Source organism: Spermophilus citellus (assembly GCF_964194105.1).
Source record: "Spermophilus citellus genome assembly, chromosome: 5".
In the NCBI taxonomy this organism is placed as follows: Eukaryota; Metazoa; Chordata; class Mammalia; order Rodentia; family Sciuridae; genus Spermophilus; species Spermophilus citellus.
The window spans coordinates 101,251,511-101,395,689 of record NC_138186.1 but is presented as its reverse complement, the minus strand read 5'-3'; positions in this window follow the sequence as shown (position 1 = coordinate 101,395,689).

Here is a 144,179-nt window from a genome sequence, read left to right as displayed (position 1 = left end):
TGGTGTATGATATCCTGAGCAAGCAATTCAATTATGCTCCAGGACTGCAGGTAAAAATAAAGGTCTACTTGAGATGGCTTCCAAGCTATGACACAGTAACAAGAAATAATCAAGATCTGAGAACCAACCTTTTCCTATTCAAACTCTATTTTTAAATTAAAATTCAGTGTATAAAAACATAAAATTATGTTGCCTTTTATACTTCAAGAAAAGTATCATATTGTTCCCTAAACAAACATAGCATTACCAGTTGGGTAGTGGTAGGTAGGAGTTCTGTAAGTGAAATGACAACAGGGGAACATGACTCCACTGAATGTTGTGTTCTATAAAATATGAGATACTGATTGAAAGAAAAATGGTACGTTTAATCTTCATTTGCATATCCATGAAAATAATCGTTACCCATCTTCTGTTTTTTTTTTTTTTTCTGAATAAACCTGACAATATTGGGTAATGTATACACAATTAAAGCATATTTTAAATTTTTGTGAATCATAAATCATACAAAGATATATATATATATATATATATATATATATATATATATATATATATATGCGTATGTGTGTGTGTGTGTGTATAAAATTATTATTGAAGGAAAATAAAACTAAGCCTAAACTTCTAGGTAAATTATTTCAATGTTTCCTAAGTCAGAATCTTCAGATTATTATTTCCTCAAGTAAGAAATATTTTTGACACCCCTAAAGCTTTCCCACTTATAAACAGGAAAAACAAGGATCTAATGCAAAGTCTAGTAGTTATGTTCCTAAAGAGAAAGCATGGCTCAACTGAGCAGTGAATGTGTCTACCCTTCTTGCTTGAGACCCTGGACAACTGAGCAAAACTTGTCATGAGAACAGTATTTATTCCTGATGACTGTCCTTAGAGATGCCAAGTAATTCCTATTAGGAGCCTAGTATAAGAAAGTAGGTATACCCAATTTTAATGCAAACATTTTTAATTATATATGTACTACTTAAAACTGATGTATAATCTGGTTCCTGGTATAAAATTATAGTAGTATAACTTTTAAAAATGGCTTTTAATAATATCACATTCAATTCTGTAATTTACAGATTTACTCTGATTATCAAGTAATGGGATTTTTAAAAAGATAACCAAAATATCTAGCAAATATTCCAAACCCTCCTGAGATTCAGACCTTAAATTAATATAAATATGCACATGGTTGTCTCAATGCTTCCTCCAACTGGTTGAGTCCAAAAGTGAATTTTTATCTTTCATCTCATATCTACTTTTCCTCCTGATGTATTATGTTTCTGTTAGAACATTCAGATTCAAACATATTCTTCATTTAATTCTACCCAACTCTCCTGCTACACTCTAAAACCATTAATCATATCCTATGCATTTTTCTTAATCAGGAGCACCCACGTTTTCTCCACTATCATTATACTGAATATAGATTTCCATAATTTGGTGAAAAAAATAAACTATATTCTTCTACAAAATGCTACAAAATTAACATGTAGTAATTAGTAAGGCTTGAACTATGCATAAATTCATAGCAATAAAAATTCTACCCACAAACACTCTTTGTTAAATGCATGCATGTTTGATTTTGGATAGTTTAGAGCAAAGTTCATCATCCTACATTGTGGTAGAATCTTTTCAGGATCATTGACATTATTAAACCTTATTTAAAGCCAGCAATATCTTATTTTGAACATGTACCACAATTTTGGAAACTATCTCATCTTCTGTATGTGAAGATTGTTCTAGTTTTTGATCACGAATAATTTTATGATGAACAATTTTCACAGAGATTTGTCTGAATTTCTTATTTCTTTAGAATAGCTTCATGGAAATGGAATTGCTGGGTTGAATATTATAAATGTGACCAGCATATATAATTAAGACAGTAGTATGTTTCTAAAAAATTGTCACTGTTTATTGGGGAGTCTGATTGTAAGACTCCATGCAGATGAAAATGGTAATCAGGAGAATATAAATATTCAGTTTTCTTAAGAAGAAGATAGAGAAAACAACCACCTCTACATAGCTTTTTTAGGTAATCAGTCCTAAGTGAAATCATCCTTCAAATTTTCAAATAGAAGACACTGGAATCTAGTGCCTGATATCCCAGGAAACTATTTCTCAGATAATCCCAACAGTAAATTGAAAGCTTTGTTCCTTAGAATTTCCATTAATATAGTAAAAATACTTTCACATGGAACATAAAAAAAAAGAAGTAAGTCTGGAGTTATGTTTGGCTTTGCTATCATCTAAAGAGAAAGACAGACCTTAATGTCCTTAAACAGTTCTCCTTGAACATCATGAACAAACTTTCTAGATGATTAAAGAGCAGAGCATTCTGATTATAACAGTAGGGACTGAAGGTGGTCTGTGCTACTGGCTAAGAGTTGAATAGAGAGCAAGGATAAACCTTTGGAAAACAACAATAACAACATAACATCTACCCTGAACAAAGAGGCAAAGAAAAATATACATGTAACACAACTTCTAGAAAATCTGCTCTAGATCCAGAATAACATAATAGATTAAAGAGGGGGGGGGGAGGAAGAAACTCCAAATTTGTATGTCCTTAGAAAATTCATCATGAATATAATCTGAAAGTTTTTGAAATTATGATAACAATAGCCATAGAAAAAATCTGTTTAGCATCCATGGCATTTTTCTTTTAATCAATGTGGCTTTTGTTAAACCCTATAAGATTTTTCTCCTAGGAAACTGCATAGTTGGATTAAAGAATAGCTTAGCAATAAACACAGTTTTAGATTAAGAGTAATTAGCCTGAGTTCAATTCAACAAAAGTATTCAGAGAGGCACTAGCCCCCACCTAACACTCAGACAAAAATTCTGCATCTCTTTTATGAATTAGGTTTGATTCTAGTCAGTAAGGATTTGAGGATACTTCTGGAGCCTTTGGACCTTACAATAAAGCTATATTGTCATCACAAACAGTAACTTCTATAATGTTGTTTTTAAAATTAGAAAAGATAGCCTTAAATTCATCAAGAACAGCATGAAATCAAGCTGTTAAATCGTATGTGTGTGTGTGTGTGTGTGTGTGTGTGTGTGTGTGTGCGCGCGCGCGCGCGGTGAGTGGGGAGGGGTTGTCACTCATGCAGGGTACTCAGGGCACTGTGTTCCCCGTTTCCTCACTTCCCTCACTAGTAGCTGTTAGATTTGTTGTTGTTCTTTCAGTCGTACAAAACTGAAATTGGAGAAAACCTTGGAAATCCAAAAGCATTCCTATGAGAGTTTTATATAACTATTCCCACTAGACTCAGCTCTAATGCTTCTTTTTAAACCTCAGTTATTTTATAACCATCAAGAGACATAGATTAGAAATGAACTAACATTTTTGACCAAATCATGGCCACAGAACTGGGCTCAGAAAGCTTATCAAATATCTAAATATTTTACAATATCTTTAAGGCTTTCTACATCAGGTCTTGGAAAATGTGGAAATTTTCATCACATGAGAAGATATTGGGGATTAACATTGCCTACTCCTCAAGTAAAATATTTGCCCAGATATGGAAGTAAATATTCATTAGAAAGCAGCAGATTCAGACTCAGAAGTAAATTCACACATTAATAGGACATTTATTATCTATATACTAAGCTTTTACTCATCCAGGGAGAAAAATATACTTCCTAATAGTGGAGGTCATGATTATCTTGTTTACCATTATATTCTCATTGTATGGAGCAGTCCCTAGATTATAGCAAGCATTTGGTAAGTATTTACTGAATAAATGACAAAATATATATATACCTCTAAGTTTAGGAAGATTGACAAATTGATGAAGATCAAAAGAGCTCTCAATTTAGAATTGCCTTAAGCAAATTGGTGACAGAACATTCTGCTCTGAGTTTTAGAAGGAGTGTTATTTTGAATTTAATTTGCATTTCTTTGATCAACAGTGTGGATAAACTTTCTCTGTGTTAGCAATTATGATTTCTTTCTTTTTCATTTTTTTCTTTTGGAATTACTTTAGTGATCTTTGCCAGTATTCCTTCAGAAGTTCTTGTTTATTTTCTTCACACACTTAAAATTTTAATTTTTTTTAAATTCTATTTTTACTTTTATAGAAGCCATTTCCCTCAATTTTGGCTTTGATAATAATGTATTATAAATACTTGCATGTGAATGCATGTATACATATCTTTAAAAATGTCTATCTTGATTTTAAGAAGTTAATATGGTTCAGCAATGTGGTATGTGCCTGTAACTCTGCCTCTTCAGAGGCTGAATCAGGAGAATGGCAACCTCAAAGCCAGCCTCAGCAACTTAGCAAGGCTCTAAGAAACTTAGGGAAACCCTGAGTCAAAAGAAAAAACATAAAAAGGGCTGAGGATGTGGCTCGGTGGTTAAGTGCCTCTGGGGGACAAAATCAAATATGTATATATTTAAATTTAATATTTTAAAAAGTCAAATAATTGTTTTAAGTTTTCTTCTACTTATTTTATTTTATTTGATTTTAAATACTAAATACACTTCTTATTTAATTTGGTTTTCATTGTGCACCCCTTGTATGATTGTGAAAGTTGCACGTATATACTATATCTGCTTTAATTCTTCTCTTCCTAAATTTCTCTCCTGCTCTACTAAAGAAATCAACATTCTGAATTATGGTACTGATCATTTCTCACTCTACAACTGTTTCCTAAAGGTTAAAATATAAAAGCTTTAGCACTTAAGGTAAGCCATTCTGAAGATGGATACTCCTAACTGCCAATAGTATTTTCCCCTACCTTTTTCAACAATTTGAAGTGTTTAGTGTTAAATACATACTATGCTGTTTCAAACTTCTATATTGCATTTTTCTAAAACAATTTAATATTTTCAAGTTTTTGAAACTATTACCTATTATTAGCTAAAATTCAGAAGATATTCCAAAGAACAACTTGAAGTAAATGACAATTACATGGTAGAATTTTTTTTAAATAACCAATTTAATCCACAATCTCATACTCACATATAGACACCCACTGTCATACACACACCCACACACACATAAATTCAATTTAATATCCATTTTATTTCTGTCCGTTCAATACTTCTCCATTAACGAAATAATAGTAATATTTAAGAATAATTACTAAAATGTTTAATTTTCTCTCTTTATTCATATATGCATTTATTTATTTTTTTCCTGAAGATTAAATCCACTTTACCAAATTTGTTACATCCCCAATTCTTTAATTTTTTTTCTTTACATTATTATTATTATTATTATTATTATTATTATTATTATTATTATTTTGGTATTGGGGATTTAACCCAGGGCCTGGCACATGCTAGGCAAATGTTCTACCCTTGAGGTACATCACCAACTCCACAAACACTTTTAGCTTTTGTGAGATAGGATCTTGCTGAGTTGCTCTCTGGCTTTGAACTTGCAAACTTCCTGCCTCAGCTTCTCAAGCTCCAATTATAGTTGTGTACACAACCTGGCTTTTTTTTTTAACATTTTATTGATGAGAACAGTAAATTTCCAGGATATTTGAATATTGAGTATTCTTTCTTTTCAATCCATACCATCTAAAAATAAAAAGCACTCAAACTATTCTTTATATATTTTCTCTCTTTCGGAGGAAGTTGTCATGCTTCATAGTTCAGGGTATTCTATCTATTAGTAATGGTATATGGAGCTGTAATTGTAATTTATTACATAGCAAAAATTATTCAAGAAGAAAAACATCCTATAATTACTATTGACCATTGTATAGGTAGTTGCTTAAATTACTTTTAATGCTTTTAAGATCTGTACTTAGATAAAATGCTTAGGTGTATATGAGACTATCTCAGAGTAAGATGCTCTGAATAAAGACAAAATTATTAAAATTATGTTGGGAATATTAGTGGTTGATTAAGGCTTTTGCGTTTTTATAGGTCAACAAATAGATTTCTTTAAATCACACATCTTTAGTGCACTCAGTAAATTTGACATTAATATATTTAAAACAGGCTTTATTTGGGAGGTTTAATCTGATTTTCACAGTTTTATTTGCTTTTAATCTGTGAAAAAGCTCCTTTTATTATGGAAATTTTCCTTAAGGGACTAAAATACAAATTTTCTTGCTGAAGTAAAGAAACACATTAATGCCACATATCATGACTATTGACTTACAGAATAAATTGAAATCAAGCTGGATCTGGACACAGTCACAGGGAAAGTGACTGGCTATATATACATAACATAATGATAAATGGCAACAGATCAGGACAAAAAGAGGTGCATATTGGACCACTATAGAAATCAGCTGCACAAAATTCTTTAATAAAATTAGAAAAGTTTAATAATGTTCAAAGTGGATAAATATTTTGATAAATGATATAAAATTTCATAGCTAAATTTTTATTAATTTGAAATAAATACTTGTTAAAAGAAAGAGATCAGAAAGAAAGATACATAGATATTAAATACAACACAATTATGACAGAAATTTTAAAAGACTAGACACTAATTAGGAATCTAATAAAAATCAGCTTGGGTTCTTAGGTTTCTATGCATGTAGAGATAATGTTTTTTAGATATTGGCCCCAGAAAAGCTAGAAAAAACTTTAATCTGATACTTCACACCAAAAGCAAACTCAAGTTTAAAACAAGTTTAAATGTTGAGGATAGTATGTAGATTAATTTCCCAAGTTTCTCTCATTTTAAGTACTTTGACATAATTTGGAACAGTCTATTTTACTTGCTAATCATTGGAATACACTATAGTTAAGTATAAATGTAAAAATGCAAACATTTAATGCAATATATAACAATTACAGTAATTAATATATCATTGCAGTGTATTTAAGTAAAGAAGAGGAATTATATTTAAACTATTTAATAACAAATCCCTTTGCTATAAAGAATAGTACTCCATAATTTATTTTGTTTGTGGTTGAATTTTTAAATCTTTTTTCATTTTTCGTAAATCCCATGTACTGACTAAACAGGAATAGGATAGTGTTATAATTAGACAAATTCCTTTTGATCTTGTCTAGAGTTGACCTTCATAAACACAGAATCATTAATTCTGAGTTCACAAAATTCTAACCCTGAATTCCACAAGTATTTTTTAAACTAAAAGAAAGACTAAAATTAAAGTACTTTTAATATGAACATAAAATCAATTGGCCTCCTTTTTATTTTTATTTTATTTTACTTCTATCTTCCAATTTTATATTTTAGATCAAAATCAGCAACATTATTTGTGAATTTTATAATATTGTTTTTAATGCTAATTTATTCTTAAAAAGGTAAGTTTAATAATTCGGTCCTCCTTTTCATCTATGGTTTATTAACCTGTGATCTAAAACTTCCTATTTCACCAGGTGTAGTGGTGTACTCCTACAATCCCAAGGACTCTAAAGGCTGAGATAGGAGGATCACAAATTCAATTCCAGCCTCAACAATTTAGCAAGGCCCTAAAGAAATTAAGGAGACCCTGTATAAAAAGACAAAAATAAAAAGGGCTGGGAATGTGGTTAAGTGGCTAAGCACCCCTGGGTTCAATCCCTATTGCCAAATTAATCAGTTAATTAATTAATTAATTAATTAAACCTTCGATTCCATTATTTCCACTCACAGTCAGTTGCTTAACTTAATATTTGCACATCAGTGCTTATTGAGGAAAAAAATTAAAGAATAATGCACAAATCATTAAATAAATCTCATTTTCCTTATGAAATTTCAGGATACATGGAGAGAAACAAAGACAATGTTTCCAAATTACAAGATACTTAGTACATTGGTAATAATAACAGCAAGAATTTGTTTAACCTTAAGTAGAAGACACTCTTGTATTTTTCATGCATATAAATTATACTATTTAACACTTTGAGAGAACCTGGTGAGATTTTTTTTTCTGCATCTTTTAAATAGTCACATAGCTACTTAATAGTTCATCCCATATTTACATGAACATCTAATTACAAAACTTATGCTATTTCTTATACACATAATCCATTGTTTGCGTTAAATATCTATTATGCAATTGACAGAAAATTTGAAGTGACAGTATTGCTTTTACAATAAGAGAAAATCGCATATTCCATTATAGATTTTCTGCAAAGAAGAGCTGATGAATCTATCAATGATGATACAAGCTCTATTGCTCTTACCTCCTCATCCCATGTGAGGCTCTAACCTGACTCTAGGTGTTGATCTTTCAGGAGTGGGAGAGTACAGTTGCCAAGTGAAAAGACGCCAATCTCATTATTTTCCCAAAAAGGTAACCCTCCAGATAAAATCAATAGAACTTCAGAGAGTCAGGTGAATCTCCAAACATGTAACCCAAGGAATCTCAGTGAGGGACTGTAGATAAGGACAACCTTTGCCCTATGCCTGTACTGCAAAGAACCAGCTCTTGTCGTAGTGCTTGAATTATTAAAACTTGACAAAATTAACAAAAAAATGTTTTATATTTGAATCTCTTTAAAAAGTGAGAGTTTATCAATATCAAATGAATTTAAATTTCTGTGGGCATAATCTGATGATAAGGTTCAAAGAAAATAAAAGCAAGGGATCTTAATTATAACCAAAGCTATTGCTCAAAGTAGTATTTTAATTATTAATCAAAGTAGTAAGCGATGGTGTTCAAAATTTATAAATGAGTTATGAATCATAAATATTTGCACATCAAGACCTACACAAAGAAACAAACTAAAACCCGGTACCTACAACAGCGCAATATATTGTGTTTTAGAAAATCAGGATAGTATCAATTACCAACAAAATTGCAATACAGAAAATAAAAGATCACAGTCAATAGTCAATAAGGAATTGGAAATCTATTTATATAGTACTCTTTTCAGATATATTCACAAATACAAATTTCAAAATGTATAAGAATTTATTGTAATAAAGCATTGTAAGTGAATAAATGTGAAAAATTATTACATTTTATACTAATTTTGCCAATTTTAAAAAGCATAGATACTTTGGAATATATTAAATATCCTTCAGTGAGAGTTTATTCAAACATTGATTATGATGCAGCATATTCACATAATCAGAAAGTATAATTTAAAAGTGTGAACTAAGCTTTTTTGAAAAGTTAAGAGAAAATTCAGTCACATAGTATTTTATCACTAATGCTGCCAAATATAAATATGCAAACAATTACTTAATGTGGGAATCTCTTAGGATCCTAATTATATTTCACAAAATAATGTTGTTTGAAGTAGAAAAATTTCTATTCCTGAATACCCTTAATATCTATCAGTTTATAAAATAGAATCTCTAATAAATCAAAGCTGTTAGTTCATTTCAAGAATATAGACTCTTCACAATGAAATTCAATATTTATTAGCCATATGAGAAAAAATTAATAAATCAACTTCATTATTAAGTATTGAAATTTTTCTACTATTTTAGTGAAATATTTTTCTAGTTGAGATATATAAACTTTAGTTAATCTATTACTTGTCAGAAATAAAAACTTGTTAAAAGCTTGCAAAAAGCTTGAGGTGTCTTACTAACAGGGGGTTTCCTTTTCTTTCCTGTTAAATATATACATTTAAAAATTTATAGATATATAATTTAAGTGTACATATGTTATTTACATACACATATTATGTAGGTATGCATATACCTAGCACACAGATTCATATATATGTACTTTTTTGTTATGAAGGGATTTGTTTCAATCTTACAAAAATCAGCATATTCAAACATATGTATAAAAATCCCTTTAGCTATTATAACTACAATGTTTAAGAAAAGTACTTGAATTAGAGTTCAGCTTTTTAATTTTTCTCCATCAATAATAGATAATCAATTTCAACCGATTTTCTTATTTTCTAATGTGTTTTTTTGCAGTGATTTATGTGCTTACTTCCAACAATTCAACCAAGGCAACCTCCACTCCTGAGCATTAAACATTTGATCAATATAAGAGTTTCATTGTAGAAAATAGTGTTAAAAGTTTATTCATTCAGTGCACTCTTTAGAGATGATTAACTGTCTTTATTATATTAAAGCAAACCCAAAGCCATCTGCCAAAGGCGATTGTGTCCAAGCACTGAAACCATTTCATGTGAAAACTCATTTTCAGGCTCCTAATTATTTTTCATTATAGTGGCAGTGTGGAATAGATTGGAATTGGACAGTAATTGCCAGGTCCGAGCTGTGTGGACCATTGCAATGTATCAGTTTAGATGAAGTGTGACAAGGACACATCTAGCTACTATATAACTTCCATTAACCAACTTCCCTGTCCCTGATCATGTAACACTTCATAGAATGTGGTCAGCACAAGGTCATAATAATGGCTTTCTGACTGACTTCAAGTATTTTGTACAAGTGCAAGCTGTTAACCCCCTATGTTGGCATTGTTCTAGTAATGTCCAGTTATTACAGTTGTCAAAAATGTCTATTTTTTCAAGAGGTGCAAGTAAACTTTTAAAAGTACAGGTTTCAAACTCAAGTTTGACTTCTTTCACACACAAAAGTCAGGAAGGAAAATCAGACAAAAATTGAGATTATTTTGTATGAGATCATTGTAAGTAATAATTACTCAATACTATTTGATCAATCTAGTACCCTGATTATAAAAGTTTCCTCCCATCTATAAACAGTCTCAAGTTATTTCTACAGAGATAACCAAGTAGATTACTGTTAAGCAAATCTAATTGTACAGCAAAAATGTTATGCCTACAAGTAATCCTCTTTATAAAGTTTTTCCCACTGTAATAACATTAACAAAACATGTGAATGACTGTCAACCACATGATCCTTTCCTATACAGAAGATAGTTTACAATGTTTGTAGACATTTGGTTGTCACAATAGGGTGTTACTCATATCCAGTGGGTAAACTTCAAGGACGCTGCTAAATATCCTTTAATGAATAAGAGGTCTTCCACAACAAATAAAACAGAATTATTTGGCACCAAATATCAATAATATTGAGATTAAGAAGCCAAAGAATGTATGCATTAGCTTGCTTTCTATTTGTTTTCCTGATATGAAATGTAAAAAGTAAATCTTTCATGATTCATTCATTTAAATGTTTGCCTTCTATAGAACATTATATTAATCAATACCATTTATTAATAATTTTATTTCTATCTGTATCAAAGATGTTTTTTTTTGATCGGGATTTTTGATGCATGGTTCTTTCTGAAGGACATTTGCGATGGTCTTTTCTGCACTAATCACTTCAGATGACTCTAGCTTCCTGATGAAAAGCTTTCCTCTCCAGACAGATCTGAATCAAACACATCTGAGACTATAATCATGCTGGTTTGTTGCTGATCTTTAACATGCTTTATAATTGATGAGGTGGAATAATTTGCTTTTAAATCAGTCCTCTTTTTTGGTCATGGCAACATCATCAACAAATATTTATATAATTTTTCATATATTTCTGTAATAGTTGATGAGCACAGTCAGAATAATAAATATTTCTTCTATATAGTTGATGTCTTAGAACATTTATTTTTAAGTGAAGAATGTATTTTTGTTCTAGAATGGTCAACATCTTATAAGTCTTTCACAGAGTTTTTGCAGACTTATAGTCTTTTCTACTATGCTTCAATTTTTTATTAGAATCTTAAAGATTCCCAGACCTAATTATGTTCAAATCTATTTTAACAGGTAACATGCATGTCCCAGATAGTCTTATGGCTTCACACCTGCAAAAATTTGAGAAATGTCTGTTTTCACTTATAAGTGTAACATTTTTTTCCATAACAAAATTTAAAATATGGTTGAATTTATATAATTACAATTATTTACATACTTCTGTGAAAAATGAATGATTTGAATCAATAATTGAGGAGAATAGTTTTAAAGAACTGGATTATCCAAGATGGAAAGCCATAAATTCTCAGTTTTGTTTAGTATTTCCTATTTTTTCCTTGACCTTATATTCTGTTCTAAGCAGCCCATTATGAGTTTAATCATAGATTATAAATATATGTCAAAATTGAGCTGATTAACATGTGGGTCTACCTATGTATAGCAGAAAGTACATGACCTTATGACCCATTTAGAGTGTTGAGGTTCATGAAACACTCACTGTGGGCCCTGCATACCATTCAGTCATGCTTAATTCTGACTTTTGTTCACATAACTATGATCATTCATTTAGCTACTTGTAAATTATATTTGTATTATTAAGATGTACATTAGGGATTTTATTTCTCTCTCTCTCTCTCTCTCTCACACACACACACACACACACACACACACACCAAGCATCTACTTGTGCTTGGTGCTATGTTAAACAGCTCAAAAACACAATTTCTGACCTCTAAAAATCCCACTTTGTAAGACAGAACTAATTCTGCTAATAAAATGATGACTATATAGCAATAAAAAAGTCAGTAAAGAAGTATTAATGATATAAGAAGGAAGGAATAATATCAGTATATTTAATTAGCAGATGTATCTTTCCATATTACTAATATTACTAAATATATATTACTAATAAATATTACACATATTACAAAAATATTACAAATATTACTAAATAGAAATATAATATAAATGATTATTTCTAATGAAATAGGTAACTATAGAGTTAATAAAATATTAAAACAATTCCTTAGCATAAGCAGTGAATTAAAAATTATTATTAAAATAGATTATTTTGTTATTTTTATTTTTATATAATTTAAAAGACAGATACTAACTAGGACTGATAAAACATATATATATATATATATATATATATATATATATATATATATGTGTGTGTGTGTGTGTAAATTAAGATATATACATATATATCTCTTCCTATGTAGATATATATATATATGTATAGTATCTGACCTGGATGGTATAATATATAATGCTAATATTATAAAGAAATATTTTCAGAGAGATTATCAAGTGAGTTTCATTCCAGCATTATTTGTAATAGCAAAACAAACAAACAAAAAACGAAAAGAAACCTAAAATATTTCTTAAATAATGTTAAAACAAATTATAGTAGCTCTGTCTGATGAAATTCGATATAGAAATTTTGAACAAATAGGTTTATTTCTATTTCAGCAAAATGTTTAGGAATGTTTTTGTTTTATGTCAGAGGACTATGGAGTAAGAAGAAAATAATTAAGGGTAATGTTCTCTTTACTATCTATGAACTATAACTTTTAAAATATTTTGAAGTAATGAAATTAGTTTTGTAAGCTACGTTGTATCATTTGAAGTGACAGATGAAAGGAGAGAAGTGATGTGAAACTTGTGACAATAATGATCGTATCCTTATAAAAAGAGAAACTTGTTTCCCAGCAGCTCTTCACTTACTTTTATCTCTAATAGCAAGGCATTAATGGAAGAGTAAAATCCCATTTCTCCACTTGCCTGCTCCCTAAACTGTCATATTTTCACTGTCAGGAAGATCAGTCAACACTTTTATTCTGATATTTACTTGTTTCAACAGCACAACATAATTCTTCACATGTAAAAACATGCATTGTTATTGAAAGATCCGTTATACAACACTATTATTTTTTTTTTCACTTCAACTACCATTGTCAGACATCCAAATTCATCTTGGCTTTATCTAGATGTGATTAGAATGCTTCTTTGTAATTTATCCTAAATCTTAATTTAAGATTAGCAGCTCTCTCTGGATCTAAAACTTACTTATAGATAAAGCTGCCATTGACCATGGTATTAAATCAGAACACAATGTCCCCTTAGCCACAAAACATTGACAGCAGGATTATACTATACTTAAACTTTTTGAAGGAAAGCATTTTCTTTTAGACTGCAACTATTAAAAACATCTCCTAAAAGGACTGAAGAAATGACTAACAGAAACTCAAAATATCACAATTCAAGAAATATCTCCCTATTCTCAAAGATTAGAAAACTTCACAGGGAAAAAAATAGGTTAATTACAGGAGATTGGTATTACGTTGAGCCACAGAGGGCACCATAAGTGTGTTGCACATAAAAAAAAAATCTTATAATCCCTGAAAAAATTAGTATTTAAGACAAAGAGTTTCTGTGATACATGGTCTTTGTTCGTATCCTGTCACAGTCCTGGGCTAATTTGATGATCTTAAATATAAGAGTGTCTAAGACTCACTACACCAACTACTGCATTTAGGTAATAGTAGTATATACCACAGCAGGGTATGAAGCATAGGTGTGGACACAATTTAATGAATGTCACCATTACTAATATAATTGTTCTAAAAAGGTTTAAACCTAAATTAGATGCTTTTCAAGTGCATATTTCTCAGGAAAGCTAATGATTCCCAGGGTTCTGCTTAGAAATGGGTAGTTTTGTACCATAGGATATCATGTGACAGAATTACAAATGTACTATAAAAATTATTTTCAGGATTCAAGTTCCATAACTTTTTTTAGCAAAGTGAAATAATATTATATGACATATAATGGTTTAATATTAAACACAGAGTTATTTAGTATTTGCAGACTTTCCAGGGTGCCATTGAATTTTTGCAGTAGGTAAGAAGAGAAATAAGAAAAGCATTTGAAGGTAGAGTGGGGAAGAACAAGAGCAGAGCAAAAAGGGAATTTCCAAAAGCTCATTTTAGGCTTATATGAATTAATAAGATTTGTAGAAACAGTGAAGTCACAATGACATAAATAAATGACAGGACTTTAGCTGTCATTATGGGTATGTGTTATGGTTGAGATGTGAGATATTAAAAGACAATGAAAGAAAGCTCAGAGGTGACATGATTAGATATATAGAGTTGTAAATATTGGTGGATTAATCCACTGGATTAATCCAGTGGTAACTAAACAGGTAGGCTGTGGCTAGAAGAGATAGGTACCAAGGGAATGACATTGAGGTACCCATTTTGCCTCTGGTGAGCAGGTCAGTTTCTGCTTCCTGATTGCTGTCCTGAGCTATTTTAGTCTTCCAGGCCCTTCCACCATGATTTTCTACCTCACCTCAGGCCCAGAACAATGGCCATCTAATGGACTAAGACCTCTGAAACTGTGTACACCAAATAAACTTTCCCTTTTCTATGTTGTTTTTCTCAGGTCTCAGGTCACAGCAATGAAAATGTTAACTAAAACAGTGGGGTTAGTTGTTATATCTGAGTTCAGTTTATTTAATTCTCTGAACTTCACTTGCCTGTCAATAAAAAAGGTGAAAAACAATGTATAAATTTACTACAACGGAAGAGAAAGTGTCTCTGTGTATGTATGTGTGTATTTGTGTGTGTGTATTGTGTCATTTAATATGCAGCATGGTGTTGAGCAATATGGCAAAAATGGCCCTCAGGAACTTTAATAAATTTTTTACTTTTTCCAAATTTCTCTCATATAGCAATGACCAATCTGCCTTTTAATAGATGGCATTGTATAATGTTTTCCTTTAGAAATAAATTTTATGAACATCAAAAATGTGTCTTATTATAAGAAAATTTTTAAAGAATTTTTATTTAATTCTGCTAAAATAATAAATTTCAATATAAAGGTATGTAAACTTTAAAATTCAATTTTAAGATAATCATTTTTAATTCTGTAGTTGAAGATGACAAAAACTAACCTCAAAAATGTATCTACTGAGGGCTGGAGATGTGGCTCAAGCGGTGGCGCACTCGCCTAGCATGCGTGAGGCCCAGGTTCTATCCTCAGCACCACGTACAAAGATGTTCTGTCGGCCAAAAACTAAAAAATAAATATCCAAAAAAATTCTCCCTCTCTCTCTCTCTCTCAAAAAAAAATGTATCTACTGAAATAGTCAGTCACCAATGATGTTGAAAATTGGAAATACAAATATGCAAGATATTTTGTGAATTCATTTAGATATTTTAAATCTAGGGATCAATTTTCTCTGCATTTTAATTGCTGCTACTACTTTCTTTTTTTATTGGTTGTTCACAACATTACAAAGCTCTTGACATATCATATTTCATACATTAGATTGAAGTGGGTTATGAACCCCCAATTTTACCCCAAATGCAGACTGCAGAATCACTTCGGTTACACATCCACAATTTTACATAATGCCCTATTAGTAATTGTTGTATTCTGCTACCTTTCCTATCCCCTACTATCCCCCCTCCCCTCCCATCTTCTCTCTCTACCCCATCTACTGTAATTCATTTCTCTCCTTGTTTATTTTCCCATTCCCCTCACAACCTCTTATATGTAATTTTGTATAGCAATGAGGGTCTCCTTCATTTCCATGCAATTTCCCTTTTCTCTCCCTTTCCCTCCCATCTCATGTCTCTATTTAATGTTAATCTTTTCTTCCTGCTGTTCCTCCCTGCCTGTTCATAGTTGCTCTCATTATATCAAAGAAGACATTTGGTATTTGTTTTTTAGGGATTGGCTAGCTTCACTAAGCATAATCTGCTCTAGTGCCATCCATTTCCCTGCAAATTCTATGATTTTGTCACTTTTTATTGCAGCATAGTACTCCATTGTGTATAGATGCCACATTTTTTTTTATCCATTCATCTATTGAAGGGCATCTGGGTTGGTTCCACAGTCTAGCTATTGTGAATTGTGTTGCTATGAACATCGATGTGGCAGTATCCCTGTAGCATGCTCTTTTAAGGTCTTCAGGGAATAGTCCGAGAAGGGCAATAGCAGGGTCAAATGGTGGTTCCATTCCCATTTTTCCCAGGAATCTCCAAACTGCTTTCCAAATTGGCCGCAGCAATTTGCAGTCCCACCAGCAATGTACAAGTATACCCTTTTCTCCACATCCTCGCCAGCACTTGTTGTTGTTTGACTTCATAGTGGCTGCCAATCTTACTGGAGTGAGATGGTATCTTAGGGTGGTTTTGATTTGCATTTCTCTGACTGCTAGAGATGGTGAGCATTTTTTCATGTACTTGTTGATTGATTGTATGTCCTCCTCTGTGAAGTGTCTGTTCAGGTCCTTGCCCCATTTGTTGATTGGGTTACTTGTTACCTCATTGTCTAATTTTTTGAGTTCTTTATATACTCTGGATATTAGGGCTCTATCTGAAGTGTGAGGAGTAAAAATTTGTTCCAAGGATGTAGGCTCCCTATTTACCTCTCTTATTGTTTCTCTTGCTGAGAAAAAACTTTTTAGTTTAAGTAAGTCCCATTTGTTGATTCTTGTTATTAACTCTTGTGCTATGGGTGTCCTATTAAGGAATTTGGAGTCCGACCCCACCATATGTAGATGATTTTGTATCCGATTCGCCAGAATTTTATTGAGGATTTTTGCGTCTAGGTTCATTAGAGATATAGGTCTGTAGTTTTCTTTCTTTGAAGTGTCTTTGTCTGGTTTAGGAATCAGGGTGATGTTGGCCTCGTAGAATGAATTTGGAAGTTCTCCCTCTTTTTCTATTTCCTGAAATAGCTTGAAAAGTATTGGTATTAGTTCCTCTTTAAAGGTTTTGTAAAACTCTGCTGTATACCCATCCGGTCCTGGGCTTTTCTTAGTAGGTAATCTTTTGATGGTTTCTTCTATTTCCTCAATTGATATTGGTCTGTTTAGGTTGTCTATATCCTCCTGTCTCATTCTGGGCAGATCATATGACTTAAGAAATTTATCGATGCCTTCACTATCTTCTATTTTATTGGAGTATAAGGATTCAAAATAATTTCTGATTATCTTCTGTATTTCTGAAGTGTCTGTTGTGATATTGCTTTTTTCATCCTGTATACTAGTAATTTGAGTTCTCTCTCTTCTTCTCTTCATTAGCATGGCTAAGGGTCTGTCAATCTTATATATTTTTTCAAAGAACCAACTTTTAGTTTTATCAATTTTTTCAATAGTTTCTTTTGTTTCGATTTCATTAATTTCAGCTCTGATTTTAATTATTTCTTCCTTCTACTTCTTTTGCTGTTATTTTGCTCTTCTTTTTCTAGGATTTTGAGATGAAGTATGAGATCATTTATTTGTTGGTTTTTTCTTTTTTTAAGGAATGAACTCCATGCAATGAATTTTCCTCTTAGAACTGCTTTCAATGTGTCCCATAGATTCCGATATGTTGTGTCTGTGTTTTCATTTATCTCTAAGAATTTTTTAATTTCCTCCTTAATGTCTTCTATAACCCATTGATCATTCATTAACCTATTGTTCATTCTCCAAGTGATGCATGATTTTTCCTTCCTTCTTTTATCGTTGATTTTCAGTTTCATTCCATTATGGTCAGATAAGATGCATGGTATTATCTCTACTCCTTTGTATTTTCTAAGAGTTGCCCTGTGACATAATATATGATCTATTTTTGAGAAGTATCCATGTGCTGCTGAGAAGAAAGTGTAACTGCTTGATGTTGGGTGGTATATTCTATATATGTCAATTAAGTCTAGGTTTTTAATTGTGTTGTTGAGTTCTATAGTTTCCTTATTCAACTTTTGTTTGGAAGATCTGTCCAGTGGTGAGAGAGGTGTGTTGAAGTCTCCCATGATTATTGTATGGTGGTCTATTAGACTCTTGAACTTAAGAAGAGTTTCGTTGATGAACATAGCTGCACCATTGTTTGGGGCATATATATTTATGATTGTTATGCCTTGTTGGTGTATGGTTCCCTTGAGCAGTATGTAGTGTCCCTCTTTATCCCTTTTGATTAACTTTGGCTTGAAATCTGTTTTATTTGATATGAGTATGGACACTCCTGCTTGTTTCCGAAGTCCATATGAGTGATATGATTTTTCCCAACCTTTCACCTTCAGTCTATGTATGTCTTTTCCTATCAAATGCGTCTCCTGTAGGCAGCATATTGTTGGGTCATGTTTTGTGATCCATTCTACTAGCCTGTGTCTATTTATTGGTGAGTTTAAGCCATTAACATTTAGGGTTATTATTGAGATATGGGTTATCCTTCCAGCCATATTTGTTTATTTATGTTACTGAATATGGTTTGTTTTCCTCTTTGATTATTTTCCCCCCTTTACTGTCCTTCCTCCCACTGTTGGTTTTCATTGTTATTTTCCATTTCCTCTTCCTGTAATGTTTTACTGAGGATTTTTTGGAGAGATGGTTTTCTAGCTGCAAATTCTTTTAACTTTTGTTTATTGTGGAAGGTTTTAATTTCATCTTCCATCTTGAAGCTTAATTTTGCTGGATACACAATTCTTGGTTGGAACCCATTTTCTTTCAGTGTTTGAAATATGTTATTCCAGGATCTTCTAGCTTTCAAAGTCTGTGTTGAGAGATCAGCTGTTATCCTGATTGGTTTACCCCTAAATGTAATCTGCTTCCTTTCTCTTGTAGCTTTTAAAATTCTCTCCTTATTCTGTATGTTGGGCATCTTCATTATAATGTGTCTAGGTGTGGATCTCTTATGATTATGCACATTCGGCGTTCTGTAGGCTTCTAGGATTTGGGATTCTGTCTCGTTCTTCAAGTCTGGGAATTTTTCTCGAATTATTTCATTGAATTGATTTCTCATTCCTTTGGTTTGGAGCTCTGTGCCTTCCTGTATCCCAATGACTCTTAAGTTTTGTCTTTTAATGTTATCCCATATTTCTTGGATGTTCTGCTCATGGTTTCTTTACACTCTTGCTGAGCTGTCTATGTTCTTTTCAAGTTGAAATACTTTGTCTTCATTGTCTGATGTTCTATTTTCTAAGTGTTCTACTCTGCTGGTAGTATTCTCAATTGAGTTTTTAAGTTGGTTTATTGCTTCCTGCCTTTCTAGGATTTCTGTTTGTTTGTTTTTTATAACCTCTATCTCCCTGTATAGTTGCTCTTTTGCTTCCTGGATTTGTTTATGTATTACATTGTTGAAGAGATCTTTCATTGTCTGATTTTGCTGTCTAATGTCTTCCTTGAGACTCCAGATCATCTGAAGCATGTATCTCCTGAATTCTTTATCTGACATTCCATCAGCTGCAGAAATTACCTCTTCTAACGTTGAGTTGACCTGCATTGCTTGTGGTCCTTTCTTTCCTTGTCTCTTCATACTGTTCGCGTTTCTTTCTGCTTACTGAGACTGTTGTGTTATTGAATTTTCCCCCTATATATTTGTATTACTCTTGTATAGTTGCAAAGTCTCCCGCGCAGGCGTGGGCAGGAGCTCTGCTCCTCCTCCAATTGGGGCACTGTGCCTACCACATCGGCAGGCCGCTGGGCCTGTTCTGCTGGTTGGTAGCAGGTGCGCCTACCTTGGAGGCGCGTGGGGTGGCTCTGCCACTCCCAGGTTGCTGGGCCTGACCTGCTGGTGGGTTGCAGGTCCGGCTACTTTGCAGGCGCAGGGGGAGGGTGCACACCTATTTGTATTTAGACAGTTACGCGAAATGGAGGACGTAATGCTTGGGATGAAAGTTGGGGGGAAGGGGAAGGTAGGTGTTCTTGAAAGGAAAGAAGGAGAGGGAGATTGATAGCATAGAGGAGAATGGAATGATCAGTAAAACTTGGAGGGGGAGAGAGATAGGGAAAAGGGAGAGAAAAAATTAAAATGAAATAGGAAATAAAATTAGGTCTTAGAGATCCATTTTCTTCTCTTCCCATAGGCAAAGCTGTGCCCTCCGGGCTGAGTTTTGCCCTCAATGTGTCAACAGCAATCCCTGTAAGGCGCTTCCTGAGAGTCTCTCAATACTGTTGGTCCAGAGCCGTTTCACTTCTACGGCCCCTCCTCCCCTTCCTCCTGTCAGCCAGCCAGGTCCTGCTCACCGGAGGCAGTTCACCAAGGATTTGGTTACACTTTCAGCCCCACCGAGTGCTCTATTTCCCTAACTACTGAGCACACTCGCTGTCACTCATCTAAGCCCCAGTGCTGTGGAGCTGTGGTCTGGGAGTCAATTGTTTAATTTTTCTGGACCCCTTTTGTGGGCACACCTTCGGAATCTGGCAGCTAAGAACATTGGTGTCACTGCTGGTGGTAATAGGAGTTGGGGGTCGAGGATCCCCTCTACTTCCCTCAGCCCCTACAGTCACAACCACACTGCTGGCGGTAGGAGGAGTTGGGGGTCTGGATTGTCCTCTGTTTCCCTCCGCCCCTACCGTCACACCCTCTCAGTTCGCGGTTGGGGGATTTGGGGGTGGGGAGTCTTCCTGCATCCTTCTGCCCCTACATTCACGCCCTCGTCACTGGCAGTAGGGGGAGTTGCGGGTCGAGAGTCCTTTGGCCCTTACGCTCACGCCCACGGAGAGATTTTGAAGTTTCCTGGTTGTTTGTATCTGGTGTGGGTGGGAGTCACACACCTGCTAAAGTAGATTCCGCTGGGAAGGAATCTCTTTGGCCAAACTTTGGTGACTTCCCCTCTCTGCTGTGGCGGACCCCTGGCTCCTTGCTGGAGTGTCCGAAGGGAGGGGTGGAACTGGCTTGTCTCTGGTCTGACACAATCTCTGGTTTTAGTTCCCAGTTCGATATTTCGTAAAGGGTTGGTTAGATTCCCTTCACGCTGTCTGGGGGGGGGGAGCCGTTCGCCGGGTGGGCGGGGCTGTTAGTAGAGCCGTGAGGGCACGGGCTGTCTGCTGGGCCAGGCAGGGACACTTCTCGCTGTGCCGGGCCGCCGGGGGCTGCCTATAGAGCCGGGCAGCTGCGGCCTTGTGGCTAGGATCCGGGACGGCGAGACGGCGGATGCCGTCTACGGGTTCGGGCGGGCCGCACCGCTCGGGGCCGCCGGCCGCTTTCTGAAGCTGCTGATGGCCGCAGGATTGTCCCTCTGCACCCGCCGGGGGGCCGCCTGTAGAGCCAGGCAGCTGCGGCCGCGTGGCTACGAGCCTGGCAGGCGTGGTGGCCGTTCGCAGAGCGAGAGCAGGGCCTCCCCGGGACGGTGGGATGGTGGGTGCCATCTGCGGGATCGGGCGGGCTGCGCCGCTCTGGGCCGCCGGCCGCTTGCAGAAGCAGAAGGTGCCTGCGGGACTGGACCTCCGCACCCACGTGGCCGGCCAAGATCCACTTGTCTGGGACAAACTGTCACTTCTAATAAACCTACCAATTCCCGGCAGGTCCCCTCTTAACGGAATTTTGCTAGAAGTTCCTCAGTAGGTAGACTGCCGCTGTTCCAATGGGTCTTTCTGATCCCGTTAATGTGGAGACATTGGAATCGCTGCTTCATCGCCGGTGGCCATGTTGGATCTCGATAAATTTCTTAAGTCATATGATTTGCCCAGACTGAGTCAGGAGGATACACACAATTTGAACAGACCAATATCAATGGATGAAATTGAAGAAGCCATTAAAAGACTACCAACCAAGAAAAGCCCAGGACCGGATGGGTATACAGCGGAGTTTTACAAAACCTTTAAAGAAGAATTAATACCAATACTTTTCAAGTTATTTCAGGAAATAGAAAAAGAGGGAGCTCTTCCAAATTCATTCTATGAGGCCAACATCACCCTGATTCCGAAACCAGACAAAGACACCTCAAAGAAAGAAAACTACAGACCAATATCTCTAATGAACCTAGATGCAAAAATCCTCAATAAAATTCTGGCGAATCGAATACAAAAACACATCAAAAAAATTGTGCACCATGATCAAGTAGGATTCATCCCTGGGATGCAAGGATGGTTCAGTATACGAAAATCAATAAATGTTATTCACCACATCAACAGACTTAAAGATAAGAACCATATGATCATCTCGATAGATGCAGAGAAAGCATTCGACAAAGTACAGCATCCCTTTATGTTGAAAACATTAGAAAAATTAGGGATAACAGGAACTTACCTTGACATTGTAAAAGCTATCTATGCTAAGCTTCAGGCTAGCATCATTCTGAATGGACAAAAGTTAAAGGCATTCCCTCTAAAATCTGGAACAAGACAGGGATGCCCTCTATCACCACTTCTATTCAATATAGTTCTCGAAACACTGGCCAGAGCAATTAGACAGACAAAAGAAATTAAAGGCATAAAAATAGGAAAAGAAGAACTTAAATTATCACTATTTGTAGATGACATGATTCTATACCTAGAAGACCCTAAAGGGTCTACAAGGAAACTAGTAGAACTAATAAATGAATTCAGCAAAGTGGCAGGATATAAAATCAACATGCATAAATCAAAGGCATTTCTGTATATCAGCGACAAAACTTCTGAAACGGAAATGAGGAAAAACACTCCATTCACAATATCCTCAAAAAAAAAAAAAATACTTGGGAATCAACCTAACAAAAGAGGTGAAAGATTTATACAATGAAAACTACAGAACCCTAAAGAGAGAAGTGGAAGAAGATCTTAGAACATGGAAAATATACCCTGTTCATGGATAGGCAGAAATAACATCATCAAAATGGCGATATTACCAAAAGTTCTCTATAGGTTTAATGCAATGCCAATCAAAATCCCAACGGCATTTCTTGTAGAAATAGATAAAGCAATCATGAAATTCATATGGAAAAATAAAAGACCCAGAATAGCAAAAGGAATTCTAAGCAGGAAGTGTGAATCAGGCGGTATAGCGATACCAGATTTCAAACTATATTACAGAGCAATAGTGATAAAAACAGCATGGTACTGGTACCAAAACAGGCGGGTGGACCAATGGTATAGAATAGAGGACACAGAGACTAATCCACAAAGTTACAACTATCTTATATTTGATAAAGGGGCTAAAAGCATGCAATGGAGGAAGGATAGCATCTTCAACAAATGGTGTTGGTAAAATTGGAAATCCATATGCAACAAAATGAAACTGAATCCCTTTCTCTCGCCATGCACAAAAGTTAACTCAAAATGGATCAAGGAGCTTGATATCAAATCAGAGACTCTGCATCTAATAGAAGAAAAATTTGGCTCCGATCTACATATTGTGGGGTCGGGCTCCAAATTCCTTAATAGGACACCCATAGCACAAGAATTAATATCTAGAATCAACAAATGGGACTTGCTCAAACTAAAAATTTTTTTCTCAGCAAGAGAAACAATAAGAGAGGTAAATAGAGAGCCTACATCCTGGGAGCAAATCTTTACTCCTCACACTTCAGATAGAGCCCTAATATCCAGAGTATATAAAAAACTCAAAAAATTAGACAATAAGATAACAAATAACCCAATCAACAAATGGGCCAAGGACCTAAACAGACACTTCTCAGAGGAGGACATACAATCAATCAACAAGTACATGAGAAAATGATCACCATCGCTAGCAGTCAGAGAAATGCAAATCAAAACCACCCTAAGATATCATCTCACTCCAGTAAGATTGGCAGCCAGTATGAAGTCAAACAACACCAAGTGCTGGCGAGGATGTGGGGAAAAGGGTACACTTGTACATTGTTGGTGGGACTGCAAATTGGTGAAACCAATTTGGAAAGCAGTATGGAGATTTCTTGGAAAGCTGGGAATGGAACCACCATTTGATCCAGCTATTCCCCTTCTGGGTCTATTCCCTAAAGACCTAAAAACAGCATGCTACAGGGACACTGCCACATCGATGTTCATAGCAGCACAATTCACAATAGCAAGACTGTGGAAGCAAACTAGATGCCCTTCAATAGACGAATTGATAAAAAAAAAATATGGCATTTATACACAATGGAGTATTACTCTGCATTAAAAAATGACAAAATTATAGAATTTGGAGGGAAATGGATGGCATTAGAGCAGATTATGCTAAGTGAAGCTAGCCAATCCCTAAAAAACAAATGCCAAATGTCTTCTTTGATATAAGGAGAATAACTAAGAACAGAGTAGGGAAGAAGAGCATGAGAAGATGACTAACATTAAACAGGAATGAGAGGTGGGAGGGACAGGGAGAGAGAAGGGAAATTTCTTGGAAATGGAAGGAGACCCTTAGGGTTATACAAAATTACATACAAGAGGAAGTGAGGGGAAAGGGAAAAAGAAGAATACAAGGGGGAGAAATGAATTACAGTAGAGGGGGTAGAGAGAGAAGAGGGGAGGGGAGGGGAGGGGAGGGGGGATTGTAGAGGATAGGAAAGGCAGCAGAATACAACAGACCCTAGTATGGCAATATGTAAATCAGTAGAAGTGTAACTGATGTGACTCTGCAATCTGTATACGGGGTAAAAATGGGGGTTCATAACCCACTTGAATCAAAGTGTGAAATATGATATATCAAGAACTATGTAATGTTTTGAACAACCAATAAAAAAAAAATGCAAGTTCCGGTGAGGGAAAGCAACTAGATCATTTAAAGAAAATATCTCTTTATTGAATGTTAACTTGTGATATCTACAGAGAAACTCCCCTTCCCTGTGTAGCCCCTAAACCTAAATACACATGACTACTTACATATTAAAAAAAAAAAAGAAATTTATCGATGTCTTCACTATCTTCTATTTTTTTGGAATATAGGTTTTCAAAATAATTTCTAATTGTCTTCTGTATTTCTGAAGTGTCTGTTGTGATATTGCCTTTTTCATCTGCTTTGTTAGTAATTTGAGTTCTCTCTCTTCTTCTCTTCGTTAGCATGGCTAAAGTTCTGTCAATCTTATTTATTTTTTCGAAGAACCAACTTTTAGTTTTGTTAATTTTTTCAATAGTTTCTTTTGTTTCAATTTTGTTGATTTCCGCTCTGATTTTAATTATTTCTTGCCTTCTGCTACGTTTGCTGTTGTTTTGCTCTTCCTTTTCTAGGGCTTTGTGATGAAGTGTGAGCTCATTTATTTGTTGTTTTTTTCTTTTTTTGAGGAATGACCACCAGGCGATGAATTTTCCTCTTAAAACTGCTTTCGTTGTGTCCCATAGATTCCGATATGTTGTGTCTGTATTTTCATTTATCTCTAAGAATTTTTTGATTTCCTCCTTTATGTCTTCTGTAACCCATTGATCATTCAGTAACACATTGTTCATTTTCCATGTGATGTAGGATTTTTCCTTCCTTCTTTTATCATTGATTTCCAGTTTCATTCCATTATGATCAGATAAAATGCATGGTATTATCTCCACCCCTTTATATTAACTGAGGGTTGCCCTATGGCATAATATATGGTCTATTTTTGAGAAGGTTCCATGTGCTGCTGAGAAAAAAGTATATCCATTTGATGATGGTTGATATATTCTATATATGTCAGTTAAGTCTATGTTATTGATTGTTATATTGAGTTCTATAGTTTCTTTATTCAACTTTTGTTTGGAGGATCTGTCCAATGGTGAGAGAGGTGTGTTGAAGTCACCCATAATTATTGTGTTGTGGTCTATTTGATTCTTGAACTTGAGGAAAATTTGTTTTATGAACATTGCAGCACCATTATTTGGTGCATAAATATTGATAATTGTTATGTCTTGTTGGTGAATTGCTCCTTTTAACAGTATATAATGTCCTTCTTTTCCCTTTTGATTAACTTAGTCTTGAAGTCGATTTTATTCTATATGAGGATGGCCACCCTTGCTTGCTTACGAGGACCGTGTGCATGGTATATTTTTTCCCATCGTTTCACCTTCAGCCTGTGTATGTCTTTTCCAATCAGATGTGTCTCCTGGAGGCAGCATATTATTGGATTTGTTTTTTTTAATCCATGATACCAGCCTATGTTGCTTTATTGGAGAGTTTAAGCCATTAACATTCAGAGTTACTATTGATATATGGTTTGTACTTCCATCCATGTTTGATTATTTATCCTTTTTTAAAAAAATTTAGTTTGTTTCTCCATGATTAGCTTTCCCCTCGCCCTCTGTCTTTACCAAGGCACTTCCCACTGACGGTTTTGGTTATTGTTTTTCATTTCTTCCTCATGTAGTGTTTTGCTCAAAATGCTTTGCAATGCTGGTTTTCTGGCTGCAAATTCTTTTAACTTTTGTTTATCATGAAAGATTTTTATTTCGTTGTCATACCTGAAGCTTAATTTTGCTGGATACAGAATTCTTGGTTGGCATCCATTGTCTCTCAGTGTTTGAAATACATTGTTCCATGACCTTCTTGCTTTCAGTGTCTCTGATGAAAAATCCGTTGTTAACCTTATTGGTTTACCCCTGAATGTAATCTGTCTTCTTTCTCTTGTAGCTTTTAATATTTTCTCTTTGTTCTGTATATTGGATATCTTCATAACAATGTGTCTTGGTGTTGGTCTACTGTGATTTTGTGTGCTCGGTGTCCTGTATGCATCTTCAATTTGTATATCTGTTTCCTTTTTTATTTCTTGAAAGTTTTCTGTAATTATTTCATTCAGCAGGTTTCTCATTCCCTTGGTTTGAATCTCTGTACCTTCTTCTATCCCGATGACTCGTAAGTTTGTTTTTTTTATGTTATCCCATAACTCTTGGATGTTTTTCTCGTGATTTTTTACCAGCCTTTCTGCGTTGGCTAGACTCTTTTCAAGATGATATATTTTGTCTTCATTATCTGACGTTCTGGCTTCTACTTGCTCCACTCTGTTAGTGATACTCTCAATTGAGTTTTTAATTTGGTTTATCGTTTCCTTCATTTCTAGAATTATTGTTTGATTATTTTTTTAATCTCTCTCCTGATAAAGATGCTTAACTTCTTCTTTTATCTGTTTATATAATTCATTCTCAATGTGTTCTTTCACTGCTTGAATTTGCTGTCTTGTATCCTCTTTAAGGTTCCATTCCATCTGTCTAAAGTGTTCCTTGAGTTCTTTATATGACCATTTTTCTGATGACTCTAGGTCCTCCTGAATATTTAGGCTGTCCTGCATTGTTTGTACTCCTTTTCTTCTTTGCTTTTTGAAGCTGCTCATGTTACTTCTTGTTCTGTTTGACTGCTGAGTTACTGTTTACTCCTATAAATTTATTTGATGCTTGGGAGGAAAGGTATTAGAAGGGAAGGGAAGAAGTCACTGTAGCCGTAGGTTTCAATGAAGTTATCTTCTCCGCCGCAGTCTGATGATGTCAGTTCTCTGCTATGGTGGTGTCTCTTGCAAATGGCGACAGTTCCTTTCCCTTTGCCGGGCGACCAATGCAACGGGTGGGTCCTTACTGTCTCTCCCAAGCCCTGTTTCAAACCTGTGGCCACTACCTATGAAGGCTCGGTAGGCATTTACCTCCGTAGGATCAGAAGGGCTGACCAGACCAGTTGTTTCAGCCAGATGGATTAGAGCTGAGTCACAGCTGTTTGTCTGTGGGAAGCAGGCAAACAGGAGCTTGAATTCAGCCGATCTGGGCTCAGTGTGTGTTCTGAGAGGCCCAGACTGTTCGCCCCAGATCCACGTCAGCTCAGCATTGCCTAGTGATCCTGAGCAAACAGATTTAGGTTATTTACGACTCCCTGTGCCTGCACAGCTGAAGAGGTCAGGGACTTGATCTCTCTGCGCCCGCCGCCATGTTGGAATCTCCTTTGTTTTATCGCTGCTACTACTTTCAAAAACCACTTTTTAATAAAAAATTTTATCAGTAAGCATTTACCCATAGAAGTTTTTTAAATGAATTATATTGCAATTATTATTATCATGTAGTTATTATAGAGTCATCTAAAATAATTCTAAATTATCCAATATAGGAATATTAGAGAAAGATTATATATTAAAGTTATTAGTTAATTACTACAGATTTATTAGAAAATTTTTATTTTAAATTCTCCATCCACAATATAATCCAAAATAAGGATCATTCTTAAAAATTTATTTTTTCTTCATTTGAGAGCTATATACCACAAAAATTAAAATTTAGACAATAAAGTATGGAAATAGGTACTTTTTTTCTGTTTCTCTTAACAAACAGAAATTAATAAAAATGGCAAAAATATTTCTAATATTCCTAAGAAATTATAGATTTAGCTACCAATTTTCCCCCTAAAATTCCAAAACTATTTTATAAGTTCTGAGTTTCAATTAATTCAAATGTAAATACACAGAAAGAAAAATACATTTGGTAGTGACCTTTGTGCTAAAGGGCTTATTCAGCTTCTAATAACCAACCTAGGCTTAGAATGTTATTTTTCAATACACTCACACCTAATGAATGAATGCAATCACAAAAAAATATGCAACCCTGCAATAATCGCAATTCTAAAGTGCTGAATAATGCTAATAGTGGTCACCACCAACACCTTTGTCTCTGAAGGTCAACCACTAAGGGCATTCCATTTGTTTTAATCTTGGGAGTATAAATATTATTTGGGGTCAGTAGTAAACCTATTTACTTTTGAATAGTTTCTCTTGGTACTTAATCTGCATTTCTTCACCTAAACAGTTGCTACAACAAAGATCAAAAGTTTCCATATAGAAATAGTAATTTTTATTATTTGATTCCACTCAAAATATTATTACCATGTTACGTCCTTTTCAGGAGATCTAATTGTTCTAAGGCCTTGAAAATTCTCAGATGTTTCTAGTTATATTAAATTTACTGTATATGCCCATTAGGAAGGAATCATAGTTTACTTGTAAAAGTAAAGTCATTTCTTATTTTTAAAATTGGCTTTAAAAATTGTATATATTTAAAATTCAATATATATATAATATTTATTCAAATATATATGTAGAGAGAAAAATATATCTATATCTGTATCTATATCATCCATATGTTTATATTTATAAACCTGGTCTCCATAGAATTTACTAATCATAATCTAGGCAGCTGAATATACAATGATTATTTTGAAATTTCTATTCTTTGTTATTCTCAGCTTGTATCAAAAGCTAGATATTTTTCCTATAGTAGTTTTCCAAAGTTGCATAAATTTTTCCAAATGAAAAATGAGGATCATACATTGAGTTGACTGAATTATAAATCTTTATATAACAGGACAAGGCAAAACAAATACTGATCTTTGTAAAAAAAAATGATAATGAAAATGATATTTCCAGAATATATATTAGCATAAGATACAAGCAAAAAAAAATTTTAAAAAGCCTTATATCAAAACCACAGTAAATATTTAGAGAAGAGTTGAGTATAATGGAAGGAAATATATAATTGCATTTGAAAATAACTTTTTAAATGACAATATTTCTTACAATTTTAAAATAAAAAAGTTCTCTTGTTTATGTTATTATATAATTTTTTAAATTTTTTATTTTGTATATGCTGTATTTCAAATTTGTTAGACAATATTGAATACACAAAATATCCTGAGTTTTAAATATTCATTATTATGACATTTTATATATCTTTCACTCTGCGTATTCTCGTTAAATTTTTTGGATATAACAGCTACTACCTTTCAAACTATCTTTCAATCCACGTTTCATTTATGCTTCATGTTCACATAATCAACATAGTATGGAACTATTTCAATTGCCTCAGCATCTCTAAGGGTCTCATATAAATTATAATACATCCCCTGTATCTTTCATGGTGGTTTTGCTTGTCTGACTGAATCCTGACCTAGACATCAGCTCAAGAATGTTAGTGATTAACATATACTGTTTGGATTTGAAAATCATTGTTCCATATAATTTTTAACTTTGTTCCTTCCTTATCATTCCCAAGAACAACATCTTAGTTTGACTCTGAACGTCTTCTCACTTTGATGATTGTGGCAGATTATTGATTTATCTCTATCTTCATTCTTTATCAGATCCACCTCATTCATCTACCAGACTGCTTTTTTGTGTGTCTTCTTCCTCTTGAATTCAAGTCAGTTTGTGTCATGCTTGTATTAAAAAAGGCCATGATGATTCTCCAGGGGGGGGAAAAAAAACTACTCACAAAGGGTCATCCATAATTTGAACTCTGTCTTTCCTCTTCTCCAATTGTATTTATGCATTGTAGTTAAATTTCACTGTTCTTGTAAGGATGAGCTACTTCACAGAGCCTCCTAATCTGGTTTAGTTCTTATCCTCACTTCTTCTCCCTATTCCCTGTTTATATGCCAACTGATACCTACCTGGCTACAACTCTGTAGATTTTTCCAAATCTATGAAAAAAATCACTACCAATTTCATTTTTTATATCACAACAAAATTAACTTCTGATGGCATAAGCTATGTCCTGCTCATTTTCACATTCCCATTGTTTAGCAGAATGTATTTATTGAAGAAATAAGTAATTTCTAATATTTTTGAGACCTACTCTTGTCCTAGGAGCATATTATGTATGCTATAAACATTATCTCAATTTTACAGTTAAAAATCACCAGACCTAGAGATATTAGGTAATTTGTTCAAAATCACACAGGTATTATCTAATTCCAAAGTTTGTTGTTTTTACTAATCAATTGATTATAGTTAAGAAGATAAGTTGATTCATAAATTAAAACTATCATTTAATATATATATTTAATATATACTCTTGTTCAAAATTATGAAAACTATATTTCAAAAGTTCATAAATAGTTCATATTGTGAAGAAGCCAGTGGTTAACTAAATGTTTTTAATATTGGTACTAATTATTTCCTTTGAAATAATTTGGTTAATAATTAAGTCAATTAAGATGTTTCATCATTTGTAAAAAAAGTTTTAATTAGTATGGGTTGAACTCCACTGAAATGTTATTCCTGCTTGGCTCTGCATGGAAATTAGCAAATTTTTTAAATAATAAAATGAGTGACCAGGCTCAGTGGCACACACCTATAATACCAGCTGCTTGGGAGGCTGAGGCAGGAGAATCACAAGTTTAAAGCCAGCCTAACCAATTTAATGTGGCCCCAAAAACATTCAGCCAGACCTCTTAAAAATACAAATAAATAAAATAAAAAGTCCTGGGGATGTGCCTCAGTGGTTCAGTGGTTAAGTGCCCCTGGATTCAATCCTGGGTACAGACACACACACACACACACACACAGCCATTCTTTGAAACATCTGTACAAAGGTTCATCTCACACTGAGAGAATTTAATTTCTCATTAATTTTTGAGAGCCACTCTTAGCTAGCTTCAAATTTTTTTTTATTATATTGAAGTACTAATAAAAACTGAGAATATTTTTTGCTAGTGACTGCCTGAATTGTTTCTATCCATGGAACACCACAATCAATGCTTTTACAGTAGAAACATTAAATTATAAAACAAAGACTTGTTAGTAAGAAAATACTCTTAAACCTGACATGTATAATAAAAGGACTATTTTATGATTCTTATTCACACAGCACAGGAAATTGACCTTGCCAAGAACTATCACAAATCTTGCTTTCTTTTTTTTTTTTTTACTTTACTAGAAGAACTGGACTTTTAGTCCATTTAACCAATTTATATATTTTAATTATTTATTCCTTTTGAGATTTCCAAATAAATTAAATTGTTACATGTAATATTTAGCATATATGCAATTTCATCTTTTGTTATTTATTATTTAAAAATCAATGTCTTTGGTTTTAAATAAAATTTTAGTATGAAATATTGTATAAACATAAAAATTGAAGGAAAAAATTGGTTTTGTAAGTTCTAAATTTTCTCATCCATTGAAATAATTCTTACATTTTTATATGGGAGAGGGTAATTTATTAATAGTTTTCTGTGTTCAAGTGATAACTAGTTGTTCATAGAGTCATATACATGAGATGATTTTTTTATGCCTGTGTTATTTGGCTTGTATTATTTTCGTTGTCAGAATGTTCCTCTTCTTTCTGATTTTTTTGTTTTCATCATTCTAATGAGTTTTACCAACCTCTTTCCATTGTTACTCTGGGCATTTTCTGGCTAATTTTAGGATATATTGGTTGAAAATCAAAAGATTCTATCAAATGTAATGCCTAAAAAAATCATCTTTTGAATCAGTAGATATTTTATTTTTCCTAGGATATATGTGTTAGAAATAAACCCTATATAGCATAGTCCAATATGGTCTTTTATCCAAGCTAGAAGAATTAGGGATAGATGACAGATTGTTAAGAGACATGATTGGAGAATTTATGGTCAGAAGGAGTTTAAGGCATGAGGCAATTTCAACTGTTAAGGACCAATTATGAACAAGTTCTAGTGAGGCTTATCTTTGGGGATGACTAAAATTTTAGTGGGAAGACTAACTTGATACTTGAGGTTCAATAAAACAAAAATCAAGTGACATCTTCATAAGACTTCATAATCTTCATAGATCTGTCTAAACATTCTGTATCTATATTGTGTGTATATGCATACCATGTTATGTTTCTGGTTCAATGCTCAGTAAGTTGTCTTGTCCATCACCACATATCTATAAACATCAGCGTTCTTTCTCCCATCTCCTCTCCTCAAAGGATCCATAAACTTGCTCCATGTATATATTTAAAGAAATATGAACTCCAACTAAACTCTTTTTCCAGGTGGATTAATACATTTGCTTTCTTCCCATTCACTTGTACCTGACGATTTTTATATAGGTAGTATCATCTGCTCTTTCAGTGTCAAAACATGGCTCAAAGCTTTCAAAAAATAATTTGTTGATTGACTCATTGATGATACATATCTGCAATCAGTGGGCATAATAATGTCTGTTAGGAAATTTAATGAGGGACAAGAAAAGAGAGAAATTAGGCATGTTGTGCTTTAGTTCATTAATCTTTATTTCAACTTAAGTCTATAATCTTTGTGATATGCATTCATGTGAATAAATTACACAGATTTTAAGTTGAACTAAGGACTAGCACTAAGAACTAAAATTAATATAGAGAAAAATAATTTTAACATACCTATATGGAGAAATCATAGAACAATTGAGTACCAAAGAAGTAATTCCTTGGGAAAATATTAATGTTTAGAGTATATTTATTTTTTGCAATACTTCCCTTGCCCAGGACAGATTGTGACAAAACATTTGTTCAAGAAACACTGACTAACCAAGTGACTGAATGAACAACTCACTTGTAGCTAAATATAAATTATTTTATTACTGAAATTAATGAAATGACAAATCACCATAATTTTTTGTTTGTTTTTGTGGTATTGGAAATTGAACATTGGCATATGGTGAGTGTTCTGCCACTGAGCTATATCCCCAGCCCAAGTCATCATAATTTAGACTACAAGTATAAGCATCAATAATAGTTTTCACTAGTAATTTTCTACTGCATATAAAGTAAAATAATTCAGTGCCTTACCTTATCATCCAAAGCCTCCCATACCGTAAGACCAATTTCATCTAAATTTTCTATTCTACTCTGTGCTAATATTGAAGATAATTTTCTCTTTGATACTATTAAAGTTTTGTGTCATTTGACCTTCTAGCCTTTATTCATTCGGTTTTTCCATTCTCCTTTAACCCCTAAACATATTTTTTAAAGTTATGTGTGTGTGTGTGGATATGCACATTATTTTGCGTATTGTATAGAAGTGTATTGTGTACATGTGCACGGATCAAAACCAGAGCATGTTTACACTTCATAGGGAAGAAGTCAATAGTCAGGAAGGAGTTGATGCATACAGGAGAAGGAGAGAAGGGAACGACTTACGGAGGATGGTTTCTGAGGATTTGAGGGAAATGAGATCAGAAGAATAATAAGGATAATTAGCCTTGAAGAGTGAAAGTATTTCATTTAACTGAGGCTAATGGAAAATGGTAAGGATTCTAGAAGATATGGAGATCATTAGCTTGAAAACAAGATTTTTATTATATTAAATTTATGAAATTGAATTTTTTCCATGATGTATGAGTAATGGATTTCTTTAGAATGAGGAAAACATAGATGAGTTTAGATATTATATTGCCATTAAATATCTGGAAAATATTAGTATTCCAACTTCAAGCTAAATATATCAGAAAGGAATTAAAAAGTGTCCTCTGAAAATACTCTAACCTCATTAATGGTTAATGAGTCAAATTTCCACTCAATCAAAATTAAGTTTGTCATAGGCTTGATTTTTCTATCATGTCCATATCTAACTCATCTTTGGATCCTTTTAAGCTCTGCTTAATTTAGTTCCATTCTCATGTTTTCAACCCTCACTGCTATCTAGACTTCCAACAAAATTGAATGGATGTATCCCTGCCTTAAGAATTTCTGTCAATCTATAATTCATCATCATCTCACTTTCTATCCCAAGCTTCTTTCCTAGGTACTGTACCAAATATTATTTCTTTTCAAGATATACAACTATTGAGATAGATAATATACTTTTAATGCCTGCTAGATATATTTTCACAAAACTTGCCTTCTTTGAGTTTGTATTCCATAAGAACTATTTGTTTTCCATCCAATATGCTTAAGACTGATCACCAAAATAATTGCTAAGTAAACCAAAATAAATTTAATTTTCAGATATAATATAAAGTGGACAACCTAACTAGACGCACATTTTTCTACAAAGGACAGTGCATAGCATATAATGTGTTCAATAAACACCCATTGAATTAATAAATATGTGACACTGAATGTGCTACAGAAGAATATTATGAGACTAATAGACATCTTTTCTTAAAGAATAAGGATGTAATGGTTTGCTGTTGAAGTATAAGCAGGGAGGTATTTCCTTTTTGATAACTCTGCTATGTTGAAAAACCTTACTATTCTCAATATTGGATCCATTAATGATCATATTTCATAGCCTTGGAATCGCATTGATTCCATTTAAAAATGTCAATGTCTGCCTCCATTGGAGTTATACGTGTAAGAATGGCGAAGAGGTTGTTATTCTTCAAACACCTTCTTGCCTCCATTTTGCTTGTGCCTTTCCAAAGGCAACTCATTTTGTTACTACGCTTGTAACAAGTAGGGTGTTCTTTTCTTTAATTAGTCCTAACTTTATCTTACATAAAAGGTCCCATATAGGTACCTATGAAGAGGCAGGGCTCTTTGTGTGTGTCATCACTGTGTATCTCCATGGAGACAACACAACTAGAAAGGTAATTATAAGCAGTTCCCATTAACTTAGTGATCTCTGCCAAGATGTGCTGCAATTTTTAGCTTCAGCCCAACTAACTGCATGGCTCGTCTGCAAACTTTGGTGATACCCCCAAGCCTGAAGTTCTGTTTCTCATTGACCTTTTAGAAATAAAATATGTAAAAAAGTGATCCTTACTCCTTTTCCTTTCACTTGGCACTATTTCCTCTTAATTCTTCAAACACAAGAGTCAGAAAAATTAAATTGCCTTACAAAATAAGAAGGGAGATATGTCATTTTGAGATATGTTTCTAAATAAATTCTTCTTATGGTCAATATAGTGAACAATACTATATTATTTATACTTTAAGTAAGACATTTTGTCACCTATTTAATAGTGCTAAGATTTATTATTCTAGGTTTAAGACTGTGGACAGATGTCAAAAGAAAAAAAGCTTGACTTCATGAACCTCTCCTTTTTAATGTTTAATTCCATCCCCATTTTAAAGGAAATTTAATTTAAGAGAATTATATCCATATGATTCTGGTTCATTTGTATTTAACTGATCAATGTGTTGTTTTACAAGGCCTGTTTGATGTCAAGAAAGCAAAGTGAGTCCTTTTTCCCCTTAGGCTTTTGAAACGTGTTTTTTTTCCTTTAGAAGTATTTGGCAGTTTATAAATTCCAACTACCAAAGACTGAACTTTGGTTTAAAATTCAGAGCATTAAAACATGGACCAGCATCCAAAAGGGCACTAAATTTCAATTGAGAAGTCATTAACATAATGATTTTTCATGTCTTTTTGCTTACTTTAATTTTTAATTGAAAAATCAATGTCTTAAGAAAAAGAAACAGTGAAAGAGATAGAGAAAAGAGAGCTTCATGATATTAGGAAAAGAAGAACAATCAATAATTCATTAGATAAGAGAACTTTGAAAAGCTGGTGTCTCTGACTTTTTAATTAACTCCTTCCATGAAGAGGAAGTATGTTATATTGAGAACAACACGGACTTTGAACTCACTCAGTTTATGCTATTCTAAATTAATAGACACATTAATTCAGAAATGTAGCAACCTTAGTTTTATTACTCTAAAAAATGTGAATAATATCACTCATCTCTGAATGCATTCAGTAGGAGTTTACACTTTCACTTCTACCTATCTTTCCCTTCTTGCTTGGTGTAGATCAGACATTGACCTTTAATTTTGAAGGCTTAGAGTTCTTCCTATATTTTTGGCTTTGAGAAACAATTTTTTAGAACATATTTCTTATTAAAAGAACTTTTCTTATTGGCAGTGGGAGAGTAGGCTTTGAAGAATCACTTATATATTTTGTTATGTATTAAAGAGTTTATCAATCTTGACGCTAATCATGTTTTCTTCATTGATTTTGGTCCCAACCTGCTTAAAAGTAAATATCACTACAATTATTAAAAACTAGAAGGAATAATCTCTATTTCTGTGTACTGACATTCCCCATGTATATTTTATTTTTAATTCATTTTGATTCCCTTAAGAATGTGTTACCTGTTTTTAATCATATGTATTCTTTTTTTAAATATGTATTCTTTATAACACACACACACATACACACACACACACACACACATGTTAGCTTAGACATGCTCAGTGCATAGGAGGCTAAAATTTACCTTGAGAATTCAGACTATAATAGTAAAGTCAAAAAAGTCAGAAAAAGAGCCATCATGACCATTTTTTTAAACTAACATCAATTTCTTTCACCCCTGATTTGCCAAAGCATTTTTAAATTTATACTTTAATATATGGCATTCATAATATGTATCTGAACACATTTTTATAGTCATTTACTGAGTACAAATCCAAATACCTTAGAGATATAAGTAGTCAGCCAGCACTGAACTGGGAGTTTGGGTATTTTCAAAGGGAAACAAATATCTAAGATGTTACTTGTGACAATTCTACTTTTGTAGGGGCAGGGAAAAAAAAAAGGACAGCTTTCTCTCTTCTTTTCACCATTTCTCTTCAAAACTGTGTTTTCTTATATTTTTATCCTTTGCCCCATTCTATTCTATTTACCAAATTTCCTAACAAGTAGGAGTTAGAGAATAAATATCCAACTAAATGAAAGAAAAATTGGTATACATGAGAATATGAGAACATTCCTGTCCTGAGTATGGCCATAGTTAAGATCAAAACCTCAGAAAAATAAATAAGAATATTTGATTTATTGGTCAGTGTTCTAGTCCTAAGAACCTTCAAATTCAGTATAGAAAGGCCTACAGGATTTAAAAGCAGATGAAAGTTTGGGATTCTGGAAATGAGAAAACAGGAAACTAGCCACTCCTTTTCCTCCTACACTTCCTTGAATGTCCTTGACCATGTATGTACCTCTTCCAACTACCTGTAGCATTCTTATAAATCTACTCAGTATCAACATTTTTTTACCTTTCAGCCCAGCCAATAACATCTAATGTTCAGCTTGTGTCTGTGGTTGGGAAGCTTGTCTCATTACTGAATTGTTTACAGTCTTGCCCCACTTAATGTCCCAAGCAATAGACTGGTCTCATCTTCTTTTTTTTTTTTTTCTTTTTCTCTTTTTAGCTTCACTGCAGGTATTTGAACCAGTATCATTCTCTTCCTTTAAGTCCCTTTTATTACTCTTATTCCCTCACAGTATTGCCTCATCTTCTGGCCCCTTAGTGACTGAAGTGCTGGGGTGAATGTGTATTTAGAATAAAGAAAGGAGACAAATAAGAGCTTCAGTAATGCTGTTTACAATTCTTGCTACATACTAGTACACATTCTAGAATATGCAAATACAGAATTATTTCTACAATAAGCCGACTCCCTGTAAACATTCAGCCAGATTAATCAATACTCTCATCTCCTGATTTAATATATACTAAAAGCAATGCCGTTAGTAGGCAGGTTGTTTATGTAGCTACACATTTCTCTCAGCCATTAAGTTGTTTATTCCAGATGCTCTTCATATTGTAATTAGGTTATGTAAATTAATAAACTAATGAAATAGAAGTATGAAAATGATTATTTCAATTAATTTTAATAACTTGGAAAAAACTCAAAACCAAGCTAATAAAGAAACAAACAAATTTTTTAAAAAACCAACAAAACCAAACACAAAAATTACTATTGAATTAGGTGTGCATATAGAACTAAAAAATGCTTTAACAGCATCATTCTTTTTTATAAAAATCACATTTTAACCAACTTGTTTGCTTAACTGACCAACCACTGGTCCCAATTGTGCTGGTAAAGAAATGTGCTCTAAGCATTTGGTGATGGAATGAAAATAATTGATTCAATTCATTCATCCAAAACAATAGAACAGACTTTCAAGAAGCAGTGGTTTGTATCAGGGCACATTTGCTCTCTTTCCAGCCTTAAGACAGTGTCTGATTAGACACAGCTTAACTGTACCCAGCCATGCATTTCTGAAGACATAAAGAATAAGTGCTCTGCATAAATATTACTCTCCTCAGGAGATGCTTTAAAGTGGAGTTTTGATATTTTGGTCAGATTTTGGAGTGTTTTTTTTTTTTTTTTTGATTCCCAAACAAGTAACAGTTTTACACTACATTTTCACTCTCCAAACAAAAAAGTTCTGATTTCCATCTAAGTGCCAAATGCATCCCTGAAATACCTGCTTAAAATCTAGGTGTCCTTGGACTCTCTCTTTGATTGGGCATACCACACTTGATCACAGTTGCATTCTAAGTTCAGGCTCTTCATCTGATGCACATCTTACCATTCTTTTTATTTCTGGTTCTTGTCAGATTCTTTGTTCTCCATGCAATATCATTTATAGATGCAAGGATGGTGGAGGTATATCCAGACACAACCCAACAAGGAGAATGCTTATGTCATAAAAGGACTGAGAACTCCGTCTCATTTCTACCCTTAGTCATGTTCTAATTTCAATTTGTACAGTCTTAATGACATACTCTGTACCCATAGATCCTCCATGCTGGCTTTTCATGATGACACAGCTTTTTACCTGGGTCTCATTATATCATCTCAATTCCATTCTTATTAGCTACCTCAGTACATTTTGTTTGTTTGTTTGTTCCTACTTGTAAATCCATTCTGTATTAACTTATTATTATTAAATTAATATTGTTCCTAAACAGACTAAATATTAAATCACAAAATCTATTCATTTCTTTCTAGTTCACTATAATATTTTATAGTCTTCATAGTAGGTATCTCTATGGAAAAAATGAGTTTTTTCCATTAATATCCATTTCTCCCAATTAGAATGCAAACTCCTGGAGAGTAAGGTTTCAAACTATGGTATTCACTTTCAAATTCTAAATGCTTCAAAAAATAAAAGAAAAAGAAAGAAAGAAAAACAGAAAGCAAGACTAAACATAGAGCAAGTCTTCATAAATAATTATTTATTAATTGGCTATCACCATTCAGGTCAAATTTGCCATGATTCTAATTATATTTTTTTCCCACTGGCTTCTATATTCCTCCTCTTATAATCTTTTTAAATTATTTTTTTAAATTTTAGTTGTAGATGAACACAATACATTTATTTTATTGATTTATGTGGTGCTGAGGATCAAACCCAACACCCCACACATGGGAGGCAAGCATTCTACCACTGAGCTACAATCCTAGCCCCCTCCCCTTATAATCTATGAAGTCTTTCTCCAACTGATACCCATTTTAGAATCAGAAATGGGTCCCAATTCCCTGTTGTTGAATATTAAACACCTGAGAAATGCTGAGGCAAACACAGAAAGTAAGTTTTACTTAAGAAAGTGATATTGACAGACTTTTTCAAAGAGAAAGGACCCCAAATCTGGGTGTCTATGGTAGTGAGTTTACCTTACTCTTTTATAGATCTCAGAATACCCTTTAAAATATTACCTTTTCTTTCTTCTCCATATATAGGCCTGAGAGCAGGGATGTGAAGGTTACTTGTAAGCAACCCAGAGTGCCCAGGAGCACAATCACAAAGGTTAACAATCCATTGTCCTTTCTTTGATAACCAGTCATCATCCTCTCTCCATGACCTTTGCCCCTGCCTCAGTTTGCTGAGAAATGTGACATATTATCTTGTTCACTTAGGCCTGGCCAGGTGCAGGCAAATTGCTTTTTGGCAAATAAAGAAAATGGGAGGATCAGCAAAGTGAGCTCATTTTATAGAATTATTCTCTTTTCTTGTCTTCCCACCATCATTATGTATCTGTCCCCTTACACAAGCAGCAAATAAAATAATTTTTTCAACTGTAACAAAATGTCTAATAGGGGCATTTACTATTGCCTTAGGAAAAGCATAATGGCCCAGAGCTAATGGTCACAAACTAATAAACAAGCATACAAAAAAAAAAAGGCAGTACAATCCAAAAAGAATGCCCAACAATTGAATATGCTTAGCCAAGGGTTTATGAAGCACTGGCAGAGCTTGTCTTGCTAAAATTAGTTTTCTACCCATCTCCCTTTTAAAATTCTTTTAAGTCAATAATTATTATTTTACAGGAATTGTGGTAATTCCCCTGTTATGGCATAATGGAGAAGCATATTGCTATGACCACAATTACAAGTTGATTGATTCAGGATGCTTGACAATGTAGAGGCTTTAGGAACTGCAAGTGTGAATGAGAGTTTGAGAGACAGTACAGTAGAAGTGCAGTACAGTAGAAGACTTTGCAATGAGTGGATTCCTCGTGTGTCTGGGCACTGCAGTGGACAGGCTTTGCAGAGTTCCTTAAAGAATTCACAGATTTCCTGAAAAAGCCTGCATTTGAATTCTTGCCTTAACAAAGGCATCGAAGGCCAGTCAATATTGGCCAATGAACTGGCAAAAAATATTGATCACTCATTGAAACAAAATGAAATCTGATTGTTCCATGATCTTTGATAATAATCTGCTATTTTCCATAACTTTCTGTTGCCTTTAGAAAAATTCAAATTCCTGGCCAGGCTGGCATCACTAAGTCATCTGGGCATGGAGATTGTATATGCAGCCTAGGCTCTCTTTCCTCTAGTCAACTTGGCCTTTTAGGTCACAGATTCTACTACATTCTCTTCTGTCTCACAGAGTATTTGTCATACTTCTTCACTGATGAGATTCATTTTCACTGAATCTTTCTATCGGTTGTTCTACTAGAATTTAGCTTAACTATTGCCTTCTCAGTTGCCTAATGTGACACACTTCTCCTTAACTAGCATTTCTATCAATTTTATTCTTTTTTCCCTTTCATCCCCATTTCTTAGTACATGGCCTGACATACAATGTACATTAAGTAAATGGGCAATAATTGAAAAGCTTGTAAACTTACTTCTGCACAAGAAACATTTCCTGAAACTTTTTTTCTCATTCACAATCAAATCTGAAAGCCTCTCTCTTAGAAGAGAGTACCACTTCTGATAAAACATTTGATTTTCTGATGGAGCAATATGATATTTAAAACTAAGACGTTAATAACTTCCTTAACCAGCTGACTCTCAACTGGCAGGGGTTCTTTACCTTAATTTTTTTTTTGTCTCCAACCTATCATAACCTAAATATCCTCTTTGCTAAATGCCCTAAAAATAAATCTTGAAAGAGACATGCATAAATCCCTTCTACAACAATATAGAAACAAGCTTTTATATGAATAATTTGTCAAAATTATTTTTTATATGTCGTTGTAGACATACCGTAAATACTTGTGTGCTTCATGGGGGATCTATCCAAGTAAAATTAGGACTGGGCCCGAATTCTTTTTAAAAAAGTCATAACAGATTTACTAGTCAAATTATTTGACCACAAGTTCAATGCCAGCTTCAGTAACCTAGCAAGACCCTGTCTCAAAATAAAATATAAAAAATGGGCTAGTTAAATGCCATTGAGTTCAATCCTTACTATCAAATATTTGTGTCTCCTCAAATTTTCTGATGTTCTGAATATATTCAGAAAATTCACTCATTTTTAGAAATGTTTATCAAAGCTTTTTGGCAATTTAAGTAAGTTTTTTTGTTATATTTGAGGTTATCCGAACTTTGAATTTAGATATGTGGTTTACATCAAGAGACAATCACTCTTCAGAGTAAAAATGGAGTTTTCCAACAAGAGAGTCAGGTGCTAACTGATAGATTTCAGGTCAGTATTTTGTGTCTAATGTATTTCTGGATCTTTGAGGAATCACATGGCTAATTAGGACTTGCCAGTGTTTTATATTTGAGAAAGTCCATGACTATTTTAAGAAATCCCATGGCTAGGATTATAGTGTTACTTAGAAATGACCAAAGTTCTTAGAAAAGCTAAGATGATTGTGTAATTATATTCAGAAATGTTTTAGCTGAAGGAAGTTATTTTGTTTTGCCTGCAGTGTTTTGGTTGAGTATGTATTTGTGTATGTTTTTGCAATTATCGTTAGCTAAATGTGTAATTCATTTAGCAGTTTTCTGCATGTCTGGCTGACTCTGTGAGCCATTATTTTTAGACTTTTATTTTTATGACCAGTGAGATTCTTTAGGCAATAGTATATTTAGAGGTTAGATCCCCACCTGTCCATTTATATAGATATCCAGAATGAGGAAAGACCACTAGCCTTTCTTTTTCACATCCACTGTAGCAATGACTACTTAACCAATTTCTTTATATATGATGCCCCTACCAAGGAACATATTTGATTTGACATGTTTAGCCTTTTTATTTTTCCTGTCTCAGACTAGAAATGAAATATTTGTAGGTGCCAACTCTTTCCCTATATGCCTAAAATGTGTATTGTTTATACCTGTTTTTGCTTTCCTGTGTGTTTATTTGTACTGAAATTCTGTTTACAACTGTATCTTCTCAAGTAAAGTATAAACTCCTCAAAATCAGAATCTGGAATCTATATCATATAGTAGATACCTAGTAAGTGTTTCTTGAATTAGTTCTGCTTTATATAATGTTCAATGCTCAGCACAAAACCTCCAGTGTGTTAAGCAAGTATTTTTTATTTTTTTTATTTTATTTTTTATTTTTTATTTTTTTTAAAAGAGAGAGTGAGAGAGGAGAGAGAAGAGAGAGAGAGAGAGAGAGAGAGAGAGAGAGAGAGAGAGAGAGAGAATTTTTAATATTTATTTTTTAGTTCTTGGCGGACACAACATCTTTGTTGGTATGTGGTGCTGAGGATCGAACCCGGGCCGCACGCATGCCAGGCGAGCGCGTTACCGCTTGAGCCACATCCCCAGCCCCAAGCAAGTATTTTTTAATGAAAGATCTAAAATAAACTCTTACGTATTCTTTCCACATAAACGTCCTTGTGATGTTTTACTACTATAATCTGGGGGCTAAAAACTGCATTATATTTCCTCTGCTTCCTCCTCTGACCATAGTCAACGCTATTGTGTGCTTTCAATACTCTTGGTCTTAGAATGCTAATGTGTACACTAGTTTTAATCTCAATTTGTGGTCCTTTTAGTACATTTCTTCAATCACTCTTCTTTCTGGACTTGGCCTCCGTCATGGCTATGAGAAAGCTGACCCATCTGGTTTTGCTGCTGGAGGTATGTACCCATCAAGCTAACTGAATCCTTGCATCTGTGAGACTCCACTTTCTAAATACTGATAGTGTTTATTAGAGATTAGGCACTAGGGGATTTAAAAAAAAATAAAGAAAACCTTCCTACAATAAGATCCTGACAGAGTTCAGCATATTTTATGAGAACAGACCACTACAAATTCATACTTCAAAATTCAAGCATTTTTAGTACCTTAAAAAGTATAAGTTTGAATGTCTCATTAAGAGAAAATTTGGGACTGTTGTTTTGGGGGGATCGATATAACAATGTAAAACAGCTGTTTTCATTAAGGGCAGGCTTGCATCTCTGCAAATGTGTTTCTCTTAGGAAAGTGTTTATTTTCTAAGTATAATCGAAGACTACATAGTCTCTAAAACTTATTTTGTTTCTTAGGAAGTTCCTTGGACTCACATTGCAGCAAAATTCCTAGAAAATGGTATTTATACTTGCTACAATCAATTCATCTCCTCTCATTTTCTCTTAGAATATTTGTACCACTATATTCAAAACTGCTCTTGTCAAGGTCAATAAAGACTTCTATGCAGCTAAAAACAATGGTAATTTGTTATTACTCAAGTTTATTGATCTTTCAGCTGCTTTGGCACAGTTTTTCATTCCATAGTCCTTGATAAACTTTCTTCTCTTGACTTTAGGATATCATTGTTTCTTCTAGTTGTATTCCAATATTCCTGGCCACTCCTTCATCTCCCTCTCTGGTTTCCATTTCTCAGATATTTAATATTCAAAGGTTCGGAGTCTGCTGGAACCTCTTTTTCATAGACTTTCTTGTACCTCTCATCCCTTGATGGTCTTATTCAGTCTCATGCCTATATGTGTATCCACAAACCTCTTTTCCAAGCTCCATGTTAATTTATCCAACTACCTGGCATTCGACCCTGTTGTCACCTAGGGATTTTATAATTTTCATGTTGTAAACTAAATTCTCTAAAACTGCTCTCTCTCCAGCCTTTCCTTTTAAACATTTTTGTCATGCTCTCAACCTTAAAGTCTAGGCATTTCTTCTCCTTATTCTGTTTGCTAATTTTAAACTAGCACAACTAGTCTTCACTATGTTAAGACTCATCTCTTTCAAATTCTTTTTTCTTAGATCACTTTCTCAAATGATGCTTGCTCCAACCATGGGATTGAGGGTTATGTGCTTTTAAACCACTCCTTCATACCCCTTAGTCCATTCCATTCCCCTTTCTTTCTCATATCACCTATAATCTTCTAAAACACTCAATCATTTACATGTGGGTTATTGTATGACTTCCAGAATCAGAATATGAGTTCACTTACATCCCAAAATCTAGCAGAAGTTCTCCCAAAAAGAAAGTACATCATAAATAATTTTATATGGCTATATCAATGCTATTTTCAAGCAGTTTTTCACAATAGCATGAAACTCTGTCTTGATCTTTTAGTGGGAGGACGTGAAAATGTGGAAATGCATTGGTCTTTGATGTCCTTTCCATGGGGTTACTCAAGAATGAATAAGCTAAAGCCTAAGGAAGACCTGTCTTTCTTTTCTTTTGTTGTATCCACAGACCATTTGTGCCAGGAAATTATGATAGGTTGAATACAGGCCAAAGAAAGTGCTTGGAGACTATGTGAGAGTCATAATTTATTGTGGAAAGCTTACAGGAGATCAGTGACTGCTGCAAGAATAGTGCAGTGGTCACAGGTTGATAGGTAACACTTCCATATCTAAGTTGTTTTGCCAGGCAGTGCCTCTTGTTCCTCATGGTGTATTGTTTAGTGGCAGCTGGCTAGATGAATGACACATCCCTTCCACAATGCCTTCAGTTCCCTGCCCATCCTCCCTCAGAAATGGGTTTCTTATGTTAGGCTATAGAAGCCCTGACATCATTTGCATTAGCTTCCCTTGTGTACTTATATAACCAGCATCCCAAGGAGAAACTGTCCTGGTGTATACTACAAGAAAGTCATTTTTTTATGGATAATAATACTTGCCCTAGTTCCCAGTGTGCATAAGATAAAGCTTTTTTTCCTGAAAGATAATGTGTATCTGGACTTTCCATTCCAGGCTTTCTCTCATTATTCTCTTAATTTGACTAGGCTTTTGAGAAAGAAAGGAGACCTTTAGAGACATGGCATTTTACTATTCTCCTTTTTATTAAGGGTGATATACCTTTATTGTATTAGTTTTTTCACATTTATTATATATTCTCACTATGAATGAACTCAAACTTATAGAGAAGGCGTAGTAAATATGACCTTATGATTAATGATAGGGCTATGAAATGTTGTTTTCTCTACCATTGTATTTTATTTTTAAATTTATTTTGATATAATTATAAATCTTTATGGTTTACACCATGATTCTTTAACATATCATTGTAAATTAACACCTTAGGATTATGGACAGAGTTTCCTTTGGAAGTAGGAGACATTGACATTGTATGAAATGGGATATGTTGAGGGATGTTAGATAAGAACTAAATTCTGACTGGGAGAAGCATGCTGAAAAATCATATTCATTTTCAGGTAGGATGAATAATTTCTATTAGCAGGTACATTAGCTTAAAAATGGTCATAATTCCAAATTCTTTGAAAGAGAAATGAGGAAAACTACCCCATTTACAATAGCCTAAAAAAAAAAACTTGGGAATTAACTATAGACCTTGTTCTTGTATAGGCAGAATTAATACTGTCAAAATGACCATACTACCAAAAGCACTACACAGATTTAATGCAATTCCAATCTAAATCCCAATGAAATTCCTCTTAGAAAGAGAAAAAGCAGTCATGAAATTCATCTGGAAAAATAAGAGACCCAGAATAGCTAAAGCGATTCTTAGCAAGAAGAGTGAAGCAGGTGGCATCACTCTAACAGATCTTAAATTATACTACAGAGCAATAGTTACAAAAACAGTATGGTATCGGCACCAAAACAGACTTGTAGACCAATGGTAAGGAATAGAGTACAAAGAGACAAGCCCACATGATACAGTTATCTTATATTAGACAAAAACATATACTGTAGAAAATATAGCCTATTCAATAAATAGTGCTAGGAAAACTGGAAATCCATATGCAACAAAATGAAAGTAAATACCTATCTCTCTCCATGTACAAAACTCAACTCAAAGTGGATCAAGGACTTAGGAATTAAACCAGAGACCCTGCACCTAATAGAAAGAAAAAGTAGGCCCAAATCTCCATCATATTGAATTAGGCCCCAACTTCTTTAATAAGACTCTTATAGCACAGGAATTAAAATCAATAATCAATAAATGGGATGGATTCAAACTCAAAAGCTTCTTTTCAGCAAAAGAAGCAATCAGTGAAGTGAATAAAGAAGCTACATCTTGAGAATAAATTGTTACCACTCATACATCAGGTAGAACATTAATCTCAAGTGTATATAAATAACTCAAAAATCTTAACACCAAAAAAAACAAAACAACAACAACAACAACAACAACAACAACAAAATAGCTTAATTAATAAATGGGCCAATGAACTAAACAGACACCTCTCAGAAGATGATATACAATGAATCAACATATATATGAAAAAATGTTCAACATCTCTAGCAATTAGAGAAAAGAAAATTAAGACTACCCTAAGATTTCAACTCACTCCAGTCAGAATGCCAGCTATTAAAAACACAAACAACAATAAGTATTAGTAAGGATGTGAGGAAAAGGGCACACTTATACATTGCTGGTGGAACTGCAAATTAGTGGAACCAATCTGGAAAGCAGTATGGAGATTCCTTGAAAATCTTGGAATGGAACCACCTTTTGACCCAGCTTTCCCACTCCTTGTTGTATATCCAAAAGACTTAAAAACAGCATACTACAGGGACACAGCCACATCAATGTTTATTGTAGCACAATTCACAGTAGCTAAATTGTGGATCCAAAATAGACATCCTTCAGTAGATGAACAGATAAAGAAAATGTGGTATATATACACAGTGAAATATTACCCAACATTAAAAGAGAATCAAATCATGAAATTTGCAGGTAAATGAATTGAGTTGTAGAATATAATGTTAAGTGAAGTAAGCCAATTCCCAAAAGCCAAATGGAAAATGTCTTCTCCAATATAAGTATGCTTATTGGTAATGAGATTGGGGGAAGGAGCATGAGAGGAATAGACAAACTTTAAATAGGGCAAAGGGGAAGCACAGGGGGAAATGGGGGTCAGAAAGATGGTAGAATGGGACAGATATCATTATCCTATATAAATGTGTGAAAACATGGGTGGTGTGACTCTATGTTCAACCAGAGACATGAAAATTTGAGCTCTATTTATGTAATATGAATTGAATTGCATTCTGCTGTCATATATAACTAATTAGAATAAACAAAATTTAAAATAAATTTTAAAAATGGTCATAAATCAAGAGCAAGCAGGGATTGACTTTGATCATACAAAGGCAAGCTAGCAGTTGGACATATGAGCACTTAATAGTAGAAACCCATTAAGAGATTTTTGTCCCTTTGCAATAGGACAGCTTCATTTCTAAGAGATAATTACAGATTCATCTGTAATGTTACAAAAGTTTTTAAATAATTTAACCTTTTGGTAGGTTTTGTTAATTATCCTATACAGCCTAGTTTTTCTTCTACTGTGTAAAATGTGAGAAAGAATCTATGTCTACAAATGAACAAAATATATAAAAGAGTGCAGCCTGAGAGAATTCAGATTTGATAGGTATGAATGACATTGCATAGAGGAAGACAAGGAGGACAGAGATCTATAGACAGATGGAGAAAGAGATTTCAAGTGTGAACCAGGGAATGTTTGAGGAAATGTTAACACTTCCCAAGGATTATGTAAACATTATCAAAGAAGACACTGGTAATTCACTAAACACTGGATAGAACAATGGTAAAGAGATTTAGTCTTTTGTGACTGAGCTTGAAAAAGTATATTACCGATGAGCCTGCAACTTTGGAGAAATTGGCATTACATTTAAAATTTAAAAATCATGTGGAACTTTCAGGTTGAATAGAGATTAGATTAAGAGGAAGAAAATGATGGCATGAGAAAAAACTCAATTGTGCAATGAATAAAGAAAAAAAAGGTTAACCAAAGAAAAAATAGAAATGTACTTATCAATAGAGAAATAAAAGTTATTGCAAATTAGGATATTTGAATGTATAAATATGAGATGTAGGGGCTGGGGATGTGGCTCAAGCGGTAGCGCGCTCGCCTGGCATGCGTGTGGCCCGGGTTCGATCCTCAGCACCACATACAAACAAAGATGTTGTGTCCGCCGAGAACTAAAAAAAAATAAATATTAAAAAATTCTCTCTCTCTCTCTCTCTCTCCTCTCTCACTCTCTCTTTAAAAAAAAAATATGAGATGTAAAGTAAATTCAAGCCTAGTAAACATTAGTCACTGGAACAGAACGATGGAAAAGATAAAAATGGTTCAGAGAAAGTAGGAAACTAATAAAACTTAAAAAAAACACATTAGAAATATAAAATAAATGATTATCAGAATGAGATTTTAAAACTTAAAAGAAATCTCAAGATGCACAATGAGATATGATCACTTTCTTATTTATTATCCAAAAATACTTATTCTCTGATGTGTCTATGGGTGTTTATTAACAGAAGATTTGTTATTAAAGTGTATTAATAGACTAATTTATTTTTATGCAATTTTTATACTTCACCAATTATTCCAGGGACTATATTTAATTACATTTTATTATATCAAAAATTCTGTATTATTCATGGGCATGATTATGAAAAATAAAATACATATAACATTTTGCAAGATATAATTATCCTCAAGATTTTTGTGACTTCCTTCTTTCATTATAAAATTAAATACATGAACCAGAAACATTGTCCAATAATTATATTAACTCTTTAAAGAACTTACAGGAAATGAAAATAAGTATGTTATCCATATTTCCTAAGATTCTGCATAATCTCTGGGTTTGAGAAAATGGGTGTGATGTCAGATTCATTGGTATTATACACTGAAGTTCACATTTCTGCAACTATGTGGGGAATTCTATCTTTAAATTGGACTTTCTTACATTACATTAATTTCTTCCATTACATTTTTCCCCCAAATGGTGTTCTAAAAGAGGATGACAACTGCAGTATGAAAGAAAAAATTTAATGCATATAAAGTCTGAACATATGAAGCATACAGTAATAAATTAAAAAAAAAACTAAAAAATCTGTATTTTATTAAAGGAAACAACATATTTTATGAGTTTGATTGATTTCTAAATTTCCTTGTTTTCCCAAAACAAGTAATGATCAAGATTATATTCTGACTGACAAATGTTTTAATTGTTATTTAAATCATAATGAATAAATGTTAGCATGTTTTTTTCAAGTCATTCTCAGAATTTTTAAAAATCAAATAATATAATGCACATTATTTTCAACTTCTCAAGAATTTCCTTTCTATATATGTCTTAGGATTACTTCTCATTTTCACTGAATCAATGACATTTAAGTATCTATAAGATTACATTGTAATATTTTATCATTTATATGAGTAAATTTATTATATATTTAGTAGTATTCATTTCAAATAATACTACATATTTCCCCACTATGTTTCTGCATCATGCTTATGCAATTTGTGACTTTGGAAAAATGTTTCATGAGCCTCTAGGATATGGTTTTGAGAAATGAGATGGAAGTAGAAAGAAATACAACATGCATTGTTTATTATTTATTTTATACTTATTTTAAATATTTACAAACATGCATTGATGTGGTAATATCTGAGTTCATTTATGAAGATTAAAGAAGAATGATATCAAACAGATGCAGTACATTCATCGTTTTTAGAATAAAAGACAATTTTTATTCTTCCCTGAATTGGAGAAGGATCAACAGGTGTTTTAAAAGGTGAGTAGAAATACTTCTAATCTCTTGGAATCTGAAAAAAAATCAGGATAAATGGTTCTTTCACCAAAGCCAGTAAGAAGATGTTTTATATATAATTTGTATAAAGTAGAATAGCTTTGTATATACTTGAAATATTATTTTATTTTTAAATTTTTCTATACGAAATAAAGTTTGTTCTCTTTATTGTAATAATATTAGTTTAAGGGAATTCAGTCTGTGTGAAGGAACTATATTTAATGGATATGAAAAATACTCTGAGAACTAAAAATTAGGATCTGGAACCTATAGTTGAGATGTTCCAAGTAAGGCAAGTGGAATCAGCTTGAAGCTAGTTCATAAATCTTAATATATTCCAGATTTTGGAAGAAATCAAAATTCCTACTAAACCAGGAACAGAATTAATTAGAAATCATCCTTGAATTATTGATACCAGTTAAGCTCCTTTAATATGATCCATTTTCTATGACCAGCCTCTTTATAATCTTTCTGCTTCTTTTTTGGTTCTCTGGAGCTTGGTTTCCTATACTGTACTTCTGATTGTTTTTCACCATTTTGAAGTTTTAAAATTTATTTTTATGGGGATCCAAGATGGCAGGCCAGAGGGAGGCAGCATTCTGTGTCACTCCATGACCCAGGTCTCAACTAGTGGAAACACTGCTTTGGTGAGAGAGATAGAGGACCCCTCCACAGCTGATACTGCATAGGAATCACAACCACCATGCAGAGTGGGCCCCTGACTCAGCCTTAGAAAAGGACTCCCAACTACTCTCCCATGCAGGTCTTGTGGTGCCTTAGTGGGACCACCAGCAATGACACCTGCTCAGAATTCCCAGAAACTGCTCTCACAAAGGACACTCAGCTGCTACCCTTGGGCAGGAACTCCAGCCTCCACTCTCATGTGGATCCCCATCTACCAACCTGGGGCTTTCCTGGTTGCCTCCATCTTGGGATTTGGCAGCTACTCTCACGGTACCATGCCTACACCTGGGGATGTCACAGTCTCTGAAGAAAGCCGATAGCCACAAAACTGAACCACAGAGCTCATCTCTGAACACTTGGCACAATGTCATCGCCCATCTCTCCCCACCCAACTGACACCCCATCACTGAAAGCAGCTGCCTCAATCTTGAGTCACCTTCATCACCATCTTTAGTCAGGGCAACTACCAGTTTAGAACACTGATAGCCAGGTACTCATAATGTTCTAATTACCCCCAATCCCCAGCAGCCACTAACTAGGCAGAGTGACTGCCCAATTCAAAACAGGCTTCCGGGACAGTGTGCAGCCACCAGAGTGTAACACACAAGGCCCCCAAAGAGAAAGATTCCTGATTAAGAAGTGGAGAGGAAAAGGGTGAGGGACATACACTGTAGAGACTAATTTAGAGGGCAGAAACTGTGAGGTCTACAGGGGAGATGAGGAGATAAGACCCTGCACCCATATCACAGGAGCAGACCCCAAAGGAGATCCTTAAAGTGCAGTCTCCCAACCAGAACATGGGTGCCATATCCCACTTCCAGGTGCCCTGCACCCAAGACATACCCTCAAACCCTGGTAATCCCCAGCATCCTGAGGGCGAAGATACCAACTGAGAACAGACAACCCCACCAATTGGATAATAAGTGGATGGGGCAGGGGTTGTGGCTCAGCAGTAGAGTGCTTACCTAGCATGTGTGAGGTTTGATCCTCAGCATCATATAAAAATAAATAAATAAAATAAAGGTATTGTGTCCAATTATAACTAAAACATAATTTTTTTAAGAAGTGAAGTGAAGCAGGAAAAATACTGATCTCCAACCAAAATAATCCTTGTTTCTTCCTTGAAGATTTTTTTCTTTCTTTCTTCTCCTTCTTTTTTCTCCTGCTCTCACATCCCCAACATATGTGAAACCAAATACTTTGCATGAATTAAGATATTGAGGACTGAGAAGATGAAATAGTATATACAGTTGTGTTGTACATTCTTTTTTGTTTGTTTTTTATTCTCTTTTTTCCTCTCCAACTTTTACTATTTTTAACTTTTTTGTTAATATATATGTGTTTGTTTTATGTACTCTACTGTCTTCCCTCTTGCTTATCTGTCCAAAATTACTACCTCTTTATTTTACTGCTACTAACATTCTTCTTTAGAGTTCTCTTTCATACTTCCTAAAAATATAATAACTTTTAAATCCTCACCTCATACCTCTTCAGCATACCTTTTTACACCTCACCCCCAGTTATTTATCCAACATCAGAAACTGTAAATCTTTTACAAACCTACTGATTATATTGTAGATAATAATTGAATTCGCCATTTCTATACATTGTGACCAAACTGTAAACGTCTTAATAAAAACTATTTGTATTTAGGTGGTATGTTGTTTATATTGGGATCTGTTAACATCATTCTTCTTCTCAAAGGAGAGGTATTGGAACCCCTTAGGTGCACTATAAGCCTATAGGGTAAAAATGGTAATGCCTCAGATCCACAAAGCTAGCTAAGAAAACACATGAGCAACATGAAAAGACAAAAGGAAGAAAGTGCTCCAAATAAATCCAGATACCACATTATTAGAAATCATGGCCAGTACAGCAGAGGTAATTACAGAGGAGGAGTTCAGAATGTACATAATTAAAATGTTGTGTGAATTAAAGAACGATATGAGAGCAAATACAAGCAGCAAAAGATAATTTTGACAAAAAGCTAAATAAGAAAATACAGGAAGCAAAAGATTACTTCAATAGGGATATAGATGTTCTAAAGAAAAACCAAACAGAAATCCTCAAAATGAAAGGAACAAGAAACCAAATTAATTAAAAGCTCAATTGAAAGTATTAACAACAGATTAGACCACTTGGAAAACAGGACCTCAGACAATGAAGACAAAAATATATAAGTTTGAAGAGAATGTAGAACACACAGTTAAAATGGTAAGAAAGCATGAGGAGAACATTCAAGAAATATGGGATAGCATAAAAAGACCAAATTTAAGAGTTATTAGGATAAAAGAAGGCATAGAGTTCCAAACCAAAGGAATGAACAATCTATTCAATGAAATAATATCAGAAAGTTAACCAAACATGAATAACTAATTGAAAGACCAAATTCAAAAGGCTTACAGACACCAAATGTATAAAATCTCAACACATCCACACTCAGTCACATAAAAATTCCTAACATACAGAATAAAGAGAGAATATTAAATGCCACAAGATAAAGGAATCTGATTATATATAGGGAGAAACAAATTTGGTTATGTGCAGATTTTTCAACCCAGACCCTGAAAGCTAGAAGATCCTGGAACAACATGTATCAAATTCTGAAAGAAAAATGGATGCCAACAAAGAATTTTGTATCTAGCAAAATTAAGCTTTAGATTTGATGATGAAATAAAAACTTTCCATGATAAACAAAAGTTAAAAGAATTTACAGCTAGAAAACCTACACTACGGAACATCCTTGGCAAAATATTCTATTAAGAGGAAATGAAAAGCAACAATGAAAATCAGCACAGGGAGTTATTACACTAAAGGAAAAGCTAATCAAAGGAGAAACCAAGTCAAGTTAAAAAAACAAAAATGTCTGGGAATACAAATCATGTCTCAATAATAACTCTCAATGTTACTGGCCTAAATTCACCAGACAAAAAACATTGGATAGCTGATTGGATTAAAAAGACCCAACAAACATGGAGGGAAATGAATTTCAATAGATGGGGTAGAGAGAGAAGATGGGAGGGAAGGGGAGGGGGGATATTAGAGGATAGTAAAGGTAGCAGAATACAACAGTCACTAATATGGCAGTATGTAAAAATGTGATGTGTAGCCGATGTGATTCTGCAATCTGTATTTGGGGTAAAAATGGGAGTTCATAACCCAATTGATTCTAATCTATGAAATATGATTTGTCATGAGCTTTGTAATGTTGTGAACATCCAATAAAAAAATAAATAAATAAATAAATAAATAAATAAATAAAGACCCAACAAAGCAGACATTTGGCATTTGTTTTTTAGGGCGTGGCTAGCTTCGCTTAGCATAAAAGACTACAGTAAACAAAGATGAATGGGGGGAGAGAAACGGAGAGAGAAGGGAAAGCACATGGAAATAGTAGGAGACCTTCAATGATACATAAAATTATAAGAAGTTATGAGGGGCAAGGGGGGGGGAAGGGAGAGAATTGAACAACAGCAGGGGAGGTAGAGAGGGAAGATGGGAGGGGAGGGGAGGGGAGAGGGGATAGTAGGGGATAGGAAAGGTAGCAGAATACAACAGTCACTAATATGGCATTATGTAAAAATGTGAATATGTAACAGATGTATTTCTGCAATCTGTATTTGGGGTGAAAATGGGAGTTCAAAACACAATTTGAGTCAAATGTATGAAAGATGATATATCATGAGCTATGTAATGCTTTAAATAATCAATAAAAAAAAATTTAAAAAAAAAAGACCCAACAATATGCAGCCTCCAAGAGACTCATCTCATAGGAAAAGACATACACAGACTGTAGGTAAAAGGTTGGGAATAATCATATGATTCACATCACATGGACTGTGGAAGCAAGCAAGGGTTTCTAACCTCATATCAAATAAAGTAGAATTTAAGCTAAAGTTAATCAAAAGGGTCAAAGAAGGACATTTTATACTGCTTAAAAACACCAACAAGATATAACAATTATAAATATATATGCTGAAACAATGGAACATCTATGTTCATCAAAGTCTTATCAATTTCAAGAGTCAAATTGACCACAACAGAATAATTCTGGTTGACTTTAACACATCTCTTTTACCACTGAATAGATCTTCCAAACAAAAACTGAACAAAGAACTACAGAACTCAATAATACAATCAATAACTTAGACTCAACTAGAGTTGAGAATGTTTTGTCCTTCAATGAGTGAATAAGCTTTCTTCTCAGCAGCACATGGATCCTTCTCTAAAATAGATCCTATATTATGCCATTAAGCAACTCTTAACATATACAAAAGAAAAATAGAGATATTACCCTGCATTCTATTAGATCATAATGGAATGGAATTAGAAATCAATGATAAAATAAAAACTACTCCAACACCTAGAGATTAATAATATGCTACTGAATGAACAATGGGTTGCAAAAGACACCGAGAATATATTAAAAAATCCTTAGAGGTAAATGAGAACACTGATACAACATATCAAAATCTCTGGGGTACTATGAGAGCAGTACTAAGAGGAAAGTTCATTGTATGAAGTTCTTTACTTAAAAGAGAATACGTCAACAAATAAATACATCTCAAAGCCCTAGAAAAAGAATAAATCAACACCAAAAGTAGTAGAAAACAGGAAATAATTAAAATCAGAACTGAAATCAGTGAAATTGAAACAAAAGAAACAATTAAAAAATTGACAAAACAAAAGTTGCTTCTTTGAAGAAATAAATAAAATTAGCAAACCCTAAGCTATGCTAACAAAGAGAAGCAGAGAGAAAACTCAAATCACTGACATTTGTGATGAAAAAGGAAATATCACAACAGACACTACAGAAATACAGAAGATAATCAGAAATTATTATGAAAACTTTTTCTCCAATAAAATAGAGAATATCAAAGGCATTGACAAATTTCTAGAGGCATATAAGTTGCCCAAATTGAATCAGGATGTTGTACACAATTTAAACGCATAAATTTCAAACAAGGAAATAGAAGACACCATCAGAAGCTTACCAACCAAGAAAAGCCCAGGACCAAAGAGATACACAGCTGAATTCTACAAGACCTATAGAAAAGAATTAATCCTATACTCTAAAATTATTTCATAAAATAGAAAAAGAGGAAGTACTTCCAAACTCATTCTATGAGGTCAATATAGCCCTGATTCCAAAGACACATCAAAGAAAGAAAACTTGAGACCGATATCTCTAATAGATGCATAAATTCTCAATAAAATTCTGGCAAGTTGAGTAAAAATAAAAAAAAATATTAAAAAGATAGCGCACCACAATCAAATGGGGTTTATCCCAGGGATGCGAGGCTGCTTCAACATATGAAAATCAGCAAATGTAATTCATCTATCAATAGACTTAAAGTTGAGAATCATATGATCATCTCAATAGATGAAGAAAAAACGTTCAACAAAATATAGCTCCCCTCAAAATGCTAGAAAAATAGGGATAACAGGAACATACCTCAACATCATAAAAGCTATCTATTCTAACCCCCAGGCCAACCTTATTCTAAATGAAGAAAACTTGAAAGCATCCCCTGTAAAAACTGGAACAAGACAGAGATGTCCTCTTTCACTACTTATATTTAACATAGTTCTTGAAACATGGGCCAGAGCAGTTAGATGAAAAAAAAAAAAAGAAATACAGATAGGAAAAGAAGAACTCAAATAGCACTATTTGCTGATGATATGATTCTACACATAGAAGACCCAAAGTATTTCACAAGAAAATTTCTACAACAAATAAATTAATTCAGCAGAGCAGCAGGACACACAAACAATACCCATAAATCAAAGGCATTTCTGTATATCAGTGACAAATCCTCTGAAAGGGAAACAAGAAAAACTGCCTCATTTACAATAGCCTCAATGAAACAAAACAAAACAAAATAAAATACCTCAGGAATCAATCTAACTAAGAGGTGAAAGATTTATACATTTAATGTAGATAATACAGATTTCAGATATACAGATTTAATGCAATTCCAATCTAAATGCCAATGGTATTCCTCTTGTAAATAGAAAAAGTAATCATGAAATTCATCTGGAAAAATAACAGACCCAGAATAGCTAAAGCAATCCTTAGCAAGAAGAGTGAAGCAGGTGGCATCACTCTAACAGATCTTAAATTATAATACAGAGCAATAGTTACAAAAAAAGTATGGTATTGGCACCAAAACAGACTTGTAGACCAATGGTTTAGAATAGAGGACAAAGAGACAAACCCACATAAATACAGTTACCTTATATTAGACAAAAACATACAACCAATCAACAAATATATGAAAAAAGTGTTCAACATCTCTAGTAATTAGAGGAATGCAAATCAAAACTACTCTAAGATTTCACCTCACTCCAACTTTTAAGAACAGAATGCCAACTTTTAAGAACACAAACAGCAATAATTGTTGGCAAGGTTGTTGTGAAAAGGCACACTTATACATTGCTGGTGGGACAGCAAATTGGTGTAGCTAATATGGAAAGCAGTATGGAGATTCCTTGGAAAGCTGGGGATGGAACCACCATTTGACCCATCTATCCTACTCCTCAGTCTATACCCAAAGGATTTAAAAACAGCATACTACGGGGACACAGCCACATCAATGTTTATTGCAGCACAATTCACAATAGTTAAACTGTGGAACCAACCTAGATGCCCCTAGGTAGACGAATGGATAAAGAAAATGTGGTACATATACACACTGTAATATTACTCAGCAATAACAGGGAATAAATAATGGCATTTGCAGGTAAACGGATGGAGTTGGAGAATATAATGCTAGGTGAAGTTAACCAATCCCAAAATACCAAGTGTTGAATGTTTTCTCTGATATAAGGAGGCTGATTGATAGTGGGGTTGGGAGGGGAAGCATGGGAGGATTAGATGAACTGTAGATAGGGCAAAGGGGTGGGAGAGCAAAGGGGGGCATAAAAAATATGGCAGAATGAGATGTATATCATTACCTAAGTACACAGATGAAGACACAAATAGTGTGAATATACTTTATATACAACCAGAGACATGAAAAGTTGTGCTCTATATGTGTAATATGAATTGTAATGCATTCTGCTGACACACATAACATATTACAATCATAAATAAATAAATTTAAAAATAATTTTATATGATAGAATACTTTTGACTACAAGAAATACAGTACCTTGAAAAAGTGGCTTTCACAATGAGAATGTGGAAATTATTCATCTTGTAGTAAGACAGAAATTAGACAACTACAGAGCTGGGAAGTGGCTCTATTTTGACATCAAGATACTAGATACATTCCCTCTTTAAATTATCTTTAAAATATATAAAACCAACTATTTAAAGTCTCTAGAAATTTTATTAAGAATATATAGTACATGTTGAAAATTAAAAATATCTACAAAGTATCAGTAGGAACATCAAGAGTCATGGGTCTGAGATTCCATATAGGAAAGTCAAGCCTATAGAAGAAAAGGTTTCTAGCCTCACAAATGTTCTATTCATATAACAGGGGTGTCACTGTGAGAGGAGTGAGAGGAGTCCCTGCTCCCAGTTCCAGAGAGTGGCACAAAGTTTCTGTCTAGAATAAGATATAAGTTCAAAGAATAAGTCAGCCTAAGGGACTGACTTTAATTAGAACAGTTTGGAGATATTGAAACCTAAGGCACTATTGAAAAAAACATGAAGATTTTGGTAGTGAGCCATTAAAAAGATACTGGTTGCGTAATGATAGAAACAAATGAAAAAGTAAACATGCTAGATGTATATCATTACCTAAGTACACAGATGAAGAACCAGAGAGGCTATTAAAAAGAGGTCACTTGGTATACAAAAACAAGAAAAGTACCCCTGAAATGGAACTTGAATTTAATTGGATCAGATTGTGGAACAATTTATTTTCCAATGAATTATCAAAAACAATAGAACAGTAAAGTAGCAATTAGTGAAGGCCAACAGCTTGTTGTGGTATCATTTAAGGGAAATCTGAATATTTTTTTCAATGCTGGGAATTGAAGCCAAGACCTTGCATATGCTAGGCAAAGACTCTACCACTGAGCTATAGCCCCTTACCCAACTTGAATTTTTTATGAAGATGAGAGAGAATAAAAGAAAGAATAGTGAAAATCACTGACAACCAATGGATTAACAGAGTCAGGGTGATGGCAAACACTAATTCTGCTTGTTCTGATTAGTGACATACAAAGCTACGTACTTTGAGAAAAATATACTTCCCTGATATAGTTCAGCAAATTCACAAATAAATGAGAAAAAGAGAAAATCAAAATCTATATGAGTATCCAGGTTGCTAAAATATATTATCTTAAATGTCTAATTCCATATAAGAAGAGGGAGGAAGAATAAGAATAAAATAATTAAAAAAATAAGGAGAAGAGGATAAGTAGAAGTACAGGGAAGGAGAAGGAGGGAAAAGGGAAGAGGAAGAAGATAGAGTTAAAAAAATTGTGAACAGGGCTGGGGATGTGGCTCAAGCGGTAGCGCGCTCGCCTGGCATGCGTGCGGCCCGGGTTCGATCCTCAGCACCACATACCAACAAAGATGTTGTGTCCGCCGAGAACTAAAAAATAAATATTAAAAATTCTCTCTCTGTCTCTCTCTCTCTCTCTCTCTCTCTCTCTCTCTCTCTCTCTCTCCCTCTCTCCTCTCTCACTCTCTCTTTAAAAAAAAAAAAAAATTGTGAACAATATACAATAAAAAAGCAAAGTCAGGCAATTGGAACTTCCTTTGACAAGTTCCAGATGTCTGACTTGACAAAAATTATTATCAAAAACACATTACAAATGTTTAAAGAAGTCAAGGAAGGTGTGGTGACAATGTTTCATCAAATATAGTATATCAAGAAAGAGAAAAATTATTCACAAAAAAATAAAATAGAAAATCTGAAATTGAGAGTTCGATAGCAGAAATGAAAACTTCACAAGGATCCTCATCAGAAGGTTGGCAGAAAAAAGAATCAATGATTTGGAAGGTAGATGATATTATACAATGTGAAGAACATAGAGAACAAAGAATGAAGAAAAGTGAATATCGATGCAAAAATGTGGGATATATTAAATATAGTAAAATGAGTATGTATATAAGGAATAAGATGGAGAACAATGAAAAATATGACTGATATGAAGAAATATGACAGATAAGTTACTAGGCATGATGAATATCAACAAACTCCCATTTGTATAAACACAAAGAGATCCAAACTCAGAAACCCCAATAGTAAAAATGTTGAAAGACTCCACTTGGAAAAGGAGGAACATAAAAAAACAACATGATAGTCAAGAGCCCACAGCATGTATCCCGTCACGTTGGCAGAAACAAGGTAGACAGCACGTTCTCCTGGCCATGGACTTAGTTTCTTGACCTACAAGCCCTAGATTTATTTTTGAAGAGATTTTGACAAGTTATTTGTGCTCCATGACTTCAGGGGAGGGGAATTGAGAAGAATGTCTCTTTGGGAGCCTATACTTTCTAGGAGTCCAGTAAAATGTATCATTTATTTAAGAAATCATAAAGTGTATTGCATCATTATTTTATAAATCTGAGTTTTTCACAAAACATATCTTAAAAATACTATGGTTTCAATTAACTTTCACATTTTGAATTTCATAGGCCTTCAAGGAAAGTCAAAATTTGTTCTGCCTTTAACTATTCTTAGAAATACTTAATTCCCAGGCAATAGCTATAGCCTGAGCATTCTGCTAATCCCAAAGGCCTCATTTACATTCTATTTTAGCTTCCCACTTAGGATAGTTTTGGGGAAAATATACTGGAGTAGGATAGTACTACTAGCCTCTTCCTTTCCTTATAATTTAATGCTTTTTCTTTTAAAATTTTTTTATTTATTCTTTTTAGTTGTATATATGACAGTAGAATGCATTTTGACATATTATATGTACATGGTATATATTCTTATGGTTGTACATGATGTGAAGTTACAGTGGTGGTGTACACATATATGAACATAGGAAAGTTATGTGTGATTCATTCTACTGTCTTTTCTATTTCCATTCTCCCTCCCTTTTTGTCTAATACAGTGAACTTCTATTCCCTACCCGCCCTCATTATTGTGTTTTAGCATCTGCATATCAGAGAGAATATTTGGTCTTTGGTTTGGGGGGGGGGGGGGTTGGCTTATTTCACTTAGCATGATAGCCTTCAGTTGCATCCATTTACAGGCAAATGTCATAATTTCATTCTTTTTAATGACAGTAATATTCCATAATTTATATAAACCACATATTTTTTATCCATTCATCTGTTGAAGGGCACCTAGGTTGGTTTCAATGCTTAGCTATTGTGAATTGTGCTGCCAAAAACATTGATGTGGCCACATTACCAAAATATGCTGATTTTAAGTCACTTTGGTATAAACAGAATAGTGGGATAACTGGGTAAAATTGTGGGTCCATTCTGTAGGGCATGATGTAACATATGGGGCATGTTGCATCAGAAAAGAGAAAACCTAACTTGCTGGCTGCTACCCGCTTCCCGGTCCTGGGGCCACAAGTGGCTAAGATAGTGCCTGGCAATCAGCCAGAAGGTGTTACTGTGGGTGTGATGAAAAGTCCAACCACCTCTGGGATAGGCTTGGAGCCCTTAAGCCCTTGTGGACAACTCATGGGATGGGGGTACACGTGAACTCTCCCCACCCTGCTGACCTTTATCCTGAATGGTTCCTGTACATTATATTAGCTGTGTGTGTTTTCTCAATAAACTAAAATCCTGCTTTGACTGGTCTCCCTGATGCATCTGATTGTCCTCCTGTGAGGGAGGGCTGGGTCAGTCGGCCTTTTCCCTTCATTGCTCATCCTGGTCGGGGTGTGCTCTCCCCATCTCTCCCGCAGGTCAGGAGGGAAGGGGGGTGGCTAAAAACCCGGACACATTCCATTTTTTCTAAGGCATCTGCATACTGCTTTCCAGAGTGGTTCCACCAATTTGCAGTCCAACCAGCAATGTATATGTGAAATTTTTGCCCACTACTTATCAGTATTATTGATCTCTGTATTCTTGATAATGGTCATTTTGACTATAGATGAAACCTCAGTGTAGTTTTGATTTGTATTTTTCTAATTTTAGGAGATTTTGAACATTTTTTATATGTTTCTTGAATATTCATATTTTTATCTGTGATATGACTGTTCAGTTTCTTGGCCTATTTATTCATTGGCTTATTTTGTTTTTTGGTGTCAAGTTTTTTAAGTTCTTTATACATCCTGGAGATTAATGTTCTATCTGATGTACAAGTGGTAAAGATTTTCTTGTATTCTGTAGGCTTTCTGTTCACATTCTTAATTGTTTCCTTTGCAGTGAAGAAGTTTTATATATAGTTTGATACCATCCCATTTTTTAAAATTTTTATATATGACAGCAGAATGCATTACAATTCATATTATACATAAAGAGCACAAATTTTCATATCTCTGGTCGTACACAAAGCCACACCATTCGTGTCTTCATACATGTAATTAGAGTAATGATGTACATCTCATTCCACCATGTTCCATACCCCCATTCCCCCTCCCTTCCCCTTCCTCCCCACCATGCCATTATTTGATTATAAATTTTACTTCTTATGCTTTAGGAGTCTTATTGAGGAAGTCTGTTTCTGAGCCCACATGATGGAGATTTGGGTGAACATTTTCTTACAGGAGACACTTTGTCTCTGGTCTAATGCTTGATACACTTTGAGTTGAGTTTTGTGCAGGGTGAGACATAGAGTTTCAATTTCCATCTGTGGATTTCCAGTTTTCCCAGAAGCATTTGTTGAAGAGGCTGTCTTTCCTGCAATGTATGTTTTTGTCTAGTATGAGATAACTGTATTTATGTGGGTTTTTCTTTGTGTTTTCTATTCTGCACCAGTGCTCTTCATGTTTGATTTGGTGACAATACTATGCTGGTTTTGTTACTCTAGCTTTGTAGTATGATTTAATATCTAGTATTGTGATGCCTCCCGTTTCACTCTTCTTGTTGAAGGTTGATTTGGCTATTCTACACCTCTTATTTTTCCAAATGAATTTTATGACTGCTTTTTCTATTTCTGTGAAGAATGTCATTGGAATTATAATAGGAATTGCATTAAATCTGTATACCACTTTTGGCTTATGGCCATTTGGGAAGTATTTATTTTGCCTATCCAAGAATATGAGAGATCTTTCCATCGCCTAAGGTAGTCTTAAATTACTTTGTTTAGTGTTCTGTAGTTTTCATTGTAGAGGTCTTTCACCTCTTTTGTTAGATCGATTCCCAGATATTTTATTTTTTCAAGGTATTGGGAATGGGATAATTTTCCTGATTTCTCTTTCAGTTGCTTCATTACTGACATATATTAATGCAATTGATTTATGGGTGTTAATTTTACATGCTGCTACTTTGTGGAATTCGTTTATGAGTTCTAGAAGTTTTCTGGAGGAGTTTTTTTTGGGGGGGGGTTCTTCTTTATATAGAATCGTGTCATTGGCAAATAGGGATAGTTTGAGTTCTGCTTTTCCTATTCCTATCCTTTTAATTACTTTCCTCTGTCTAATTGCTCTGGTTGGAGTTCTCAGATCTATGTTCAATAGAATTGCTGAAAGAGGTTATCCCTGCCTATTCCATTTTTAGAATAAATGCTTTTATTTTTTTCCATAGTGTCTGTACCACTTATTTTTCCACTACTGCTGTGGGAGACCTCCAGCTTTTTCACATCCTTATCAAAATTCAGTTTGCTTATTTTAATTTTGCAATTGCTAAATTGCTATCGAATTTCACAATGACTAGTGTTCTTGGTTAGCTTTTTGTGCTGATTTACTATTTTTTTATTTGCATGAATGAAATTTGTTCAAATAATTTGAATTCTTTATTGGGTGGTATTATAAAATTTTGAGATTTTGTTATCTAATATGGATACAAATTCTTTTCATCATTTTTATTGGTGCATTATACTTGCATATATTGATGAATCTGTTGTTTCATATTTGTACGTGCACACATTATAACAATATAACTTGGCTAATATCACTCCCCAGTGAATATAAATCTTTTCTCCTCTACAATAACAAATATTCTGTTCTGGTCTGTGATCTTTACATTAAAATTGATGTATTTGTATAAACATTACATAATATATACATATATCAAATCATCACACTGTATCGCATTAATATGTACATTTTTGTGTGTTTTTGCATAAATTTAAAAACTCAATACAGCTAAACAGAAAAAAAACAGTGTTTTCAGAATAAAAAGATAGGAAAGCATGTTGTATAGTTTAAAATAAATTCCAATTTTCTAATACTTTATTATGACATGTTTGTAAATTTACACCATTAGTGATTTCTTTCTTTTTTTTTTTTTTAAAGAGAGAGGAGAGAGAGGAGAGAGAGAGAGAGAGAGAGAGAGAGAATTTTTAATATTTATTTTTTTTTTAGTTCTCGGCGGACACAACATCTTTGTTGGTATGTGGTGCTGAGGATCGAACCCGGGCCGCACGCATGCCAGGCGAGCGCGCTACCACTTGAGCCACATCCCCAGCCCCCATTAGTGATTTCTTAAAGAAATTATTTTATATTTCATTTGTGTTCTCTTATTTTTCAATATTCTGAATCTAGCCTTGCTTTCATATACGTGGAATATTTTTTTTCTTTTAATTGGGGTGCATGAACTATATTTGAAGTGATTATCAATATGACTGTGTTTAAATTTATTGTCTTCCTTTACAATCTACTTTCAAGGGATACTTTGTCACTTTACCAATAATATGAAAACCTTATAAAAACGCACTTCAGTTTCTCTCCAAAAGATATGCTGTCATTATTAATATTATTATTATCATCATCATTATTATTATTTTGGTTCTGAGGATTATACCCAGATATGCCTTAACACTGAGCTATATCCCCCAGCCCTTCTAATTTTTTGAGACTGGGTTTTACTAAGTTGCTTAGGGCCTTGGTCTGTTCTTGAGGCTAACCTCAAAACTCCCTTCCTCCTGCCTTAGCCTCTGGAGGCTCTGGGATTAAATGTGTGGCCCACAGTTTCAGGGTATTGTCAAACTTTTTTCTTTCTTATGTTATGAATAAACATCATGCTCCATTGTTATTATTTTTATGTAACCATCAATTTCCTATTGGGGATATATAAATAATAGGTGAATACAGTTGCACAGATCCATATTTCCTTGTTGTCTTTCCACTGGAATGAAGACTTCTAACATTTCTGATGGCCATGACTTTGTTTAACTCTTGTTTCTGAAGACTCTGATTTCATATTTATTGTTAAAAACTATTTTAAAGAAATAGATAATGCTAAGATGACAACATTTTTTCTTTAATTATTTTAAATGTGACTCTACTATTTTTTATTATATTTTTCTACATAAAACATGCTGTTGAATTTATCTTTTGTTTCTCTCAACATGTATTTTGTTTTTTCTGAAAGCTTGTAAGAAGTTTTTATTACATTACTGAATAATTTTATTCTGCATGACTTATGGAAGTTTTCAGTATTTTTCTTTACATCTTGTGTCAGCTGAATTTCTTAAACATACTTTTATATCTGGAGATCTTCATACCATTATCTCTTCATGCATTTTTTTTCTATTCTCTCTCTGCTCTACTTGTTCATTCCATAACATTTCCATAACATTCCATAACTTTAATTAGATTGATTAAAGTTATGCCACAATTTACTGATTATCTGTTCATTTTTGAAAATAATTCTTTTCTTTTTGTGATTTCAGTTTGAATAATTTTTATTGGCATGTCTTCAAGATAACTAATTTTTCAAAGTATTTTAAAATTATTTTTAATAATATATATTAGTGTACATTTTGACATAATCATAAAAGCATGGAATACAATTTGTTCTAATTCAGTCACCAGTACTTTTCTTTCTGCCCTTTTCCCTCCTTCTATTTCCCTCCCTCTACTCTCTCTACTCTACTTATTTTTCTATAATTTATTTACAGTTTTTTTTTAAATTAGTGTCTTGTGCATATACTTGATGTTGGGTTTCACTGTGTTGGTGGGACTGCAAAATAGCACAACTACTCTGAAAAGAAATATGGAAAGTCCTCAAAAAATTAATGATGGAACCATCATAGGATCCAGTTATCACACTCTTAGGCCTATATCCGAAGGATTTAAAATCAACCTACTACAGTGATGCAATTACTATTTTTTTCTGCATTATTCAATTGTCTCTTAGGAATATCTACTGGGGCTGGGGATAAAGCTAAGTTGATAAGAGTGCTTGCCTCACATCTTCACATGCACAAAGCCCTGGGTTTAATCCCCAGCTCCAGAAAGAAGAAAGACAGAAAGAAAGAAAGAAAGAAAGAAAGAAAGAAAGAAAGAAAGAAAGAAAGAAAGAAAGAAGGAAGGAAGGAAGGAAGGAAGGAAGGAAGGAAGGAAGGAAGGAAGGAAGGAAGGGATCTACTGTATCATTTATCTGACATTGCAGTTTTCATCTTTAAATGTTAAATTTAGGGCTTTTTATATTACTCAGTTACCTATTTTAATTTGGAATATATAGAATAATTATCATGACTGTTTTAATAGCTTTGTCTGCTACTTAAAACATCTATATCAGTTCCATGTTAGTTTTGATTGATTGGCTAATTTCTCCATTGTTGGATACATTTTCTCCCTCTTTGTTTGCCTGTCAAGTTTTGATTGTATAACAGATTTTTGTAAATTTTAAATTTTTGAAAAATAGATATTTTTTAATCTAATAAGAATGCAATTTGATTCTTTGAGGTCTTGTTCTTAACATTTGTTATGAAAGACCAGTGTTGTACCCAGTTGAGAATTAATTATTCCCTACTTAGGTAAGAAATTCTGGATACTCTACTCAGTGCTCTGTAGATTTTGAGAACACCATTCTGGTTGGTGAGGACAGGCATGTTTCCCAGTTCCCTATGATCACTAGGCACCTTTCTACAATCATTATTTTGGTTTCTTTCCAGGGTCTATATAGTGTCCTCACTCAAGTAATGATCAGAACACAGTTAAATACTACAGGGAAATACATGCATATCCTAATGAGTTTTCTCTGTGCAGCCCTCTGTTCTCTTGTATTCAGTTCTGTGAACTCTAGCAATTTTGGCCTCTCCTTACACTAACCTCCCTCTCTTTAACTCAGAGAATATATTAGTTTTTTCCTGAGTTCCCTCCTTCCTATAACAGAGACTGGAAAGCCTTTTAAAACACTAAGGCAAGTAGAGGACTTATATTATCAATCGGACTTCACTCTACTTTGCTGCTTGATGTTCAGTTCCTCTGTTGTGATATCTGTATCTTTTATTGTTGTTTCAAACAAAGTATATACAATCTGTATCATTCAATCATATTTCCACTTCTTGTTTTCAGTTGTGGGAATCAAAATCTGAGCCTTAAACATGCTAGGCAAGCACTCTCCCAGTAAGTCACCTCTCCAGCCCCAATATTTTATTATAATAATTCAAATATTGAGGAATTTATTTTGCAACATCTTAAGATATATTACAAGTTCATGGTCAGTATTGTCTTCTATTTTATATACTATTGACTGCTGGCTAGTAACACTGTGTAACACTTGATAAATGTCTTTACCACTCCTCCAGATCCATTCTTGACAATACAGTGTATACAAACTTTTAAAAAATATTACCTATGATGGTATTAATAGATCAGTCTCTACACCATATATTTTTTTCAGACTTCAAAACCACATAAATGGAATAAGATTATCTTTTTGAATTTAAACTGAGTAACTAAACCTTCTATTTCTCTGATAAACCATACTTCTTCAATCTCCCCTTGTGAATTTTATTCTTGTGCCCCAAACTCTAGTACAAGTTCAAACTTTCCTAAGTCTCTGATAAAATTAATAACTTGTATTCATACAGACCACATTTTTTTCTTGTATCTCCTTAAAATATTAAGAGATGATAAGAAATTATTTCTCCTTACAACTTTTAGAAACACAAATCATAAACATTTACTGTCTTAAACACTCACAAATTTTAAAAGCAACTAACAACTTAAATAAAGCAGTTGTACGAAATATGACACAGCAAAAAATAAGTCAATTGTAATGTGGCCAACATAACATAAAGAACACACTCAATCCATGGACAGAGGACATGACGCAAATAAAATATGTAGAGAAGAATGCATCTAAATAGTCTGTGCAACAATAAACCAATGTTCTCCATATTTGAAAACTAAAATGAATTTTTTTAAACTGTCAACAAGGAAAAGATATTCTTTTTACTAAACAATGTTATGAATACACTTAAGCTTAATATTTTGGGAAAGCAACAGTCCATCATCCCATCATCTGTTACAGATATTAAACAACATATCCTTTTTTTTATTTCAAAAGTTTTCCTTAGAAATTTATCCTAATAATTCAGATAATATTTCTTATTTTTTTATATTTTCTGGTGCTCTGACTTCATAATTAGAGGAAACCATAAATTATAGTTATGAATTTGAAAACCTAAAACAGATGTCAACTCCAAGTATGATTTTCACCTCTTAAGAAAATGAAGCAATATCTAAATAAATAAACTTTTCTTTGTGTTATTCCTTTAACATTATATGTACACACACACACACACACACACACACAGAAGTAACTGTAGATCCTTAGTAAAAGTTTATATGTAGATTTTTTGGAAGTGAGTTAACCTTCTTGCAAAAAATGAGGTTTAGATTAACTTCTGATTGGTGATTAGCTACACAATACTTTTCTGACATTGATTTAAAAAATACCCATCTAGGTACATAGTGATAAGAATAAGGAGATAGAAAGTAATGCCTATAAAGATGAAATAATTGACATATTGCTCAGACACTATGAGCTAATGGTATTTACTAAGAGAAGACATGTAGCAAAACATGCTTGGTATATATCTTATCCTATCAGTAATAGTAATAGCTTTTGTCTAATGAAAATTTACCATATGCGGGCTGGGGATGTGGCTCAAGCGGTAGCGCGCTCGCCTGGCATGCGTGCGGCCCGGGTTCGATCCTCAGCACCACATACCAACAAAGATGTTGTGTCCGCCGAGAACTAAAAAAAATAAAAATAAAAATAAATATATAAAAAAAAAAGAAAATTTACCATATGCTAAGAATTTTGTGCACGGTAGATTTACTCACAAAGAAGCTAAAAGTCATGTGTCAGTTTTATAGAAAAGAAAACTGGGTCAAGTGATTTTTGAGAAATTGATTTGAGTTGCACAATTATTAAATATTGAAAATAAGATTTCTGACTAGGTCTCCAATACTTAAGACAAAAGTTCTTTTTTCCCAAATTAATGTTTTAGATCTCTTGAATTCTTTAATGTTAAAGGAGACCTGGTAGATGATATTCTGCACCCCAGTCTACCTCAACCATCTTCTACCCTTTCCCTTTTTCATTTTTTTTCTTTTGTATATAGGAGCTAACGATAAGATTTTATTTGAAAACAAAGGATGCAATCACAGATGAAAAGCTCTCCACCAAATTGCACTTCTCTGTCCTCTTCTCTCTCTCTCTCTCTCTCTCTCTCTCTCTCTCTCTCTTACTTTCTGCTCCTACTTTCTTCCATCTTTTTGGTTCTTCCTTTTTGCAGTTCTTCACTACCTCAGAAAGCTCCTTGAAACAAAAATGAATACTTTATCAAGGATATAAACATGAAATCCATGAACATTTATCATGTAGGTGAAAGAGGAAAAAATTCTGAATTTAACTTGTTTCCAAAACCTGAAATTGTTATATTCTCTATGCCAATACATAGCTCTGCATCAGCTTTTCAAAAAAGAATTGTTTACTTAACTGCTCTAGAAGCAATGGTTGGAAAATGTAGCTTTATTAAAAGTCACTGAGGTCAATGCAAATTTTTGTGCAGATGGAATGTATGTGTCCCCAAAGACTTGCCAAAATGACGATTACGAGTATAATTAGAGAGGCTTACTGAAGCTGCAACTGAATTTAAGGTTCAAATTCATATATTAAAGTAGATGTACTTAAATTGTCTATGTCATGGAACAGAAGTTCACAACCATGGGGGTGAATCAGAATTACTATGTCACCTTATAAAAACACACAAACATGAGATTTATTCACAACAGTTGAATCAAAATCTTCAAGAATAGTTACATTTGCTTCTAAAATTTTTTAAAATTCTGTAGGTGATAATGATATGAAGGATACAAAGCAATTTAAATTTAAGTACATTAAATAGCATAAATCTTCATTATTGTAAATATATACACAAACACACATACATATATAAATCCATACACATATATATTTATATTAATATTCATATGAGTCCTTTAATTAGAAATGCTCTACCTTTCACTTTGCTTTTACTTTGTTCTTGATAGCTTAGATTTAATTTTGACCCAAGCTAAAATTTAAAATTGACAAGGTCAGTGATAATTATAATGAGACAGACTGTCACTGAGATGTTAATGTATTGAACTGAACTCCCTTTAATATTAATGGGAGCTCAATGGGGAGATGACAGTGATAAGTATGTAATATGAGTTTTCTTCCTAAAATAAAAATCAATTTTAAAAATATGTGAAATAATTCTATTTGTTTGTAAGTTAAAGGGAAATAGTTAATTTAATCTTTTTTGAGAATTAACTAAAAATTTGAAATGTTAGGCATTTGTTTCTTGTTTAAAATTTTATTTAATTACCTTAAAATTAATATTCAGGCATATAGAATTATAGATACAAACCAAAGAGATACTGGATGATTTACTATATCTTTCTGAAACAGCATAATCAGAGTATAGAGAAAGTTCTATTAATTTATTCTGCTACAAAATGAAAGCCTATTTTCGAAAAGCTAAAAATTAGTTTTCTACTTTTAGTAATTCAATTACAAGGAAGGTTGCAGATAATTTGTGAATAATTGTTACTAATTTTTCAAAGAATATTTCAATATGGCCTTTTCATCTTCTGTCACATAATATTTCATTACATTCTCTCTTGATTGATAACAGATTGCATTTGTGTGAATTTTGTAACTCAAGAAATGGGTTTATTTTTATTGGTACATTTAATCTCCACTGAATTCCTACAAAGTAGGTAGACACATACTACTAACCCTACTTTATAGATTAAGAAACTGAGTTTCCCAAATGTATACACCAGTTTTCCAACAAAAAGAGCTAGTGTCAAAGATCTTTTCATTCCAAGTCCATAAAATTAAGGGATCAATTATATACTAAAAATTATTATTTTTATTTTTATTTATTTATTTTTAGAGAGAGAGAGAGTTATTTATTTATTTTAATTTTCAGTGGACACAACATCTTTGTTTGTATGTGGTGCTGAGGATCGAACTCCGGGCCTCAGGCATGCCAGGTGAGCACGCTACCGCTTGAGCCACATCCCCAGCCCCCTAAAAATTATTTTTTGGGGAAAAAATTAATAAATCATAACTGTGGAGTTTTTAAATTTTATTCATCTAATATCTTTTGTTTCATTAGTGCACTTTAGTTATACAGAATTATGTATTTCATTGTGGCATATTTATACACACACATATTTTGAATTTCTTCCTGTTTCACTAAATTACTGAGATTAGCAACAAATTTAAAAACCACATGAAATGTTACACAGGTAATCTAATTTCCTAATGATATATTTATACATATTTTGATATATTTATACACATTTTTACATAGAACATTAAGTATGCAGCTCAGTGACTGCTGCAGAGAAGCCACTCAAAGGTTTGAAATGTGATTTCTTTATAGAGATAGTATTGGTCATTTGAGGTTTAAAAGATCTATCATGTGCTCTACTTATGAATTGTGCATAAGTTTTCAATCTTTCAGAAAGAGACTTGCAGTCACTCTGCAAACTGACATATTGGCAACTAGTGGAGGTTAGCTTTGGATATAGTAAGTATCCAGGAAGTCAGATATGAGTATTTTCTTGGCAAAACTTGGAACACAAGTGAATTGGAAGTCCCTGTGATGCTATTTCACAATTTATTTCCAAATCCATCAGTGAGAATAGTATTACCTTGTGTACTTCTTCCTCTATAATCTCAAGAAATCTGCTACGGCAAGTATCATTTCCTGTAATTTTCTTGTGTTTGTCATATACACATAGAAATTTCAATGACTTCTTAATAAAGAGAGGGAGGGACAGAATCTCCTCCATAGAGGAGGGGGTCCAAGTTGATGCCTGAGGGAGTGGGGCGTCCTGCCCCTTTCTTCTCATTACTTCTTCTTCTCCCCTTATCTTGCCTATATGGCCAAAAGTGAGAAAGGAAACTTCCAGGGGTACAGACAGGAAGAGAGTGGCCCAGGGAGCATTCATTAACAACTCCCACAGGGAACAATTCCCTGGGAACAGGTAACCTTAGCAACAGGTTGGAGGAAGGGGAAGTTCTCTGGAGACATTAGCATCCTATTTGTCTTGAATCAGCCCCCTTCTTCCTGACCCAATCTTTTGTTACCCACACTGACTGTGCTTTTGCTCCCTGGCCTCAGTAGGATACCTCTGGCTCAATTCCTAGTATAGCTTAAAAAAAAAAAAAACGTTGAGCCAGATTTTTTTGTAAGGTTTTTGTAAGAATGACAACACAGAATTCAAAGAAACAGCTATTCTCAAAGGAAAGGCCATGAAAATTCTGGTGAGTAAATTTTCAGTAAAAATGCTTTAAATTAAGTATAGATAACTATCTTCCTGTGATTAATAAAAATAATTTATTGAAGGATCTCAATAGTTAATTATTAAAACTTCAATAAATAGAGAGTTATGAAATGGTCAGCAATAAAAAAAATGTGGTTTCTGAACAAAGTTTCTTTCATGATTGTGGCTGTGAAAATAGATAGTAATTTAGCCATGTCTAGAGCATGTGATACAATGGGGATACTGTCCGCATGAAGAGGATGCTCAGGCACTAGACACTTGTAAAGCGCAGTGGAATTTGCAGCCACTGCTGAGTTACCCAAGGCAAGTTTTCCTGCTCTTGTCTTTTCAATGTTTTCAAAGTATTTTTCCCCTTTAGTAATTTTCATGCTACTCTCATTAATTACAATCTATACTTTTGCATGATGGAATGTGAAAATTTTTATGAGAAGATAATCATTGTCACTTTTATTTCTCTTTTTTTTTTCTTTTCTCCATCTTCTCCATTCTTTCTTTTTATCCTCAGAGGTGTTTTTTTGTTTGTTTTTTAACAGTGGCCCACTTCATGCTTTGAATATAGCCCTACCTACTCTGCCATGGAGGCTTATTTTAAAACCAATTTTGGGGGGCTGTGTAATAGCTCAGTGGCAGAGCATTTCTCTAGTATGTGGGAGGCTTGGGTTTAATCCTTAGCACCATATATAAGTGAAACAAATAAAAACATGAGACCATCTGCAACTATAAAAAAAATAGATAAAGTAAAAAAATACAGTTAAAAAAGAACTTTTTGTTTGTTTGTTTATTTTCTATTCTCCCTCTCTCTCTCCCTCACCACCTCACCTCTAGGGAAATAGGACTACTTTTCTTCTCCATCCTAGGTTGAGTCATCTGTCCTTGAACACACAACAGCCTTTGGAATGAAGTAATGAAGACATCAGAAATGACCAGAAATTCTAAGAAATCGCTACCTCCCAAACTAACAAGTGAATTACAACCCTTGTGGGGGCACACCTGGAAGATAGTATTGAAATCACCTCTTTAAATACCCTGTGTTCCTCTTGATGGGCAGAATCATAGCCATTGTGACAGGAGTACCTTGTTTCTCCTTTGCTATCAAAGCAATAAGACTTCTCTTTCCTTTTTCTCAAAACTATGTCCTCATTATTGGATTGGCATCTGAGACAATGATCAAGCTTTCAGTGACTGTTTGGGTTACTGTGTGCATATATTATATCTTGTAATCATTTTTCACTCAAATGATGGCCCATTCACAAAAAAGTATATCTTTTCTTTTTTTTATTCTTGCTTTTTCCCCTCCCTCTAAAAAACAGGCAACAATTATCCTAATTAACAAGTTTCCTGTGTATCCTTTAGTTTATATATGCACTTTAAAATGAATGTTGCTTTGTTAGCAGCTAGTGGGTTGCAACTGTTGTTAAGCTAAATTGCCACAAAATAAATCCCAAACTGTAATAGCTCAAAAAAGATGGGCTTTTATTTTTCTTTCTCTTGTTGCATTCTGGAGTCATCATTCATGGCTCAGTTCAAGGTTTCTAGGAAGTTCCTTAGGGAACCAGGATTTCTCATGCGTTGTTTCCCTTTGGAACCTCTCTGATTCTCTTACAACTGGTTGCAGCTGATAGAAATGAGAAAGCAAGCATGGAAAAGCCAGCCAGATGTTTATGGCCTTAGTGAAGAGATACCACACACGAAAACACTCATAACCCATTGCCAAGAACATGGGAAAATGGCCACACTCAGTGCTTTGAGACCTGGGAAAGCTATTCCTAGCCAGGTGGTCACAATTCAGGGTAAGTCTGCTTCTGTAAAAGAAGGGAAGAGCAGATTTAGAGCAAAGTGTAATAATTCGTTTATATATATATTTAATTTGCACGGTTTATGTCATATATCTCCTTCTGTGTGGGGGTAGATGGGTATGTATAATTTTATCATTAGGTTTTTCAAACTCATTCTTTTTCTTGTGTATTTTTATAGGCTATTACTTCTAACTTATAGAAAGTGTTTACATACCATGGGGTGATAGTACCATCCATTCAAAGATATTCAATTCCTAATTGTTTCTTGAATAAATTAATGAACCCAGCTAGGCACAGTGGCTCATGCCTGTGTCCCAGATACTTTGGAGGCAGAGACAAGAGGATGGAAAGTCTGAGACAAGCCTTGCGACTGAGTAAGACCTCATCTCAAAATTAAACAAATAAATAAAATAATAAAAATGGCTAGGATGTAGCTCAGTGGAAGAACTTATGTAGCATGTTCAAAGCCCAAACTTCAATCCCCAGTACTAAAAAAATATATATCAAATTAAACAGATACATGATGTTGTATTAAAGACATAAAATGCTTCAACATAGTTTTGATTTTATAATGGTACCAAAGCAATACACATTGTGAAAATTCTATTTTGAGCTCAGAATCTTTTTCCAAGCTAGTTATATGCAGCAAAATAGTCTTGTGTTATAGGGCAGGAGCAGCAAGTGGGAGTTGCCAATTGGTTACTCCATCAAAAAACAAATAACTGGTACTCTACAGTGTTCTGTGTTGCTAAGTTATGTTGTTTGGCCAGTTAGATATATCAAATGTATTCTTTAACTTACTATAGTTTCAATGTATAATTAGTTTTCGAAGTTGTAACTCCATTATGAGTTGAAGAACATCTGTGACCCCAAATAGCACATTCAAGTCCACCTGGAACATTCACTAAGTCAGTTGATAAAATGTGTGGAATTGCAAGTAACTTGGTATCTGGTGGGAACTTTAAAGCCTCAAGCATTTCGAATTTTATAAAGAAGAAAGATTCAAAATCAATAAGTTTCCATATTAAGTTGGAAGGCAATAAAACCAAGAGAAGAAATCAGCAAAACAGAAAAGAGAGAAACCATACAGAAAATGTAATAAAAATTTAAAAATATATATTTTTATTTAGTTTATATAGATTGGTAATCTTAAAATGTGCCAAAGAAGAAAAAAAGAGATGTAGCACAAACTACCAATATCATAAATAAAAAAGAAGACATCAGTAATATCTTACTTATAAAAAATTTTGTCAGTAAATCTGAAAACTTAGATCAAATCGATTAGTAACTAAAAACACAACTTGTAAAAGTATATAAAATAAAACATAGAAAGATCAAAATAAACATATCTAATAAATAAATTTCATTAATTAAAAACATTCCCATAAAGAAAGTTCTATTCTCAGATCATTTCTCTGTGAGTTTAACATTAAAGATGTTAAAGTACAAAACTTATACAAACTCTCTCATAATTCTTCTCAAACTATGTTAATATGACATCAAAACAATAGAGCAAAATAAAATGAAGACATTATAGTAATGCAGGACAGAGTAACAATCTTTATAAATATACATGCAAAAATCCTTAATAAGATAGTAGCAAGTTGAATCCAGCTATTTTGAAAAAGGACAAACCCAACTGTGGGTTACTTCAAAATATTAGTTTGTAAGTGCTGAAAGTGTGTAAGTGTGATTAAGAGGATTTAAAAATGATAATGTCTTAGTTTTTCTAATTTATCATGATTATGTAAGATGTTAATATTAGGATTATTTAAGTGAAGAGTATACAAGAACTTTCTGTACTATCTTTGCAACTCTCTTCTAAGTCTAAAATTATTTCAAAATAAAAAGTTTTAGAAAATCTTGAATAAAAATCAGCATTGTAACAGAATAAAGGAAGACAACCATATAAGTGTTTCAATAGGATTGATTATAAAAAAAAAACTTTTTACAAAATTCACCATTCATTATTTCTAAAGTCCCTAAAAACCTTTGAGAAGGAATTCCTTTGATTTAATAAAGGCTATCACATAAAAAAATATTACAGCAATATCTTGTTGGGGATGGTGGTTTCAAAGTTTACGTATTAATTTAAAGTTATCAGACTATGCACTAAAGATGTGTGATTTCATATTATACAACTTTGCTATGCATATATGTATACACATATATATATATATATATGCATGTGTGTGTGTCTATGTACATATATACATATATATTCATGTATGTATCTAATATAATTTTTGCCTTATGATATTTTCCATGTACAGTTGTTGATTGGCACTCAATGTCCATTACCACATGGCTTTTGAAAGACATGATTTGAAAAAAATTTGAATCTATAAAGTACCTTTACTCAACTTCCTTGTAGCTGGAGCTCTAGATGAAAATGTAGTTTCACCAATTCCTGCATCTGTTTCTGATGGCAGGCAACTAATGAAGACAGGCATTCCCAGAATGGGCTGCAGCAGCTGACCTCAGCATTCCTGTCTAGTAATTAGCTTCCTGTGGGTTAAGCAGTGATTTGGGCTGTAGCAATGAAACTGGTTTGCTACCATGTAGATATGGGAGACTTTGAAGACAATATTAAATTATTTAGCTTTAGGAAAAATAAGATATTGTTCTATTCTCTGTATTTATGCTTTTAATCACTTTTTGTTATAATTCATCACGAAAATTGGAGAAATTCTCCTCTAAATTTTAATTATATTTACATATGCTTATAACTGATCTCAAATTTTTTTCTCTCTTCTATTAAATTGACTTTATATTTTGCAGCAGTTACAGGTTCATAACATTATTGACCAGAAGATACAGAGATTTCTCATATATGTATTCTATCCACATAAATACAGGCTTTCTAAGAAAAAGTCCCTATGCCAGAGTGGTATATTTAAAAAAAAAAATATGGACCTATGTTGACACATTGTTACCACCCAAAGTCCACCATTTACTTGCTGTCATAAATTATATATCTCTCTCTACATGTATATTACTGTGAATATGTATATATTACACTATAGTGTAATACATGTAAGACCACTATAGTGTGATATATGTGACAGAACTGCAATATTATACAGAGTAATTTCATTTCTATTAAAATCCTCTGTGCTCTACCCATTAATACTTCCTTAACACCTATTCCATCTCACTCTCTGGTGCATTTACCATGTCTGTAATTTATCTTTTCTAGAATATAATATAACTGGGTTAACCCAGTATATACCTGTCTCATATTTGTTTCTTTAACTTATTGATGTGCATTTAACCTTCTTTCATGTCTTCACGTGGTTAACAACTCATTTGGTTTTAGCACTATATAATATTCCATTGTATGGGTTTATTATACTTTATTCATTCACAGACTGAAGATTATTCCCAGTTATGAATAATGAAGCTATAAATACCCTTATGTAGGCTTTCATTGGGACATAGATTTTAATTCATTTGGATAACTATTGAGGATTGCAAATGCTGGTTCGTGTAGCAAAAGTGTATTTAAATATATAAAAATAATTGCCGTATCCTTTTTCAATTAGCTGTACCATCTTGCTTTCTCACTAACAACTAATGAGTTTCTCTTATTTCACATCCTTAACAACTTTTGGTCTTGTCATCCTTTGACTTTTAGCCATTCAGTAGGTTGGTGTGTAGTAGCATTTGATTGCTTTTATTTGCAATCCTCCAATCACACATAAGTTGATCCTCTTTTCACCAATTTTTAATCAACTTGTTCATTTTTAAATTGTTGATTTCTAAGAATTATTAGTATATTTTGTAAAAGTCTGTTACCAAATATGACTTTAATGAATATTTTCTTCCAGGTTGTAGCTTGTTTACTCATTCCTTTGACTTTCACATAGTGTAAGTTTTAACTTTAATACAGCCAAGTTTATCTATTCTCTTTTGTGGCTCCTACCTTTGGTGTTATATCTAAAAGTTCATTGCTATATCCAATGTCATCTGAGTTTTCACATATGGTATCTTCTAGGAATTTTATTGTTTTGTATTTTACGCATAGAATTATGATACATTCTCAGTTGAGTTTTATAAAGGGGACAACTACTGTTGTGTAAATTCACTGTTTTGCATGTGGGCATTCAGCTGTTTTAGTACAACTAATTAAAGACTCTGTTTTCTCCCTTGCATTATCTTTGCTCATTGTTCAAAGTCCAATATGTTATTGAGAATAATGTAAGTAGAGGAGACATCTTTACCCTGTTATTCACCTTAAAACTTCTATTTAATTTATTCAATAGAAATAGATTTTTTCAGTTTGTATTTTTCATCTCATTTAAGATTGCTAGATTGTGTTATTCAAGAAGTTGTTCCATTTCATCTAGGTTATCTAATATGTGGGCACAAAGGTGTTCATAATTACCCTTTACTAATCTTTTAATGTAAATGAAATCTGTAACAATTATATTTATTTCTTCGGTAATTATAAGTAATCTAGACCATTGTTTAAAATAATCTTTGTTAGTAATTTTCCTAGAGTTTGCAATATATGTTTCAAATTCAACCCCACTTCAAAATAACAGTACATTTTATAAGTAGTATAACTCTTAATAATTCCTGGGCTGTTGTTGTTGTTGTTTTATTTCATTGTTTATTTATTTTTTTTCAGGATTGTGGCGTGAAAAAACCTCAGAGTTTCTTTACCAGTGAGCCCTTTTTTATTTTAATTGAGACAGGGTCTAACTAGTTGCAGAGACTGGTCTCAAACTTGTGATCTGTCTGCTTCAATGCCTTGGGATGATGGGATTATAGGTATGTGCTACCATGCCCTGTATAATAATTCCTTTTCGGAAACTCTGAATTCCTTCCTTCAGTTTTGAATCATTTTTGTCATACATTTTACTTAAACATAAGGATATATAAGCATATTATATGCATTACCCTATGTAATCTAAAAATTTATGTTCTGTAAGCATAAACCCACTATGGATCAAAAATATTTGAAAAAAATTACTTAAATTCCCAAAATGTAAAGATTTGAATTTTCTGAGCACTAAGCACATCCCTGAATGCATGCAAATGTAGAGACCTGCAGGCCTACCTTATGTAGCCTCCTGCCATTTCACAGATCCTCAGCCTGTCTCCAGCACTCCTTTGAGCATCGTTTGGCTTGCATCTCATTCATGTACAGGTAGTTATGCCTGTATTGCTTGTGTCTGTGCTCAAGATGCACAGACTTTTTTTTCCTTGCCATAATTCTTTAAGCAATATAATGTATCTACCACTTGCATAGAATTTGCATTGAGTTAGCTATTTTAAGTCATCTAGAGATGATTAAATGTATATAGGAGAAAGTATGTAGGTTATATGCAGACATTATCCCATTTTACACAGAAGATTTAAGAAATGTGAATTTTTTGCATTCTGGGAAGGGTGTGCCTATGGAACCATCCTCAGATGATACTGAGACATTGTTGTATCCTCTATTCTTTTTCTGTCCTTTTATAGGTTCTAGTTTCTGGTGCATATCATTCGCCTTCTCTTGAGGAAATTCTTTTAACATATCTTGTAATGTACATCTACTGGTAACAGATTCCTGCAATCTGTGCATGTCTGAGAAAGTCTTCACATTTTAAAGATATTTTTACAGAGTACAGAATTCTAAATGTTTTTTTTTCCATCAACACTATAAATATTTCACTCTACTCTCTTTGCCTGCTTTCTGAAGAGAAGTCAGATGTAATTCTTATCTTTGCTCCTCTGTAGGTAAGGTATTTATTTCTTCTGGCTTTTTTCAATATTTTTTTATCTGTGATTTTTTTCCAGTTTCAATAGAAATACATAAGCATAGTTTTGTGATATTCATCCTACTTTGTGTTCTCTTAGCTTCCTGAATATGTGGTTTGTTGTATGACATTTTGGGGAAAATTTTCAGTCTAATGAGAATATTTGCTTTGAATATACTTTTGTTTTTTTTCTCTTTTTCTTCTTGTTCATACATATATTCCAATTCTTCTTAATTTTAGCCACAGTTCATAATAATCATGCTCTGTTTTTTTAAATTGATGTTGTTGCTATTGTTTAGTCTTTTTTCTTTTTTGTTTTTCAGTTATAAAATTATCTGTCTTCATAGCCTCAAACTCAGATATTCTTTTCTCATACATTCACGTAAAACCCCATCAAAATCATAATTTCTGCTATGGTGTTTTTAATCTCTCACATTTTTCTTAATAATTTCTTAATATTTTTAATTTATTTGCTTATTATATTATCCATTTGTTCTTGCATGCTATTTACTTTTTTCACTAAAGCCCTTGGTATCCTAACTGTAGTAGACTAAAGCTAAGGACTGTGTATGCTAGGTGAGTACTCTACCAATGAGTTGCATGACAAGCCTATGGATATTTTATTCTTGCTCTGAAATTTCCAACATTCCTACTGTATTTGACATGCTTGCTCATTGTCTTCAAATTGCTTTTATTTTTTGCATTTTAGTATGCCTTTTAATTTTTTTTTTTTTTTTGTAATATTGACATGTTGTAACGGATAAGCTTTTATGGTAAGGTTTGGGGAATGGAAACAGTATACAGTCCTATGGTTAGGTCACAGACTTTGGTGGGCCTGTACCTCTGGTCTGTGAATGTACAATCCCTTCACAGTGTCCCATTTCCCTTCTGATGGCAAAAAATGGCTAGACGGGGCTGGAATTATGTATTTTTTTCATCTCACATCAAGACTGGTGTTGGCTAGAATTATGTATTGCCATTTTCTCTGTAAGTCAGGTTCTTATAAAATCCCTTCAGGTCAGGCTCTGGTAAAACATTTTCTCCGGAGGATAGGCCTTGTTAAATAAAACAAAATGCTCTGGCATGTTTCAAAAAGGTTTCTTTCTCCTTCCCTCTACCAGAATCATGAAAGATTTTTGTCTGATGTTCTCTATGAGGACCTGGTAGATCCCCTGCAGGTAAAATTCGCAAGACTGGGAGCCTGACTATGACTGGGTCCCTCTGAAGTTTTTGACTCATAGACTTGTCCATGGAGACTTTAGCAGTTTGCCAATTACACTTTAGGTTTTCCTACTAGGGCACTGATTTCCACGAAGGCTTCTACTCATGAGTTTCTGCAGTGGGGAGATGTGTTCCTCTGTATTGCCTATGTGTCTCTCCAATGTGGGGTACAGCAGTTTGCCTTGTGGCTACATTTCTCTGATGCATTTGAGAAAAGTTATTGATTTTGAAGTTTGTTCTGTCTTTTGTTTTTAACAAGGATATAGTAGCAACTTCTAGGCTCCTGTCCCGCCAGACCCAGGAAATTATCTTTTGATTAATGGTAACTCTGATGTGGAATAGGTTCTGCATTTTTAAGAATCCACAGAAATTATAATGTAGATTTTCCCTCCTTGATCTAAAAACTGATTTTTGAAACAATTATTGGTGCATTCTTATACCATTCAATTCACTTATAATGTACAATGTACTGTTTTTTGCTTTATCTGATTTTAGGACATTTTTATCAACCCCAAAGGAAACCCAGTACCCATTGATGTTATCTGTCTTTTATTCTTCCTCCCCTTTCTACCTCCCCTCTGCCCTGTGAATGTACCCATTTTATTTGTCTTGAATAACTACCTATGTGTAGACCCAATGCTATATAACTTTATGTTCAAACTTTTAAGGAGCAGTCACACTGTTTTATAAAGCGGTTGAACTATGTACCATTTCTACAAGAAGTATGAGGTTGCTAATTCCTTCATATTCTCACCAAACTTGTTAAAATCCAACTATGTAATTAAGGCTATATTAGTGTGTTTGAAGTGTTATCTTACTGTGATGTTGATTTGCATCTCCCTGATGGCTAACAATGTTGAGCATCTTTTCATGTGCTTATTGATTATTAATATATTATCTTTGGAGAACTATTTATATATTTTGCCTATTTTTAATTGGGTAATTTATCTTAGAATTGATTTCTTATATAAGAGATTTTGCTGATCTTAATCAGCATTGCCTTCTTGGGATTACACTCTACTTGGTCAGGTAATAATAATTCTAAGGTAAACTTACCTTTCTTTCCTAATGTCTTATACGAAAGTTTAAAAATAAACGTGTATAAATGAGACTGTTATTTTTAATATATATGTCCAATTTTAATAAAAATTTGCTAATGTTATAAAGTAAATTTGGAAGATACTTTTTTTTTCTTTTTTTTTTTAGTGCACTGTAGTTTTTTGTAATCAGAGAATGTTCTTTGGTGATTATGGGTATGTTTGGGACACTGTAATCAGTGAGAGCTGAGGTGAATTTAGTGCAGACAAGAAGGCTGCTGGGCTCTGAGAAAATCAAGAAAAAATGAATAAAAACTCACATTTTAATTTTGCCCACTTGGGAAAGCTATTCCAAGGGGTAAAATTCATCACTAGTATACTTGTAGAGGTAAAAGAATTGTAGGGAGAAAGAAAAACAAAACTCCATCACCTTCTGATATCTCCAAGGTTGTATACAAAGGATAGTAACATCCTAAGGACAAAAGTAGTTGTAGAGTCTGTGTAAAGGTCTGAACATTTTTAGCCCAGGGGGAATAAAATACCATTTAATTGACCTAACTTAATAAGGCATAAACTACAATCCACATTGGACATTCAGTTATTTTTCTGTTTCTTTCAATCAGGCAGATGGTAGTTGTGCTGGACTTCAGATAAGAAATAAACAGGGAGCTGTATCTGTCTGAGTTTGCATGCCAGTAATACTCGGTTCTTGAAACTTCAAAGAAGTCTTTCTCTGCAGTAGTATTACTTTAAACCACGAATTATAATAATCCTGACATACATTGCTCTCATTTTTACTTAATTCTAGGACTTGGTTTTCTTGTTTTAGAGGTTAAAAAGAAAAATGAATCCATTTTATATTAAAGACAGCAATATTTTCTACAGCAATACTACTATGTGAAAACACTAGTCAAAACAACTCACCTGATTCTCTCCTTGATCTGCAGATTGTGCTTCAGCCTGAGAATCTACAGTTCTACTGTTACAAGGTTATGATGTTACTTCTAGTTTGTGGACCACATTTAGATCACCGAGGGTTTATTGCAATTTGTTTGAATACAATAATAATATAAAAATCACTTGAAGAACTATTTCTGAAAAGACATATAATCCCACATTCCCTTCATTACCCAGTTCTTCAAAGAGAGCAGAGGATTTATCAATGATTATTTTGAACATATTTTGAACAAAATAAAAGTAGTTTAAAATCTTAAATGATTTTTCATGATATATCTTTACTAGGAGGTTTACAAACATAGCCTGGTAAATACAAGAGTCAGGCACAAAATCCCCGTATTTTAAATGAGAACCTATAATTACGTAATCAAGTTTAAAATGGCTTTACTAAATCTGGGATAAATATAGAATGGATAATTCTAGTTTTGAAAGAATGATAAATTGGATATGGTCTCTTTGGAAAATAGAGAAATGGCCCCAAATCATCAAGATAAATGCCAAATCGCATTAGGTGCCAGACATGCATGAACTTCACTAATACTCCCTTGTCCGTGTGATTCTAATTGCAACCGCTGTGGGCATGCTAATGATTTTAGCCTCGTATACATTACAATGACATTCAATGACAAACTAGATTATTCACTCATGACTTTATTTAGGAAGAAACTTATTCCCATTAGGAGTACCTTCTCATTTTTCTCCATGGAGTCACAGTGTATTTCCTAGGAGAAATCACTTGGTCAATGCCAGCAGTCTGCTTCAATTTTCTACTATCCAGGGATCCTGAGATTCAAACATCTGTGAAATTTCCAATGACTTCTTCATGCCAGTGGAAAGAAAAAAATTTCTTGCTTTGATGGTGTTTCCAGATGTTTTTAATGCTGCACATATGGCAAGGGCCATTCTTTCCTAATAAGCTGAGGTTTTCAAAGAATCACACCAGGCAACTGAAGTGCGACAGACCCTGAAATCTATCTATAGATTAGTTCTATCTGAAAAGTATTCGTATTCCTGACAACCAATATAATTATTGCAATACCTATATGCAAGGCTTTACACAGCCATAATGATGAAGCAATTTGTAAAATAATCTTGTTTTGTGGCAAAAGGAAGCAGCTTAATTGCTGAAAATGAACTTTGGTTTGCTACTAATTCCATTTGAAATTATTTTTTTTTCTATTTTTAAAGATGCTGATCATAGATATTAGGAGCTATTTCAGGATCATACACCTGGAGAAACGAAGCAGCCTTTGATTTGTTACTTTCTATAAATTTGTCCCAATCCTCAACTATTCCACTCAGTTTTTGTTTACATTATTTTAGACATTTAAGTATGATTGTTTGGTAAGAAACCATGAGACATTTTCTGATACTTTAACAAAACCTGTTTAATTTGATGTTGTTGTTGCTGTTGTTGTTTTTACCTGAAATATTAAAATATTCTCATAAATTCATTTGGCCAGTGCTTCTAAAAATATGGGTCCAAGACCAATAGAAGAAACATTACATAGAAACTAATCAGTTTCTGCATATCTAATCAGATATGCAGATTTTTCTAGCCTTTGTCCAGATCTACTGAGTTATAAACTGTGGGGTATGATTCAATATGCTGTATCTTAATAAGAATTCCATGTGATCCTAAATCAAGGTATAATTTGAGAACCACAGAATTAGGCTAAAGTGCTGACACAGAAATCTGAGTAATTGTGGTAGGACAAAATGGTAAAGTAAGGTACAAATAGCAAGAACAAGGATGGTTTCACAGTGAATAATCTATATCGCTTAAAAAATACCTTTTCCAAGTGAAGTAGGGTTTATTTTTTCAAGAAAATAGGATTTATTTTTTCTGAAGTAGAATTTATTTTTCCAAATTCGGAAAGAACATCAAATTCTCAGAAGAATGTATTTTGGGTTTGGGACATGAGAAAATCTGAGTGGTTCAACAAGATTACATAGTACAAAGTGACATTTATGAGGGTGCAGAGAGCTATTTGACTCAGCCTGTCTATGGAGCACTTGCCCTCAGCAAGAAGAAGCCATTAAAATCAAACAGAAGAGTGGCATTGTGACATTTGCTTTCTAGCAGCATAACTTTAACAACAGTGTAGGAGACTGAGTCACGTAGAGAGTAAGTAGGAAACCAGTTAAGAAGATATATGATATAAAGCCAAAAGATAAGGTTTGACATTAGGGTTATGAGAACCAGGGTCTGATTTAGGCAGAGATTTCCAAGGTATCGCAGTGGCCAATTAAGATATCAGTGAGAAGATCTTCTTTTAACTCATATAGAAAGCTACAAAATTCATTGCTTGCATCTTAGCAACAAGAGGACTCTAAACTGGAAAAGATCGTACTTCTCCTAAAAATCTTCAGAATGGTAAACATAAATTTAAATTAACTGATTCAAAGGAAAGATCATAACACAGAGACAAATAAAGACCAAAATTACCTTAAATTTATAAATTAATGATTATTATCAATAATAATATAGCTTCCACATCAGTCAAGGTCTAGTAAGAAGACAAAAATCGTACCAACAGTTTGAACAGGGATGCTTTAATGTAAATTATTCCTATTATCTGAAAGAATTACATAAGTTAAAAGAATTACAAGACCAGAATGTAACTAGTATGTCTGTGCTGAAACAGTATAAACAGGGAAGGAATTAGAACTTAAGAAGAGCTTCAAAAAGCTGAACTTTAGAGTTCTTTTTCCTGGGCATGGTTGCCTTTGGAAAACTGTCTTCTAGTGGAAAAGAAAGGTTCTAGAGTATGTTAATGGGCTAGAGTTGGTTGATACATATGGTTCTAGAATGAGGTAAGAAGGTATATAACATTAAGGTAGTAATTAAGGAAATCAATATAGGATAAAACATGTACCAAAGAGGACACAGGTGAAACATTAGGGGATGGTAGGCCCATTATGTTAAGACAGGAAGGTGGGATGAAAGGAGCACATGCAGTCTTGTAAGTCAGAGAGTTTAATAGGTAGCACATCATTTACTATCATTTTCTAAAGTGGCAGCAATATTTATAAAAGGAAACTTCATTTATATATACTGCTTGAAAGAATTAGCTAAAAGTTCCCAAATAGGGGGAATGGATATTCAAGTTATAGCCAATCTAATATGATAGGTAATATAGAGATTAAAATATTTTTTACAGAATTTATAATCATATGAGAAACATAGTTGTTTAATTTAAGGAAATATGTGATATGATATACATAAAATTATTACTGAACATGATTGAATTCTGCTAAGAATTCAATGCTGACAAAGACTAAATAAAAACAGAAGGTGAGACATAGCCGTTCAGTGGTCATACATGATCCTTGTTAGAAGACCCTGGGTAGAATGGGAGAGGTAGAAGCTACCATGAAATGCATTGAGAAGAAAAGAAAGTCATTTTTGGTGGGCTATATATTAACTATATCAGAAATGATTAAAAAGGGAAGGATTAATGACTTGAAAAAGGTGGATAAAAGAAAAAAATGGGAAAAAATTTTGAGACTATTTTGGTGTGTTTTTAATGTATTCTTATATGTTACGGGGAATGTAACAAGGCGGAGGGTAGATTAGGAACATAGAAAACAGAGGGGATAATTGTGCATGAAGGTGCTAACAAAACAACTTGTAGGGAACTCCCAGTGTATATTTGGAGAACTTGTCTGAGTTTATTGCATATCTTGTAGAATTTGATGTAAATTCATAGATTATACACAGAAACACACACATATATGTTTAAATTTAATCCATATAATGAGTGACATGGGTACTTTTCTTGGCATATGGAAGGAAGTAGCCCAGGGTCTAGACAAATTATATACAGATAAAATGATACCTGACACATTAAGTTATCTACAAATACAACCAAATTTTTAATTAATCTGAAGTGAGAGGTTTCATTCATAACATAGATAGGGAGGTATGTGCACAGATATATTTTTGAGTGCATTGTGTAGGTACATGTCTATGTGTTCTGTGTGTTTGTACTTTTAGGAACATCCCACAAAGTAATAGGGTAAGTCTGATTTGTGCATTTCTTTGACTTACTATTAGACTTAGTGCTTAAATATACAAGAAACAATATTGAATAGATTTTTTTTCTAGGTTATATTAATCAGCTCTATGCCACTGTGATCAAAATACCTGACAAGAACAAATTAAAGGAAAAAAAAGTTTGTTTTGGGATCCTAGTTTCATAGATTTAGTACATAAGTGGCCAACTCCATTGCTCTGGTTCCAAGGTGAGGCATGCTTGGTAGAAGGGCATGGCAGAGGAAAGCTACTTAGTTCATGGCAATCAAGAAATTGAGAGAGACAGAAAGAGAGAGAGAGAAGACAGAAACAAGATATAATCCAAGGGCTTGCCCCCAGTGACATGCTTCCTCCAACCACATCCCACTATCTACAGTTAGCCCCCAGTAATACATTCAAATTATTAATACATAGAATGAATTAATCCACTAATGAGCTTACAGTACTCATGATTGAATCATTGCCTAAAAGCCCCACCTATGATTTTTGCTGAATGGGAGCCCATCATTTCAAAACTGAGCTTTTGGTTGATATTAAAGATACAAATCATTACAAATGCCTTCTATTCAGATCAGGATGATTTTTTATATTAATTGAAAAAAGTTAATTGATGGGATAAGTCTATAGGTTATAGAAGGTGGTAAAGTAATAAAAAGGTTGAAGAGAAATAAGAAGGAAAAGGAGAAAGAGGAAAGACAAGAAAGAAAGAAAAAGAGAAAAGAAAATGTCACTGTTGTCATGTATGTGTGTGTTTGTGTGTATGTGTGTGTGTGTGCATTTCTATGCATAAGTGGACAGGATCAGGGCAAGTGCATGGGAAGAGTGAGAGAGGAGACTATCTAGCACAAGCCTAGTGTGGACACACTGACCTCATGTTGGCAAGAGTGTCTGGGATGCCAGTAACTAGACATGCTGCTTCCATGATTTCTGGAGCAGAATTAGATGTAGGTCAACTAACTTGCATTTGGAAATAATTTCATAACTGATGAGACCACCTATGTATCTGCTCACTTGCTATATTTGTATGTATATTATATAGACATGCATGAAAAATTGAGTTGCCTTTCTCCTAAACACAGAAAAATTTACTTTTGTTACTTTATTTTTGGTGGAAAATCATGGTAAGTAGAGAAAGTAGCATAACATAATAAAATAACCAGGAAATTAATACATCAAAAACATGCAAATGAGAGAAATATAAAATTTTGAGGCTATATGGATTTTTATGTGCTTTTATTCTAGAAGATGAATACAGTATCTAGAGTAACAAGAATATAAGATGGGCTAAGAAACTAAGAGCATGATTTCTATTTCAAATTCTGCCATTTTCTTTCAGTAATGAGACCTTGATCAAACAATTAATTTTTTACCTGTCAAGTTGTTTCACAAACTAAATAGAGGGATTTGACTTAATGCTAGAAAGTTAGATACTAATTTTTAATAAGAGAAAATTATTTGATTTATTTTGGCTCTTAATAAAATTTACAAGCTTTTTCAGCAGGAGGATGGAAAAATGTCAGTAGAATTGAGGCAGGAAGATGCAGAGATATATGCATGACCTTCTTTTAAAATAAAAACCCAGATTAACATTTCTGGAATTTAAAAAAATGAGCAGACTTTGGTCAATGACAATAATTGAAGCTTTGTCCTGGTTCTGATGAGAGATATTTCTCTCTTTTTTGTTTATTTATTTTATCTTAGTTCCTGAAGGTTGTATTGTAACAACTTCCATTGCATTACAAATCAGGTATTTATTTATGTGATTTGTATATGCCCAGTGCATGTAAAATATGCCCAGTGCACGAGGCTGAAAAAATTTATTTGATAAATTAATGAATTACTAAGTTTTTAGCTCAGAAAAACTCCTTTTTCAGCCATAGATATATATAATTTTCCTGAAACAAACAATTTGTTGTACTTGGGTGCTAAAATAATAACTTATTTTTGAAAGAGTTCGTATCTTTATTGGGTTTGAAGATCAGAAAATGTATGCATAATTATTCTTAAGTTTTCACGAGATGTCAAATACAATATATACCATGCACTAAGGTTCATTTTTAATCTACATCAAAATCCTGGAAATATTAACTCCTTCATTTTTAAAATAAGAAAAATTGGCCTATAAATTTAAATTAATACACTCAAGGCTTTATTTTTATTTTAATTTTTATTTATTTAGTATTCTGTTTTATTTTATGACACAATTGGAACTAAAATTTTAGCACTTCACTAAATTTTCATTTTTGCCTCTAATATTTTTTTTTTAGAAAACTTCTTCTAGACCCCTGAATAAAGCTGTGCCTTGGCCACTCTGACATTCTCCAATCCAATGTCACTCACATGTGCGTAATTGGTCAGCACTTTTAAGTTAAGGCATCAGAGAAACTGCTTGAAGATCCTATTAACTGAGTTGATTAAGGAATCTATTTCTCTTTTTTATTATTTTTAAAATTTGTTCCAATAATTACACATGAGTACAGAATGCACTTGGACACATTTTACACCAATGGAGCACAACTTCTCATTCCTCTGGTTGTACATGATGCAGAGTCACACAGGTCATGCAATCATATATGTATATAGGATAATAATGTCCATCTCATATATTTTCATAGCTATATCATGCATTTAGAACTGTTCAATCTCTTCTTATAAATCCTTCCTTAAAATGATATGAAAATTTTCACAAATATTAGACTCAGCCTCGTGTAGTTCCTTTAATACTTTTTGAAAACTTGAGCTCTGCATTTAGTAGACATAGTTTATTATACTAATAAGACAATTTAAGCATTGACTCTATTACCAAACAATCTCATGATCTTATAAGGTTAATCAAATATTTAACTTGTTTTTTTTTTTTTTTTTTTTTTTAAATAGGCAGTTGGGATTTTTTTTTTTTTTTTTTTTTTTTTTTTTTAGCTTTCGGCGGACACAACATCTTTGTTTGTATGTGGTGCTGAGGATCGAACCCGGGCCGAACGCATGCCAGGCGAGCGCGCTACCGCTTGAGCCACATCCCCAGCCCTTAACTTGGTTTTTTTATACATATAAATTTATGGGTGAAAATGACATCATTTTAGTCAAGAATATGAAAGTTTGGAAATGCTTGGAGTTATGAAATAATAAGAATCCAAATGCCAAAAATATCATTATTATTTTGTGTAAACTGTCATATTGATTTAAAATGATGACCTTATTCTGTATCTAGACTTATGAATTAGTATTTAGTTTGTCTTCTCCCCTGAGATTAGGTGGAAGGAAATTGAAATAAGTGCTATACATCTGTATCCATCATAAATAGTTAACTTAATCCCCTTGGTAAATGCAAAATTCCTTTTTTTTCCTATATGGGATCAAAATGTCCTTCTAGCTAATCCACTGGGACAGTAGCAGGATAGCATGAGAATACTCACTAAGCTGAAACATGGAGATTGCTGTCAACTAATATTTGCTGTAAAATGCTTAATATTATTGTAAAGAAAATGTGAAATGAATACTAGTACTAGAGAGATATCTTTTGGAATTTTTGTGGGTTTTATGGTTAAAGGTGAAGCAAGGTTGTCAGAATGATTGATTGCTGTGTTTCATCATACCTGCAATAGCCATATAATTTGAAAGGAACCTATGGAGTTAGGAAAATCTATAGATTTTTCTGGTTTCTCTTTGTACTGCAATGAGCCTTTTGGAAATTGCCACTTTCTTTGTAATGTCTTACAGGATGTAGACAAAGAAAAAGTCAAAGGTGAGACACTCTATTGAGTTAAAAGGCATAGATTTTTGACCATGTATAAACACAACTATAAGATTGACTATTCTCACTGAACTAACCAATCAATTTGGTTCAAGAACAACATTAAGTTTCATCTTTTTTCAGTATATCTGTTAAATACCCTGGTTGTTTTTGAGAATTTGCTTGTATGTAGATAGTTATAAAGCATACAGTTTGTTAACATAGAACTTAGAGGATGTACAGTGATGCACACCTGTAATCCAAGGGACTCCGAGGTAGAGGCAGAAGAATTGAAAGTTAAAGGTCAGCCTCAGCAACTAAGCGAGATCTTCAACAACCTAGTGAGACCCTGTAGCAAAATTACAAATAAAAGAGTTTAGAATTCACATAATCCCCCCATGTTCCCCCTCCTTACCTTACTATGAGTCAGGCTCCTTATATCAGAGAAAACATTCGGCATTTGTTTTGGGGGGGATTGGCTAACTTCACTTAGCATTATCTTCTCCAATGCCATTCATTACCTGCAAATGCTATGATTTTATTCTCTTTTGTTGCTGAGTAAAATTCCATTGTGTATATATGCCACATTTTTTTTTATCCATTCATCCACTGAAGAGCATCTAGTTTGGCTCCACAGGTTAGCTATTGTGAATTGTGCTGCTATAAACATTGATGTGGCTGTGTCCCTGTAGTATGCTATTTTTAAGTCCTTTGGATATAGTCCAAGGAGAGAGAGAGCTGGGTCAAATGGTGGTTCCATTCCCAGATTTCCAAGGAATCTTCATACTACTTTCCATATTGGCTGTACCAATTTGCAGTCCCACCAGCAATGTATGAGTGTACCTTTTACCCCACATCCTCTGCAACACTTATTGTTGTTTATCTTTATAATAGCTGTCATTCTGACTGGAGTGATATGATATTTTAGAGTAGTTTTGTTTTTCTAGATAGGGAAGAGGGGTAGGAGGGAAAGGGAAGGGACAGGGGATTAGCAAGGACAGTGGAATGTGATGGATATCACTCTCCAAAGTACATGTATGAAGAATTGAATTGGATATCAACATTAATTTATATATAAACAGAGATATGAAAAATCGTGGTATATTTGTGCAATAAGAATTTTAATAAAAAAAGAAAACAAAGTACATGTATAAAGGCATGAATTGGCGTAAACATACTCTATATAGAAAGATATGAAAAATTATACTCTATATGTGTAATAAGAATTGTAATGCATTCTGCTGTCATATATTTAAAAAACATAAAATTCATAAGACTAAAAAACAAACAAACAAACAAACAAAACAAAAAAAATAAAACCAAATAAAATGGCTTAGGGTATAGCTCAGTGGCAGAATAACCCTGGGTTCAATCCTGAGTACAGCAAAACAACAATAATAAACAAACATGGGCTTTAGACCACCTCAATTAATCCTGCCTCCTCCAGAAATAACTAGGTTATCTTATTTTAGTTTACTTTTCTCATATGAAAAAATGGAGATTTTAGGGCTGGGGATGTGGCTCAAGTGGTAGCGCACTCGCCTGGCATGCGTGCAGCCCAGGTTCGATCCTGAGCACCACATACAAAACAAAAGATGTTGTGTCCGCTGAAAACTAAAAAATAAATATTAAAATTCTCTCTCTCTCTCTCTCTCTCTCTCTCTCTCTCTCTCTCTCTCTCTCTATCTCTCTTTAAAAAAAAAGATATTGGGTCCGCCAAAAACTAAAAAATGAATATTAAAAAATTCTCTCTTTCTCTCTCTCTCTCTCTTAAAAGAAAAAGAAAAAAGAAAAATGGAGATTTTAATGATAACAATCTCTTAGTATTATTTTGAGAATTAATAAAGCAGACTTGAATATTACATCTGGAAAAAAATAAACCTATTACCTATTGTTTTGTTGTAATTACATGTATACCTACTTATATATAAAAAGAGTCCTGGCCTAAAGTTTCATATGTAATACAAGTTTCCTCAAGATAGTTTAAAAACTCACTAAATAAATCAAAATTTAAATTAGCTTCTTTAATTTGACCTGTTGCCTAAAATGGCCAGATGTTTGACAACCTATGTTGTATCAACTAGCTACAAAAAAGCCAATTCAATTTTCAAATGTAATTATTCATCCCAGTGATCTGTTTACACAGTACCAGGCATTTAGTTTGGCCACATTTTTACTTAATTGCTCCAATAATTAGACTTTTGGTAGATATAGCCTCGAATGCTCAAATTTGATGCTACTGAATGATTTGGTTGTTTAGATTTGTCATGACTCATTAAACATAAGTAGCAACAGAATTATTTCTGGTTTCCTGCCATTCACAAGATCATGTAGTTAGGTTGCAGAAAATTTTAACAGCAAGAACATTTTCTTCTTGTATCTAATTGTACTTCATCCATGAAAATACAATATGAATTGTTTAATAACTTAGTATTTATTCCATTTGGAGGCTATCCACACACACACACACAAAAACTGTATTTACACACTAATATATATGTAGTTTTCAAATGATGCACAAATACAGGTAATTAATAAATGCAAAAATATATATGTGCACAATGATTCTTATTAACTGAATTAATCTTATCAGGGTGTGATATATAGTGAGGAGTAAAATTTAAATGTATTCCTGCTAACTAAAAAAAACCTGAATGTATCTCTTTCTGTCTCTTCTGAGATATTTAAAAAGCAAATATACTAAACTGCTTCATTAAATAATATGGTACTGTGATATTTTTTATCATCTATATTACAAAAATTAAGCATAATAATCAGTGAAGAAATAGAAACATACAAAAAAGCTATTTTTAGAGAATTCAACTATTTATAATAAAACTTGTCACTAAAGGGAATTCAATTATGAACAACCAATTAGTTTATATGTTTTTAGTAGTATGGTTAGCCTTACCACTGAACTCAACATGTAAGTATTTTTTCAGCCTCAAATACTTCCTGATATTTTGTGATATAAATTATACTACAAAATAGACAAAACCACAAAAGAATTTCCTATCAAGAGCTTACATGAGAAATTAAATTGTTTAAAAAATCAGTTATATATTAACTTACTTTGAAATAAATTTAAAAGAGAAAGTTCCAGGTAATAAAATAAACCAATGAGAGAGAGAGAGAGAAAGAGAGAGAGAAACTCGTGCAATTTCAGGTTTTATATTTTTCTTTTGTTCTTTTATTTGCCCTTCTTTTTTTAATAAATTATCAAAAAGGCAGAAAGCTTTTGTAGTTGTATTACCCAAAATATATTAAAGTATATATGTTCATATAACATCTCTCTACTCATTACCTGAAATATTCTTATAAGGTAAGTAATAAAGTTAATAAATGGAAATTTGATTGCTACACTACCGCCTGGCTAAAGAAAAAATAATAATTTCTTTTCACTGAAAAAAATATCATATCTCTTCCCAGTTTGCAGACAGGGTCTTTGGTGACCATCATAACCCCCTAGTGTATCTGAGGTGAGGAAACAATATCATTTAAGTGAAGTTGTTTTCCTTTGAGGCATGAAATAACTGGTGAATGTCTGTCCCTTTTTTCTTTTTCAGCTGGAGTGGAATGTGTATGAATCTGATGTGTCAAAAATATTTATAATAGATGACTTGGGGTTCAATGCTGCAGCCCTCAGGCAGTCAAAACTCCAATTGACTTCAGTGGGAACTTTACCTGTCGAAGGTCCAGCTGCCTTGTGCCTGTAGGGTAAAAAGAAGAGCTTAAATGAAGCACTGGTACAGGGCTTCAAGAACCATAGACAATAACAAAACAAAACAGAACTAAATCTTAGACAACAAGAGAAAAAAATCTGCAGATAGATGCCTGTTTGAGATCTTTAATTGACAAAAGTGTTCAGGCCCACTAACAAAAGAGTCATTCTGATCGATTTCCTGCACTCAGGAACATGAAGTCTGTATACGTGAGCAGCAAAATACAATCAAATGCTTCCCACACTTTCAACTTCTATTTTGATATAAAGTGCTTTTAATAAGTATTCAGGAACCGTTCCTCTTCCCCTTAGATTTAGCAATTACAGGGCTCCAAAATAAAGACATTAAACATCAAAAGATCATTACATGCTAATAAAACAAAGAAAAGATCATTACATGAATTGTTAAGGAAATTTTTCCATTCTTAGAAATTAAAGGCAAAGTGAGATGGGACACTTTGGAAATCTACTAGTCCAAAACCTAATTATGTATGTAAGTTAATGGACCCTAGGGGTGGGGGATGGGAAGACTGTCATTCCACTCTAATATAATGACCTCTGGTTCCTCTCTTTTTCTCTCCCTCCCTCCCTATCTCTCCCCATACTTCTTTTCTCACCTATTTCTCTTTACCTTCGGAAACTGCAACCTTCATCGTATAGACATTCCTTGATTTATTGATGAGGTTATATCCCAATAAACCCAACTTAAGTTTATAACATCTAAGTTACTAAAAATATAAAATTCAAAGTTCAAAGTATGACTTCTATTGAATATGCATCACTTTTGCACTATTGCACAGTTGAAAACATATGATGAACCATTATATGTCAGAGACCATATGCACACTTTTCAGGGTCAAGTTTTCAATTTTAGTTGAAGAAATATCAACTGGATTTAAAAAACAATGTATTAACTGGTAAACATATAGAACCTCAGACTCATTTTCAACATCTGTTAAATAGGTTGTGCTAAATTACTTTATCAGTTAACATTCAGCTGTTTGTAAATTTCAGTCTCTTTTTTGCATTTTCACTTCTGTATTACCTTAATAATATCGTATACTATTCCTGGCCCAAACCAAAAAACAAACAAAAAGTCACAAGAACAACAACAAACACTTCAGTTGTTAACTTTGTGCTTTATTTCTTTAACATCGCCCTCCTTTGCTTCATATACGAGTATCTATACAGGTTTCAAGCATGGTGATACAGATACAAATATTAACTATTATCCACAGTAGGAAATGCATAGTCATCATGCAGTCAGTGCACATGCCCACACACACATTACTAAAAGAACAATTTTTTGAGTATTTACCCTTCCTATTTGTAATAATATGCCTTTTCAGATATTTACTTTGTTCTGTTAAAAAATGCTGGGTAAATCATGATAAATAGATTTAAAATCCATTACTATAGTAACAACATATTGTTACTAAGTAGGGAACTCTCTTACTTTGCAACTATTAACTTACAGGGACTATTTTATTGTAGCTATTCTGAATGTAATTGCTTTCATTATTTATTTTTCATCTGCCTTATTATTGGTGTACTGAGTTTTGAAGGTTGATTTTGTATCCTGAAACATTACTATGTTTGCATTTTAGATGAGATAGCTGGAGTTCTGCTACCTTTCCTGAAGGGATAATCTTAACCTGGTGAGCATATGTGCCACTGAGAAAAGGTAGAAAGGAAATTTGAATGCAAGAGATACTTTCACTGACCTACTCCCAGGTGCTCCACAGATATTTATAACTTTAGAATTATCATTAATGAGACTCTTCCATGTGCTACGTCAGAATTATAGAGACATTGTCATATTTAACTGATAATATGTGGATATGACTATCAAGAGAAGATTTACTAATGATTAGGTTTCTTGTAGACGATTTTACCAACATGATAATCCAGATTGTTGCAAACTGATTTTGTTTTCTGGGCTTGCCATACTGCTACCAGTTCTGAAAATGTCCTCCTGACAACTATGAATCAAGGTTTGCCATTGTCCCTTCTCCCCAAGACTTCTTTATGCCCTAGAACATTTTTAATTGTCAAAAAGACTTATAGTACTTGAATCAAGTAGAAACTTCTGAGGAAAATAATGAATCTTTTTAATGTTTTACATTTGATCTAAGGTAGATATTTGAAGATAAAAGAATATTTGGGAGAGCAGTATCACCAATACTTCCCCAGTGCAGGTACATGAGACCCACTCAGCCAAGAAATGACTGATTAACTATCAATGGAATTTCATTTTAATTAATGTGTATTACTGAAATACATTAATGTGATTCACTGGGATGTTTCAATACACGAATATGGTGTGTTGAAGAAATACAGCCTCTTTTATCAACTTCCCTACTTTCCAAGCTCTGGTAATCATTATTCTACATTCAGGTAAATTTTCTTTTATAACTTTCACATATTATAATATGCTGTACTTATTTGTCTGTCTTGATTAATTCACTTAATTCCGTACTTCTACAAATGACAGGGTTTTATTCCTTTTATGTCTGAATAATATACCAATGTGTATTATTTTGTATATATGTGTGTGTGTGTGTGTATGTGTGTGTATGTGTGTGTGTGTGTGTGTGTGTGTGTTTATACCTTATTTTCTTTATCCATTCATCCACTGGTGGGCACCTAGACTAATTCCACATCTTAGCTATTGTGAATAATGCCACAATGTATATAAGTCTGCCAGGTATCTTTTTGAAAAGTTAATTGCATTTCCTTTGGATATATACCCAGAAGTGGGGTAGCTGGGGCTTATGGTAGATATAATTATACATTGTTGAAGAATCTCTGTATTGTTCTCCATAATGCTTTACTTACATTCAACTAATGGTGTTTGAGCTCCACTTTTTCACTAGCATTTGTTGTTTGCTCATTTTTTTTTTTTGGTAGGAGTCATACTAACTGGATTGAAATGATATTTCATTATGGTTTTAATTGAATTTTTCTGATGACTAAAAATATTGCCTTATATTTGTTGTTTATTAGTATTTGTTCCTTTGAGAGGCAGCTACCCAAATCATTTATCCATTATTTAAATATATTACTTGGGTTTGGGTTGGTAAATTATTTGAGTTGCTTAAATATTCTGCATATTAATCCCTTGTCAGATGTATAGCTGTCAGACTTTTTTTTTCCCATTTTGTAGGTTGTCTATTCCTTCCTTCAAATTCCCATTGCTGTAGAGAAACATTCTTGTTTGATATAATCCCATTTGTCTGTTTTTGCTTTTGTTTCCCGTGCTGGTGGGTCTTATATTTTCCAATGTGGTGAGCATTTCCCTTATGTTTTCTTTAAGTAGTGTCATAGTTTTAGGATTATAGTTCCATTTTTAATCCATTTTAAGTTGATTTTTGTAAATAGTGAGAGATAGGAGTCAAGTTTCAATCTTCAACATTTGAATATCTATGATTTCCCAGTACTACTTATTAAAGAGGCTGTGATTTCTCCAATGTATGTTTTTGACACCTTCATCTAAAATCTGTTGACTACAGGTAGATGCATGGTTTTATTTCTGGGATCTCTATTCTGTTGCATTAGTTTGTTTGTCTGTTTTTATGCCAGTACCTTCCAGTCTTATTTATCAGGGCTCTGCAGTATGTCTTAAAATCATGTCTTATGGGGCCTTTGGCTTTGTTCTTTTTATTCAAGATTGTTTTGGCTATTTAGGGATAGTTTTTGTGCTTCTACATTAATTTTAAATTTGTTTTGACTAGTTCTGTGAAGAATTTCACTAACATTTTATGGAGATTGCAATGGATCTATAAATTGTTTGGGCTACTAAAAGCATTTTGAAAATATTAGTTCTTACAATCCTTGAACAGGGAAGGCCTTTCCATTTTTTGACTCATTTTAAAATTTTTCCCATCTCTATTTTGTAATGTTCACTGTAGAGTTATTTCATTTCATGGGTTTAATTTATTCTTAGGCAGTTTATTTTATTTTATTGTAGCTATACTGAATGTAATTGCTTTCATTATTTATTTTTCATCCAACTTATTATTGGTGTATTGAGTTTTGAAGGTTGATTTTGTATCCTGAAACAATATTAAATTTGCTCATCATATCTAACAGAGCCAACCTGGTGCTCTTATGATTTCTGTAAGATCAAAGTTGTTGGATTGGATGGTACATGAAACTTTCAGATATATTCATCTGCATTGCCATTTATTTATTTAAAAAAAAAAAAAAAACATTGATTGACTACTTACCTGTTCCTGGAAATGTTGCAAATAGCAAGTGCTAGAGATTAAATGCTGAATAAAATACTTGTTTGTAGAGCATAGAGATAAAATCTAGGAGCAAAGTAGCTCTAATAATACTTTTTTTGTTTTGTTTTGTTTTGTTTTTTGGTGCTGGGGATTGAACTCAAGGGCATTCAACCACTGAGCCACATCCCCAGCCATATTTTGTATTTTATTTAGAGACAGGGTCTCACTGAGTTGCTGAGTGCTTCACTGTTGCTGAGGTTGGCTTTGTACTTGTGATCCTCCTATTTCAGCTTCCTGAGCCACTGGGATTACCCATGTGTGCCACCTGGCTCTAATGATGCTTTTAAGTGGCAATGTTTTCACCAGATTTATTCCGACAATGACATTTATGTTCACAAAACCAGAGTTGCTTCATTTCTTCATATTCTTGTTTTACTCTGAACTGTAGTAATCCACTGACAGAATAAGAATGGTGCAGAAAGAGAAATCAAATCATATTTTTTAATTTTATGCCAAAAATTATAAAGCAATCTTTAAAGTTATTTTGCTACCAAAGTAATTAATTTAAAATAGCAAGAGGAAATTCTACAGTTACTCAGGACCCATTATTCAGAATTCATTGTCCACAAAAGCATTTAAAATAATGTTTTCGGCAATATAAAATGAGGAAAATAAAGCTTAAAAGACAACAACTACTGATAGGAGGTATAGGTAATGTTTCCTAGTGGGAAAATACATTATCATAAGAAGAAACACTTACCATAAAATATTCCAGAGGGGAGTGATTGGAATTATGTCCCTTTCCGCTGTGTTTACACAAGGAGAAAACAGCCAGTTAAATCAGTTCTGATTTTTAATTGCACCTAATAAAACAACCAGACAATCATTGACAATATCAGTCACTTTTGAACTTGTTTTGCATTAGGAGTAGAAAGCTTTAATTCTGTATTTTGGTCAGTTCTATACACAATTTCAGTTAAAGATGTCAAGAGTTGATTTAGTTTATAGATTTTACATAGCATACATATCCATTTTCAGTTAGAAACTGTTCATTTTCTTGATTACCTGGGACTTTAATTGTATGCAGGGTTGTCCTCCTGGAAAGGCAAATTGATGCAATTGCCCACAGACCCTCAGGATCTATGATAGGCGGAAAAAAGGCAGCTAGCAGCTGGTGGCTGAAATATAATTAGTGTCAATATGTAAAATACAATTAGCATCAGCATGCAACCTGCTCCCCAGACCTGTCTCAGCTGTCTTTGGTCTTCTGTGGTTCCTCTTCCCTCAAATCATCTACCTGCCGACCAACTGCTGTTCTTGATGTCTGTGGCTATTAACTATTGGTTAATATATTCACCATAACAGAATTTCCCAATTTAACCTGCATAAAGATGTGAAGCATGCAGAACAGGTGATTTAATAATGTGTCTGGGCCCTGTACCCCCATAGAAGTGGCCTACTTATACCTGAACTTGGCTATAAAGTTGTATCTTATTAGTATCTGTCTCATCTGTCACAACAAAGCACTATCGTTTAAAGCTATAAGAAATTTTTACTCTCCTGTTGTCAGGTTATCAAGATCAGACAACTAAATACTAGAATGTTTGTACTTATGAAAGAGTAACAGAATAATATTTGATAAGGAGATCATACTAATGACATTAAATTTTGATTTATGAAAGGAAAAAATAAAAAGCTTATTTAATCTTATTAAAATGAAGGAATTTAAACAAGTCACAAAATTTCCCTTCAAGAAAAGTGATAAAGACATTTATCAACTTAGGGATGACTAGTACTTTAAACAATTATAAGCCCTTTGCTTCGAATTTAGAGTGTGGTTTTAGGCACTTTGGGAATAACGTGGGTTTGAGTTTATAAGGGACCCAAGAAAAGTCTCAAAAAACATATCTGTACATAGAACACTGTCCAAAATAGGACTTTTTATAAGATTAAGATCCTGCAAATTCTCACTGCCGTAAAACTCACACATTGTTCACATTAAATCATTTTATTCTCTTCTTTCCTCCCTCTCTTCCTTTTTATTTTGTAAACCATTTCATATTGAATCATTTTACATTGATTTACATTATAAATTTTTATATACTTTTTTTCCCATTATCTTGACCTTCAGGTAAATGCTAGCACAATATACATGAGCCCAATGGTTCTTTTCATAATTCATCATCAAATGATTTATTTCAACAATTATTAATGCACCATAAGATTTATCATTTGATGAAATTTCTGTGACTCAATTTACAAAGAATAGCAGCCTTATGAAATGCAAAGTTAAGCCATTAGTTTATTGATTTATCTTCTTCAAAACTTCAAATATTTAACATTATAAACTGATGAGTTTTAAGAAGTACATATATTCACTGGGTTCAGTATGATGCCTATTATACGGAAACATTAGATATGTCTTGAGGGGTTCTTGGATTTCACCACCAGTTTTATACAAACTCAGTGTTAATACCATATCTTTTCCCAGGTCTACACTACGTCTTCCCAGGTAACATGTTGGGTAAGGAGTTGGACTTAAGAGAATACACATGAAGAGCTTGACAAATGAAGTATATTTTTAAAGATAAAGTAGTTTTGTCAATCATGCAATCTTCAGGCCCTGGCCACCTGATGTCAAGCCAATTTTGTAAGGTTTTGTCTGTTTTTTTTTTTTTTTTTCCAGAGGTATTTTAACAGTCATGGATACTTTGACCATTAATCCCCAACTCAGTCAGTATGAGACACAAATGTAATTGGTGATTTTAATTCTCTCATGAGAAATGTATGTGTACTACTGAGTAATATTGTTTTTTATATGCTTTACATATATATATGAATATATATATATTCATTCTATTAATTACATACTAGATATTTTTAAACAACCAGTTTATATTTTAAATATATTAAAATTATAAGAAAACATTTTATGTATTCTATGTAAGCTATGTTCCTAATGATCTTCATTACATTGTGCACATTTCTATTTCTACTTCACATGGTTTTCTTTCTGATAACATTTTCGGAGTATAGTCTGTTTCTGTGGATTTTTAATTTTTTAATATTCAAAATATTTTGTACTTTAACAATATTTTGCTGATTATAAATTCTAATTGACAGCTTTATTTATTTTTTTCTTTCAGTACTTTAAATATATTCTATTGTCTTTTCCTTTTCATTGTTTTTCATGTTAAATCTGTGGTCTGTACAAACCATGCTTTTACCTTCTGGTTTCCTTGAGGATTTTCTTCCTATTGCTGATTTCGAGCAATTTAATATTTTTCAGTTCTCTTTTTTCCTTGGTCTAAGCCTTCATTATGACTCAACAATATCTGGTTTTACAAATTAAAAAAATATTGAATCATTATTCTCTGAATTTCTTTTTTTCTATCCAACCTTTCTCATTAGGAAACTCTAATTGTGTATATTTTTGTCTATCTTTATTTCAAGTTCACTTTTCTTATAAAATATTTAATAATTATACATACAGTGTATAATTTTCATCTCAGTCATTGTGCTTTACAATTCTAAAAGTTCAATTTGGGTTCAATATTTTTTTTTTCAAAAACTTTCATGTCTCATTCTAAAATATAATGCCCATATATACATTTAACACATACTGAAATATTTATGACAACCCTTTTAATATCCTCGTGAAGTAATGATTATATTTATGTCAATTTTGCATTTATAAGAAGCAAATAATTTATTCACTCTTTATGGAATATATTTTTCTCCTTCTGTACCTGCCTGCCATTTTTATTATTAGATATTTATATATTATATATTTTTTAATTATATGGGACTAATGACTGCCTACTACTGAAGCAAGATTCCCCTGAATTCTCTGCCTAATGTTCTGAGAATTATGAAGATTTTTGTGCCTGGCTGGTAGGACCCCATGCTATTCCTTACCCTTTGCACATGTATTAGATACTGTTTCTCTATCACTTTGGATGGTTCTTTTTTTGCCTTTGTATAGCTTCTTCACACTCACACAGTAAAGAGCACTTGGATGAATACTTGATAGGTTACATGTGCAGATTTACAATGTCACCTCTCTGTGAAGTCACTTCATCCAGTTCTATCCTCCATGTTCTACCCATCTGAGCTTCTCCATGACTTAGTTTTAGTTCCTTAACTCCGAACTATTGGGATCTGTCTGGCTTATCATTTTTTTGCTGCAACCTAAACCTCCTTCAGGGTATTCAGCTGCCCTAATTATAGGGCTTGTCTATTTTTTATTTTCCATCTCTCAAGGATTATTATCTTTTATTGCCAAATATCCAAAGGTTTAAAGTCATCATTTTATATATTTCTTACAAAATTTTGTTGTTTCATTGTTGCTTAAAAATGCAAGTTTATATTTTAATTCTTGATACTATAAAATGTTGTTTTTCAAGCATTGTTCCAAGCAGGATTAGAGTTTCTATTGGTTCTCTTAATATCGTTATGAGAGTGGTGCAGTCCCCACATAATAATAATTATGTTCTTTGTACTTGTTGATATAAAAATTATAAAATGACAAAAGATGACTCTTAATTTACTATGTATTTATATTTTCATTAAACTAGCTGCTTATTTATATTCAGGTAATTCTTGACATACAAATAAATTGAGAACTTTATAAAAATTCCAGAGTTCCATAGAAGTCAGAAGACTGAAAACAGAACTCAGGAAAATAATATTAATTTATTACATGTAAATTTAGATATAATAATGGGATAACCCTTTGGGTTTATTAACAAATGCATAGTATAATAATAGTAGTAGTTTTAATAATAATAGATGAATACAAATAGGTACTCAGAGGGCTTAGATTCTTCTCATATTATTTTCTCTTTCTCAGGAAATAAACAAAAAATACTGTGGACATTTAACCTAAAATATATAAATTGGAGTATACTCCACGTTTTATAATCATCTATTTCCTCTGCCCATTTATAGTCAGGTGATGTTATCCATTGAGTTTAAAAGAAGAACAATTTTTGTTCTCAAATAAGTTTTCATTCACAAGTTGTATACAAATTTGAGAATAAAGTAACAAATTAAGTACCCAATTTGTATAGAATACATGTGTTTGTGTGGGTATGTGATCTCCAACATGAAATAAAGAGTGATTCATGAAAATAATAAGAATTTTCTTTCTTCAAAGAATACATTTAATCTCCTTAAATCTCTTATTTTCTTTAAAGGAGCTTTAGAAAAAAACTCAGGCCTTTAGTGGAAATCATCAAAATAATTAAAGTGAGCATGCATAGAGATTAAAGTCAGAGCCAACAGAGAAACAAGAGAAACACGTCAGTAAATACAATAGGGGAAAAAAAAAAAAAACAGTCAAAGGCACAGGATCTGTTCACAGAGCACTTCCCAAAGGTTACATATCAGCTCCAGGCAACTAGCAGCAGAGAATCTCCATTAAATCTTTCAGAAGATTAGGACTGATAACAAATTAAGCAATAAAAACACAGGGAACACTTGCTGCTCTCTGTGCTCCTCTAAATCAACCAACTACAAAAAGGTTGCTTGCACCATCTGTGGAATCAAACAACTTTTCTTTTTTCTGCCCTGTCTGTGCTTTTAGTAGTACCTTTGCTGTTGTTATTTTATAATACATTGAGTATACAGATGTGTATTTATAGACTAGTTGTTGAAATAACACTGAAATTTTAACTTACATTTCATGATTCCATTTTTAGAATATTGCTTTATTTTTGTATGTCAAGAATCCTTGATTATGGTTGTTTTCTGGAGTCTGACAAGAATGTAGCCTATAATCTTATTCTTCATTCCTGGAGCCATCTCAAAATTTTTGATAATTTTTGATTTCTGTATTTCTTCAATGTATTTTATTTATATCCTATTGGATGGCAAATATAAATAATTTCTCCCTTTAAAGAATTTGCATGTTATGTTAGTGTGCTGATTTAAAAAGGCACTATATATGATAGACTAAAATATTAATAAGTGCCAAGAGAAGCACAATGTTAGGTGATGTTTCCTGGGGGAAAAAAAAAAAGGAAAATAAGAGAGAACAAGTAAAATTGTGTTCGTTATAATAGAAGTTTATCCCTCCTTTCTCAAGTCAATATTCTTAAATCTCTGAGAGTTATACCTTTTATCAATAAAATGAAAAATCTTTGTTACATAAAAATTTTTAAAGGTTAAATTATTTTATTGAAAGATACAAGTAACTAGTCAGTACAGAAAGATTTTACTTACACTCATATTACTTCAGGGGCTCAAAGTTTTCACAAAAAAAGATTTTAGACTATTATTCAAATTGAAATGAAATTGGTCATATTACAAGAAATTAATACGGATTAAAATTATCCAGAAAGAAGTATATATGAATAAATACAAAGACTCAGGAAAGTATAGGGAAAGTACAATAATACAAACTGCAAAGTTCTTAAGAGAAAGTTCTTTAGAGAAAGAGCTTATATAGGAAGCATAGGTCACATCCAGAAAATTATTTTTTCATTTGGTTATTTTTAGTTATACATGGCAATAGAACCCATTTTGATATAATTATACAAGCATGGACTATATCTTATTTTAATTAGAATGAAAATTCTTAGAAGCTGGAAAATATGTATAGGTAATATTCTAATATTCCGTTAGCTAATCAGAACTATCAAATGTCTTAAGCAGGCCTCACTGTGTAAGTACTATATAGAAAAAAAAAGAAAAGTTATAGGGCTATAGAACCAACTGGCTTTCCTCTGTTAATTTACTTGACTTATAAACCATATCCATACTAGATTTATTTTTCCATATATGTGTGTATGTGTGCATATGTGCATTTATATACATTAATTAAACTTAAAAAATGAAATTATGTTTTGGGTAATAATGTATATATTACGTATATGTAAATATATATATATAATATATATATAATTTTATATATATTATATATATATATATAAAACAGGTGAAAGAAATACTCTTAAATGTGTCTTTGGGCATGAATGTTATAATATTTAGTTTATATAACAATTTCCAAATCAGAGATGGGTCCAATAACAATATGTAATAATAAAGTTTCGTGCATAAAGTTACATGAATTCAAAAAATATTTTCAAGCTATGTCTTATTATATCTTCATTTTCCTTTTAAAAATAGACGTTTTAATTGAAAATCTTAATTTTCTATGTGCAAATTCAATATATAGTTACCTGGTTTCTCTTTGACAAAAATTTTAGATTAAATTTCTTTAATCTTTTTTAATAACTGTATTATACTACAAAACTCTTACCTAATTTGTGCACCTTATAAAAAAAAAAAGAAACTACAGCACCAATGTTGTTTTGCAAGTAGCAATTACTATATAAAATCACTCTGATAGCTGAGAACAGGGAAAAATACAACAAAAACTAGGATGGTTCCAGGCTTCTAAACATAAAGAATTTTACATACATAAAACCACTGTTTCCAAATTGGGTATTAATAACTGTTTCACAAATCAGAAGATTCAAACTTGGCCTAACAGATAGGTGCAAAGAAAAGGTAATAATAGACAGACATGGAGTTCTAAATGACTGATCAAAATATGTTTGTTTTTCTTTAGCAGCATGCCCAATAAAATTTTAGCCAATGAAATTATGTTATGTGTGCACAAACCAAAGTACAGAAATTAAATTAATGACCCCATATATATATATATAAAAAATTTGCTTCACAAGGGTGACAGACAGGATAACTAAAGCAAACTTTGCCAGCAGAGCCACAGACATGGATGATTCACATTTGATAATATAAGCATTTATTCTCTCAGAAAACAATAATGTTGACATTTTAAAATGTTAGATATGTTGGTCCTTTGTGTCAAGTTATGGGATAAAAGCCAAAATTATCTTCTAATCTCCTTTTCATTTTCAAGGAGAATTTATTAGTTACTGGTTTTGTCCGAAAGTTTTGTTAATCACAGCTAGACATGTGTGTATCTGCTGAGTTACACAAATCACCAAATTGAACAATTTAAATCCATAAGCGATAATTGTTTCAGAAGGAATTTTACCATACGGTGAGTATAAAACATCATTCTTCTGCCCATGTAGTAAAATATCATGATGCAAGGGGAAAAAAAAAGATTTTCATTTTTACTTTATCTTTTGGAATGTTTGAGAGTCATTTATTTTATGGATGAATTGAAACAATATCATGCTGTACCCTCTTTAAAACAAACTTAATATGTACTTTGGGAAATAAAAACTAACAAAATATTTTTCTGCTGACACTTAATTTCACCAAAGTTAAACCAGAGGAGAATAATAGAGTTGTCGAATTATATTGCAATGCAAAAGAAAACTACAACATGGTGGATTTCACTTTTTCAAAAGTGACATTTGTCTTTACACCATAGTTTAGATAACACATACAAATGATACAGAAAAAGGCACATTTCTTTTGTTGTTGTTGTTTAGGATCGGTCATCATACGTTATGTTTGGGCTATACATCAGAAAATGAAAGGGTCTAGAGAATAGATATTTTAAATGTATTCCCTTAAGTCAAGCTAACACATGCAGTGAAGTACTTGTATTAAGCTAGATTTCTGTGTAAACACATACACACAGGTACACACAAAGAAAAAAAGAGGGAGTCAGAGTGAAATACAAATTAAGGTGTACTTAATTTGAAAAGAAGCAAGTATAAGTAGAAATGTTTTGAAAAAAAACAATTTCAATAATACTTATAAATATATATTCACACACACACAGGCCTTCATTGCACCATATATTATTTTTTTTTTTTTGAGAGAGAGAGAGAGAGAGAGAGAGAGAGAATTTTTTAAAATATTTATTTATTTATTTTTAGTTTTCGGTGGACACAATATCTTTATTTCATTTTTATGTGGTGCTGAGGATCGAACCCAGTGCCTCGCACATGCCAGGCGAGTGAGCTACAGCTTCAGCCACATCCCCAGCCCTGCACCATATATTTTTATGCATTGTATTGTCAGGGAACCCCCAAGATGGGTCTGTCATCCCTAAGCTAAATATTAGAGGCTGAAGACTCTAAGGCTGAATCAGAGAAATAAGTCATTAATACATTATCATTCCTAAAACCAATTAAACACACAAAAGTCAATGGCAAAATTGAATTAGTATAAATAAACACTAGCATTTTATAGTATTGAAAAAATACTAAGTCATAAAAGATGGTCTTACAAATCTGCAATTACAACAGTAGCAAAAATTAAGTAAATATACCTGTACACACATAGATGTACGGTGACATTTCATCATCATTACTGTATTACATGTAAAGTAATGAGTCAGATCAGCCTTGACATTTTCTTTAGTATTAATGACTTCTAGTAACAATGGAACAATTGAGTAAAATCTATAACCATTATACCCAGTCTTCTGCCATTCATATTCAAAGAGTGAGGGTTTCTTAGGTTTGCCTTACAAAGAGCATTAGCTAACCATTTTATTTGCAGACTTTAGATAACTGAGGAGTGGCCTTTAAAAGAAAAAAATTTACAGTCCATTTGTTTTCACAGGTTATTAGAAAATCCTTTAGATATATAAGCAATAAAATAAAATAAAATCATCAAATACTAATGAGAAATAAATTGCTGCTTTAAGCTTAATTAGGTATAAATATTGATATATTAAGGTCCACCTGATAATATTATTAAGAAACAGGTAATTTTAGGATATTTCAAATTCGTTGAGAAAATTAATAATAAAAAGTAAAGATGAACAGAATTAAGTCAAATGATAAACTTCCTAGTTGTAGAACTAAAAAATGAGGCACATTATGTCAACAAAAACAGATAAATATGCAACATTGAATGGGCAACATGATAGACTATAGATTGCAAAATTGACCACAGTATGTGGAAGCATTTCCCATCAACATTTAAAATTTGTTCTTGAATACCTAGAAGCTGGGATGACCTAGTGATTGCTCTATTGATGGGTTCTGGCAGAAATGATGCTGTGTGAGTCTTGAGCAGAGCCGGCCTCAGCCCAGCAACTTGTGCTCTCATTTGTAATCCTGCCACCCACCATAACAGAAGTCCAGGCTACCTATGGAATAAGGAAAAATACGTGGTACACTAGTTCCTATCACTCAGGTCAAGGACTTGAAAACCACCAGGCACATGGGAGGCCTTCTGGAATCCTCTAGCCAATACCCGATTTGTCACATGCATGAGAGCCCAGGAGAAACCAGACAAAGCCACAAACACAACAGCAAATTAAATAAATTGTAGTCTAAGCCACTAAGTTGTGGAATAATTTTTATCTAGTAAAACTAAACCACTACAAAGAATATTTTAGAAAGAAACTAATTAAATTTTTACCAACGGATTTAAAGTAGTGAAATTATATAGAAATATCCAAAGCTAAACTATATGCTATCCCCTTTTTTCATGACACATGTTGCATAGATAGATCTTAGAGTCTCAAATCCTGCCTTATTTTATTGACCCACACATATTTTAATTGCTTACTGTATAATGGCATATATTATATATATCATGATAAGGTGACAAGTGTTTCCTGAAATTCTTAATCCTTTTTGATCAGAAAATTTCTTAAACATTAGGAAGTATAAAAGCAGCAAAGGGACCAAAGTCATTCAAAAGAAGAATGAAATACACAAAGAAACTAAATTTGATAGATGAAAGCTGGGTCTATATAGGAAAGTTCTAATTAGCCAATGGAATTCTACTTCCATAATGGAGATAATTATAAATCTGATTAATCTGAAGATATATTGAGGAGTTAGGCTTTAAAAACCAATTTTATAAGGAAACAAAGGAATAAATACACATCTGAAATAAAAGCTCTGAACAAAAATAAAAACTCAGAAAAAAAAAAGGAAAACAAATTCAGCAGCACAATTTAGTAAGAGAGAAATGTGACAATTCGGACTTTAAAACATGCCACTTTTTATGATACAGCTTTAGTTATTTGAGGACTAATTGTAAAAAATGTATCAAGGTGATAGATTGAGAAAATAATACCATCAAATATGACTGCACAACAGAAAATAAAATATATGAGTCTGCACTTTCATACAAAATGGTGCCATGTTGTAAAAGTAGAAAATACTGGCATTTCTTTTTCATTGCACCATCCAAAGATAAATCTCACTATTATTTTTAGTTTTTTATTGATATGCACTTATTCAGCAAGACCTTAATTTTAAACATTAAATTGTGACTTTTATTAGCATAAAATATGCTTAAAATTTCAATTCTAAATTCAGGCTCTATGCAAGAAATAATAGACGGCTTTCATGTTGTTTATGGGAATGCATATTAGTACTATTCTTAGAATGAAATATTGGCAATGTATAACAAAAATTTTAAATTAACATGTCATTTGATCCATAAATGTTAGGAATTTATCTTAAAAATCTATGACAAATGTAGACAAAAGTAAGAAACAAGAATCCCATTATTTAAATGATAGAAGTTTTAAAGTATGTATATTCAACTAGATGATGCTGATAAGTATACTATAATGCAAAATAACATTGTGAAAAAAGCAATGATGCATTAGTGTTATGATATATTAAAATTCTAGCATTATTATATGAAAAAATTAAAGCATAGGCTCTCAAATATAAGCCCTTGTCTTTTAAGAACATTTATTAATCTAGTATATCACAATATGCTAAGCACTTTTCAAACATTTTAAAAATGTTAAATGATTCCATCTTTCATTCTAATGACACCCATTTGAAGTAGATAAGAAGTTTTCCTTATCATGGGGCTTGCTTTTGGTAGTTTTAGTTTACTTGTGTTTCTAAAAATATCTAAAAATTTTAAATTTCATAAATAAACAATTCATTGTTTTAAATAACTTTTGTTACATTATTATTATATTTTATTATTTACTATTGCTATTAATCTGTTATTTGTTTAATTTACAAGTTAAACATTATCATAGGCTCATAGATATGTATGCACAGGAGAAAACATTAAGTATTTACAAATGTGTATATATTTGCCATAAATCTAAGGGGTGTTTTGGAAATGTAACTTGTGTAGATAAAGGGAAAATATTGTTCCATTATTTTCTCCATTCTACCAAAAAAACACTGGTGAAAGGATAGCTTATATAACTTTTCTGAGGTTGAGCAACTAATAAAGAGCAGCATCCAAACCCAGCCACTGTATTTCAGATTTTCAACTTTTAATGCACCATAACACTATACAGCTGAATATTCATAGGTGTGTGCATGCATGTGTGTAAGCATGTGTGCATATACACAAACTTGATGATTCTTTTTTTTTTTTGTAAATGCACACATACTATCTGTACCTATATGCTTATAACCATTTCAAGTATGTTTATATCTTTTTATGGAATTGAATTGCAGTCTGAAACAATCCATGTGACTAAATTAATTTTCCTGAATATGATTAGAACCTTCTCAATACTATTCAAAAGAATACATCAGTGATTATTTAAGATGATTATTTATAATGCAAATAAGTTCTGCTACCCTTCCCCAAATTTTGTATTAGCTATGTGACATTGTCAAAATATAAGGAATCGTCCACCATACTCATTTGTAGCTACAGGTAGAAGCATGAAAAGAAAGACTCTGGAATCATGTGTGTGAACATAATACATTCTATGTAGTTGACTTAATATTTTTTCATGTAATCTCAAATAATAATCCTATTAGAACTGTTTCAGGTGGTATTATTGTTCTAATCTCATAGTGAAACAAATTGAGGTTCAGATAAACAATTTCTCTGGGTCACACACCTAATAGTTATGGAAACTCTGCCCTTCCCCAGATTTCAACTTTTAACTTTAGTGTGCTTTTCAGTTCATGCTTTACTATTGTCTCCATTCTGATTGAAAGTTCAGATGAGAATCAGGATTTTCCAAAATACCTCAATGAAAAGAATTTGTTTTTCACTAGGAAATGCTGCCTTTTAAACTCCAAAGGAAAGAGTGTCTGATATTTTAAAAACCACATATGTGTTCCCCCTCCTCTCTGTATTCTAACTGGTATAAATTTATTATGTGAGAAAATACTATATTTAATAGGAATGTCTAAGATTCCTTTTTTGATTGTTCCAATATGTTTAATTGAAACAAAGAAAGCATTAGTGTAAACTCCTTTTATTAAGGTGACCAATTTTAGAACAAAAACTGGTGCTATTATTTTCTTCCTTTCCAAGAAAAAGGCAGCTCCTTAGAAGCAGCACTGGAAATTTATCAAGAAATAAAAGCAGCAGCTGAAATTGTACCATGGATTATGCATATGTTCCCTGGATATGAGTTTCTCAAAAATACTAAATATTTTGTGTTCATCTATCAATTTTTAACATCAAATTATATATATATAAATGATTTCTTTATTAACTCAGTTGATAAAAAATAAACTGTCTAGAAACTCAATGTGAAATGACAATACACTCTTTGAGATCAATTTGAAATGGTTTCAGGTATCAATGACCCACTGATTATCTCTTATCTCCTTTTATTCCAATTACTCAGAGTTCCTATACACTGCTGTTGGGACAGCAAATTGGTGCAGCCAATAATGAAAGCAGTCGGAAGATTTCTTGGAATATTGGGAATGGAACCACCATTTGACCCAGCTATCCCTCTCCTCAGTCTATACCCAAAGGACTTAAAAACAGCACACTTCAGTGACACAGCCACATCAATGTTTATAGCAGCACAATTCATAATAGCTAAACTGTGGAACCAACCTAGATGCCTTCAATAGATGAATGGATAAAAAAAATGTGGTATATATACACCATGGAATATTACTCATCAATAAAAGAGAATAAAATCATGGCATTTGCAGATAAATGGATAGAGTTAGAGAAGATAATGCTAAGTGAAGTGAGCCAATTCCCCAAAACCAAATGCCAAATGTTTTCTTTGCTATAAGGAGGCTGATTCATAGTGGGATGTAGAGAGGGAGCATGGGAGGAACAGATGAACTCTAGATAGGGCAGAGGGTCTGGAGGTGAAGGGAGGGGGTAGGGGTTATAAATGATGGTGGAATGTGATGATCATTGTTATCCAAAGTACATGTATGAAGACACAAATTGGTGTGAATACACTTTGTATAGAACCAGAGATATGAAAAATTATGCTCCATATGTGTAATAAGAATTGTAATGCATTCTGCTGTCATATATAAATAAAAAAATAACTAGTTAAAAAATTTACAATCTATGGTGAGTTTAGAAAATATATTTGATTTTTTCATGCCATATATACTAGAACCTGGAAAAATAATTTTAGGCAATAGTATATGGGGTTGTATATCATATAAACCCTGTATCCCTGGATCTTGGAAAGCCAGAATTATGCATAAAAATATTATTCACAAGTTTATTAAGTATAATTTCAGACAATGTTTTTCTTACGTGAAGGAAATATACTTGTTGTTGCTATTCATCGAGGAGTTTCTTGAGTGTCAGTAATAGAACATTTGTTTTGTTTCCCAGATATGAGGTGAATCCAATCTGAAAACCACAACAAATTTCCATGAGTATTCATATTTAATATTTTCCTGACCTGCATACAGTGATATATTCTCAGTTATAATCTTTAATTTGGAGCTCAGCTGAATTATATTTGGTTTGAAATTAGAGAGGAGGATATGGCGAATACCCTGTGTGGAATTGAGAAAATGGAAACTTGAGGTTGAATATGAATTAAAGGGATACTAATAGTAGATTAATGAAAGAACTTTATTTTTAAGAGTGATCTGAAAAATAGAGCAAGACAATGTGTCTCCTGTTTTGCTTTTTTTGTTGTTGTTGTTTATTTTAATTTGAACCATGAACAAAATAATGAGAAGCTGAAGAAGCAGAATTTAATGCTGTTTTAACTGTACGAAGCAGAGCCGTTTGGCAAATATTCCCCATTCTCTCCATATGTGAACATTTAATACATTTTTGCTTTCTAGCCCTCTTATACTTGGGTGAGGCTATGTAGATAGTGCTGACTGATACGTTTCTAGAGTAATTTCCAATGTAGCACATTCAATTCCTTGCATGAGGGCTCCAAAGTTATACTTTCACTCTGACAAAGAGTGGTAATATGGGAGATAAATGCTGTGCCATTTTTCTGGATACTTGTGGAACTATTTTGAGTGAGTAGGTTGAATGGATTGAGTATTTTGAACAGATGATTTGAGAAAAACATATAGCTTGGGCAAGAAAAGAATATTTATTCTTTTAAATTAATGCTGCTTGAAGCTTGTTTATTATTGCAACAGAACTCATTCTACCCCAATCTATATATACCAAACCTAGAAATCACTGGCTACCTTACAACCTGAAATGTGTAGCACAATTTTAGAAGCCAGGTTGCGGGGAATAGATAGACACATTTAATGACAGAATAACAATTTAATTCATATTACTGTGTTAGATAGTGGAAAATCATTTGGAAAAATGTTTGCCTAGGTAAGTTGCAAGGCAAACAATTTATCTAGTGATACATATGATCACAAACACACAGGTGTGAGTGAGAGAGATTATAGGAAAAGAGATGGGAAAACAGAAGACTAGCATAATGAGCTGGTTAGTATTGACAAAGTACTAAAAGAACAATGAGAGACCAATACATAAATAAAAAAGTTACCTATCTTGAAAGCAGGAAAAATGAAAATGATGTTCATAAATAAATCATTTGTTTTGAAATGTAATTGCTTTTCTCAGCTCCCCACTAACCATGCAATGGCAGTAGCAACGGAAAATTCTTAGGATTCACTGCATGGCAAAGGTCAAATAAAGAGGTTGACTCTCGTATCCACCATTAAACTTCTGAATGAATTATTGTAGCAGCTTGTAAATCTTCTGAGTTGGAAAAATATCTCAGGGAAAAGAGATCAATTTACTGGAGACATGTTGAGAAAGCTATTTAGTCCGTCCAGGGGAATATATTCTTCAACACTCAAATAGATGGAGTCAGGAGTTTAATGAAATAGAAATGGCCTCTCCAGTGATGGAAATGAACACCACAAAGAACAATGAATGGGATGCCCTCCTAAAGAACAAGAAGTGGAGACACCTGCCCCAACTGTAGAACAGTGCTCCTTCATTCATGTGCACAGTTAGATTTATGAATTGCAATGGACCAGTGACTCTTGTATGCCTCTCATTCTTCTCCTAGAAAACAAAACCAAGCAGTATATAGAATGCAGTTATTCTGTTTTTCCACATAATATACTGGACTTTTAATTTGTAGACTTCCAAACTAAAATTTTTACTTTAAGTTTTAAATGAATAACTACTTGAGTCTGATAGAGAGGCTACCACACACTGCACAGAGATTCTGAAGTTTGACCTTGATACTGTTGGGGTTGGGTGAGTGGATGTACCATGTAGCAAAGAGGTTAAATGGGCTATTTCATGTCCAAAAGTGTAGACTTTATAGTAATTACCAATGTTTATTAAATATCTCCACTTAGTTTCCTTTCTCAGCATATAGCATTATGGAGCTTTCTAGTTCCTTGTTATAAACAAGCCCACATTACTAGATATGTTAATGACAAAAAATAATTTCAATTATCCCTTGTTGAGGTAGCCCAGTAATTTTGGCTGTATTATATCTTTGTTTCCTGGATATGCTGCAATTCATCCCTCAACATTTGAGTGAAAGAGGTGAAATGAGTACAAATCCATTTTTGGGCTATGGGGCAAATCTTTTCCAGTTTCTCTCCAGGAAATCAAAGCTGTATTTCTGTACTCAGACTTTACTTCTCCTTCAAATGAATTAGATAGCATTGCCATAATTCTCTTGTTTGCATGACAACAGTTAGAACTATTTTTTGGTAGATGTTGACTATGTCTTACCTATATATATGAGCAGTTCAACATTTTAAAATTGTATCAACTTAGTTGTCTTAATTTTACAATGCAATCTGTCTTTGAAAGGCAAATGAACTATGAATATGAATAAAATACAAACTAAAAGTAAATTTAAAGCTGGGTGTGTGGTGACATATGCCTATAATCCTGGAGACTCCAGAGGCCAAGCAAGGAGGATTGCAAGTTTCAGCCCAGTCTTGGCAACTTAGTGAAACTCTGTCCAAAAATGAAAAATGGGGGGGGGGGGGAATAAGACCTGGGACTGTAGCTCAGTGGTAGAGTGCTCCTGGGTTCAATCTCCAGTAGAAGGGGAACAAAATAAAAAGTAAGTTTAAGAGAGCACATGATTCAGCTTGAAACATTCTCTCTAGTAGTAAAATCTTTAAGGAATAAGAGCAAGAAAGAATAAATGGATAGGAATATTGGATCTGGAAGAAAAAGTTTAAGATGTCTGAAATATGGACTCCATCAAAGAAATTGCAAGGCATTCATGAATCCTTGACCAAGATTGATTTATGCCACATAAAGAGACACAAATTGTGTCTTAAAGGTAGAACTTACATTCTGGAAATATGCACAGATTCAGATCTACTAAATGCATGACATCAAAACCAAATTCATTGAGGTAACTTCCTCCATTGTGATTTACTTCAATAATTCACTGTTTGTCCTTAGAACTCTAGCTAAATGAAATCATGATGAGCTGTGACATGACTAATGGAGAAGATGGGGAATTTCTCAGAGGTTATATTCTTAAGTTCATTGTGTTTCTAGAAGAAAAACTTTTTCCACCTTATATATCCTTTCCTTGTTGACGGTTACAAAAGATTATTGAAGAAATAGAAGCTTAGGTAGAGTCATTATCTTTTTGAATCAATCTACATAATATATTTTCTGCTTGTTAAAAAATGTTCAGATTAGTAGAAACAACTGAGAGTAAAAATTCCATTTGGTACCTGAGAATAAACAAAAGGGGCAAAAAATTTACCATGAGAGACCACAAGCTGGTATCTTGCTATATCCCAAACACATTTGTAAACTGAAAACATATCTTTTCATTTTATGTGTGACAGCTTGTGTGTGTCTATGTATATGTGTTTTGCAATTAATGAGATTTATTACTTTATTATAATGAATCAGCAAAACACAAATAAAATAAAATAATATAAATAAAAGAAGTTGCAATTCTGGAATATTACATTAAATCTTTCACTCTTTTGATAAAATGCAACTTGTATTAATATTAAAATTATAATAATATTGAAGAACTTTAGGCATTTTCTGACTACTTTTGCACTAATCCCATTCTAACAGAAAAATGAATGCCATGGAGATACTCAAATCTTCATCTCGTGATAGCAGTCTATTGTTCCATCCAATAGGCTTATAGTTATAAGGAACTAGAGATAATTTATAAGAAAACATAAATACATAGTTTTATATGATTCTGCAACAAAAATATTTATCAATGTTGAGTGGAAATAAGCTCAATTTGTAGTTCAATTAAGCATTGGAACAAACACATTAAGAATTGTTCTTTATCATTCATGTAGCTTTAGTTTATTGTTGGGGAAACTAAGTATCTATACCTTAAGAGAAATATTTTGCCTTCATATTTTCTAGACAGAAAATGCCTTTGGAATACAGTTTCAGGGAATTCACAAACAGGCTCATCAATCTCTTCTTTCTCTTTTCTTCCCCACTGCCCACCCGCCTACCTTGCCTGCTTCTCATTAAACAGCTTGTATATGAAAAACAATACATTCCAGTGGCTGATAATGAAGAAAACAGAGATGTACACCATAGTTTATATGATTTGTCAACTATAAACTGAAACTATGTCTCTGCTTATAAATAAAATTGAACAATTTGCTCATGATACACTTTACTTTCATATGGAAATACAGAAAAACTTTAGGAAATTTTTGTAAATTTTTTTTCATATCTTGTGATATTTACAATTCTCTCTCTCTCTCTCCCTCTCTCTCTCTCTCTCATTTGCTATTACAAGAATCTCTACAAATATTTACAGCAGCTGTTGCCATCATTCCTCTCATAGGAATCTTCATAATTTACTTATATCTAGTGAAGTGATTTTAGGAAACAATCAGTCCAAAAGAATTTCTGTTGTGCCTTACTACAATAGAAATAGAGAATGAATAATGTGGGAAGGGTATGTATTCCCTGATATCTGAAAAATCTATTTCATTAATATGAAATGCTTGGGTGCAAATTAGCCTACTCTTGTAATTTGGTCCTTTGCCTGTTAATGTAAGCTCTGGAGAGAGTAATGCTTTGCCATATTAAAAAATATGAAAAAAAAGCCATTGAAGTTTAAATTGCAAAGCAAAACAACAACAACAACAACAACAACAACAATTAGGTGGTTTCCCCCTTTAATTTTGCTGATGGTACAATTCTTGTACATTATCCCCATGATGGTTTCTCATGCTATTAGGAAATCTAATTAGCTATTTAGGGCTATATTGAAAAGAAATGGTTTACTTAATAAAGAAAAGTAAACAATTGACAATGTGCATTTTCAATTTGTGGCAAGAAATCTTTGGAGTATATATTTAAAAGAAAATTTAGCCTTTGCTCTTAATAACAAAAATTATACAATGACACTAGAAAAAAATGTAATAGTAACTTTTTCCCCTTTGACAAAAAATAAGCTCATTTGACCTTATAAACATATATATCCAGCACTGTAAATATAAAGTGAAGTATGGTGATATAATTTAACCAGTATGTTATAGTTAATCATTGTGCACTACTACATAGTCAGATTTTAATTTCTCATTAAACTTTTAAAATTAAATACTAAAATAAATGAAAATCCCACTTTTTTAGTCATTTTGTATAAGCCCCATATAAATAAATAGTTTCTGATTCTGGGTAGAAATACCTTTTACATATAGGATTTACACAAAGAAGGACATTTTTTTAATCTGAAAAAGACAACTTAATCCTAAAATGAAGTTTTTAGTTTTGGATGGCATGGTTATGGTGCCATTTTGTGGATTATCATACATCCATTCATGCATCCTCACTGTTCCCTTGTCTCTAAAACTTTGGAAAGCTGTGGCAAAGATTCCTAAACTGAAGGGCAATAAATGAAGTAGAATTGTAGAACCAATATATATGTGAAGATTGGACATTATAAAATATGAGTTTGTTGTTCAGAGATTTGTAGAATGATTATCAATCCCATAGTAGTAGAAGGTAATCTTTGGTATAAAGTTTTTAGAATATATATGAAAAAATCTGAGGTTGTATTTTGGATGCACAGTTCTCAAACAACCTACAATGTCAGTGCAAGTCAGAAGTAAAGTTCTTAGAACACCAAGAAACAAATGTGTATTGATTTGTGTGTGCGCCTATGTACACAAAACAATAGTTCCCGCATTCTGATTTATGCATTGCATTTCACTATAAAAATATTCCACAATTTGTTTATTCATAATTTTTTGAGAGGAAATCCTTTGAAACTTGTTTTACGACTCACATTATTGTGAGTTTTGGCAAATATTATGTGTGCATTGGAAAGGAATATGTATTACATTATAGTTACCAGAAATATTCTATAGATCAAATAGGTCAGTTGGTCTTCTACACTTTACTGATTGTTTTATCTTTATTTCATCAGTTACTGACAGAAGCCTTTGAAATTCCTTACACTGTAGACTTATCAATATGTGGTTATGTCAATTTTTGACTTGTATAAATAGAATTATATTATAAGATGTCCATTTTATAATATTTGTTTCCTCAAATGAGTTGTTTTGTGATTATTATTCCCAGTAATGTTTATGATTTAAAGTGCAGACTGCCAGAATTATATATCAAGATTGGTAATTTTTAATTATTTGCAGAAGATGTAATTTTCTACCTTTTAATTTCAGTCCTTCTATGGCCTTATATTTTATTTATTCATTCCTTCATGTTTGGTGCTAGAGATACATCCTGTGGCTTCTCACAAGGTAGGAAAACACTATGCCTCTGTCTATCCCTCCAGTCCTGGCCTTATATTTAAAGCACATAACTTATAAACAAAACATGATTTGGGGTTTGTTTTTTTGCTTCCTTTATGACCACCTTACAATTTTTTCTAGATGTTGCAATGTTTAACCCACTTACTCTTTAATGTAATTAACAATATGTATGAGTTCATATCTAGCAACTCAATACTGTTTCCTATTTTTTATATTTCCTTCATATTTTTATTCTTTTTTCTTTGCTTTCTTTTTATTGTTTTTTTTTGTAATTCATTTTAGGTGTGCATGATTTTATTATGTTTTAGTAGTTGCCTCAGAGATTATACACCTTTAATTTATTACATTATAATGTAATTTGCTTTATACATTCCTACTATTGGCAGTTCTAGGACCTTTGCAAACTTAAAAACACCTTTTATTTCTTCTTGGCTTTTTCATAATTTTTAGGTACTTTAGTTCTCTCTATATTTAAACCTCTTAACTATTTTATTATTTTATAGTATCAAGACCACATTGTATTTATCCACATATTTCCTACTTCTTTTACTCTTCATGTTTTCTTCTATTTCCATGTTTCCTTCAGTGATATATTTTCTCACTAATGATCTCTATAGTATTTTTTTTAATCTGGGTGTGCTTTTAGTAAATCCTATCAGTCTTTGATGACTTAGAAATGTTTTCATTTCAATATCACTCTCAAAAATTGATTTTAAAATGGATGGCATTAGAGAAGATTATGCTAAGTGAAGTTAGCCAATCCCAAAAAAACAAATGCTGAATGTCTTCTCTGATATAAAGAGGGTGACTCAAAATGGGGTTGAGAGGGAGAGCAAGGGAGGAAGATTACCTCTAGATAGATAGGGAATAGGGATGGGAGGGAAAGGGAGGGAGAAGGGGAATAACATGGATGGTGAAAGGAGACCCTCATCACTATGCAAAATACATGTATGAAGATGTGAATTTGGTGTCAATGTACCTTATATATAATCAGAGATATGATAAATTATGATATAATGCTGTATTAAGAATTATAATGCAAAAATAAATAAATAAATATTTTTAAAAAATTTATTTAAAATAAGCACAGTGGCACATGTCTGTAATCCCAGGGACTCAGGAGGCTGAGGCAGAAGAACCACAAGTTGGAAGTCAGCTTCAGCAATTTAACAATACAAAGTATCAAATATAAAAGGCTGGGATTCAGCTTGGTGGTAAAGTGTCCCTGGCTTTAATCTCCAGTGGATTGGCAGCAGATGTTTTAGCCAAATTTTAAATTCTCTATTGATACTTTTTCATCCTGCATATCAAAGGTGTTATCTTCTACTTTCTATAGTTTCTATTGAAAAATCAGCTTTGAGTATTATTATTCCTTTGGAATAATGTATCTTAACCCCAGAACATACAATTTTTGTTTCTGTTTCTGAATTTTAGTGTATTTAGATTTGTTTTCACATTAGGAGTCATTTATGTTTTGTCTTCAGTCATCTTCTTTGATACTGTGACTAAAAGACTTGAGAAGAACAACTTTAGAGGAGGAAACGTTTATTTGGTTCTCACTGTTTCAGAGATCCTAATTCATAGGTAGATGGCAGGCTTCATACCTCAAGGGTCCAGGCAAGGCTGAACATCATGGCAGAAGAGTGTGGTGGAAGGAAATGGCTCACGTGGGGATCGGAGAGCAGAAAGAGAGCTTATACTCACCAGATACAAAATATATACCCCCAAAGACTTGCCTCTTACAGTCACACCCTATCTGCCCTCAGTTACCACTTAGTTGATTCCCATCAGGGATTAATTCACTGATTGGTTTAAGGCTCTTATGACCCAATCATTTCACCTCTGAATGTTCTTGCATCATCTCACACATAAGCTTTTGGTGTATACATCACATCCAAAACATAACAGGTTGTTTAATATGTGTATTGATGTATTTCAATATTTTTGAGAATTTTTCATTCTTTTTCTTCTTCTTTATATCCAATTCTTTTTCTCACCTTGTACATCTGCAGTGTACACATTAGATTTTCCAATACTTACTCTCTCTCTTTCTGTGCTTTTATCAGGATATTATCATCACATAAAACAATCTATTTGTGTGCATTCAATCATTAATGTCCCCCAAAAGCTCATTTGTTAGGCAATGCAGGAAGGTTCAGATGTGAGATGATTCAATTGTGAGAGCTATAACCTAATCAGTGGGTTAATTCAATTAATAGACTGATAGTTTGAATGGACTACTGGGTGGGGAACTAAAGGCAGGTAGGCAGGATATGGCTGGAAGAAATAGGCCAGTGGGGACATGGTCTCAGAATATCTTTTCTCTTTGGCTTCCCCCCCACCCCCCGTTCTGAGTGCCTTTAGTTGATCAGCTTTCTTTACTTTGCCCTTCTGCCATGATGTTCTGCCTCACTTTCAATCAGAGCAATGGAAGTAGTAACCATGGATTGAACCTCTGAAACCATAAGCCAAAACACAAATTTTCTTCTCTAAATTGTTCTTGTCAGGTATTTTGGTCACAGTGACAGAAAGCTAACTAACCCATTATTCTGTTGTGCTCAATTTACTTTAAAATTCATGATTTTCTAATTTCAACTTTAATATTTTTAGTTCTGGAGTTTCCAATTCACTTTTTTTACAGATATCTATTTGCTTATGAAATTATTTCTTTCAATTTTCAATTTTTTGTGATTATATAAATGAGAGTTATTTTAGTCTCCTTGTCTCACGACTCTAACAACTGGAGCACTTATGGGCTTACTTTAATTTTTTTGTTGTTTTTCTTTTTCTTTTTTTCTGGACACCCTATATATTTTGAAGAAAAATTGTAGAGAATTTGGTTAATATTATCTTCCTACAGAAAAGGCATTACTCAGAGCATATTTATAGACAACCAAAGGAAAGAATTAATGGAATTCTGGATCATGTTCGTGAGTTTCTTCTTTAGGGTGGTTGATTCCTCAAGTCTGGCTGCCTCAGCAGCTCTATAAGTGTGAAGAATTCAAGTTTTAAAATTGTATTTTAACTCATCCAAAAATAAAATATACTGATGCCTAAGTGCATTTTTTTACTATGCTATACAAAAATTTTAGTTGAGAAGATTGGTGTTTTATATGGCTTTGGTTGGAGGAGGTTGTTGTCATGAAAAATTTGTTTTATTGTTGTAGTGTAAACATTCTTAAGCCCACAAATATTTCTACAGAATGAGTGCTGTGTACATGTTTTAGACATGCAAATATTTATCTGACTTCTCTGACTCCAAAGCATAATAGACTATTTTTCTAGATCTATAAATTCATCATTTAAAGAGTAATATTGTAGACAGAAGTTATGACAAAAAACGGTTGGGATTTTTGAGGAGTGCTGACATATCAATAATATTCAACATCCCCTCAGAATGAACATGCAAATTAAAAGTGATGTTTTGCTATGTAATAGTATTTTCAGGACACACATTCTTTGATATCACTTCTTATCACTTTTTAATTTATATAGCAATACCAATTTTAAAAATGTGATTAAATTCATCTTCAATTAAATTAACCCCTTTTTTGGATCGATAAATAAAATATTAGTTACAAATATTTTTGTTCCACCTTCTTTCAAGTGAGTTCTATGTAAATTTACATTGTATATTATGTAAAATAGAAGATACATAAAAGCAAAATCAGAGTTTCTACATTTTGTCCATTTACCAGAGTAAATAGGAAGCCCCTTTGTTTTTGACAGCTTAGGTCATCTTCATAAATAATAATAAAAATCTCTTGTAAATTTTTTTCCTTTATAACCCAGTTGAAATGGGGTTTATTTAACTATTAAGAGAGGAATATATCCAAGAACAATTTTGTACACAATCACGTACTTTAACTATCTACATGATAGCAAAAAATCATGAAATCATATACTCTGTAATGCTTTTTATAATAGTCTTGGTTATTTAAAATTGTATTTTAAGACTATGTTGCTTTTACAAAAGAAATATAGAGTAATAATCATTCTATTTCAGTGATTACAGTAATAAAAGTTGTCAACATGGTCAATACTTTATTTTTGTAAATTCTTTCTAAATATAAAATAATACCATTAGTTCAAAAACTTCATGATTGATTTCTCATTCTCTAGTCAATTCAATTGAACTCTTCATACTATTGAGTGGTTCTATAATATGATTAATTTACTATTTTATCATCTCCTCAAAACACTTTACCTTAAATATGCCAAAATAGTTTTACAAATATTGATTCAAACATTTTTCTCTCCTCACAGTGAATTTCTTGGGTGCACTTAGCATTTTTTACTCCACTCTTCAACTGGTCATGGATATGGGTTCTGATTCTTATAACAGGAGTTGGATTCTCGTGGCAGAAGTTCATGAGAATATCTAATTTAGTCCGTATAAGTAATGATATAAATATATAGTATCAAACTTTCAGTAAGACAGCATTTTTGGTCAGTTAACATCATTGCTATTAACAATAATGACAGCTAATTATTATATAAAATAACTATAGTATAAATTTGTTATAGTATAAATTCAATGTATTTGGGGGAAAATAAAGAAATTATAATTGTATCCTATTTTTTACTGAGTGGAAAATGAACCTTCAGTAATTATTTTTTCTATTATCTTATCTTGTTATTTTATTTTCCCTGAGTTTAATTAAGGTACAATTAACAGTGAAATTGTGTTTATTTAATTTCACATAGAAAAATTTAGGAATGGAACTAAAATATACTGAGTAATGAGTGTATGTCTTTCAGATATTTTACATGAATCATATCTTATGTAAAATATTGATATTCCTGTCATAACCACAAAACGTAAAAAATATCTGTAAACCAAAAAAAAAAAAATAAAAGCTATGAGATGAAATAAGAAAAACATGCTAACACTTTGCTTTCTTATACTTACATGAGTATGAAATAATTTCTGTAAGTATTCATTGTGATTCACATATAGCTAGATCAAAGAAACAATAAAAATTAGTGAAATAGGTTACACATTCCAAATAGGAATTTGATCAGATCTGTGGAGGTAATGGTTTTCAAGTTTATGAAAATTCAGTTTTTAAAAAAATCTTCATTGCTTAGTAGATAATACACAAATGTAGACACTAGCAAAGGATAACTAGGGAGAAAGTCAGGATACAACTAATACAGGAATGTGCTTAACTTTAAGCTTAAAGCTACTAGTTAGTATATTCCTAATGAGAAAATTGATGATGATGAACTTTGAAAAATTCTTAAATGCCAATGGAGATTGTAAAAATTAACTAATTACTAGGTGAAATCAATGTTGATTGAAGTCTTCTCTAAGGACTTGTAAAGTATTGGAAAAGAGCATATATTTAAAAATAAGCCAAAATAATCAATGCAGTTTAAGGAAAGAGAAGTAAATGTTTGATGGGCAGATATGACAGTTATTGTTTTGGAGAAGAGATAAAGAATTATGAATAAATTCTGAATAATTAGTAAAATATATTTGTGGGAAATTCTGCTGTTGTCTTCTAGTTTAATCTACAGTTCATCTTGATATTTCTCTAGAATATTATTGATATCTTACGATAGGACAGGAAACATTATGTATTGACATATTAAATTTCATGTGCAGTGATCTAATATTTTTCCATGCACCATTATGATTTAAGTTTTAGAAATATCTTTTAAATGGTGAGCATAGTATTTAGCTCTGTATTCCTGTCTACATATTCTAGTTATGTCCTTTAAATTTATGTAAACTAAATCTAACCCTAAGTTACATAAAATTATTTACATATATATAAAAAGGTGATTTAGACTTCTAATATTTTTACATCTTTAGGTTAAAAACCTTAAGTTTTAAAAATTCTGATTTCATTAAACATATTATCAATCTTCTTCCTTCTTTCTTCTTTAATTTTTTCATGTGTTCACACACACAGATTATTTGAGATAACAATTACAAACTATTAATGGGAATTTGGAGAACTATGAACAGAAAGATTAGTTCACTTAAATATTTTGAAATCAATTATGAGATTTACTTAGAATGTTGATAATAAGTAGGTAAAATATTTAGAATATAAATTGACAACTACTTAATTAACAAATATTTATTTAAGACATTTGTGCAAAAGCAACATGTTAATCCTCAGGGATATAATGATTTTGTTTAAAGTATTTAAAAAATACAAATAAGCATGAAGCTAACAAGAAAAGAAAATATTATAACCATGTATCCATGTGGATAAATAACAAGAGTGGTAATATGAAGAAACTTTGACTTTAAGACTATTTCTAATCTCAGAAAATTTGGATAGCACAAATATAAAAATTTAAATTATACTTTATCATTTTTGAAAAAAATATAAAGTATCAAATTCATCTCAAAAATGTTCATGAAAGTGTAACTCTTTTTTAAAATATCTTTTATATCATTAATCTTTATTTTATTTCATTTTTTTAGTTGTAGGTAGACACAATACCTTTACTTTATTAATTTTATATGGTGCTAAGGATCGAACCCAGTGATTCACACATGCAAGAATTTACCACTAAGCCACAATGCCAGCCCAAAGTGTAATCCCTTTTAAGTGTATTTTTTTAATAACTTTGTTTTATTTGTTTATTTTTTTATGTGATGTTGAGGACTGAACCTGGTGCCCCACCCATGCCAGGCAAGTGCTCTTCTGGTGGGCCACAGCACCAGTTCCAATCTTTTTAAGTAAACTTTTTAAGATCTTAGTGTATATGATCAATAAGACAAATTTAAACACTAACTTTTTAACTTTTAGTGTTGCTGACATCTTAAGGAATTGTTTAGATTGATCCCATAATCAATCCAATCAATTGCAAAGTAAGTGAATGTTAAAGTAGAAAAGAAAATATCACAACATGGTAAATTTCATGGATGATGTGTCCTTGGAGGCCAAGTTTAAAACTCAAGCTGAATATGTAAATAGCAGCTTTCATAAACTTGAGAAAAATCTTTCTAAAATACATAGTAGAAAGATGGAAGTATGGCCATATATGAAAAGAAAGACATATATCCTAGGTATGCAGATAGACATAAAATAAATGTGTAATATGCATATAACTTGCCTATGTTATGTACTCATATATACTGTATGAATATTTTGGCTTCACTTCTACCAAAAGGTATGCTAAGTAGGGAATATAATTAATTGCTTTTTATGTTATTAGTTCCATAATATTTGATACTGGGCTTACCTCTACTATATGCATATGCATCAATGAAAACATTCTTATCTAAATATTCATATACAAGAAATTTGATTTATTACTCAGTGAATGTGACACAGATACTTTAATATGGTTATGATGTAGATTACTTTATTAACATTGAGCTATATAAATAAAAACAGCAGACTGAAAATCATCTTCATTACTTTCATTACTATTTCAAAATAATTATCAATTGCAATAAGGTATCTAAGAAATAGTAATTTATATTCAGTTTTTCTCCAGACTATGAATTTATAAAAAGGTGTTCAGTTTTTAATGGAGTTTATGTTTTAATACAGTGATACATACACATAAATATATATTTTAATACATACATATATAGTTCAATGGGGATTTTTTTGTGAAATTCTGAATTATTGTCTTATTCTGTAAATTAATTGTGTGTTCTTTAGTAATGACAAAATGCTCTGTCCTAGCTGACAGAGTGAAGGTAAAAATCCTACCACTGTATGCTAGAAAAAAGCAGCCAGTCACGTGCTATCTCTATGTGCATGCATGAGTGTGTATATTTTCAGGGCTAGAGCAGAACTAGAGATTCTAATTCTAGCCTCAATTAAAATAATCAATTGGATCATTAGAACAGAAGTATTGTTAGTAAATTACAGTCATTAATGATTTTTGTATGAGATAATGCCTTCAATTTCAAGAAATAAGGATAAAATCTCCAGGCTTTGCATTTTCTAGGCAATTTCCTAGGCGTCATTAAAAATAAAATAAAAGCTGAAGGAAACATAATACCTATATCATAGCAAAGGTTTTTTATCAAAGCCGAGCAATAGTACTGTAAATATGAACTTTGTTCATAAAATGTGTATTTCTCAATGCTTATATTTCTATCTCTTTACACTTACTGTTTTTGGAGCATCATGAAAGCTGTCATTTGCAGTTTGTTTTCCTAGGATTAGAGAACAGCACTGTATCACCCATTTTACCTCTCATCCAGAGGTGTCCACTCTAACTTCCAGGTCAAGAGCAGACCATTTTAGATTGTCTAAAGACACTCTAAAGACACACATATTCCTATTATCAGTATGCTGTTATCAAGGTCATGCCCTCAGTAATGCTCTTTTGTCCTCAGTCTATTTCTCATTATGCCCTCATTCATGAATGCTACTTTAGGAAATAAATTTTCTTCTCTAAAAAAGAAATATGCTATGTATAAACCATAATTACATAAATTCTGAAAATTTGCTTCTTCAATTTTTTTTTGTAAGACATTTTTTAAAAAGAAAAAAAAATATGAAACCTTCACCAAGTGGATTCCTGAAAAGTAAAATGGAATGTCTGGTCTTGTTCGTGGAATGGATGGACTTCTGGACAAACTTTTATGACTAACTCTGAATGAATCATAGCATATGTAAAAGTTGCCAGAAGGTGTATAACAAATCTCACTACCATCAATTCATGTGTCAGCAGGTTTTGAATTCTATAACCCATACATTCATCTAAAATAAAAGCAGAGATATTATTTAAATATGCAAATTTATTTCTGATTTGGGGAATTTAGTGGGAGCCAATATTTATAAGAACAATTTATTACAGTGTAATTTGAACTCTTGGGTTGTTTTCATGTATTATGTCCACATACTGAATCCTTCCTTATCAACATTTGTACTCTCTCAAGACCTTCTTTTTCCTTATTGCTTGAAAACATTAAAATAATAAAGGTTCCCTCAATTCCATTTTCTCCTGCAGTTATTATGTGGCTTCTCTTTTCATTATGGTTAAAGTTTAAATGGAATGGATATCTACACTTATCCCTGTTTTATTACTAAATCCACCAAGTTCTCAGTTAATTGCTCACAATTTGAATCTTCAGAACAGATGCTGAGATGGACTTTGGGATGTCAGATATTAGTTAGGAATCAATACCTGGGGAATTAGAAAGAAGGTGCAGAATGGGACAGAGAGAGAAAGTAAGCTTCATATGGCTGGTCAGAATTGAAGTAAAGGTCCTAAGGAACTTGGAAGGCAACAGTGGTAATAGCTCACACTCAGCTGCAAATTTGCATGTCTGCATCTTGCTCAGCAACCAAGTGTGAGCTCTCCCTGGAAGAGAATTGCCTTGATAAGAAGCCCATCAAAATTTGATGGCTCAAGAATTGACAGGTAGAGGCTGCCTGATGATCGCCCCACTGTTGCTGGGCAGCAAATCTTTCCTTGAGGAGGGATGTGAACAGCAATTCTTGTCTACCACATGGTAATGCTTTTGCAATTTTTCAGCATAGATTTTTGAAAATAAAGGAAAAAAGATCACCAATAATCATCTATAAATTTAATACAGTTTTTGGCCTTATGTTATTTGATCTCTGTTTGCAGTACAAGCATTTTATCATTCTGCCCTGGCCATTCAATCTCATCACAGGGAAGGTCTTAGTTTATATTGTCAAGATCTGCTGTCCAAGATTCTGACGCAATTCTATATGTACAAGTGAAGAGATAGAAACATTTATATTCTTTGCAATTTTCTTTCAATCAAAAAGATGGATTTTTCTGCCTGCCCTTTTTAGTTTCTAAAATGTAGAAGAATCGAAGCAGAAAAAAATTAGCCATTCTATAAGGATGTTGTTAGGGAGAACAATGTTTTTATAGCAATTACACCACAATCAATAAAAAGATTCTACAAACCCTGATTTGCAGTAAACTTGGTTTAAATTTAGTGACTTTTTTGCATTGTTCATTTGGCTGCTTTTATTGAACTATTACAAGAATTAGGGGAAAATGGCTTTTTAGAACATTTTAGCAATCATGTACATTGTTTCTGGTTTATTTGTTTCTGCCTTGTTCAATTAGTTGAGGTTGATACAAAACTCCTAGTTCTCTGGATATTGCTTATTGCTAAACATGAGCACTGGATTAAAAGTTCCTTTGTAAAGTTAAAAAAAAATTAAAAAAAAACAACTAAAATACATGATGAATGACCCAGCATCAAACTAAATCTAATATTAACAATAGTCTGAAACAAGAGATTATAGTAATTGCTACTACATAAAAAGTGTCTGATATGTAAAAGACATACATTATTCACTTTTTATGCAAAATTTACTCTTTACAAAAAATATGGGGAGATTGTCATATTCAATATAAAAGCTATTACAATGAGGTCTAAAGAAGTTTTAAGATTTGCAAAGTCAAGTATAAATTGAAAGTTAGTATGGATTTAATTCCTTTAACAACCCCTAACTCAATTCTCACTTTGAAGGGAATAAGTTGTTTGTCATATCCTCTCATTTAATTATTCCATTACACTCCCCGACCTGTGGCATCCACTCTGAATTATTTTCAGTTCCTTGAAGATGCCAGCTGTTGGAGCCTACAGCTGTTTTTGGCCTGTCCACTTACATTCTCCTTTTAACTTTCCTCTTTTGGCTTCCTTTTCCTCATGAACTCCTATTCACTTTCAGAATCATCTTCCAGCTCACTTCCCAAGGGACAAAAGGGGCATGCTAAAAAGAATGATTAAGATTCTCTATATCCACATCAGTAACACTTCAATTTCCCCTTTTGATCAAGAATTTCATGAAGTTATTATTCTCCTCTCAATAACTTGAATGACTAAATAAAATAATTTATTGCTTAAGTACAGTTATGCATCTTGGAGTTCTGTCATGCATTATGTCTAGATCTAATATTTGATCTCTACTTTCTATATTTCCAGTGCTAAGCACTTAGGATAGATACATGGCAAAAATTTTACAGTTTTAAGTCACGCAGTTAGTTCTCTTGAACCACTCTTAGCTAATTTTTCTATGCAGTGTTAGTAAAGGTCTAAATTTATTCTTTTGAATATGAGTATTTCATTCAGCACCATTTTTTGAAAAGATGGTACTTTTCCCATTCCATGGTCTCAACATTTTTTGTGAAAACTCATTTGACCTTGTATAGGAAGATACATCCCTCAACTCTAACAACTATTCTATTGGTCTTCATGTGTATGTGTTGTTACCACTCAATTTATCATGTTAGCCATAAACTAAGTTTTCAAATCATGAAGGGTGTCTGCTCCTAGTTTATTCTTTTACAGATTATTTTGACTAAATGGGAGTTCTCTGAAATTATGTATACATTTTAGGATGGGTTTAAATGCTTTGCACATGATCAATAGATGTTCTAGTGTTTGCATGGAAACCTCTGCAGATCACTTTTTGTAGTATTGTATCTTAGCAATAATAAGCCTTCCTGTCCAGAAATATGGGATGTTTTCATTTACGTGTGGGTTCTTAAATTACTTTAATGAACTTCCCAATTTTTCATTGTAGATATCTTGCATTTCCTTCGTTATTCATATCTTTATCTTTTTGTTTTTGTTTTTGTTTTGTTTTGTATGAGGTATTGAATCCAACGGCACTTAAACACTAAGTCACATCCCCAGCTAATTTTGTTACATTTTATTAGAGATAGGTATCTCACTGAGTTGCTGAGTGCCTCTCGAAGGCTGAGGCACTCAGCCTTGCTGAGACTGGATTTGAACTTGCAATCCTGCTGCCTCAAGTACCTGAGTTGCTGTGATTACAGGTTTGTGCCACTGTGACCCATGATTATATCTTTACTTTTGGTTGCTGTTGAAAATTGAATTATTTTCATAATTTCTTTTAAAATTAATCATTGTTAGAATATAGAACCACAATTAATTTTCAAGTTGATTTTTTCTTGCTTTGATTAATTTATTCATTAATAGTAATAGTTTTTGTGGAATCATTAGGGTATTTTTAAAGAATATATAAAATATCATATGAAAACAGAGATTATTTAAAATTCTCTTTTCAACTTGGAAAACGTTCTTTTCTTTGTTTTTTCTTATAAACTAGTATTGTATTATATTTTTTATTTCTTATAATTAGTTTTTACATGATAGTAGAATATATTTTTACATATTTTATATATGGAGTATAACTTTTCATTCTTCTGGTTGTACATGATGTAGAGTTATGTTGTTTGTATAATCATATATGCACATAGAAGAGTAATGTCCAATTCAGTCTATTATCTTTCCTATTCCCATTTCTTCTATGTTTCCTTCATTCCTCTTTGTCTGACCCAAAGAATTTAGATTCTTCCCTAACACTCCCCATGCCTATTATGGATCAGCATCCACATATCAGAGAAAAGATTTCACCTTTGGTTTTTTGAGGTTGCATATTTCACTTAACATGATTTTCTTCATCTTCATCCATTTACTGGTTAATGTCATAATTTTATTCTTTATGGCTGAGTAATATTCCATTGTGTATATATATCACAACTTCTTTATCTATTCATCTGTTGAAGGGCACCTACTTTGGTGCCATAGTTTAGCTATTGTGAATTGAGCTGCTATGAACATTGATATGGCTGCACCACTGTAATATGCTGATTTTAAGTCCTTTGAGTATATATGGAGGAGTGGGATAATTGGGTATATTCCAAGTTTTCTGAGGAATCTCTGTACTGCTTTCCATAGTGATTGCATCAATTTGCAGTCCCACCAGCTATGTATGAGTGTTCCTTTCCCCCCCACAACCTTGCCAGCATTTATTGTTGTTTATATTTTTCATAATTGCCATTCTGGGTGTTGGGGGGAGCTCCCATGGTATGCAGGGTCAAGGAGACTTCACCCTCTAAGGGTGAGACCCCTCCAACCTGGGTGTTCGGGGTGAGATGAAATCTTAGAGTAGTTTTGATTTGCATTTCTCTAATTGCTAAAATGTTAAACATTTTTTCATATAGTTGTTGACTGATTATGTTTCTTCTGTGAAGTGTCTGTTCAATTCCTTAGCCCATTTATTGGTGGTTATTTGTTTTTTGGTGTTAGTTTTTTTTGAGTTTTTTAAATAACCAAGAAATTGATGTTCTTTCTGACATGCAGGTAGCAAAGATTTTCTCTCATTTTGTAAGCTCTGTGTTCATGTTCTTGATTATTTCTGTTGCTGCAAATAAGCTTTTAAGTTTGATTCCATCCCATTTATTGATTCTTGATTTTAATTTTGTGCTTTAGGAGTCTTCTTGAGAAAATCACTTCCTAAGCCAACATGATGTAGATTTGTCTCTACTTTTTCTTCTATTAGTCAAAAGGGATCTGTTCTAGCATGTTAAGTCCTTGATACACTTTGAGTTGAGTTTTGTACAAGATGAGAGATAAGGGTTTAATTTCACATTGCTACATGTGGATTTCCAATTTTCCCAGCACCGTTTGTTGAAGAGGCCATCTGTTCTCCAATGTATGTTTTTGATGCCTCAGTCTAGTATGAGATAACTGTATTTATGTGGGTTTGTCTCTGTGTCTTCTATTCTGTACCATTGGTCTATGTGTCTGTTATGGTGCCAATACCAGTTTGTTACTATCACTCTGTAGTATAATTTAAGGCTTGGTATTAGATGCCTCCTACTTCACTTTTCTTGCTAAAGATTGTTTTAGCTATTCTGTGTTTTTAGTTTTCTTGATAGAACTTTTAGTACTATGCAAAACAGAAGTGTTGAAAGTGAGTATACTTGCCTTTTTTTCTCAGAAGAAAAGCTTTCATATTTTTATCATCAAATATCATGTTTGCTGTAGATTTTTCATCTATGTTTTTTCTCATATTCAGTTATTTTATTTCTATTTCTAATTCATAAGAATTTTATTATAAAATGATATTGAGTTCTGTCAAATTTATTGTAAGTATCATTTGAGATTACCAGATGGCTTTTTCTCATTTTCTCAATGTGGTAAATGATATTGATTTTTTAAAAAATATTTATTTTTGTAGTTGTAGTTGAACACAATAACTTTATTTATTTATATGTGGTGCTGAGGATTGAACCCAGGACCTTGCACGTGTGAGGTGAGCACTTTTATCGCTGAGCCATAACCCCAGCCCCAACATTGACTTTTATATATTGAATTATCCTTGCATTTCAGGAATTAATCCCATTTGATCACGGTGTCTGTTCCTTTCAAAACACTGCCAAATTTGATTTTCTACTGTTTTGTTGAAAAAATTTGCTTTCATATTCACTTGAGATATTAGTCTATAGTGTTTGGGCTGGTTTTGATATTATGTCAATGAATTTGTTACATCATATGAATATGTTATGTCATACAATTTGTTACAGAGTGATTAGTGTTCAATTTTTCTCTTTTTCTTTATTTTTATTTATTTATTTATTTTAGAAAACTTGACAAAGATTGATATCCTTGATTTAAGTATTTTTTAGGATACTTCAGGGAAATTATCACGTAAAGGGCTGATACTAGTGATGAGGTTTTAATTTTTGATTCAGTCTTCTTACTAGTGATAGGCCACTTAGATTTTTGTTTGTGATTTATTCTTTGTAGGTTTCATGTTTCTAGAATCACGCCCATTACATCTAAGTTGGTTTTGTTTGTTTGTTTGTTTGTTTGTTGTTGTTGTTTTGCATACAAATGGTCAGCATACTCTCTTACACTCTTTTTCATCATTGTTAAATTAGTACATTGTCCCACTCTAATTTCTGATTTTAGTAATTTTAGTCAGGTCTTTTTTTCATAGACCTTTTACCAAAGTTTTGATTGCTTTCATGGATATTTTCAAAGAACCAATTTTGTGTTACATTAATTTTCTCTATTGTTTTTACATTGTCAGTTTCATCTATTTCTACTCAAATATTTATTTTGTCCTTCCTTCTGGTAGCTTCATTTTCTTTCCTTCCTTCCCTCCCTCCCTCCCTCCTTCCTTATTTCCTTCCTCCTTCTTTCCTTCCTTCCTTCTTTTCTTTCTTATAATTTCCTAAGTTATAAAGTTAGATTGTTAATTAGAGAACTATCATTTTTTCCCCAAATATGTTCTTCTAGCCTTTCTTTGTTCTCTTTCTGATATCCCCAGAATGTTTATATTGGTCAACTTGGAGGTATTCCACAGGCCCCTTAGGCTCTTTTTACTTTTTTATACTGTTTCTCTGTTCTTTAGACTTGATATGTTATGCTCAAATTTGGGACCCTCCAAAGACCCCCAGAGACCCAAGATCCATGCAAGCAGCAAAGAGGTGTTTATTGCGAGCTAGCTCGGTCCTCTGCAGGCACACACAGCAATTGGTGATGCTGAAAGGCCCTGAGCCCAGGGTTTGCAGTAGTTTTATACATTCTTTGGATAGGGCAGGTACTTCACATACATCATAGCAAATCATCACGCACCACTGGAAAATCAAATAACAACTCTAAAACATAATTGACACATTCACTGGCGGGAACAAGTTGGGTAGGGGTGATTGGTCAGTACAAAAGGGGTATTCATTTGAACTGATTGGTTTAAGCCAAGAGGGGTGTACATGCTGAACTACATGGTTTCCCAACTTGTTATCAACCACCATAAACTGCTGGGAGGGTTATCTGGCATCCCAGGTATTTCCCTGTCTCATGCTGATTGGTGGCTGCTAGGGGGCTGCTATGGATCCCCATCTAGCCTGACTGAGTCAGGGACACCTGGTGCAGCAGATCTCTCCTGTTATTTGTAGATAAACAATTTAGCAGGGTGGGAATGTGCCTAGGAGTGCTCTGTGGGTTTTTCCAAGGACAAAGGCATGTCCCTTTCTTGGACAGGCTTTGCTCTGAGATAGAGGCTGGTTTTTCAGATAATTTCCATAGTTTTATCTTTAACTTCACAGATTATTTTCTTCTGACAGAATCTATCTTTGAGTAACTCTTGTGAGTTTTAAAATTTTTATTTTTGTTCTTTTCAGGTCCAAAATTTATGATTTTCTTTGGCATCCAATCTCTTTTTCTTTTACTTTTTTTTCTCCCCCACTTTTTATTTTAGTATTTTTGTTCTTTTCGTTATTAAAATTAAACATTTTAACTGAAAGAAACATTATATGTATTAATGGGCCATGAAGTGATGTGATGTTTTACTATGTGTATACATTGTTTAATGTTTAAATCAAGTTAAACACATTGTTGTCAAAAGCTCAATCCTTATCCCTGATGCTTATCCAATAACAAGGATATGGTTTTGAGAAAAAGGAAAAAGAAATTTTATTGTTTTGTTAGCAAAGGAGAAACACAGGGGACTAGTCTCCCAAAGGCAGTGATTCTGCCCTTCAGCAGGAACAGGGGACTTTTAAAGAGGTGACTCAAGGGCTACATTCCATGTGTTCTCTGTTGGAGTTGTAATTCACTTGTTAATTTGGTAGATACTCATTTCTGAGATCTTCTGGTGCCACCCCCAAAGTCTGGATTACTTCATTCCTATGGTGGGTGAGTGCTCAAGGACAGATAACACTGTCTAGGATGGGGAAGAAAGGTAATCCTGCTTACCCTGAGATTAAGGAGGGGGAGAGATTAGGGAGGAGGAGGGAGGGAGGAAGAGAAAGAAACATGTCCATTTTAAAACATAAATTGCAGTGGCAGAGCAACAAGGGCTATATTCAAAGCATAAAGTGGACTGCATAATATCAATATCCTCAACATTAAAAATTCTTTGGGGTTGGAAACTTTCAAAATCTTTATGTTTAGTTTTTTAAAATTACAGCATACTGTTGCTGTTTGCTTGTACATTGTTTTCTTGTCTTTCACATCTTCCTTTATTGTTCGAGGTATTATTCAGATAGTTGTTTATATGGCTTTGTCCACTAAATCTTCCACCATGTATTTTACAAGGAGAGTTCCAATTGATTAATTTTTTTAAAAATTTTTACTTTTTAGTTGGAGTTGTGAAAAATTGAGGTGACCCCGTTTTTGAAAAACCAGGCTCTACTTCAGGGCAGGGCCTGTCCAAGGTGTGTGTGTGGAGGGGGATGACCCTAGTCCTTGGAAAAACTCACAGAGCTCTCCTAGGCACATAGCCACCCTGCTGAGTTGTTTGTCTGTAAATAATAAGAGAGATCTGCAGTACCAGGAAAGACCAAAGGATGGGGCATAATGCTGACTTGGACCCATAGCAACCCCCTAGCAACCACCAATCAGGGTGAGACAGAGAAAATACCTGAAATGATTGTAACATGATTAGGAAACCCTACAGTTTAGCATATACACTCTTGCCACCCCGTCGGGGCCTAAACCAATCAGTTCAAATGTATCCACCACTTGAACTAACCAATCACCCTTACAGGACTTGTTCCTGTCAAGGAATGTGCTAATCAATGTTAAGAGTTATTGTTTGATTTTCCCTCGGTGTGAAATGATTTGTTGTGTGATGTTGTGATGCACAAAGTATCCTCCCATAAAAACTAAAAATCCTCACTGAACTAAGGGTTAGGACTCACTCCTCCCAAATCTGGTATAACAGTTGGACACAATATCTTTATTTTATTTATTTATTTATTTATTTTTATGTGGTGCTGAGGCTTGAACCCAGGGCTTCACATATGCTAAGCTAATGCTCTACCACTGAGCCACAACCCCAGCCCCTACAATTGATTATTTTTTATCCCATTCTTCTTTTCTGCTTCTTGTTATGCCTTGTGATTTTTTTTTCCTGAAATTTGTACATTTAAATAATATGGTAATTCAAGAAACCAGATTTCTCTTCTTCCTCATGGTTTGCTGTGCTTGTCTTTTTCATCATGTTTTATGCTTATCATTTTTGCTTTTTGCTTTTTGTAGATTTTCACTGTCCAAGGATCAGCCTGCAATGCAAAATTAAGGTCTTCTCAGATCTTTTGTGAGCATTTCCCTGGACCCACAAAGTCCCATTCTAGTTTTCCACACATATGCAGTCATTTCTGAATGTTCTAGTCTTTGATATATGGCTTCTAAGGATAGAAAGAGAAAAATAGAGGAGGACATTCTTAATCAGTTAAAATTCTTGGAAGTCACTTTATTTGGAGGAGGAAGCCTCTCAGAAACATCCAGTGTGTTGGAGGAAAGGCAAAAACAATAGCTGTTTGCATCTTTGGCTATATGCCAAAAGCACATATCAGAGCAGAGATTCCTGATATTTCTAGGACAGGGTTCTTATTATCTACTAAGGATCCCACAAGCTGTGTACAACTAGCCCATGGAGAGATGCACAATTTCTTGCCACCAGGCTGAAGAAGAGAATAGGCTCTCATATGCTAAGAGCTGAAAACCACTGAGATCAACTACAGTATACCATGTAAATTTCATCTCTGTTGCAGGCCTTCAATAGAATCTAGAGTTCCAAAGTAGTTATTATGTTGGGTAGATTCTGATAGTGGGACTATTATCTAATTGGAGACAGATTCTTCATTTTTCCTACTTTGCTATCTTCCTAGAATCCTCATTAAGTCTACTAATTCTTTCCTTTCTTTGAATAATATTTTTTAAATACTTTAACCAGAGCTGTCTACCACAGTACATTATTTTTTTCATCAACCCCTTTAAAAAACTCTTCTTATTATAATTACTTCCTCAGCAATCTAATTTAAATTTAGCTACTAAAGATTTTTTTTTTATTTGCAGTATTGGAGATTGAACTCAAGAGAACTCTACCACAGAGCTACATCCACAACCCTTTTTATTTTGAAACAGGGATACAGTAAGTTCAAAGCTGGTCATGAAGCTGAGATTCTCCTGTCCTGGCTTCTTGAATTCTGTGAGTACAGGCTTGAGCTATTACATCCAGCCTAAGGTTTTAGAAGCTATTCTTAGGCAATTGTTGCCAAATTTAAGAATTCACCATCTATAAACTCAAACAAGACTTTAACTTCATAGTCCAACTCAGATACATAACCCCCTATAGTTTAACAAGAGCAAAATCTGCATCCCAATTTAAATGTCATAGTTTATTTCCATTATTTAAACTAAGATTTTTCACTGTCCATATCATGGTTATTTTGGCCCAGATTATTTGTTGCTGCCCTCTGCCTAGCATGATATTTAGTGGAGTCCCTAGCCTCTGTCCCTAGATGTCAGTAGCACTTCCCCTTTTCAAATTGCAGTGGACAAATGTTTTCACAGACCTTGACAAATGTTTCTCAGGAGAAAAATCTATCTGTTGTTACTGCTTTAATCAAGTTATTAGCAAAAAAGTTCATATTTATAAAGAAACTATTAATTTCCTTTTATTTTAATATTTGTTTCTTGAAATGTCACATTTTATTGACACTTTGTATTAGAAATATTTATTATATTTTTCTCCTATATTCTATAATTTTTATGCATTTTATTCATCTTAAGATTCCAAAAGTTGGGCTGGGGATGTGGCTCAAGCGGTAACATGCTCTCCTGGCATGCATGGGGCACTGGGTTTGATCTTCAGCACCACATTAAAAAAATAAAGATGTTATGTCCACCGAAAACTGAAAAATAAATATTAAAAAAATTATCTCTCTTCTCTCTTTCTCTTTTCTCTCTCTCTCTTCTCTCTTTCTCTTCTCTCTCTCTCTCTTAAAGAAAAAGATTCAAAAAGTAATTTTGAATTTAGAATTTTCAGCTACAAGACTGTCTAATCAACATTATCAAAAATTATATATTCAGAAAGAAAGAACAGTTTATCTTTTTTACTCCTGTTTTTTTAGTAAATGGAATAATGTACTATGTAATATGTATTTTTGAAAAATAATCAAAAAGCTGTAATAATAATAACACTAATTTTCAGAGAAAGAATTTATTTTATTGTTGATAAATGATCCATATTTTGGTTTTGTAAGGTAGTTTGAACTTACAATTTAGCATAATTGAGGCCAATTTAAAAGGGGAAATGAAAGGTTTCTTATATTATTGTTAGTAGAGAACAATAGTCAAAGATATCATATGAGAACAGTGGTTTGATCAAACACACTTACTTTATATTGTCTAATCTAAGGATTTAATATAAATCTCTAGAAATTGTATTTGGTTATTAAGAACTGCTTTACCTGTTTTTAGATTCTAAGAAACAAGTTGTTTTAAACAAATGGAATATATATTCATACAATGCATAAATACATATGTATGTATGTGTATATATAAATATGTAACATACACACATCATTAATCATACTGGATCTAATTATTTATAAAAAGATGTATTCTCTTTGTTCTCTCTATCAGATATTAAATACATATGAAAATCAAGTTTGTAGACTTTTCCCAGATTGTGCTGCACTGCCCCATGCAAGTACATGAATTTATATGTGTTCAGCATATGACACACAGACTGCCAATTTGAGCATTAGGAAAAATGCAACAAATTTTCCATTAAGTGTGCTCCCTCAGTGAACACCCTCTGTTTTTCTGGCAGAACCCAGCAGGATCTAAAAAATAAGCTGCATATTGGGAACAATAATGAATATTTATGCTTCGTGAAATCTTTTGTTCATTCATTTTCCATCTGCACTTACAGACCCCAAAATATTAAAATAGTAGAGGGGGTAAGAAGAATTTTTTTCTAACTCCTTGGATTACTGATAGAGAAGCATGAATGAGACTATGAGCCAACAAATGCTCAGGCTGAGAAAAGTCAAAATAGGATGCACTGGGAAAAATAATGGCTTGAAGGTGAAAACAAGAATAAAATTCAAACACAATTTTAACTATTAATATATTAATGTATAACTTAAAAATGTAAGAGTAAAATATGAGCAAGAAACTGTCTTGACATAATAATTTACAAAGACATATCCAGGATACATATTGCCCAGCGAATCTCTTTTAATTAAATGCCCTAACCTATTTTACTTAAAGGGGCTTGTTGATTAAAGTGTTTATGGCAGTTCCCTGCTTGGATTTCCAACAATCTATATTTGTTAGTAAATGCTAGAAGATCGTGCTTCTAATTAACCTCTGACAAAGAGCACAAATGTGAAAAACATCTGGACAGAAATCAGAAAATTTCTCTGAAAATCTTATATTTTAGAAAATTCTAAGGCTGATGACACCTAGAATTATTTATTGCTTAATTTGTCTTCCTCTTTATTTGTTGTCAGAGAATGGCAAAATATTTTCTTTTTATTTTCTGTTAATTTTGATGAACTAAAGTCGGTAGCAATCATAACAGTGGTGAAACATGTATCTTCAAAACAATAAACATGAGGATTTTGACAACATCAAATAACATTTCCGATCAACATTAATGTCATTTCAAGTTTAGAATCTAGAGTGTCTCATCGGAGGTGCTTCCAGAATTATAAAACAGGACTAGCATAGGAATACCGTGCAGTAAAAATCTTTCTTGAAAAATTTTTAAATTCTGGAGATGCTATCCTAATTCCATTTCTTTATATAAAATGTATAGAAAAGGACTCCGCAGTGAGGCCTTGTGTATGGAATCTCAAAGCAACCACTTTGAATACTAACTTTTAGCAATGAAGAAATGTGTAGGACTTATAGAACATGATTCTCATTTTAACCTTTGAATGAGAAAAAAATAAATAAAAGAGAGGTTTTCCTCACTTAGTATTTGGTGTACTCTTTAATGTAAAATACTGACTTGATTACAGTCAGAATTTAATGAAAGAACCCTCAGTCCATGGAGAAAAGAGTCACCTTAAAAGAAAATTTCAGCTAGGTGGCTAGTTTCCCTCTGTCCTGTTCAAAAGTAAAATAATTGAACAGCAAAGACTGTGGCAGAAAAGTCTAAATGTTCTAGGGACTTTCGGAGGTATTTGTTTGAAGTTTCTCTCAAGCATTTTAAGCCTTGGCCACTGTTGGATTCTCCCTGTTGGGAGCACCTGAGTGCCAGAGATCACATGCCCAGGATTGAGCGCAAGATGTGCTGCATCAAACTGTTTACCCCTTGACCTCCTCTCCCTCCTCTGCTGGGCGACACATATTTCATTTTCTCTAGATTAAGAAAAAAAATCAATTTTCACCAGAGAAAGGACTTTTTACTTAAAGCTAAATTCCCTGAAGAAAAGGACAAAAATCTCAACTTTTTCATAAATCGCACTAAAGACCAAATTTCTTATGTTATCGGGCAACTTTCAACTATTTTTCTCCTCCCTGTTTCCCACTATTCTAAATTAAATAGGAATATGAAAAGAATGAAACCACTAATACCTCCATTAATGAAAACCTATTATTTTCACTTTGAAGCAGTATATTTTATCACTGAAGTATGACCTTTGGATTTAGCTAGACCTTCTATAATCTTTGAAAATACATTTGATTTCATTAAATATTTTTAAAACGTTTGACTCTATTACACTTTACCTCAAATGTTCTCATAATAAGTGCCTGATGTTCACATCATGATCAATTGAAATGAGTAAAAGTGAAAGAGAATAAAAAAATCAAAGCATGTCACTATGAGAAACTTAGGTGAGCACATTCCCTCCAAATAGTTTTGGTGTGTTCCATACCTTATATGGTTGTATCCCTGAACATGGCAGAATAAATTTGATCTATTCAGATTCTAATTTTTTAAAAAATTCCTTAAATAGAAAAAGTATGAAATTATGCTTACTAATGTCTGTGAAATTTTGAAAATATCCATGATAGTTATGCCATTAAATAAATTTGAATTCCGTTTGTCATTTAAATGGCCAGAATTCAGTAAAAAACTCTTCCTCCACATTATGGTGCTGGAAAGTTGTCTGTGTCTTCTTGGAAACCATAAATATTGTTATTCTAGCAATATGGTCCATCTGTAAAAGGATTTTAAATTGTCTTTAAATTTGTGGCATAGGGTTTAATTCAATTAAACACATACATAAACACACACACATTACAATAAGATTAATAAGGAGTCTTCTAAATGTTTTATCTTATTATATAACTTCTATATTTTACAGTGTGGTTTATATTTTCTATGGTAAATTAGTTTCGATTATTAGGCATGAATTTCCTAAAATAAATTTTACCCTTTTACTCTTTGAAAGCCTGGAAGCTTTAGCTTTTCACCTTTAATCCTGGGCCATCATGTCATGAAAAGTATTTTTTCCCCAAAGCAGAATACGTCTGTGGAAATTATGCCCAGTGATCAACAAAAAATCATGTTGTAAGTATCTTCCTCTTGATTTAGGCTTTAAGAAAACTAAAGAAGAAAGAAGTTCAAAGGAAACTCTATGTCTCATTTCTGTAGATGTGCTCAGTAACTAAACATTTAATACATAACATTGACTAAAAATTGCATTACTACATTGAAAATTTTGTTCTATCTAAAGTTAAAAGGAATGATGTAAAGTTGTAGGCCTGCTGGTAAGCTACAGAAAAATTCTTTTACTAATAACTGGTGAGTACCTAAAATTCAACATTTTAAATTTCTTTATTTTTACCTGAGGACAATGCAGATTAAATACATGTACACTGAAGGAATCCCATTTTAAATGTTTTTATTCTTTATAACATTTATTTTGGTTAAATAAATATAAGTATAAATATAGCATGGGCTTTCTGCTATGATATGTAAAGAGCTTAAAATTGGCATTCTAACTGTAAAAGAAGAAACAAAACAAGAACAAACTGAAAGTCAATTGCACTTCTTAGACTGATTAGGGAAGTGAGGTTGAAAGTCAAAAATAAATGAAACTGCACACAAGCATTGCATTCTAGTTGCAGGAAAAAGAAAAGCTATAACAGATAAGCAAATAAGACTGAAATGATTTGGATGCTATGAATTAGAGTTAGAGGTATATAAATTTAATACAGAATTTGTTACATAAAGAAAAAGTTACAGATGTATGTATTCAGTTTAGAACACAGTGTATGTT